General features: G+C 37.2%; 1 protein-coding gene across 2 annotated transcripts; it reads left to right on the top strand.

Annotated features, from left to right (window-relative positions):
* The first annotated feature begins 52,466 nt into the window (after nt 1-52,466).
* Nucleotides 52,467-142,804, top strand: ARHGAP29 (Rho GTPase activating protein 29). Of its 2 annotated transcripts, none has more exons than XM_036998023.2 (23): nt 52,467-52,624; nt 69,100-69,336; nt 84,929-85,063; nt 109,303-109,399; nt 109,768-109,840; nt 111,988-112,036; nt 112,376-112,513; nt 113,399-113,463; nt 113,874-113,984; nt 114,080-114,160; nt 114,368-114,556; nt 115,616-115,753; nt 126,954-127,111; nt 127,656-127,795; nt 128,078-128,182; nt 130,483-130,581; nt 131,633-131,772; nt 132,062-132,250; nt 132,525-132,662; nt 136,536-136,768; nt 138,029-138,359; nt 138,496-138,604; nt 140,703-142,804. In XM_036998023.2, the coding sequence occupies exons 2-23, from the start codon at nt 69,132-69,134 to the stop codon at nt 141,590-141,592; spliced, it is 3,813 nt and encodes a 1,270-aa protein (XP_036853918.2). In that variant the 5' UTR covers nt 52,467-52,624; nt 69,100-69,131; the 3' UTR covers nt 141,593-142,804. The 2 variants fall into 2 exon arrangements, with proteins under 2 accessions (XP_036853918.2, XP_036853919.2); XM_036998024.2 differs by lacking the exon at nt 52,467-52,624 and adding an exon at nt 63,540-63,675.
* Nucleotides 142,805-144,179: the final 1,375 nt, after the last annotated feature.

Here is a 144,179-nt window from a genome sequence, read left to right as displayed (position 1 = left end):
TAAAATAGAGGAAAGGATAATTTCTTTAGTAAATGGTGCTGGGAAAATTGGACAGCCACATATGAAGAAATGAAACTGGACCACTATCATACACCATACACAAAAATTAACTCAAAATGGATTGAAAACTTGAATGTACGACCAAAAAACTTCTAAAAGAAAACTAGGCAGTAAGCTCCTTTGTGTAGGTCTTGGCAATGACTTTTTTTTATTAAGTATCATTGATATACAACCATATGAAGATTTCACATGAACAACATTGTGGTTATAACATTCACACATATTATCAAGTCCCCCAATTCCCCATTGCAGTCACTGTCCATCAGTGTAGTAAGATGCTATAGAGTCACCTCTTTTCTTTCTCGTGCTATATTTGGCAAAAAGTTTTTAATCTGACATCAAAAGCAAAAGCAAAATAAGCAAGTGGGACTAGGTCAAACTTTCTCCAAAGCAAAAGAACTTATCAACAAAATGGAAAGGCAAGCTACTGAATGGGAGAAAATATTTGCAAATCATATATCTGATAAGGGGCTGATATCCAAAAAATATATAAAATTGATATAACTCAATAGTAAAAAACAAATAAACCAATTGTAAAATAGGCAGATCTGAATAGACATGTTTTTAAAGAAGATATACAGAGGACCAAGAGATATAGGAAAATATGCTCAACATCATTAATCATCAGGGAAATGCAAATGAAAACTACAGTGTGATATCACCAGGCTGCCTGTTCCAGAATAACTTGGGGAGCAAAATAAACATACATATTCCTGAACCCTTGAAAAAGAAAGAAAAAGAAAGTGTTGGACTAGATGGTTTTGGATATTATCTAACAGTGAGATTTGAAAATCACTTGATAAAGAAGGGGAACTATCCCTCAATAAAGAGTTTTACTAAAGGAAGTGTATACTAGATTTTATAGGACTGGGACTACAAATGCATTAGGTAATGCTCCATAAACCAGTAGAGTAGGTGCCTACTTAAAGAACAGTTCTTCATGTACTGGGTGCTAGGAAAAATTAAAATAACAATAAAAATAAATAAACAGTGGTGATGGTTGCATAATTCTGTGAATACAGTTGACACCACTGTAAAGAAATAAATATAAATATATATAAAATCCCTATAGACTTCTATGAAACTTCTTCTGGCCTCAACATCCAAGTAATCACTAAGTTCTACACTTCCACTCCTACGTATCTCTTGATTGCACTTCTTTCTATATTCAAGCTGCTATACCCTCCTAACTACTTGAATAGCTTCCCAGCCATATACCTGATCTCTAGACTTAATCTCTTCTAATGCATTCTCACTGGTGCCAAAGGTTACCACCTTACTTAAAACTCTTCAATGGTGAAAAGATTGAAGAATAAAAATAAAAAGATTCTTCCTAATGTAAACTGTGGACTTTGAATAGTAATGATGTGTGACTAGGTTCATCAATTGTAAGAAACGTACCACTCTGCCATGGGATATGTGTAGTAGGGGAGGCTGTGCCTTTATAGGGGCAGAGGTTATATGGGTTCTGTCTGCACTTTCTAATCAATTTTTTCGTGAACCTAAAATACTCTAAAAAGTAAAATCTATTAAAATCTAAACAGATTAATCTGGCAGCTAAGTGAAAAATGGGTAAGGGTGCAGAAGATGCTGTTTTGAGAATCCTGAATCATATACTGTTTGGGGAGTTTTTTTTAAGAAAAGGGATGTAAAGTTGCAAATATAAAATTAGATACAAACATTTGAAAGGGGTCTGTCTATGTAAGCAAGGCATCCTGGAGTTTGAGATTTATTAGTTAAATGATAAATCCACCTCTGGAAGAGAGAGACTCTAAAGGCAGAGAACCCAGTCAGGAAGCAATAACCCAAGAACCAAGTATCAACAAAGAAAAAAGAAAACGGAGACTGAGTTTGGGCATCAACAGCAAGGAAAACCTATGGTGCTCAGTGCTAATGGGATCTGAGGAGAGGCAGGTATCAGCAGAAGTCATCCTAAGATTGGGTGAGCTGGGTGATAATTTCACTGCAGTCAGAAATAGGGAAATCAGGACAGAAAACTTTGGATGGGGACAGAAGCCCGGGGGGGTGTTGCCTTTGGGTTGATGGCAGCACCTCTTTGAGGAGATGAGAGTCAGTCAGCAACACTTCCTGAGTGCCAAGCACAGTGATAGGCACAGTGTCTTAATGGAAGCCAGGTATATGAAAGAGTTTTGTAGCCAGAAAATCCGAATGTGAGAAGAGCAGTATCCTCAATAGGAGGATATTTGTAATTCTGTGCCATTTCAATTCTGTTCTCCCATTGACCCCAAGAATTGTAGAGAAATAGAAAATGGTATTATTTGCTCTGAGAATCAGAATAAAGACAGGAAGTGGTGGTTGCTGGTTACCTTTTCCGGGAGCAGCCCAGAGGATGTTTACAGGAAAGATTCCTTTCTGCCCTTTGACTCCTGGAGCCTGTAGACTAGAAATAGGGTCCCCAGGGTAGAAGTCCAAGGATGACAGAGCAGATACAAATAATAAACAAAACCAAAATGCAACTTCCCAAGCAACAAAGCACCCTTGCCCATCCCTCAGAAAGAAAGGGAAAAGGCCTGGGAGGGGTGTGGAGAAACCTAGTAAACGTCCATTACATCTCTGCTCCTCTCCCTTCCCTTTTCAGCCTGCTTTTGTCATTCTCCTCTCCTTCCTAAATTTCCTTCCATATAATAAACAAGAATACCACATGGAGGTGAGGATAGGAAAAAGCATGTATAGTAAATGTCCTCCCCAAATCACAGGTGATTTTAAAAGACTAGCTGTCATTGTTGTTACTCAGGTGAAATAACACTTACCAAGTACCCACCAAATTTAACATGGCCTGGAGTCCGGTGTGGCCTCCCCAGTCCTCAGTGGAGGTGCTGCATTAGCCTCACATGCCAGGGTACAGATCCTGGCATATCACTGCCTGGTGGAGTAACTGTGGTCAAGTTACCCAGTTTCTTCTTCTGAGGAGTGGAGATAACAAGGGTGCTACCTCACAGGGTTGTTGTGCATATTATACCAGGTAACCACGGCAAGAAATTAGCAGAGTCCTTAGAAAGGCAATTAAGTACAGTGGCAGGTCCAGGTTTTGTGGGGCCTGAAGATGGTACAAATTTAGGAGCCCTCTTTAATAAAAAGAATACAAATCTTATTTTGCAGGTTTTATATGAATTGATGGCTCTGTGAATACATTGCTAAGGCCCCTGCAGAGGTCTGGGAAGGGCGCATAAAGTGAGAGGTTCAGAAACTTAAGCCTCATCTCCTTTAAGGTAAACCTGCCTCTGAATAAATGTTCAGAATAGATGTTAGCCTCTTCTGTTATTTATTTATTTATTTGAAAAATGTTTGTGGAGCACGTACTAGTGCCAGGCTGTGAGCTCCCACTAGGCGTTAGGGGTGTTATGCATCTGGAAATTCTATGCCCAAAGTAAAGGCAAGGTCATTAAATATCAAAGCAAACCAAACCCTTATCTAAAGAATGTGGTTTGATAACAAGACATCCCAAGGCTAATAAATAGCTGCAAAGCACTGTGCCAGACGTCCGGAACAGAACCACTCCACCAATGAAATGAGCTGTGGTCATTATTTTTGTACATTTAAAAAATCTGTGGTAAAGTACACATAACATAACATTTACTATCTTAAACCATTTAAAAATGTACAGCTCTATATAATGCTCACCACCATCTACCTCCAGAACTATTTCTATCTTGCAAAACCAAAACTCTGTACTCATTAAATACTAACTGTACATTTTCCCCTTCCCAGAGTCCCTGGTGACCCCCATGCTACTTTCTGCCACCATGATTTTGACTTCCTAGTGTAGTCAAATGCAAAATATTTGTCCTTTTGTGTCTGGCTTATTTCACTTAGCACAATGTCCTCAAGTTCCACCCATGCTGTGGCATGTGTCAGAATTTCCTTCCTTTTTAAGGCTGAATAATATTCCATTGCATGTATATACCACCTTTTGCTTATTCATTCATCAACCCTGTTGGGCACTTGGGTTCCTTCCATGTTTTAGCTATTGTGAATAATGCTGCTGTAAACATGGATGTACAAGTGGCTGTTATTTTTATGTTGCTTTAGAACATCCTACCACCAAGGACAAGGACAGTGGGCCAATGGAGCCCTAATGTGGGACTTAGGAGATCTGGGTCCCAGTGCCAGCAGTACAGTGAGTGTTTGTGCTTATGTGATATCAGGGAAAATCCTTTCATCTTGCTGGTCTTAGTTTCCTCAACTGTCTTGTGAGAGATTCGGACTAGGGTTTCCTTTCTAGAGTGATTATCTCAGCCCACGCATTGGGAAATCCTCAATCCTGGGCAAACTGGAATGGAATGTTGGCCACCCTCCCTTCAGGAAATATCAAAAGGGAATTCAGCAGCTGAGTCAAGCTGGGGACAAAATTCCAAATGTGTAATTTTTAACAGGACTTTTGGGAAGGGGTTGATTTCAGATCCTGTTAAGAAGTCACCCCTCACAAATGGTCTGGTTAAGGAGGTTTGTGTGTTAACGATTAGACAGGAACCATTAAAATCTCAGCTGAGCATCTTTAAATATTTCCAACTTTTAATAAACAGATTTCTCAGGGAACCAACCATAAAAAAGGTAGAATTTTTTTCCCCTCTAAAGTGTATACTTCTAGGTCATGGGGGAAAAATAAAAAAACAGCAACAAAAAAGAAAATTAAACTAAGGTTGTCTCCTTGTGTGTTCTATAACTAAAAAGAAAGCTCAGCCTGAAATGTGTTGAGATTTCCCCGCTTATACTGAAATATCCTGGTGTGTCTGCCTGAAACCCCTTTCCTGGGGAGGGGGATTGGGACCGATTCCAATTATAATCAGCAAATAGGCAGGGCCGATGTGAATGAAGTTAATGACAATTTGAGGTTTGTTAACTTCTAGGAGTGAAATGGAGTCCTGGTTGATTTGGGCAAAAGAAGCATTTCAGGCTTAGTTTTGTTGGCTGTATATTTTTAGATTATTTGAGAATTCAATCCTGGGTCCACAGGCAGTTACAGTGCATTACTAATTTGATTGGGTCTTGATATAGGGCCTAAAAGGCAACCTTGGGCCTCAAGTACAACCTTACAACCTTCTCCCTATAAGTACATAGAAATGAAAGGACAATTCCCTGCATCAATTGTTATTCCCTATGGACAATGGGTTCATGACCTTTCTTTCAAGACAGAATCCTTTTATAGATAGAGTTTTTCATTTTTTGTTTTTTTATAGAACCTTTCCACACATACATCATTCAAACTTCGTGCATTAAGATAATGTATGTAAGGCAGGGCATTATTATCCTCATTTTATAAATGCAGAAATGGAAGCCCGGAGGAGTTAGGATTCTTGGCCACAGAAACAAAACAGGTGAATGGCACAGCAGGCTCAAAACTAGATCTTCTCAAAATTAGGACTCCTCATTAAAATACAAAGCAAAATGTGTCTTGCTTTTTAAAATATTCCTTCTAGCATTTTTGCTAATCTTTTCATGCTATTGATAGCATCTAAAGATAATGATTAACAGAAGTTGAGAGTGTTTAAGGAGGAGAAGGTCAGAAGCAGAGTTGAGTAATACCTACATTTAAAGGACCAGCAGGTGGAAAAGTTGGGAGCAAAGGAGGTCAGAGAAGACGTGGTGGTCAGAGAAGGGAGGGAGAACTAGCTCTATACCCTCCTAAGATGAGAGAGGCGGGAGGAAACGTCATCCCTAAGGATGGTAACTCACAATGACCCCTGGGTTTGGGGTTCAGGTAGCTATTGATGACCTCAGGGAGCATAATTCACAGAATCAAAGAATCTGGGGTTCAGTTAACCTAAATATTCACTCTCACCCCTGACAAACACCCCAAATGTTCCCTGCTTGCCCACCCCACTGAGGCTAGTGAGGAGCTCTCTGAGGCTGCCACTGAATTTTTGAGTAAATGTTTTAAGTGTTAGGGATGAGAGCAATAAACAAAATGTTCAAACTCTCTGCCCTCAAACACTTACTTTCTAGTGGGGAGATATATTTTAAATAATAAAAAAGATAATATCAGGTGTTAAGAAGTGCTATGAGGAAAAATGAAGAATGGAGGGATCATGGAGAGGAAGAAGGACTCATATCTTATATTAGGCAGGGGATTTATCTCTGATATGCCATTTAGGAAAATCATTGTTCTGGTCCTCTCGAGTTTTCTTGCTGGAATTAAACATACCCAGTTCCTTCACTGGTCCTCAAATGAGAATGTTTCCACTGTATTTATAAACATCCTGGTTGCTTTCTACTGAGTGTGCTCCAGTTTTTTCCTTTGAAATCCTCTATGCATGGTGTATCTGAGCCTGGAAAAAGCATGGATGTGTTTGGAACAGCTGTGAGTGTCATGGCAGAATGCTGATAAGTGAGGAAGAGCACTTTCCAGAGTGGTAGGCCCTGAGATCAAAGCGCTTAGCAAATATTTTGATAGGAAATGGCTGTATTATAGCAGATGGGCACTGATCTCCCCTTAGGGAACCTTTGCTGAGTCCTGGTTCTATCCTTTTCTAGCTAAAGTGACCTGGTAAAGTTTCTTAACTTCTTAAACCTCGGTTTCCTCATCTGTCAAATGAGAGTAGATATACCTCTGTCATAAGTTTGTTGTGACAATGATAGAGAACACCTGAAAGGTAAGTATGAAATAAATGTCAGAAAGTATTATTGTATAGAAATACTCCTCCACTACATTTAAAAGAAGGGCCACACCCCTGTCTGAGTCTGGGTCCCTCCCAAATCAAAACCTGGGCCAAAGGCTTGCACACATGACCTTGTTGTTATGCATTTGGGACATGATCCTGGGAAGCAGGACTGGGGAGGAGGAGGAGTGAAACAGGGGAGGAGGGAGGGAAGGCCAGCAAAAGGCTGTGTTACTAAATTGGTCAGGGCTGTGGGTGACTGGTGCACAATCCCCAGAGACCTTCTCAGGAGCCCATCAGACTGTCCCCTCAGGGGACTAAAAGGAGGAGCATTGATCCAAAGATTCCATCTCTATTGACTTAGGGTGGCCCACTAGGCATTGACTCCTCCTCTTTTCAGAGCTGCACACACATGAGCACCAAGTGGAACCCAGGGCAGAAAGTGAAAGTAACAGTGCAGGATGAGGAGAGGCCATGTCAGCTGTCCCTTTGAAACTTGCTCAAAATGTGTTCCTGCAGCAGTGGCTGGAGTAAGAGGTAGGATCAGGACACTTCGAAATGGTGGACAAGATACAACCCCACCTGACAGAGATGACAGCAAAGTAAATGATGACATGACTGGGCTTTATAGAAAAAGAGGGTACATCCCACCCTATTTTTCTAGGCACTATGTGTTTCAGTAGAATTAAGAAATACAATCTGTAAATGTCCCACCTGGCTTTTTGTACCAGATTATTAGAGACAGCAGGACCTAATGGAAAGGGACTCAGACCAAGACCTTGGGTAAACTGCTTAATTTCTCTGGTGAAGCAGGGGCAGGGATTGTGGGGTAAATTGCTGCTACAGCTGCTACTGCTACTACCACTACTACTGCTACTACTATTGCTACTGCTACTACTACTACAGCTGCTACTACTACTACCATTACTACTGCTACTACTATTACTGCTACTGCTACTACTGTTGCTACTACTACTACTATTCCTCTCTTCCTTCCTATAGTCTAGTATGTTTTTGGTGAGGAAGGGAAATTCATCAAATAACCTATGTGAAAATATTTTGTAAACTAGGAAGGTAAATTATTATCATTTGGGCATTATTAAGCATTGATTACTAACATCCATTTTTCCAAGACATTCCATCATCATCAAAATAATTCAAGTTCAATCAAGTCAAATCAATTCAGATCTAGAGCACATACTTTGTGCCAGGTCCTGTGTAGTCCACTAAGGATTCAAAGATGCATAAAAAGGTGACATAAAAAGTTATGTTTCCTCTTGAGTGTTACTCAGGGAGTAAGAGCAGCTGCATCAATGCTTTGCTAGTTGGAACTGTTCAGAAACCAATGTCTTACAAAGGTTGAAAATGAGTATATGTTGTCCAGCAGTCATAACAACTGAAAGAATTAGATAACATATTGGATGTTTCTCTAATTTCCCTAGTCTAGTATTGTTTAATGGGAGGTAAGGTCTGGCAATGCTCTTGCCAAGGACAGTTATTAAAATTACATTCCTAAATTCAGGAGTACTTTTTACTCTAAAATGATTTTAAAACAATTAAATACACATTTATATGATTCCATGGTAGTAAAATCTAATAAATATGAACAAGAGTCAGGAAATCATTGGTCATTTATCAATTCACTCAGTGATTATTTATTAAGCATCAACTCTAATGCCAGGCACTGTGTTAAGTGCTGGTGGGTATAAAATGGGGAACTACACAGATGGTTACTGTCTTCATGAAAATGGTTGGGATTATCATCTAGGGAAGGAGTAGAGATTGAGGAGAGAAGGGGATTCAGGACCAGCCACCAAATATGCTAACATTTAGGAGTCAGGTGACCCACAAATGAGAAGCCACCAAGGGAGACTGAGAAGGAGTAGATTGTTTCTAATTTTTTAAAGTTTCAAACAGTGCTACTGCTTGAAATGAACATAACTATTTGAAAGGAAGAGAGTCTTAGAAATGGATAGATCAGAACATGTTGATACCTAATGCAAGATTGACTTCCTTAAATGATAGGTCAATATATATGTCAAATGATAGTCAATTTGTCCATTTTTTGGTTGTTTATCTCTTGGTTTTAAGTTCCTTTGTAAGGCCTTTCCCATTATGAAAAATCATAAACACTCCCATATTTTCACTTGGTACTTTTACAATAAATCTGCTTTTTTTCTGAATTGGTGAGAAATGGAGATAAAATTTTATTTTTTTCCAAATGGCTAGCCAATTTTTCCAACCATTTATTAAATATTCTGTCCTTCCCCAGTATTTTGAAATACTAACTTTATCTTATGTTCTTATATGTGTTCTTTGTTCTGCGCCACAGATGTGTTATCTATTCCAGCAACAACTCTGTATTATTTAATTATGGTAGCTTTATAGTTTCTTTGATAACTGGGAGGGCAGCCTCGCCCCTGTTGTTTTTGTTTTTCTAATTTTCTCGGTTTTTCTTGTGAATTTACTTTCATGGACAACCTTTATAATCATTTTATGCTCCATTATTAAATTCTTTTAGAGTTTTGGTCATAACTTGCCTATATTTTTTGTATGAAACATTATCCCAAATCATCAATTTACAGTAAGGCATGGAGGAGAAGATCAGACATTTGAGGAGAATGAAGATGTAAGAGAAATAATTGTTATGGAGAGAGAAGAGCTAGATTATTAGATTGTCCTCCAAATGAGGAGGCAACCAAGAATTTATAATAGCATCTATCTGCAGTTTGGGAGATTTTCTTCATCAGTGCTCAGCTGCACAGGAGGATGCAGAAGAATGACTTCGTTGGGTTCCTGCTGGGTTTGGGTGTGGCTAAGGCCAGTATAACAGGGGGAGGGGGCAAAAGAAATGAAGATATTTTTATTTCTTTTGTCTTGCTTCCAGTAAAGATAGAATAGAAAAAATTGTGCTTTCTATTCACCAAATAGGAATATATGTGAATAAATGAAGAGAAGTACAACTTTTTTGTTCTGTGACTGTTTTAAACATTGCAATAAAATAAAAATCTTAACTTGTGGACAAGAAAGCTAAATTACAACTGCTCTTTGTATTGTATAAATAATTTATCTCATCATATCTCCTGCTCAGATAGATATAGTTTGTTTCCCTGTGATATACTTTCCCTGTGAAAGGAGAGCACTTTTGAGTATATATATATATATATATTTCTCTAACATTTTCTTTGGTCCTAAGCACTCACAAATGTGTTCCCAGGGGGATCTGGAAATGTTGGTACACATCCATTTGGCAGTTTAGGGATTTGTTAGACTGTGGGAAAATTCTGAGGTATTTTCAGGTTATGACATCTGAATATTTCTTTACAGGTCCAAAGAACAGCTTCCTCTTCAAACAGTAAAGATGCGGTAGCCTAGGTCCTCGAAAGGAGAGTGGTCATCACTGTTGCTGAAAAAATATCATTCAAAATAAAATCCCACATCAGAAAATGGAAGACCCAAATCCGGATGAAATATAAATGTCTACTAATGTTTCTATTGCATAGGTTTATTATATTTTTCTTCCTTAGACAAAGCGAAAGAACTATCAAAGAAGGCACTCATAAGGGATATGACCATGGAAATGATAAATGGATGATGGATCTTACGGATCTTAATCAACCTCTTTGTATTTTCCCTCCCCAAGAAGGGAGGCTTCAGTAGGGTAATGCTCTATTCTACCCTTTGAAAAGAACCCAGTTTCCCCTCCTGGGCTTCCCAGGCTCTTCCCCATTCCCATCCTGCCTGACTTGTAGGTGGGGAAGACCCAATGAAACAGTAGCAATTCAATGATACCCAGGACCCAAGTACTGCAAGAAGAGGAAATGATGCCCTGTAAGATGGTTAGGAAATGTCCCCCTCCAAAGCCATCTAGCTGCTGCTTTCATGGTTCCCATAAGCCTTCAGAACATTCTCCATACCACCTTCAGGCATGGCAAGGTGGACTCATGCAATCCTAAATGAGTTGTTGTTCCAGTCTAGATTCTCAATGAACCAAAATGTGGTCAGATGAGGTGACTGCATTTTTCCAGAGTTGCCAACAAACTCACATTCAACTGCTCTGCTATGTATCTTCTGTATGATCAACCACAACTTATGCCCTGAACTGTGAGGTAAGACAGTGAAAATAAACATGAAACATCAATGTATTTTTGGCACATACCACCAATTAGAAAATTCACATTTCAGATTCTGACTCCTCTTGATCTCTTCTCCCACTGTCTCTACCCAATCATAAATCCAGTCAATTTTACCTAAAAATACATCTTTTACATCTGTCTCATTCTGTCCATTGGCACTGCCAAGTTCTTGGTTCAATGTTCCATCATAAAAGCCTGTTAACTCGTCTCTTTTGAAAATGTCTTTAAAGTATTTTTCTCCTTAACAATTTTCTATGGCTTATCTGCCCAAATGGTTGTTCTGAAGTTCTTTAAGCTCTGGTCCTTAACTGTGTTTCCTGCCTTATCTTCTGTCTTTCTTTCACTGGTGTTCTATGCTCCTACCACATAGAACTGCCTGCCGTTCTAGCGCTGCTCCCCTTGCCCAGGGGGAATAAAACACTAAATATAAAAATAAAAATATTTAAAGAACAGGAACTAGCCAATCAGAACAAAGTCCATAAGCACTCAGAACTACACTATGAGGACATTCTGCTGAACATCAGCTCCGTCTGCTGTTTCCAGCACCCTGACTGAGATTCTCCGTCTAGGGAACTTCTGTAGGTCCTTTACATGGTCCATGGAGGACTAGCCTTTGAGCAGGCGCTGGAGATACAGGGCAGTGTTATTTAGGAAGGTTTGTGGACTTGAAGACACCATGATTAACATTTCCAGGACCTATTAGAGACTGAAATATTTGCACAATAGGCACTATTTGCAGAACCTGAAATGACCTTTTACATTTTTTGAGATGTGCTTAAAAGAAAAACAAAAACACCTTACTGCTTCGTCTCTGATTGTTTCATAAATAGTTTTGTCTGCTTCTGTTTCTCAGAATTTAATCAGCAAGATACATCTTCCTCTCACATGGTTCTACCAGCAGATCAGTTTTTTAGCCAGGCTCAATCTTTTTACTTCCAAGCTGACTAGGAAACATTTTGTCCCGATCTGACCTAAAAGCACAAGGAAAAGTTCCAGTACCTTCTCTAACAAGGAAACAAATAATACTTGTCTTTTATAATAATAATGCTTTTCCTCAGTCCAAATTATGGTTACATGAAGTAGTCACCATTAGTAATATTTCCTGCATTAGCATCATTAAGAAATTGTTCTGAAGTTGCTGCTCAGTGCAAAACATTTAACTGGCATTGAGGGAAATTTAAAGAAGTACCCAACATAATGCCTGCTCTCCATGAGCCAGTGGTGTGCTGTGGAGTTACAACATGAACAACTGAAGTATTAACTTGGTCAACGTGGTATATTATATGTTGCTATCAAACAATAAACACTATGGCAGTTAAGGGTAAGAAGTGACCATCTCTCTTTCAGTTAGGGGAGACTTTCTGGAGGAGTCAGGTCTTGAGCTGACCATTGAAATGTGGGTTGAGTTACAATGTTGTTGCAGCGGGAGAACCAGTACAGGATGTGGACATAGATAACACAGGGCAGGGTAAAGCAGGACCTTGATCTTGAGATGAGGCTAGGAAAGTAATTGGGGTCAGACTGCAAATAGAACTGTGCCAAGAGGAGGCATGTGGGCTTTAGACCAGGAGTAGATCCCTTAAGCTTTTGTTAAACAGGAACTTGACATAAAGCAGCATTAAAAAATATTAAGCAGGCACTAGTAGCTGGCTAGCAAGCAGTGTGTTGGGGGGCGGGAAATGTGGTATAATGGAAACAGCAGCGCTCAGGAGTTAGGCATTGGGTTTGAGTTTGGCTCTGACATTTTCTACCTGGGTGGGCTTGGAGCAGTTACTAAACTTCCAAGTCTCCATTTAATCAGCAACAAAAAATATGAATACTAATACCTCATCCTAAGGGTTATTACGAGAGTAATATCTGACATTTATGCCTGTTGTGTCACTTAATCCTTGCATCACTGTTTTACTTTATTGTGGTAAAATATATGTAACATAAAATTAACCATTTTAACTACTTTTAAGTGTACTGTTGAGTGGTGAGCACATTTGCATCATTGAGCAACCATCACCACCATCTCTCTTCAGAACTTTTCTCATCTTCCTGAAGTGAAACTCCACATCCACTTAAAAAATAGCTTCCTGTTCCAGCCTCCAGCCTTGGCAACCACCTTTCTACTTCCTGTCTCTATATATCTGACTGCTTTAGGTATTTCATATAAGTGGAATCAAAAAGTATTTGTCCTCTTGTGTCTGACTTATTTGCTTAGCATGTCTTCAAGATTCATTCACGTTGTAGCATGTGTCAGCATTTCCTTCCCTCTTAAGGCTGAGTAATCTTTCATCACCATTTTATCATGAGAAAATTGGACTTAGAGAGGTTAACTTGTCCAAAAAAGCAAGCTAGTAAGAGAAAGAGGTAGGGTTTGGATGGAAGCAATCTGATTCCATAGCACCTTCTCATTCCCCCCATATATTCTATCTCATGTAGGTTAAGGCCTACCACTGCACCTGGCACAGAGTGGGCATTGCAGGAAAACATTCTATTGCTATTGATTATCTAGCACCATGTCCTTAATTGACTCTGGCAACACAATTCTTTTTTCCACTGAGGAACTCTTTCTGTGGTTGTACTACTTCCTATACACAGGCCCCAAGAGTAAACATGTCACCCAAACCAGGCTAATCAGAGCCTTGCCTTATCTACCAACAGGGACTTATTCAGGAGTGGTCACATGGGTGCAATCAGAATCCTCTCTGATGCCATGAGGAGTTTGTGAGCCAGGGGTCATAGCTGTCTAAGCAAAGCTGGGGGATGGTGAGAGAGGTGGAATCCTGAGCAACCATCTGACTGCTGGATTTAGATGTGTCTGAAGCCAACCCACCCCTTCAGTTTCCAACTTCCCTGATACGTGAACCGATACATTCCTGGTTTTTGCTTTTAAGCTAATTAGAGTTGAATTTCCGTAGCTTGCGAGGGAAAAATACCTATCATGCTGGATTCCGTGTCCTCAAGGGAATGGGAAGGAAGAAACTGACAAGAATTATTGTGAAGCCATGTGGTGTGAAGAAAAGGGAAAAAACCAAGGGTCCTTCTGAGGTTTGGAGACCTGGTAACCAAAAAACGATTACTGAAAAGGTGGAAGAAGTTGCTATTTTGAGTATGAAAGAGAACATCACTGGTATTCCCAGGAAACCTGGGCGCTAGCTAACTTCCAGAGGTAAAAATGCACATTACTTATGTCTGCTAACCACTTTATCCTCTTCCAGAATCTCAAACTATGATGTGTCCAAGGTCTGATTGGGATGGGGCTTTTGGACTCTGACCTTTGTCCTCCACCCCCACTCAGTAGCCCAATATAAATTCTCCTTCCAAATATAATCCATTTACTAATTTGCTCATTCATTCATGTAACACCTATTTGTTGAGTGCTTAGTATATGTCAAGTACTATGCTGGGTGCTGAGAGCACTGTGATGAGAAAACAGGCATGGCACCCTCTCTTTAGGAATATGGAATCTAGTGGAGAAAACACAGGATTAGGATGATTATCACACAAATGAATATATTTAGAAATTGTATTAAGTGTTTGTTAATAAAGTGAAGGTTCCTGTGGCCAGGATTCTCACCTGGCCCTGGTCAGCTAGCTCACTGCACAGGTGCAGGCAGTACATCGTATTGACTCATGTAAAGAGCTCCACCCAGTGCTCTAAGAGACATGGTGGCACAGCTGCAAGGCTGCAGGAGAGCACCCCAAGAACATTCCATTGTCTTTTCTTTGGTCTCATTGAATCTACAGTGAACTTGCCCAGGGCTGAAATTCATTGACAAGACAGTGCTATGAAGAAAATGGAGTTTCAATAAGAGATATCTGGGGGGGATCTAATGTGGATGGAGGAGAGTGAGGGCATCAAGGGCTGGTTTCTCTGGGGAAATAACTTCTAAGGTAAGGCCAGGCCTGGGTGGGAGGATCACACTGAGATGGAGAGGAAAAGTGGAAGCCGAAGGCGTTGGCCTCACCTACTCAGAAGAAACAAGTGAGTCATCCTTCAGGAATGTGAGGCAGGAAGACTTGAAACTGGCTTCTTTGAAGTGAACTACACAGGGCCTTTAGAGCGGGGAACTGGCAAATAAATCAAGTATTGTAGGGACCCCACTGCCTGTTGCCCAGTCACCTCTTAATGACTCTGCTCATTTATTCATTCATTTATTTACTCATTCAAGAACTAGCTATGGAATTGCCACTGGTGGGGGGCATTACGTTAATGCCCAGGATTCAGGAGAAGGAAGACAATCTCTAGGCTAGTTCTCAGGAGGCGTGTGGAAGCACAGCTGGGCCTTCCTCAAATGGCTCAAGAGACCCTCGGATGAGTCTGCTAGACACAGGCGTAAGCGTGAGTTTGCGCACCTTCTTTCTCTAGGCACTCAGCCCTAGCAGACTTGTATACTTTCTTTTCCTCAGAGATTTAAATCTACTTCTTCCAGCAGAAGCAAAACCCTTTTAGCCATACAATGCTAAGAAAGAGATCCCATCGGGCAACACGGCAGACTGACACCAAACACAGCGTGGCTGCCCAGTCCCTCCAGATAAACACAAGGAAAGGTCATCTAAACACAGGAAGACAGCCATCCCCTTCCCTTTCCCTTCCCCCTCCCCTTCCTCCCTCTGGCTCCCTTATCCCCGGAGGGTGGATCCAGCCTTTCCCAAACTTTATTCTGAGAGCTCTAGGCTCCCACAGTGGGACGTACTGCGGACATGGGAATACAACAGCCTAGCCAACAGGGAAAACCAAAAATACAAACAGAGAGATTTAATAGATTTCACTCTCGCTCTCCCCCAAAGTTGTAGCAGAAACTTTGGCTATTACTGCTTTTACCATTCTTGATGTAAATCAGCCCTTCCGGGAGGAGGCCTTCTGAAGTTTATTGCGTCTGTCAGCAAACACTTTTCACAGTAAAAAGCTAAACTCTTTCTTAGGATTTCAGTGCCGCTGACTTGATACATTAAACAAATGCAATAAAATGTTAGGAAACAAAGTCCAGAAAGCATTGCATCTCAAACCTTGGCCATGAATTTAACAAGAGTACAAATAATACTAAATCTGCAGGAAAAAATTTCTAAGACTCAATTTCCTTTAAATTCTCTAGTGGAATTTCACAAATAACCAAGAACCCAGAGCACATAAATAAGAAGTTGTTTTATCTTTTACTGCATTCGCTGATCAAAACAGTGGTGAGAACATGAACTTTAATTTTTGTTTTCCACTTAGACAGGTTAATACTATAGGATGGTATACCTCAAAGATTATAAGCCAGTATTTGCTATGAAGTGTTCAGTACTAATTTCAAAACAGACACAGCGTTTGAAAGAAAAGCATAATAGTGACCTTTCTCATTAGCTGTTGCTCAAACAAAGATATGTTCCAGCAATATCCGATGCTTCCTTCCTGCCGGGGCCCTCCACCCAGTGCAATTTGAAACACTTGTGTTACATCCAAATCAGAGCTGAGAATGTGGGGAAGCTGAGTTTCAGCAGCATTGTGTTTATTAGTTCCTTAGTTTTTTATGTTGTGTTTGTTTTGTTTTGATAAGTTTATCATCATGACTTGAATTTGCAAGATTCAATATGTAAAACCATACAAATGAACAATGTGCTTATTTACTCTTCCAGTTCTTCATCTCTCTACTTTTGTGGCATATAGCATCATAGGTTCTTGACCGTGAAGACAGATATTTATCTATTGCTCTTTGGTAAATGTTTTTATGACTACGTTGTAGGCTAAAAAACAACAAAAACAAAAACAATTTTTAAGGATTATAGTTAACTTGTTTTGTGTAAAAAGCTACAAACACACACACAAATCTAAGGCAAGAATGTGGGGAAGAAACAGAGAGAGACTAAGAGGTGAGCAATCCTCATCTTTATCATGACTGAGCTCCTAAGTTAGGTAATATAAATTGAAAAGATCGAAGTTAAGGTGATTTTAAATAGTGAATTTTTCTTCTGGTCAAAGATCTGGTGCTCAATCTTTATAGAAATGACCATAAAAACTCAGTCCTACTGTAAATGATACAAACCATTTATATTTCCTACAATGGACATAATTTTATAATATAAAAAATAGAATATAATATAAAAAATATAATATATAAAATATATATATAATAAATATAATATAATTTATTATAATATATAACATAATATATATAATATAAATATAATATTATATATAATATATATAATATAAAAAGAAGTCCTTCCAGAATATTTGGTCTATGGACACTGGAGGAGTCCTTCTTACTAAAAGATCATGAGATGCCCATACGTGAGCTTAGAGCTGCTGGAAGCCATCTTTCCATGTGGGGCCATATGGAGAAAGTTTTTCTGTTGCAAGAGAAAATAAGGAATGGAAACCTCTAAGAAACTTCAGAAATGAAGAGGAGTCCTGATGGTGTCCGCCAACCCATGGATCCAGATATGTCTGAAGCTCCCTCTGCTCTTGGACATCCCAGTTATATGAGCCAATACATTCCTTTTTATTTTAAGCAGTTTGAGTTTAGTTTCTTATAACTGAAAGGGTACAGAACAATGCAACCTTCAAAATCATGAGTTCAGGCATCCTGCTTTTCTCCACAGCTAGTTTGTTCAGCTATGCCTTATCAGGGCACCAGTCCTCTATCAACTCCTCCACTTTTCCAGATGCATTAGTCCCCTTCTGCCTTCACTTTCCTCCCTTTGTAACTTAGATTTATGTTACAAAACTCCCTTGCCTCCCTTTGGCAAAAATTCAGTCCATGGAGCCTAAGTACCCGCTTTCTCCATACCTGCACACATGCAATTAAACAACACGAGAAAAATCACACAAAGGGCAGGTTGACTTCACCCTACATTCATGACTGTATGGCTGGGCCCTCAGTATGGTTCAGCAATCCTGCTGCAGTTCTCTGGGTAGCTTTCTCTTCTGTTCCCCAATGATAACACCAAACCTTCATTACTCTCATGCTCTCCCCACTCCATCTCAACTGATGACCTCTGCCTCATGACAAAATGGGGACCATAAGACCATCTGCTAATACCATCTATCCTCTATTCGTTCTCTCTTCTCATAGTAAAGGAGTTATCCTTCCTATTTGAGTTCTATTCATCTATCTGAGACTTGGATCTCATCTCCTTCCACCTTGTCAGAAATCCACAGTATTCAGTTGCCCTTCTCTAGCTTTTATCTCTAACCTCACTAGGCTGGATAGCTTGGTTTGCCTCTCCAGGGCCACTTTTTAAAATCTTTCTCTACCTTGTTTGTGCTAGGGGATGCTGAAGTCTTAAAGAACTCTATCAACAAGCTTCTTTGCCCTCTACTCTCTGGTGGGGTTGGGCAACGGTAAGCCTCAGCGTGAGATCTGAGAGAGGGAGGAGCTGAGATAGGAGCATTTATTTCTCTTCTTCCCCTCTAAGTCTTCCTGAGTTGGCTGTTTCATTGGACCAAAGTCATTGTACTCTTAAGTTAGCCCTCTCCTTCCGGGTTCTGGTAATTGCTCCACTCCTTTATCCCTTTAAATCTGAGGTAATTGTTCTACTGTTTCTTGCCCCAGGATATTCTACAAGCCGTTGTAGTTCCCTGTATTGTAAATACACCATTAGTCTCTTCCAAATTTCCTAATGTATTTCATCTCTTTCCTACTGACACTCTCATTCCAATGAATTCTTCTCATCAACATATAGACATGCTCAAGTATCCTGGTCTCACAGATCCTTAATCTTTACCTGTTATATACTGTTTCTATCTTACACTCTTGATCACATCCCAAATCTTGTCATCAGTTGGAATCTTCCCTCTCTGAAATCTAAAACAGCCAATATCTGAGCACAATCTCCTAACCTTATCAATGCATATTTCTTAATTGCATCAGGAGCACTTATCTCCATAACTCCTCTACCCGACCTCCAGTTTCTTAGTCTCATTTTGTCCTCATTTCCTTCTCCAGGCAGTCTCAAAACAAAAATACATAATTTCAATCTTTCTCTTGCTTAATACTCTTAACTCTGTCTCTCCTCATCCCTCTACATAACCACCTGGAATAATCCCAATTCTGGGTTAGTCTGACTATCCACCTTTTCCACCTTACATGTAGCACTGATTAGTACTTACTGGTGTTACTATTCTTTTAAGATCTCCAACCTCACCTCAAACCCTTCTTGGTGTCCCTTATAATATCTCTCTTTCCCCGAAACAATATAATTTCAAACCTTTTAAACTGGAATTGGGGGAGAGAGAGGGCCTGTGCTTGCCATTTTACCCTTCTCACCTGAATTCATTCTACTCTCTTTCAGCCTCACACTGTCCACTGGAGTGGCTTTTACCATGGTCAGCAATACATTCCTTATTTCTCAATACAATTGAACTTTCAGGCTTTGCCTTAGTAGGCTTCTGGAACACATTTGACACAGCTGTCGGTTTCTTTTATGAAACTTTCTCAGTCTTACCTTCTAGGACAGTAAGATCTCATGCCAGTAAGATCTCTTATCTCTTAAATGTTGACATTTGCCAAGGGTTTCATTTTTTTCCCTCTCTTTTTATCTTTCTGGGTATTTTTATCCACTGCCAATGGTCACTAGCATGAACAAGCTATACACTGATTGTTCCTAAGTCTGTAAGTCAACAACTGCTACTAAGTTCTAAATTAGCACATCTAGTTGCTGAAACATGACTATGTTTGACCAGTACCCAGAACTCAATATGTTACAAATTAAAGAGTAATATTTCTCTCCACATTATAGTCTGTCCAAGTGCTCCTCCTTAATTGAATGGTACCATTTTCCATTTTCTCAGTCAATGGAACCCAACTTTCTGCAGTCATCTTTGATTCCTAATGCACCAGTTCTTTCTCATTCATTTGATCACTAAGCCTTTGTTGATTCTATTTCTTTCTTAATAGTTCTGAAATCCATTCATCTGCTCTATTCCTTCTAATCTCACTCTTTCTTGCTTAGAATGTTACAATAACCTTCTAACTGATCTCTATAATTCTAATCTACCCATTTTTCGTATTACCAAAAGCATGATCATTCTATAACAAGTCTTACCACGCTACTTCCCTTCTCAGAACCCTTCAGTGACTCTCCATTGCCTTGAGGGTAAAATCTAGATACTAACATATAATAATCTCCAATAGTATAAATTCCTTTGTTCACAAGCTTCTGGCTAACTCAAGAAAAAAAGCAAAGGTAGGTTATTTGAAGATATCAGAGAAATTTAAGGAACTGGAAGAATTGAACAGCCAAGGGCCATGAAGAAACTGAATCAGGGCAGCTATGAGGATGTCAGCAGCCAGAGTTAAAAAAACCTTATCCAGAGCTACCACTTGTAAGTATGGTGATTGAACATTGTTTTTAGGGCCCTTCTGTCTATGGGATTGTCACCAGTATGACTCAACTTCAAGATTCCCAGGTTCTGTGTCACTTGCTACTTGTTTCAAAATTCCCAGGAATGATATTCTGATCGGTTCAGCTTGGATAAATTAATTAATCTCAAGACTCATGTGAGGAGCACATGGCCCAGGTGTGACCATTGGTGACTCTCTCCTGGACATAGGGCATTCTCAAAGAACTGGGAATTACTGTAAACTGAGAGTATATCTAATGAGTGTCCACTATACTCCATGCTTCTTACCTTCCAATTTCCTTTCTCCCCTCCACTGTTCCTCAAATTGTATCTTATTTTCCATCCACAGTGCATGTTATGAACCAAATGTTACATCCCCTCAAAATTCATATGTTGAAGCCCTAGCCCCCAGGGTGGCTGTGAGAAAATAAACTGCTGTCATTATAGCCACCTGGTATATGCTATTTTGTTCCTGCAGCCTGGGCTAAGACAGTGTGCTACTTGCTATCTCCAAGAGCAAGTCACACTCTTTCAGACTATCTTGTCTTTGTTATCTGCCAGGCTTTTTCACCCACTGTTTGCTGGAACTTGAATTAACTCCTCCTCTCTACTAGTATTTCCCCCTCCCTTCTTTGTGTTGTATACACTCACTTATCTGTTAGGAATCATCTTAAGGATCACTTCCTCCAGAAAGTCTCCCTTGCTTTTTTCAGGTTGATTTCATATTCCTCCTTTATATACCCACAGCTTCCTGAGCTTAAATTTATCACAGCTTTTATTGTAACTCCCTTTTAATGAATCTGTATATCCTACTAGCTTTTGAAATCTGGGGCTGGCATTTTTAAAATCTGTATCTGAAGAGGCAAACATAGCGCCCAATGCATTGTTAATACTCAACATGTATTTGTAGAATGAATGAATGAAACTCACAACTGCCTAGTTCTACAGTTAGTCTGCATTCAACACACTATCTCCAGCCCCTTATATATTGCCTTGTGATATAGCTGGCTGTGAATGTGTGACTCTCACTCATGAAATTATGAATAGCTGGAAGAAAATTATTTTTAACTTTTATTTTTGCATCACCTATGAAGTCTTACTCTGTACTTAGTACATGTTAGGTAAACAATATGTTTTTGTTAAAGAAACAAGGATGGTTGACAAAAAAAAAAGCTAATGCCTTCTAAGCCTCATTAACAGATGTTCACTGTAAAAAGTGTCCTAATAATTGTTATGCAGATCAGGCCACATGTGAAGTACTGCGTTCCGTACTGTGCAGCAGCTATGCATCCCCTCCTTTAACAAATATTTATGGAGTGCCTACTTTGTGCCATGCACTCTTCCTCTCTGCCAAGGGCTTAGAAAGTAAACAGACTTAAGTTTGAATCCTAGTTTTGCCATTTACTGTGTATATTGGTTAGGATAGGCTAAGTTTTGTTGCAGAAACAAATAATCCCAAAATGTCAATGGTTGACCACATACCAGTTTTGTTTCTCATTCATGCTGCATGCCCATCATGGTCTGACTGTGGATCTCTTCCACAGTCTTCACTCCAGGACCCAGACTGCCTCCACCAGGAATACTGCTGGTTTCACAGCAGAGAGAGAAAAAGTCTTGTGAACCATGTACTGGCTGTTAAAGCTTCTGCCAGAAATGACACACATGACTTCTGCTCACATTTTTTTGGCTGAAGCAAGTCAAATGGCCATATCTGGATTGACACAAAGAGGGGCAATTAAGAGTGAACAGTAATATAATATACCTCACTCTACATCCTAACCTGTTCAAGCCCCTGTTTTATCATTTGTTAAATAATAATAATAATCTCCGCATTTGAGACTGAGGCGAGGATGCAAAATAATGTACATGAAATGTTCGATACATTGAAGTCTGTTAGGAAATGGTAGTTATTTTGGTTTAAAAGTTTTAAAACCCTAATAGCTTAAAAACATTGCTGTAGGTGAAGCTCTCTGAGCACTTCAGAATAAAGGAAATCAGTTCTCACTTCCTTCAAATTTTTTCTTTGAAGACCCCACTTAAACTGTCTGAACTATGTTTGCTGCACTGGCTTGATTTTTTTTTTCCATCAAGATGATTCTTCTGCAAATTAAGATGATCTGTGAAGCAATAGGGTATATAAAAATTCTATGATTTTTTATTTACTTTTTCATGTTCAAGGTCTTTTTTTCCAAATAAGATTGTGAGCAGCTGTGTCAGGGCCATATCTCATACCTTTTTGCACCTCTAGAAACTAGCACAATTTCCCCACCCAGGGAATTTCTTGCTCTTGATAAAGATGTTTGGAAACAGAATTAGGACTTCATGTTATCATTTTACAGTGTCCACTGATTCTCTAAGTTTATATTACATTTTGGAGATATTTAGTTTTAATGGCATCTTATTTATTTAAGTTTACATATACTTTTCTACCAAATAATGTCAGAGCAAAGAGCATGGTTGTCTGACTTGGCATATCTGTTGAGTTACACAAATGTTGGTAAGATTGCTTCTGGATTCACCCACTGAAAACTAAGTAGAATAATAATTTGCCATTTTTCATTACTCTTCTTAGAATGACTAAAAGAAATTCTATGTATGTAGAGAGTTGAAAATTTTTTCCATGAGGTAAATGACTCTAGTTCTTTTAGAAATTTGATAATCTTACGAGCTATCAAATGTGATTTTAAAAACATTAGGCAATTGGGGGCATTCCAAAGTAAGACTTTGAGATATGTATCTTCCAATTTAACCTCTTAAGAAAACTAATTTTATGTGATGGTCAGAAGAAAACTAATTTGATGTGATGGGAGTGATGGTCAGAAGTCACACGGGTGGCGCCTTTGTGGATTTCTCTAGACCATTCAGCCTTGTGAGCCATGTGTGCATGTACACCAGGCTATCCCTCAGCAACGCCATCCTGTGTAGAATATCCTATGTGACAGTGCAATGAATGCTTTGAAGATAGGAGCAGTGGCACCCACACTGCCATTCAAACTAACGGCCTCCTGTTTGGTTTACAAAAAACGGAACATGCCATGTTTGTAATCTCATTAAAATATGCTCAATAATAAGAATCTTACAGAGTTGGCATTTGGGTCTAGAATGCTTTTATGCATTTTTTTTCAAGCTTAAAAAAAGATTGCTGCCAACTTTATGTTTTTGCTAAACTTTTTAATTTGGTGTTTATAAATCTCTAAGGCCTGGACTGTTGAGGGAGAGAAAAGTAGAGACTAAGCCCACAAAAGGGGAACAAACACATCCTCCCTTACTCATAGAGGGAAAAATACTGACTTGAACTAGACTAGATTAATTTAGACTCACTCAAATGTTCAGTGCTAATTGCTGCCTGGGACAAACTTCACAGAGCTGGTTACCATTTTAAGCAGTGTGCACATAGCCTCTTTTTTGGTGCCTTTTCTTCTTCATGAAGCAGTTCATAGCTCTCTAGCTTGCAGGGCTTCCCCTCCCATCATTCAGGAAAAATCCTCAGGGTCATGGACACCCATGCAGCAGAATAGAGCATTGAAGACCCTGAGAGACAGGAAGGAACTCTCAATCTCATTCTGTCATCTTTCTTTTTCTCTTCTCTTCATTTTTACCAAGGATTACCAAAAATGGGCCATCACTGAAATCAGTGGTTCCCAAACCTATTGGATTACAGACCACTCATGGAATTTTTAAAAGAAGACAGAGTTCTGGATTCCAGCCCAGATCTTCTGAATGAAATGCTTTGGGTGGTAGTGCTTCGGGATCTGTGTTTTTTTAAGGAGTTCCTTGGCGATTCTTAGTATCTGCCAACTTTGGAAAGTGTTGAGAGCCTTGCTAGGCTGTGGTCTCCATGGGTCCATCTCCTTGGTAACAGGGCTATACCTGGGGCTAGGGTCATTTGGCAGCTAGAGAGGTCTGATCAGAAATACAGCCCTCCCCACCATCCTTCTGCACTGCGCCTCCCCCTCAACACACTGTGCTGTTGTAGATGCTAAGGAGTGCAAATCTATGGTTCAGGGAATATTCCACGAAAGGACCTCAGTGATTGCATATCCATCGAGATGACAGTTCTAAACTACCACATCCCCAGGAGAAAAAAAATCCCCTGGCATTGCTGACAAACCTGCACTTGTTGTTTAGAATTGATTCTCACCCACTCTAGCTGCTTCCCATCCTGCTGTTTACACTATAGATAGCATTTGTCCAACTGCAGGTAGCTGGTTCCTAGTTGATTTTATCCAGAACTCCCTTTTCCTTGAGTGTTTGTAAACAGTACCTGCCAGAGGAATTCATTTGAAAGGAGAAGCCTGTGTGCACATAATTCAAATTCTATAGCTCCCAGCAATGAAGTTGTTATGTGTGATTGCAATTCTCTAAATTCTTCCAGCTTATTTCCTGCCACCAGAGTGACAAATGCTTTAGTACTTTCCTGACTGAATTTCTGCAGGGCACTGCCATGAAATCCTGTTACTTGTCTTACTGGTGTTGTTGATCTTGGGGTTAGCTGTAAGCTCTGTGCTGTTTCCAGAAAAAGCAGCCTCTAGTGCACCTTCGGCCTTGTGCTTGCTCAGTGGGATGTGACATTACAAGAGTCCCAGTTCCTTGCCTGTCATGCTGTCCTGTTTGGTAAACATAAGGATTTGGTGTAATTTTAGAAAATTACAGATCCTTATTTTAGAGAGTGATTTTAAATGTTTATATACATGAATGTATATGAATACTTTATAAATGTGTATTTTATAAATACTTAAAAATATTTTACAAATGTGTATGGGTATGTGTAATATTAAGGTAGATTTGTACACCAGTATACTTAAAAGACAAATTTTCTATTACTTTTTATGTGTCAAAGAGTAGCAATATTATGGCTACTTGTATATGTAATGATTTTAATGGAGCACTGATGTCATCTATGCAGATTTAATTAACCCTTGAAATGGTTGGAATGTTTCTGTGTTACTGGAAGTCATTTTTCAAAGCTGGGAAGTGACACCTAGAAATTCAGGATTGATGTGGCACAAGAGAAGGGAATGAAGAATAGTCTCTCTGCCTTTCCTGCCATTACTCTGTCTGTAGGGCAGTTTGACAAATCCATCGCATCCTCCCATTTACAGAAGAGGAACGGGTCGTGCAAATTGGACTGCAGTTTACAGAAAAGAATCAGAAAATGCTCTAGACATTCTTTTTCTCCATCCTGAAAAAAATTTCTTCTTGCTAGTGCCTCCAAGTTGTTGGTCTTCTTTTATTTTTTATTTCCATAACACTAGGGCAAAAGATTTCTTTTTCTAAAAAATTGGGGTAAACTATAAATACCATAATATTTTAACATTTAACTACTTGTAAGCGTACAATTCAGTGGCATAAAATATTGTACCTAATGGTGACTTCTGTGAGTCCCCCATGCTTATTGTAGCTAATTTTTGTGCCTTGTGGAAGAGATTAACAAAAGCGTACAAGTGAAAACTCTGGAAGCCTCTAAACTTCTACCTTCCCCTACAGGTTCCTTGTTGGTTTACTCACTTTTCAATTCAAGGGACTTTTACTGTGGGGAGGTTACCTGTAAAGGCTTTGACAGGTTGGTTGGGAGATATAACTTTTCATACCATCTCCTGTCCTTTAAGTGCTCCTCCTGTGCTGGAGAAGAAAGCCAGAACAATACCTAGATAGAAAAAAAAAAAAAAAAAAACAAGTCCTGAAAGGTGGAAGACAGAAAGAAGAATTAGTTCTAACTGGGGGTGATCAGGAGATGAATAGAATTTCTAAAGGAAGAGAAGGGTAGTTCTGGCAGAACACAGTGAAGAATAGTGCTTGGCATGTAGTAAGTGCTCAATAATTACTTACTGAAAGGACGAATGAAATGCAAGTAGATGTAAATGAATAAATAAAAGAGGCCACATCCGATCAGAGGCTGGGGACTGCGAAAGTGTAAAGAAACTTTGACAAATGGTATATAATAGCCAGACGCGGTCAGGTTGTATGATAGAAAGTAGTAGCAAGATGATATGAAACAAAGTTAGAATCAATAAAGGAAACCTTGGCCCAAAAGAGCAATCCTACCAAATTCCCATCAGAATGAATGGAAAGAAAAACCTGAAGGGAAGACTATGTCAAAGTCCAAGACAACCCCACCATTACCAGGGCCCTCAGGACACTGGGGTGGGAATAGGGGTGGAGGTGGGGCCCAAGAATTAAGCCAGAAATTAGACCAGACAAGAGATACTATGAACACATTTAGTGAGTAGTAAAACAATGAAACAATGACATACATTTGATAAGCATGGACTAAAGGTCTAACCAGGCTGTCCCTGTAGCCACAGAGCTGGGTAAGACAGTCTGTCTTCACAGCCTCCATCCTATTCTGAAAGGTAGAAAGGTAAATTAGTGATTTTGATACGCTCTGTAAAGGGCTGTCCTAGAGATGATTTGCTCAGTGCAATGGTATATAGTGCAAGGAGAGATTAGTGCCATTCTTCTGGGGTTAGGAAAAAGCTCATAGACAAATCACGTTTAAACCTAGTCTTTTGGTGTACGTAGAAGCTAGTCAGAGAAGAGGGACGGGGCATTCAGGCAGAGTGTATAGCCAGACAAAATGGGGCATGAAATTACATGCAACTAAAACATTGCTTCGTGACTATAGGTGGCTGCCCACTACTCTTTGCCAAAAGACTAGGACTACTGGACGTTAACCATCTGAAGGGCCCTCACCGCTGCTTTTTGGGAACCACTGTGTTAACGGACAAGAGGAAACTGTGAAAAATAGCAAACTTGGCCAAAATAGTCAAAGAAAGTAGGACACTCTTGTCCAATGCTTATATGAACATTATCTGGCTTAACAACAAGTTTAGTCAACTTGATTCCTTACAAATGTACATTATAATTAGTCTACTTTGATTGCTTACAAATACAAATTGATCACTATATTACCATCTTATCTCCTGTACATCAAGAGTTAGTATTTTTCCTAATGGTCACATTTGTGCATTTACCTCATAAGTTTGAATACAGTTCTCATTACTCAACTTTCTCAAAGGCCTATGATAAACCAAAGCAGGAACAGGAGTTCAACCAGGTGGAGAGGCCTAAAATGTGGAACTGTTAAGCATTTGCCCCTATTTATTGACAGGCATGTGGTCCAAAACCCATCTTTCCAGGCTGGCATGCCTACTTAGTAATTAAAATGAGGTTTTTATATGGCTTAAAATATTTTAATGTGACCTGCCCTGAGGGACCTCAGCAAAAAGTTTGTTTTAATAAATTTAATAACTAATTAAGACACCCTCAATTTCAACCACATTAGGTTAATTTTTTAATGAGTTTCAGAATGTCTCTTGGGACATTTCTTCCCAAGATGTGGTGAGAAACACAGACAGGCATGCACAGGCACCCAGTGTGGATGTCAGCCTTTAATTTGCCAGGTACTAGCTGTGTGACCTTGGGAAAAATCACTGAACTTCTCCTAGCTGCTTTTTCCTTATCTATAAAGGAAAAGGTTTGGGCAGAAGTTTCCAAAGTTCCTTCCAGTTCTTACCTCTTATTAAGGCAACAGCTGAATGGCTGTTCTCAGTACTTTCCTTTTAGTAAAGCAGAGGGTCCCAAACTGTACAAAAACATCATGTGTGTATGTGTGTCGTTCAATCAGTCTCCAACAATCTGATGGCTTTGTACAAGTAGTAGAATTAGGATCAGGTATGTTATCAGTGTGCAGAAAGATTCTTTGAAAGATTTTATTAACTGGTTAATGTACAGTTAAAATTTGGAGACAATCTGGAGTTACAAAGATGAATTAATTTGCTCCAAACTACGTAAGGCATCTGCTCCCGAGAGCTTAGTTTATTTTCCCTCCAGGAGCTCCTCCTGGGAGGACCCACTGGCAGTGACAGAGAATAGCTTTACCAGCCTGCCTCCCTCTAGAAGGGAGCTTAAGAAAAAGCAAATCATCAGCCTGTCCTTTTCCTTTCCTTTCTTGTATCACCATGTCAGGCAGATCACACTGGGATATTTATGGGGGTAGGAGATAATTTCAGAGTGAAAAAAGGAGAAAAATTTGAATATTAACTATTTTGTTGCTAGTGTTGAATGGTCCTTTTTCCCAGGTAGACTTGGAGAATATAATCCCTTAATTTTTTCTCTTCTTACCTAAAACAAAACACCACATGCACACACACACACACACACACACGACAAAATAAAATGCTATTCTGATAGATTTATTGATACTTTAAAAATTATTGATACTTGGAAAAATAACTTCTATAATTCTTTTAAAATTCTAGTCAAAATGAGCACTTGCTTTCACCTATAGCAGTAATTTAGGGGAGCAATATTTGAGGAAAAACAAGGTCTGAACTGTCTCGTTCAGTACAGCCAAATGTTGATTGTCCAAACCCATGACAAATCTGCCTTTCAGTTCCTTTGCCACTTTACTCCCTCCCCCTGCATATTTAACTCATCTTTAAGAATAAGAAGTTGGCCTGATTTCCAGTTTCTTCTGAGCTGTTTCATTCTGAGCCAGAATGGCAACATTATTATGTTTAAAGTCCATTGAATTCCCAGAATTCTAGAAACATCCATATTTAAATGTTAGAATAAAAACACATTCCAAAGGAAGATGAAAAAGTGCACTCCACTCCAAAGCATGGAAAATTAAGAGTTTGACTGTGTCGGAAAGTTCCTGCTGTGTCAAAACCAGTTAAAAGAAAGCCTGTTTTCATTTTTAGTATTCACAAAGGCCTTAGTAACAACTTTGGGGTCATAGCTATGGAAGTTAAGCCATTGCCTGGTTAATGCTAAGACTCTTAAGTCATAATTATTTGCTAAAGTTAGCTGGCTGTTTACAATGCTCAGGAGCAGAGTGACAAATATTATAAAAAAGAAATTGAGAAACATACAGGATGAGTGTTTTTTCCCATTTATCAACAATAGGAAATACAGAGACAATGGAGAATTGTGACTCAAGAATTTTTAAAACCTGTATATTGTATCTTTTTAAAACCCCTAAGCCTCAACTCCATGTATAAGCAATTATAGCATAATGTGATAATTTAATGCCTTATAAGATGGTCCCCATGAGATCATCTTATTCATATTTCTATAGAGTAACAAGATGCTCCCTTCCCTATACCCTCTGAAGAAACAAATGTAAAAACTTAATACCCAGAAAGCTTCCAGAATTATTTTTAAGTTGAAAACCCTCCTGCTGGGCTGTGGCTAGGCTCTCCCCAGATGCCCTAGTTTGGAATAGGAGCTGAGAATCTCAGATCTTTGGAGTCCAGAGAGTCTAAAATCCGATAACTGGGCTATTCTTTTAAGCAGGATCAGGAAACAGGAGACCTTCTGTCCACCATCTCTTGACTTCTCAATGCTTTTTAATACTCCCTCTCTTGTATGATCCTTCTCGTTTACTCTTTTCCTTTACCAGCTTATAACTTTTGCCAGCTGGCACTTAGTGACTGCCTGGACATTAGGTTAAACCACCTTGGGGGCTAAGAAGACAGCCAGTCCTACCTGTCCAGAACCCGGAGGTAGGAGGCCTCTTAATCGTGCTCTCTTAGGCTTGACTTTTACACAGGTGCTGGTCTTTGGCTATGTAAAGCATGCCTGAAGTAAGCATGCAGGCACGATCCATCCAAGAGTCACATTTTTGTTCTGTTACCTAACAGGGAGGGATGTCTGACCAGTCTTCAGCATATTAGGGCAACAAAGTTGACTCCCGCAAAACAGCCTATCAAACAAATCATTGTCCCTATATGGTAGTGATGGGAAGGTAGTAACCGTGGTAAACATCCCTAAAACCAGTTGGATTTTTCCTTCCTTCTGGGTAGGATATTTGTAAGTGTAGCCATGGCAATAAACACAGAATAGCCAGCTGGAAAGGCTAAAAGCAACTTTAGAAATCCTCCCCAATAGCAGTTTCTAAACATAGTTCATGCATATCAAAATCACTTGTGACTATTGTCAAAAAGTGGGATTCTTGTACACTTAACCAAGACCTAAATCACAATCTCTAGGGTCTGGACCCTAGAACTCTATTTCAAGTAAGTATCTCCTAGACAGCCAGGTTTCAGAACTCCTGGGTAGGCCAGTCCACAGTCCCCAATTTGCTCTACATGCTGTTCCTTGGGGGAGCAGATGACAATTGAGAGTGAGCCCTATGGTTTCAGTGCCGAGAGACACAGAAAAACTAAGATCCTTAAAAATAAACTGGTTTTGAACAGATCTCCAGGTCCCACTGTCAAACCCTGGCACATGAGACATTTACACTGTCAAGAGCCTGAACTGGAAATTCACGGAGTCTATACACCAAGCTGGAGCCATGCTCCGGTTGTTATTCAAATAACTTTTGCTTCTAGAGGGTGAGCTGAGTGGTAGGAGCATAGAGCTGGCAGTGGATCATTGGCCCATTTGCCTGAAGCTCCCCAATTCCCCCAGCCAGGCTAGTTGCCTTGATGCTCAATCAGTGTCCTTGGTCATATAGCACTTGTACAGTGTATTGAAACAATAGTTGTCAATTTACTTGTCTTTTTTCCTGTAAGCTCCATCTAAGCTATCTGTTTTCACTGTATTACCATTGTCCCAGCACTGAGTATTCAGTACTTGCTGAATGAATGAATCTGTATTTTAGATAGTTCCAACTTAGAATTTTCTTCACAAGATTCCAATTACATTTATTTTGAAAAGCAACCTATGTGCTTCACATTTGAAAACACTGTCCCATCTGAGAACAGGAAACAACATTCACAGAGGTGACAGCCACCTGCCAAATCCTGCTGGCCTATTTCTGTAAATACAGTCTTACTGGAATTGAAGAAGAGTCATATGTCCATTCATTTAGAGCTGCTTTCACAATGCGGTGGCAGAATTGAGCAGTTGCAGTGGAGATATAGAGACTGCATGGCCCACAAAGCCAAAAATATTTTTGATCTGGTCCTTTACACAGAAGGGCTGGTTAACTCCTGCTCTAGAATGTACAGACCTGACTGTGACATTGGACCCATTGCTTCGCTTCTCTAAATCACACTTTTCTTATCTGGATGGGAGGGAAAATAATGGCATTCTATCTTAGAGGGTTTTTGTTTGACATAAATAGGATTATCCTTACAAACCTGCAGAGGTAGGTGTTCAGTAAAGATTACCTGTTATACTGATAATTTTAAAACTTGCCTATATTCCTTCTTGTTCTTTTTTCGCTATTTGTCTTTTCTGTTTTTAAAAATTTTAATAAAAACAAAGCCTGAGCATTCTCTAACTTTAATGGAGGCATTTCCATATCAAAGAACTTTGGGTTCAACTACTTTTTGATGATAAACTACTCTGCTCCTCTAAACAAAGATTCTTTATTAAAAAAAAACCCAACGCAAAATCTTTGTTTAATAAACATGCCTTTGGTATAAGATGTTTGTTTTGCACAAGCTTCAATCATAATAAACAGAAGTGAGGCTTGACTTCATATACATTATCCCCTAATTTGGTATCTGTCTTACGTAATACTCCATTGCCTCTAAAACCAAATATCCACAGCACTTCTAGTAAATTTCTTGGAAAAAAAAAAACATGGAGGTGGGGATAGAGCACTAAATATGTCAAATGGTTTTTTGCAGCAAGAAAGTTCTGAATGATAAACAATAGGCCAAGCCAAGAATCTCCAAAGGCATCTTTTACTTAACTTGTAGCCCGCATTGCTGGAAAGCCTGCCAACCACTCTTATTAAAATAAATTCCTTAAGTCCTCTAATCAGACAGATGTCCTGCAGAGGGGATTGTAGTTCATGTAAAGAAAGACAGCTCTCTGACTCATCTATTTATTAGTTTCTCTTTCTGATCATGGAGCTGAAATGGAATTACAGTTTTCCCGTTAGCATGTGCAATTTCCAGAATTTCGGCATTCACCAAAACTCTGCCCTGCAGCCATTTACAGCAGTGGGCAACTCCTACCTTGACTCTTTTCAGTACTTATCAGCAGATTCACCCACCTGGGCACTGTGGCTATCACCCTTGGCAATGGGTATTTACGATTTTTGTTAATGTACAAATCTATGTTCTGGAAGTTGGACTACAGTGTGGATGGGCATAGTTGGGATACTCATATGTTGGATTAGAATCTATCTAGATATAATCTAGATATAAGAAATTTCTGTTGGAGTTTTACCCTGAACTCCAAGGGATAAGCTCATTCTGCTCTTGTGTTAGTTTGGGTTCCCCAAGAAGCTGTCACCAAGAAGGAGTCAGACATGCCCAAGATTTACTGAGGGCAAAGCCCAGGAAGGACTTAAAGAGCAAGAGAAGTGGAGTAAGCAGGAAGAGCCTTCAGACTATGATGTAGGTCTAACATAAGTGAAAAGAGAGAAGGAGGAGAATTGGACTGTAGCACAATGCTGAGGAAGTTCAGTCAGGTCACTGCAGAGCTCCAGGCCTAAGACTGCCCGTCAGAGGAGTCTCGTGTTAGGCAGAAATGGCCTAGCTATAGTACCCCACCACCTCGATCACTGGCTGAGACACCAGAGTGGTTGAATGCTGGGATGTACCCAAAGGTGCAGTAGCTGGCCTTGCATCAAGTTCTCTTGAAGAGAGATCTGAGCCACACCCTTCCACGGTCACCACAGACAGCCCCCCTTGTACCTCAGAAGGCATCTGCTTCTCCACACAAGGTCAAAGAGCAGCTCCTCTCTGGTTCCCATGGTCCTCTCTTCCTGCGGAGAAACTCAGAAAAAGATTAGTGGGACAAACTATAGTTCTATCTCTGCAGTTAGTCCTAGATCAGAACTGGTACTCACCCTTTCCCACCTCTACTATCCATCCTAAATCTCTTTACTTTTGCTACTTTAAGTATTGATCCCTCTCTTGGTGGCTGAACTCAAACCCTCATCCTTGAGGAACGTTCATAGCTTTCCTGTACCATGGTTTCTGTATGTACCTGTTCACAGTTATGATTGGGTAACAGATTACCAAGAAGTGCACAGGTAGATATTTGAGGTCTGCATGTGCTCATCGCTGCTCCCACTGTGTAAAAGCAGCCCTATCTCTCTTGCTGATCAGAGTTAATTATGCCTGATTTTATTTTATTTTCTGCTGGTCTCTGCACACAGGGTTCCAAAGTGTCTAGGTGGGAGCTATACCTTGTAATACAATGTAGGGACTCGTTGCTGTGTTCCATGGCAAGAGGGCACTTCCTTTAAGTACCAGGAATTCTAACCCTGCAGAGCTCAAAACCACCAGGGTGAGTCATAGGGAGAAATGGTGACCGAGACTACTCTTGCTTTCACCCTTTGTATTCTTCTTAGAGAGGAAGTAGTTTCATAAAGAGGTCTCTAAAAGGTACTGTGTTTTGAAGGATGGTACTCCATGCTGTAGGGTATTGCCACCAAACTGGCATTTCAGCTGTACCTTCCATAGGCTATTCAGGTGCCCTAATGGGCCACTGCTAATGGTCATCATCCAGGAATCTGTACTGTGCAAGGCAGTTTCTAAGATGGCTCCTGGTGATCTCTACTACCCATGTTCATGCCCTTAAACAGTCCTCCCCTCCACCTCCCCAAACCCCTGCCTTGAGTGTGGGCGGGACATAGGGACTTAACTTCTCACAAATAGGACACAGCCAGCAGTAATGGTATATCACTTCAGAGACTGGTTACAAAAAAGACTAGCTTCTATCTTGCTTTCCCTCTCTTATTCCCTTACTTGCCACTCTCATGGAAGTCAGCTGCCTTGTTGTGAGTTATCCTGCAGAGAGACCCATGTGGCAAGGAACTGAGGGAGGCCTCTGGGCAAAGGCAGCAAGGACCTGAGGCCCTCAGTGTAACATCCAGAGAGAAACTGAGTCTTGAGAACAAGCATATGAGTGAGACTGGCTGCAGACCCTCCCTCACTGAAGCCTGGATGACTCCAGTTTGGCTGGCATCTTAATTGCAGCCTTGTAAGAGATCCTGAGCAGAAGATCCACCCAAGCCACACCCAGATTTCTAACCCATAGGAACTGTCAAATATGTGTTGTTTTAAGCTGTTAAGTTTTAAGGTAATTTGTAATTCAGCAATAGATAAGAGAGGTACATTCTTATCTTGAACAACTCCTTCTTCACAAAGTAGATATTCAGGTATGGTGCTTGTGACTCTGTCCATTGGGAAGATTTTCTCTTTTTACTCTCTTTCAAGCCATCCCTGAGTGGGTTCTATAATGTAGCTACTGTCCATTTTTGGCTTGTTTCCATATGCAAAGTCAACCCATCCATAACTCAAAGCCTTTTCTTTCTGTGTAAGCTGGTCATACAGGGACCCCCATATGGCATAGGTAGGTATAAGCTGATAGTGAGAAGCTTTTGTAATTTTTGTGAGTGACATGGACTCCCGGCTCATGAAGCTTACTTGTGCCCTCTGGTGCTGCTTAGGCTCAGTTCCAGATGTACCAGTTCTGTCTTTTAATGGACTACTGCTGGATCTGCCTGACTTAATGACTTGGTAAGTCCAAAATAACCCAAGTCATAATGGGCAGTTTTGGGTGCTTGGTATCCCATGGTTAAGCATTCCCTGTCTACTAGGGCTCAAAAACACATCAAGATGTATTTCTCAAAAGGTGCCTACTGTTTAGCTGCAGATGGCATGACCATGCTCCAAAACTCCAGGGGCCTGCATCATGACTCTTCCACTGGGACTTACTGTAAACTCTAAATTTCAGGCACTGATAACTCAACTATCATAGATCTGCCAAAATTTATGGCCCAAGCAGCTCAGCTGCCTGTGTTGGGCTTGATAAAGAGCCCTTTTCTTTTCTGGGTCTCACTCTAAGCTCATAGTCTCCCAAGTCACCAGTATATGGACTGACACAATATTCCTACGTATAGAAAGTATTACTTCCAAAACCTGAAAGGCTTATCAGGTACAGGGCTTCCTTCTTTGTAGTAACAGATGTAACATAGTAATGCATCTCTTACTTTGAAGGCTTATCCCAACATGCCTCTGATCACTGGACCCTGAACACTGTATTGAAGTGGCAGTAATTCTTTCCAGGGTTTATTTCCCATCCTCTGGAATGCCTGTATCTTACCAAGGTCTCCAGTGTGCTAACCACCTCTTAGTTTTTTGCTTGGTCAGCATAATGTTATCAATGTAGCAATATTCTGAGGGAAATCCAGCTCTCTTTTTGAGACTACACTATGGCAAGTGGGATAGTTAACATAACCCTAGAGCAGAACTGTAATATTGTTGTTTATTCCCTTGACTTTCTCCATCTCCAACTTCCATGTTTGTTGATCTCAATTATACACTTGAGAACAAGGGAAAGGACCCCCATTTGGGTCCATGGGCACAGTGAACAAACTATAAACTGAGCTTTAGCCAGGACTCTGATTATAAGCTCATATACCTACCTATTAATCATTCATTTGTTTATTTTATGTCTCCCCTGTTATAATATAATATAAGCTCCTTGAGAACCACAACTTTTAGTTTTAGTCTCTGCTGTTTCTCCAACACCTTCAATGGTGCCTGGTGAGAAAAGGTACTCAATAACTGAATCAATATAATCTATTATTATTTTAACTTGTACTGCTTTAATTATGAGCAAGATTGTATTTCTTGTTCCTTAAAATGCTTTTTCATGACTATTATCATTACCTTTAAAAATACAATAATAGTAATAATAGTGATGATAATAATAATAATAAATTTTGCTCCCTTTGTTTCTGGTCATGAATAATTGTCATTTCAGAACAGACAAAAGGGCTGATCCAATCTCAAAATCTGATTGCCTAAGGATAAACATGGCAGTGATCTGGATTATTTACAGACCATGAATATATCCTAACCTCCTGTGTTCCTTTAGGATCCTGTTGTCAGCTGTAGGGAGGCACTTACATTGCATTACAATTGGATTTTCACTTGTCTATTACTTCCCCTAGATTAGGTTCCTTAAAGGAAGGAACTTTGCCCTTTCATCATATATAGCCAGGGTATAGCACAATGCCTAAAAAAGAGTGGGAAATTAATAAGTTAATTAAATGAATTTTCACGAAAAAAATAAATCAAGTCAACTTATAAGAATTAAACAGCAAATAACAACTTTAATTTAGATAGAAACAGATTCCTTCTGAGCTGCATTCTGAAATGATGCTCCCTATTCAAGCACCAACATGGCAAATGATTCAGTTGCCTAACTGGATCTGGGCCAAAACTGGACTCAATTTGAAAAAATATTTTCTTTTCTCTAGCTTACTTTATTTGTTGCTGGAATACAGTGTATAGTCCATATAACCTAGAAAATGTATGTCAACCAACTGTATATGCTGTCAGTAAGGCTTCCAGTCAAGAGCAGGCTATTGATAGTTAAGTTTTTGGGAAGTCAAAAATTATACCTGGATTTTTGACTGCGTGGGAGTCGGTGTCCCTAACCCCTGTGTTGTTCAAGGGTCAGATGTACATAGTATGTTAGGTGGTGATAAGTGCTGTGAAAAAGTTATTGCACAAGATTAGGTGGTTCAGGAATGCCAGGGGTGGGGCATGGCAGAAGTGGGGGAAGATGGAAGCTTGCAGAATTAAATGAGATGATCAGGGTAAACCCCATTAAGAAGGTGAGATGTGAGCAAAAGCTTAAATAAGGGGAGGGAATTAGTAATGTGGATAACTTTGAAATTAACATATCATATATTGTCTATAGGTCTTGCCACATATTACAAATATTTTAATTAAACTAAGAGTTTCAATGGTTATATTCAAAATGAATATTTGAATTAACATGGTCATAATAAATTTTAAAAATCAAAGTATTAAATAAAACCATGATTAATGAAATTTATAATCATTCTTTTCTGTTTGTTGAAATAAGCCTATCTTTAACTGAAACTTATACAGTGTAAAAATAATTAAAAGAGCTAGAAAAAGAGGAAAAAGTTAAAAGAACAAATATTAGCACTGCTGATAAGCCAAGGAAATGCAGTCATTTCATCTTGCAGCTTTAGTATCAAGGTCTCCTATTATATAGTGAAGAATGAGGCAGTTCATAGGAATGCAAGAATAATAAATCATTATTTGGGGGTCATTTGCTATTGGCCACAGCCTGGCTTAAACCTTTTCCATCGATTATTTCATATAATTATTTCAAGTAATACTCATTTTGTGAATGAGAAATCTGAGTCTTGGAGAAGTTACATAATTTACCCAAGGTCACACAGTTAGCAAGTGGCCAGGGTCAGGAGAGAATCCCAGATCTGTTTGACGTCAGAACCCACCATCTCACTCTTGATGCTGTACAACCTCTCCACTACATTCTCCTATTAAATTTGTGTCTATAATTGGAGATAAAATGTAGGTGCATTAAATCTTCACGAGAACAGAAGAGAACTGTCAGAAGGGTTTGACAATCACATTGTACTTTTATCAGGACCCAGAACTTAAGAAAGGGTTACCTGGGGACACAATGGCCATAATCCATATCCAAGCTCTGTGACACTATAGCCTCTGGAAACCAAGGCGGTAGAATTGCATCTGAAGTGAGAACACACCAACAAGGGCTTTCCAGAATTTGGCATTGCTGACACACCCATCGAGGACTTACGATAGCCTCATGGTGCCCTGGTTTTCTATTTTAGCAGGCCGTATTATTTTAAGGCTACATTGTAGAATGCCAGGAAGAAAATGCTGAACATGCAACTGGCCTATTTCAAAGCTATGGAAGTAATTTCGACTGAAGAGATACTGTTGCACAAGCCAAAGTGAACCAGGCCCTGAGGACAGCACATGATGGGGTAATGCACAGATTCCTGGACTGAGGACAGACTATCAGAGTTCTTGTTCTGGCTCTACCATTAACTCATGTGATACATCACCTCACCTCTCTGAGCTATGGTTTCCTCACATACACATGCTGTCCAGTGCTGTAAAGCTAAAGAATGCCTATGGGTGTACTTCCCCAGCAGCTAATGATTAGTTGCCACAAATAATTTATTTGCATATGTGTCTCTGGAACCAGAAAGTCTGATTCAGAAAGCTGAAATGGGAACTTCCAGTGCTACTGAGGCGACAAATACTAAGAGCTAAGTTATCATGAGTTTTGTGCAGAGTGACTATCAGGTACCCCATTGACCCCAAAGAGTCTTCTTTAGAATCACTGTTATGGTAATGAGGTGGTTCAGCACTAAGGGGCTTGGTTCCTGAATGGGGAGGAGAGAGGAGTGGAGGGGAAAGAGCAGAGAGGCAAGGAGACACTGTTAGCCCTTAGACTAGCAGAGAAAGCACTCTGCGCAGGGAAAGTTAGCCCTTCTCTATCGGGAAAGGAGAGAGACTTAGAACTAAACCTCTGATGATTCCCCACATAGTTTGGAGGTGAGAGGATACTGGCTTTGTTTAGAGCAGTTTCTGGAGCAGGATAGGCTTCAGAAGTTTCTAGCTTGTGTAGGCAGGAGGGAGCCCAGGAATGAGCATGCTGCAGAGGGAGGGAATGACAGTGAAGAGGGTCCACTTCGTGACTGGTATTTGAGCCTGGCAGAGCCCCTGCCCTGAATGTGTCAGTCAATTTTGCATACCATGTCCCTGCTAGTTTTACCTTGCAGGGAGCAGCCCTTCTTCTCATTGCATTTGCCTGAACTCTGAGTAGGTTTTGGTTTCCTTTAACCAAAAGCAGCTTGACCAAAAAGAACACTACTATGTGCCTTGCCTGCTGGCTCATAAAACTGGCCAGAAACAAAAATAGTGCTTCTCCCCACCCCCCTATGTCACATTCCTGGTGCTGTGCCAAGTCTGTAACAACTGCTGGATTGGAGAAGCACCAGAAGCTCCTTTTGGACTTTTGGACTTTGGCTTCACAAACCAAGATATATCTCCTCACTCCCTTGATTTTGGTGTCCCTTATTAACTCTGGTGAAATAGCCCTGGCCCTGTAGCATTCACTAAGGCAACTGGCCACTCCTATCCTTGAATCAGGGGGATTCAGTCAGCAGCAGGTCTAAGAAAAGTCACTGGCACTTGGGGAGCAGGCAGTGATGTCAAGGGGAGAAGATCCCAACTGTGTACATGTTGTGGCAGCTCCCAATAATTTGATCATCTGCTATTGGGTAAGAACATCTCATGGGGGATGATTGGGGCATTATGGTAAAAACTGATGGTTTGTTTCTTAGCATTTCTGAGTGGCTGTGCCTATTTTCCACATTCCTTCCCAACGCATGTCCTTGGAAAGGGTTTGCTGGAAAGGGGTGGACTGAGCCTCATCTGCCTGTATTCAAGTATTAGACTTTCTCTTCTTAGGAGAACACCAAGATTGGAGGGGTTAAAATGTCCTATCCACACAGCTTCTGGAGCACGGCCACAACCAGGGCGAAGCTGGGCCCTCAAGAATGCCAGGTCACCCCTGCCAGGGCAGCTTGGGGATACAGCTCACAGGAAGCCTGACCAGGCTAGTAATGCCAGGGCAAGAGGGGAGAGCTATGTGGGGCATGAATATGTCATATGGAGGGCCAGAGGCCAGAGGGAAGGTCAATCAAGGTGCTGGTGCCAGAGATGGAGCTGAAACAAATGGGAGGCAGGAAGGACCAAAGAGGAGTTGAACAGGGAGGGAGTAAGTCTTGGGAGGGAACAGTTTATTAAGATGAAACTGGCAAACTGCCACAGCCCTTTGGTGGACATTTAGTTCACTCCCTTAATATCCTGAAGCAAGGCCAGCAAGCACCAGTTTCTCAGTGGATTTGCAGCTGGGAATAGAGAAGAAGTCCTGAGCCAAAAAGTGAGAGGGACTTGCCAGAGGCAGGGGCAAATCTAGGGTAGAGTTGGCTGTCCAGAGGAGAGGACGGCAATAAGAGCCCAAAGCCAAGCAAGGGTATGGAAAATACTGTCCCATTTCATAGACAGTAGGGTCAAAGGGACAACTAACACAGGGGAACCACTTAAGAGAACAAACAGGCTTAGTGGCCTCTGGCAGAGACCAGGAGTGGAGTGGGATGGAAGATGTTGGGTTGGAGGATTGTGAGATGAAAAGCAATTTAAATTTTCCAAGGAAGTCTATCCAACAGCAGGTGGAGAAGAGCGAGCAATGGTCCAGCCCCAGGAAATGGGGCAGATACCAGCTTGAAGGTGGGGTGCAAGACAGGACTCCCCTGAATGAACTCACAAGCCCAAAAGAAGCCAGTGGAAGAGTGCTGTAGAGGGGCCTCCAGGGACCTCCAGGGAGAATTATTGCCTAGGACACTGAAACACCTGGGTCTTATTTCAGTCTGAGAACCAAAGACCATTTCCAGACCTCTACTGATTAGAACGGCAAGGGCTAGTGATGTTCTTCCCAATGAAGCCCTCTTAGTCTTGGGATCAAAGGAGTAGGCTCTGAATGTCTAGGTACCAATCATGAACCATGCAGATGAGATAAGAATCAGTATAGAACCTAACAAAGGAGGACTCAGAGAGGAGCCAGCAAGAACTCCTGAGGCTCAATAGGACTGATACTAACATTGAGGAGAAAGAATCAAGGGCTGCTGTAGTGAGATGGCCATTCTGATGTGTCACTGCCAAGACTGTGTATAGTCTGGGGACTGATTTGGCAATATGTAGAAAGATTCATAAGTAGAAGCCCAGCCTTTAACCAAAAACTTTCACTTCGAGGGCTCTAATCTAAGGAAATAAGGATTGATGCAATTCAACTTTATGTACAAGAAAGCTCACTGTCATGTCATTCACACCCAAGGAAAATCAGAAGTAATGAAGTAATGAAATGAAATGAAATGAAAACGTTCAGCATAGAGAACTGAACTGGCTAAGGTAAGGAACTTCCAGAAAAAGAACTACTATGTAGCCAAACTAAATCATGCTTTTGAAGAATCCTAAATGGCATGGGAAAATGCTTATGGTGTAAAATGCTAAGTTGAAAAAGCAAAAACAAAACAAAATAAATAGAAGTAGAAAGTGGCATACACAGAATAATTCCAATTTTGTGAAGAAATGTAAATATATCTATAGAGAAAAAAACAACTGAAATGAGGAATGCGAAGGCATTAGTAATCACTGTTGTGGGCAGTGATCTTACAGATTATTTTAAAGTTCTCCCCAATTTTCTACAGTGAACTTGTATTATTATAAACAGAAAGCATAAGCATATTGGAGAATTAGGGGGTGGGGTGAAATTCATCACATCGACACTGGGGCTCTGCTTCCCTGTGTGACACTTATAACTGTACCTTTAGAGTACTGTTATTTCTGATTACAGGTAAACCAACACATAAGACCCCAAATTTCTTACTTCTAAATTACTGAAGCCTTTAATTTTGTTGAGATGCAGCTATACTTGACCCATATGCATGACACAGTAAAGCCAAGTAAGACCCAATCCCATTGAAACAAATACAAGTGTTTGTCATCACAAAATATTATCAGTGTTACCATAACCCCTGTTCCCTTATTTATAAAACATGCCACAGCATCTGCAGCAAGTGAGTTTGGAAAAGGGAAGCAGGAGAGCTGGGAGAAAGAAGGAGTAGCCAAGCTAGAGTAATGAGCGGTCTAGTGTCAGTGTCTAACAGGGCCCTAGATACTCAGGATCACTGGGATGGTATCCAAGAATGCTAATCTGATGGAATTCAGCAGTGGGAGATGGTGGTTTTATGGCCTGGCTTTTTCATGTTTCAAAAATAGAGATGCATTTCCCTTCATTAATGGTTTTGGGGCTGGAGGTATAAGAAAATGGGTTTGTGGGGATGAAAGCTATAAGGAAACAAGGAACACTCTTAAATGCTGCACAGCTGTACCTCCCAGAGGCCAGTGCCTCATTTAAGAACCAGAAACTGCCTAAGAATACAAGACCGCTCGGGTTGTGCTCTGGGCCCCTGGGTGCCCATCAGCCAGACTCTAAAGCTCTGCCATTTTTCCAGCAATGCAGCTGCCCTTGATCTTGGTTTGTACTGTTCCTGCCACTCACTGCCAATCTCCCATATTCTTCTTTTGGTTTCATGACTTCTGTTCAGTAATGGCATCTGCCACCTCATGTTTTCTGCTTTCTATGTATGTCCTTTGGCCTGTGTGTTTTTCTAACATCTGTCCCTACTATCAACAGGAAGCTCTCTCCAAAGTCCTGCTATTTAAATTCTCTAGCATAAGAGGTCTTATTGGTGCTGCTGCTTATCTTTTTCCTCACTAGGTAGAGCTCACTTGCCAGATTACTTCCTAGGACACTGATAGGCTTGTGCATGTCCAAATTTGATTCAATCAGCTGAGGCCAGTATTTAGGAGCTGTGGCCAGCTTTCCTCAAGAGGAGCAATGGGCATTCTAGGAATTGAGAGTGAAAGAGATTTCTCCCCAATGCAGAGTCCATCCATTTGAGGTAGACCCCAGCAAGAGGATAAAGGCAGGGATATGAAATTAGACTTAATGAGGTTGCCCTAATCATACTGCCAAGAGGGAAAATGAGACACCAGACTGTTGGGCATACATGGCAGAGGATGGGAAAGACCGCCACATCATGCACACTCAAATGCCTATAGCTCACCCCTGCCATATCAGATTTGAGGCTTTGGACAGGATGACAAAAGGTGGTAGATTGGTATATGAACTATCACAAATCTTAATCAGAGTTAGCTCAGAACTGAGCCATGTTGAAGTAACACAGGGGATGCCTCTGGCCCTCGGTAGAAATTCCGCAGATGTTTTCACATTATGTAGGGAGGGAGTTTTTCTTCTCTGAAGAGTCTATGTTTTAGCTAATAGTGGGTCAGGAAATGATTCCTGAACTTTTGACTCTGGAACTCCAAATTTAAACATTCAACATAGATTCCTCTATTCAATCCTAAAGGGCATTACAGCATTTACATTTTTTTTCTTTAACAGGTATATTACTTTCCTGTGGCTGTGTAATAAATCGCCATAAACTTGGATAATTTAAAGCAAGAGAAATTGATTCTCTAACAGTTCTGGAGGCTAGAAGTCCAAAATCAAGGCATTGGCAGGACCATACACCCTCTGAGGCTTCAGAGGAGAGTCCTTGCCTGCCCCTTCCTGGCTCCTCTTGCTTGCCTGCAGTCCTTGGTGCTCCTTGGTTTACAGCTGCGTTCCTCTGACCTCTATCTGTCTTTCTATGGCCATCTTTCCTCTGCGTAGAGGTCTCTGTGTCTCTTTCTCTTCTTATAAGGATTGTAGTCATCATTAGAGCCCACCCTAATCCAGTATGACCTCATTTCAAATAATATATTTTCAAAGACTCTATTTCCAGGTAAGGCCACATTCTGAAGTTCCAGGCAGACATGAATTTGGGGGAGACATTATTAAACCCAGCGCAACCTGTTAAGCATTTCCAGTCTTTTGTCAAATTAATAATGAAAAGAAAATCCTATGGGTTTTTTTTTTTTTTAGCCTCCATTGGATGAGGCCTATTGGATAGGCCCTCTCTAAAATGGATATGAGATACAGAGAAAACTGAGATTATGAAACCTTAAACCTTTGACCAGGTGCCTAGCACCACCATAGATTCTCAAGGAATCTGAGTAGAAGGGACACCTGGTAAATGAACACTGCTTACAACTAACTGGGACTTTGGCTCTAAACTCCCATGGAGCCCCCGAGTCCCCTGACTAAAAGCAAATAAATATCTTCTTATAGACCAAGAATTAACACTATAATTTTCCATAGTGACAAGGAGGTCAAAAAGGATTCACTCAAATGAAAAATCTCCAAAGGGAAAGAGAAAGTTGATCTCTCTGCCTTGGGAAGCAGTAGACACAGAGGATAAAGGCGTGGGCTTTGGAGTCAAATTTGACATGAGTATAGATCCTGGTTTCACCACTTAGAGCTGGGTGACCTTGTTCAAACTAGTTAGTCTCTTTAAGTCTCAGTTTCCTAATGAGCAGCAATAGAGATAAGGATCTTCCTCACAGACCTATTGTGAAGAGCAAATGAGATAATCTACCTAATGCATTTAGTAGTACATGGGAAATGCTGGCTATAATCATTACTAGGGCCTAGAACACTGGCCTAAACACCAGGCCTTTAATCTCCTCCGCCTCATACTGATTTCTACTGGAGCTTCAGAAGGCCCTCAGATGTGGGAGGCACCCTAGGACCTTCCACCATTAGCTATATGAGAAACAAGTTACCCAAAAAGTAAATCAAGTGTACTGTCATATCAGCCAGAGGTTTTAACCTAGAGATTAAAAATTGGCAGCTCCCAGATTCTGCCCCTTGTGAATTTTCCTTGGTCTGAACAAAATTTGTTTAAATTTGGAATTTCTAGGCCACATTAAAAAATCCAAGATGTTCTTTAAAAACCCAAATTTCTGACATGAAAAATCAGAAGGCCTGGCGATACTATGCCTAATTTTTTCCTGTATACTGTATTTCACAAATTGGTACACTTGAGAATCAGAAGAGGACCTACTAATTATTATACCTGGACAACAGGCATGAACTGAAACTGCCTGAGGCACACTGTGACATGTGGTTGGTCACCCCACCCATCCTCAGTGGTCTGAAGCTAAATAGGAGTGAATGCCCCCAGTAGGGGTTTGGCTCTTTCCATTTGCCCCTAGCTTTAGAGTTTTTAATTTTCTACCTCTGTTTAACATCTTTGTACATTACACCTAATAGTTGGTCCTTCATCACCAGAATTCAGCAACTCGGCCGTGGGTTTCTATCATCTTCCTTCTCTAAGACAGAAAGAGTGCAGGGGGACTTATCAACCAGTGCCTATGCTGGACTTCATTCAGGTGCCATCAGGGATTCTGATAGAGTTTCCAATAGCATAGCAACACCTATGTAATGTCACTAACACTTTGTCATCGTCCATTGTCTTATTAATTAGTCCCTCTCTGCATCTATAGGACATATATCATTGCGTTATGTCACATATGTCACAATAATCATTTAGAGACATTCTTGAAGTGCCTGCTGAATCATTAAAGGATTGGTTTGAAGGGAGTATAAACCAATTCTACGGGAATTCTTAATTTTCAAGGAGTTCCCATCCAATGAATGGATTCCAGAAGTTTGTGTGTAAGTCTATCGTAAAGATCAAAAGGCATACTCCTATAGAAACAACGTTTTTGCCTCCCCACCTCTCACACACATATACACCCCAAATAAAATATATTGTATATATTATAAAATAAATAAACTGTAACATACCTAAATATTAGTACTAAGTACTGATATATCCTCAGGTATTAGTAGTTAGAACTCTGTATTTATGTAAGAGAAAGTATTTTTTAAGTATTTTTTTTAAGTACTCTTTAGAAATTCCAAACAAAGTCCAGTGGTGGGAGAATAACTTACTGAGGGGGTTTGGGGAACATTCTCCTTTTCTGTCCATTTGTATGTGCAAAATAGTTATTCATGTCATTTTATAGGATAGATGTCATCTACATACTAAATATCAAGGCTGTTTATTATTTAAATATTTGATGAATACCAAAAATGTCATTCCATGATCAAAGGGGATTATTTGACACTTACAGCATGTAATAGGACATTTTAGAGCTGGGGGTGTATTGAAAAGAGCCCTGCTTGAGGAGACAGGTGGCCTTGCTTTGAGTTCAATCTCTGTTACTAACCTGTGAAATTTTGGGTAAACAACTTACCCACATTGACATACAGCTTTCTTATCAGGAATCTGAATAAGAAAGGTAACAACAATATTGCACAGCTTTGTTTTGATGATAAATTGAGATAATGTATGTGATAGTGTTCTGTACAGTGTGAAATTCTATAAATTAATGCTTATCAATACCTTATTTGAATGAAGAACTGTGATGGAATCACTATTATTAACCAGCAACCAATACTAATTACAGTGGCTGCAAAAGTATCCTTAAAATTGTCACTTTAAATCCTCCTCTGCTGGATACAGATGAAGATACCAGGGCATCCCTTCCACTCTGAGCAGAAACCAGTCAGCTTCCTCCCACTGAAAATACTCATAGGACGCCAGGCTTGTAAACATCCTGCCTTCTGATTTTATTGACAGTATCACAATGGATATGATGCTGTATCCTGGCCTACACCCCAGAGTAGGAGTGATATTGACTCATTGTGACTTGTAAATATTATGAAGAAGAAATGCCCCACTCAAAAATTTGAAAAATGGCAACTTTCAGTCAGACTTGGACTTAATATTTCTATGGGTGGGGGGAGGAAATGGCATTGGGTCCAACTAGAGCTCATTAATGGCATGAATAATTGATTCCTAGAACTTAAATGGTGTTGTCTTGTGTGTCAGTTTGCTACAGCTGCTATAACAAAGTACAGCAGTTTGGGTGTCTTAACAGAAATTTACTTTCTTATAGTTCTGGAAGCTAAAAGTCTGAGATCAAGATGTGGGCAGGGTTGGTTTCTTCTCAGGCTTTTCTTGCCTTGTAGATGGCTGTCATCTCCCTGTGTCTTTGCATGGTCTTCCTGGTCTTCACAAGGTCTAAACATAGTCTCCCTGTGTCTTCACATGATCTGCATGTGTCTGTATTCTAACCTTCTCTTCTTATGAGGATACCGGTCATATTGGATTAGAGCCCACACTAATGATCTCATTTTGAGTTTCTCTTTAAAGACTCTACGTCCAAACACTGAAAGATTCTGAGGTGCTGCTGGTTAGGACTTCAACAGAGGAATTTTTTTTTTTGACCTTTTTCAAAAGATGGGTTTTTTTTTTTCTTTAACAATAGTGTATTTTACAACATTCCTTGTTTTCTTTGAATATATTACAGTTTTCTCACAGAATTGTATTCCTATGTAATGTGTTTTTCTCCTTGGAAGTTCTTTGTTCATCCCCCTTTCATAACTATTTACAAAAAAAATAACTATTTTTAAATTTCTTGATTACAGCACATTACATGTTTAAAGCATTCCAACAGAGGAATTTTTAAGGGACACAATTTAGCCTACAACACCTTGTCAGATAAACCAACAATCTACATTGTTCTTAAGAAAATTTCCCTGTGATCTCTCCCCTTTATCTTTTCCTCCTCCCCAGAGTCCTGCCCTGGCTCCCCTACCAAAACCACCTTGCTCTTTCAGTTTTCAGAGCATTTCACATTGCTCTTGGCCTTGCGGCTCCATTTCACTGATTAGTTAGTATTCAAGCAAAGCTTGTGGATATTAAAATACCAGTCTCTGTGAAACAACTTACAAAAAACTTTCTAGAATCTACTGTTCTTTAATCCATATGCTCTGCTTCTACTTATTTTAGTCTCTATGTAACTTCAATGTTTATACCAAGATATCTTGTCTACCAGTCTATTCATTTCCTTAGATTCTGTTTTCTGGTTTCTTGGCAAGCTTGTTTCATCTTGGTCTTTTTTCCGCAATGGAACTCTTTTTTTTTTTTTTTTCCCTTTTGGCCTTAGTCATTATTCAGAAAGAAGTGATTAGAAGTCAGCTTGATCTTTTTCATTCCAATGAAGAGTATTGTCTTCATCTATTCACAGGAGAGATCTAAACCGTATTTCACCTTGCAGCCCAACTCAGGCCAACTCCTAAGCAAGGCAAGTTACTGTCTTGATGTCTTGTTTGCCATTCCATTTGTTCTCCACCCTGAATATACTAAGCTGATGGTTTCAGTGATGTTACATAATAGGTATTTCATCAGTTTTTTGGCTTGTATGATATATGGTTATGTTTGTGACTTCATATTCTAGTACCATGTAGCTTCCAGGCAAATTTAATTACACTGATAAACATTCTTAACTGAATATGTCATCAAGCTTACTAAGGATACCAAATCCATCATTGGCAGAGGATATTAATCTATTAGCGATAATCAATATTTGTCAAGGTCTTTGAAGCAAAAGTGTTTATAGACACTTTGCGACACCAATATTACAGGATTATTAACTCATAGTTTCATTTTTTTTCCTGCATTTTCTCTCTTCTAAGGTAAGGCCCATGCTGTCAGCTGTAGAGAAAGTTTCAGAATAAAATCGTTTAAATACAGGTATCTTACTGACTAGATAATAGTAGTTCTTCTGAGGCTGTGGAATGTAACATCCTCTTGAATGAACTTAAAAAGAGACTTTGCTGAAACAGTTTGTAAATCGCAATTTCTTCAGCTTTTACAACCAGCCCCCTCCCAATCCTCTGGCAAGCATGTAGGCAGCCACCCCTATATAAATATGCAGTTGGAAAGATAAACACTCATTAAAGTCCCTAGTGGTACTATTGTTTCTCAGGGTTCAGCAATATTTGTTCAGTGGGTAGATAAAGAAAGAGATTAGCAATGTTTCCATTGGGCTGTACTCTTTCCTGAAGACAGCCAGCCTTCTCCAGAGGAGAAAGGCAGCAATCTGTGCTTGTGTTCCAGAATGCCTCAGGACAACTTTCTACTCAAGAGCAAACCAAGATCCTCATTTGTTCCATGCTAAGCCACCTATTTCTTTAGGGCCATTATTTTTTAGTTACTTTAAAGTCGGTACTCCTAAATAATAAAGAGTAAATTTTTAGAACAAATTTCATATTTAAACATGTTAGTATAGCTTAAATATTTGCTCATCAGACTAAAAACGATTTAGGTAGGTGTTCCAATCTGATGTCATAGACTTACAGACATTTTAGAACCTGGTCTTGGTTCCAGTCTAATTAGGCCAATGATTGGCTGTAATCTCTTGGAAAGCTGGGCTGGGCTTACCTTACAAAATAAAGGAGAATGAAGTAGATGAGATCTAACATCTCTGTCTCTGATTATGATAGTCTCTTGGGGAAAAACAAATCTCATTTTCGTATCTCATGAGGTTTTCTTGAGGATCAAATGACATGATATACCCCTAAGCAGTGTCATCCATCAAATAGAATACACAGATGAGGGGTAGCTGTATTTGCTTTCTTATCACGTGTAGACTTGGTGGAATAGATGAAAGAAAAACAATAGCAGAAAGTGTTTACGTCTCCACTTTAAAGAAGGAAGGAAATAATTTTAGATTCTAGAGTTATTTATGGTTCTTTCAGATAAAGATTGGGTGAAGTAATCAAACTTGGCATGTGTTAATACGCTGGTTATAAGAAGCTAATGTAAAATCCTTGTCAAACAAAGCAATATGGTTCTCTTATCTGAATAAAACTTTCAAAATGTTAACAAACTAATCTTTTTAAAAGATAAACCTAGTATTTAGGCCTATGTACTATTATGTTCTTTAAACTTTTCCATTTATTGATTATTGTCAAGTTTTTTTCCAGGGGCTGGGTATACAATGGTGAGCAAAACAGGCACAGTCCCTTCCATCACAGAGCTCACATTCCCACACCAATGAAGGGAAATAAAAGTATATAAATATATTAGTAAGTATACAAGGCCAGTAGAGAAGTAAATGCTATGGCAACATGTAAAACAGGGTAAGGAAGATAGGGAGTATCAAAAGCAGGAAATGCTGTTTTCTACACAGTGGCCAGGGAACTTGTTAATGATATGGACCACTTGAGGAAGGACAGGAAGGGATCGAAAAGAAGGTCGCACAGATTTTGGGGGAGCCCACTCCAGGCAGAGGGAACAGAAAAGGCAAAAGTCCTAAGTAAGATAAGAGGGACCTTGGGATCCGTGGGGAACAGCAAGAGCGCAGAGTGGCAGAGGAAGAATAAGAGGAGTGATTCCCCACTCTCTTTTTCTAAGAAGAAAAGTACAGTCCAACTTATCTTCACCTTAACAGCAGAAACTCTTTAACTTCTTTTGTTCTATGCCTCAGTTTTTCATTTGTGAAATGATAATAGTACTTCAAGTGGTTGTTGTGAGGACTAAATGACTTACTAAATGTAAAGAATAAAATAGTGTCTAACGAAGAGTAAATGATCGAAGGCTAGTTTTTGTTACTATCATCATTATCATCTCTTCATTCACAACAGCAATAATTCAATTTTTTAGGCCAATAGTATTATTTTGTACCAGTCATTAATTATTAGGAGAGTTTCCTTATACAAGTTGTTACATTAGCCGTGTGATTCAAGGGGTACATGGTGATTCAAGCACAGAGGGTCATATCATCAAGTGTCTTACAGAGAGCTTAAAATAACATAAAACTGACGTTTAGAGTTTATTTATCTAAATATAAAATGAGTATAATATCATATCTGTACCCTCACTTGGGTTTTTCTTTATTTTTTTTCAGTAAATCAGTTTCCTTTCCTCATGAAAATACAGAATTCGCCAATGTTTGCAGTGTCTTTCACATTCATTTCCAGCATGTAGTCTGAATTGATTCCTTGTTTCTCAATTACAACCATCATGGAATCAAGATTAATAACCTGCTTGGTGAGTTTTGCACACTTTGGAATCTAGAGCGTTTGTACGCATTGTGGCCTATCAGGCTTTTGGTGGTTCTTCCTAAATGCTTCAGCAGCGAGTGTCAAGGACAGCAACAGAGACTTGGAGTGTGCCTGCCTTTGGGACACCCTTACCTGCTTCCATTATTTTTTTCTCCTCTCCCAGCCATTTAAGCAAGGTTGAGGAGAGACTGGCAGTGGATTTAAAGTTCATTAATACATCTCCTGTGCTTAGAACAATGCCTGGCACAAATAAATATTTGTGGAATGAATAAAAATGGTATAGGTCTGGTGGATAATGTACTCTCTTAAACAGACTGTCACTGGAGCCTGGCCGAGAGGCAATGCACTGTACTCTACAGTGGGGCTGGGCTCCCATCTGCACTTCACACATGGAGCATCCCCCTTCAGTTTCAGCCCCTTTATCTCAGGGCACAGCGTACCTGGGACAGGCTTTGTTTTAGGCATGTGGGGTTTGTGGCCATTGCACTTGGTTTCACTAGTTACAGCAGGTTGAGCAGAGCTTCTAGTTAAAAAAAAAACAACAAAGTCCTGGAAGGATTTTTATTCCTGAGCTCACTGGTCATTCCCTCAACATTCCTCCAGAAAATACTCAGTCGGATCCCTTCTGTACTGCACACAGATCTAGGTAAGGTAATACTGTAGACCTTCACAATCTAATTAGTATAAATAAACACTACCAAATAAAATGCTGCATGAGAACCACAGGTGCCACAACAATAGATTCTATGTACCATAAAATGTCAAGGGATTGATTTTTAGTGAGAAGAACAGGGAGGCTTCGGAGAAGAGGTGTTACTCCATCATGGAAAGAATGAAGGATGTTTCAATAGGCAGAGTGGCTATGTGCTATTAATAATTACTGTAATTATAAAATAGCAATAACATATCATCTGTCATATATGTTTCATTATTAATCCAGCATTGATTCTGCCTCTGATTTTTTTGTTTGTGATTCCTCATCCTCCAAAGCTATAATTCTGAGCCACTTAAAGCAAGAAACATTTATAGGCAAAAAACAGGTTGGCGTCTTAGGCCTTGTGCTGGGTCACTGTTACAGGATTTGGTGAGGGTATTGCCCTTTATTCCTTCTTTTCTTTACCAAATATATGAGCCACCAAATATACGAGTCCCAAATAAAAGGTTTCTGATATTTATTCTTTCTCAGTTAATAACTGAATTAATTTTATTGCCAAAATGACTACCATTTTTCTCTGAGAATGTTTCAAATATCATATTCCTTCTGACTAACGAAGAAGAGTGGAGATGGCAGATGCTTAATACATTTTGAGAAAGATTTAAAGGGGGGATAAGATTGAGGAAGTTTTCCAATTTCCCTTTCCATAATTTTATCCATTCATTTAATGTTCATGGAGTGTCTGCTCAGTCTCAGCATAGATGACAGGAAGAGCATTCTTGGTAGAGTTGCTAAGTGTTACTAAGATAAACTCTATTCATAAAAACGCTGTACTCTTTTCATATATGATGTGTGATCTGACATCTAGAGAATGCTTTAGCTTTGGTTGTTCCTTCCCCCAACTGTGTCAGTAAGTCCCATTACTCAAGGAGCATTTAATGGTAAGATGCAAGCAGCATAGTTAGGGGAACATGCATTCAAGTAGCATTTATTAAGCAATTCTATAAGCCAGGAAGAGTACATGATATTTGATGTTTTTATGTATTTACGAAAATGACAATTAGTTACAGACAGAAAAGAGTGGGGTCGTTTTAAATGTATTTTTGTTCCGAAAGGGAGGAAGGTGTGAGAAGAAGGCCGACAAAACAAGTTGAAGAGCAGCAGATTCTCAAATGGAAGGAATTCAGTGTCCACCTGAGAAATGTCCACTTAAACAAGGACAGAGGACCTGTTCCACGCTGGAAGTTGCAAAGTGTGAATTACTTCTAAGGTTCGCTCCCCGCCCGCCCGGCCGCAAGCTGCCACAGTGGCTAATAGGTCGTGCAACACCGGCGAGAGCCTGCGGGCCCAGACTCAGTCAGTGACAGTCGGCGCCCAGCGCGCGAGCAGCCGGCCGGTCCAGCGGCGACAGCCCCGCCCCCTGGCGCGCAGGCCAATGAGTTGGGCCGCAGGGGGCGGGGCCGCGGCCAGGCGGGAGGTGCGAAGCTGGGGGGCGGGGCGGCCGCGGCCGGCGCAGTCAGGGCCGTAGCTGCAGGGGCGGCGGCGGCTCGGCGGTGTCCGCGGGCGTGGGGGATGGGGGCGGCGAGCTCCAGCCCTCGGCGGCGGCGGCGGCGGCGCCCGTGAGTGTGGGGCGGACGTCCGCGTCCCGGACGCGGCATGGAGCCCCGCGGTGAGTGTGGGCGGCGGTACCCGCTCCGGCCGCGGCGGCAGCCCCCGAGTTGCGTGCGGAATAGAATTCGGGCTGCCCACGCGGCAGTCCCGAGAGGAGGCAGCTGCGGGCGGTGCGGGGGCCGGGCAGGGGTCTTCGGGGCTCATGGTCCTCGGGGAGGGGTCCGACCCGGGAGAGGGGCGCGCCCAAAACGACAGGAGCGGAGCACCGCGCAGGGCGCGAGCGGTCAATGGACTGACTCTGCGGACCCCGAACTGGCGTCCCCAGTTTAATGACGCCGCCCTGCCGACGGGGAGAGGCTCGCTAGGCCAACTTCCCTCGCATTGCAGGTTCCCCAGAGCGTCCCGCAGCCCCTCTCCCTTTTCTGGCCACAAGCCCTCATCTGCCTCCATGCAGAATTCAGGGGCACCTTTACTCTTACCTCCCCTGGTTTCCTCCATCACGTCTTCACGTTCGTCCACACTTACGATGTTTTTTGGAAGTTTGTTGGGTTTTCTCAAATTTAAGTCTGACAAATGCGAAGGCTGAAATAAGGGAACAGACATCTCGAGTTCTCTATCAACCATTTCTTATCGCACCTCACCTCACCTAGGCCCAGGCTGGGTTTTTTGTTTTTTTGTTTTTGGAGGTGGCGGGTTGAGGGGTGTTTAAGGTAGAAAATTCTTCCCTTTCAATCCGAGTGCCCCCCTGTGGTGCGTCTCTGTCAGTCTCTTCACACTCCGTCCCCCACCACTCCCCACCCCTTCTCTCCTTTCCTGCTGTAGCTGTCGCTTCACCACCGCCACCCGCCGACCCCAACTCCCGCCTCTATCCGCCTTTTCCCATCCACGGCCCTAGGGCAAGTCCTGTGCTTTGTAAAATAGGAATTGACAGGAGGGGATTTGCAACTACTATTAAGGACAGCGTATCCCTGTGCGTTTGTTAACCAGGATGTCCCGGGACCCCATAATCAAAACCTGGTGCTTGGGAGAAGTGCTTCCTTTGGCCGGAAGAGTAGTCAAGTGGGACTCTGTGTTTTGAACCCCTCTGACTTGTCCAGGGTCTTTCTTGCTTTTTCAGCACCACGCCTCTTTGGAGACAAGGGTGAGGTTTCTTTACCACCATTCCCCCAGCACCCACATTGGTGTTTTTTTTTTAATCATTGACATTCTCTAACTCCTAACATGTACCTTTTAGGAGTGTTTAAGGTGTTCTGTGCAAGTTCCAAGATTACAGTGGAGCCTAAATTGCCAAGGAGCTTTCTGTTCCACATTACCCTTTCTTTTCCTGTTCTTTTTTGGGAATTAGCTTTGCCTTCTTATTCAGGTTGGGGGAGAGTGTTCCCTCTTTAAGAAAAAGAATGCAAAATCAGATATGAAAGTGAATATTTAGAGTGAGTGAAGAAATGACAACAAATTATGAGATGTGGATCCCTTTCTTCAGCGATTTCTTTAGGCAGTTTGCCAGAAAAGTACTTAGAAATGCGTCCTGATGTAGGACTGTGCAAGTGAGGAACCCTGAGGTTTAAACTTCGTTAGCTTTATGGTACAAATAGCTCTAGTCTCCTGATTCTGAGAACAGTTTAAGAGTGAACTTTAAGAAAAGTAAGATAGGCCTGGGTAGAAAATGTTTCCGTCCCCAAACTGGCAGGAAATAGAACTTTGGCAATGAGGAAGAAAGCACTATTCAGTGAATCTGGTGGCTCGTCATTCCTGCTCTGCTTACTTCCCTAAAATAAAACATCCACCTAAATTATCAGCACCTTTATTCCCAACTACAAAGGTCTTTGACCTGGGCATGTGGGTCTCTACAACCACTACTTTTGGTCCCAGGGGTTAGTAATCTACTGAACAAAGCTCACGCTCAGGAGGGACCCTGGAAGGATTTTCATTCCTGTGCCAAGGATGATTCATTCAGGATTCACTCAGAAAATTGTGTTATCCCACTATGGTAGGGTCCTATAGAACCTTTCAGACTATTGGGTAGAAGCAGGCAATTCTGGATAAAAAAGGCCCAAGGCGTAGTATCTTGGGTTACCCAAGAGAAGCATGTTGATTGTCCTATGGGAAAGTAGAGGGATGACTTACTTTCAGTGGAGAGAATGAGAAGGCTTCTTGAAAAAAAGTGATGTTTTGCGTGAGGTTGAAGTTAAGAGAATGATTTTAATAAGCACAGAAGGCAGAAGGGTCCTTCTGGGCAGAATTGCTGGTTATCTCTAAAGCATACCAGGATGGCACTGATCAGCTTCTGTGATCCTGCTTTGAAGGCCATTTTGTTTGTTTTTAATTTCCTACCTCACCTCCAGCATGGTGATGAGCCATGACACATAAAGACACATTCATGTGTAAAGAAACAAGGAGGTTTGAAAGGAAGGTTAGGAACATAGTTTTGCTATGATGAGGATTTTTGTGGAAGGTCCAACTTTTTTCTTTGCCTTTATTATTACTCTGGAAAGCAAAAGAGCCATTTGATGATACTGCCTCCCTAGATAAGAATTTTTCTTTTTCTTAAAAAATGTTCTAGGATTTGTTGCTGGAAAACTTTTCAAATACTGTGGCCTTCTTTCCTAAGGAAGAGGATGGAAAATATTGTGAAAAGTATTAAGGGAGGGAGGAAGTTGAATTTGAGAAGCTATTTAAGTGGGACCTCTTATAATTTTACTTATAATGTATTGATCCACTATTCATTGAACACCAGCATGATACCAGATTTTATACACTTTGAATGAATTTTGAAGAGTGTATACACCATGTAATCACCACTATAATCAAGGCAGAGAATATTTCCATCGCTCCAGAAAGTTCTCTCATGCTTATTTGGACCTTCCCCCAACCCCATATTGCAACCTCTATCCGCCAGGAAACAACTAATGCTTTCTGTTACTAAAGATTAAGTTCATTTTTTCTAGAATTTTATGTAAATGGAATCATACAGTATATGTTCTCTTGTGTCCTATTCCATTTAGCATAATGCTTTTGAGATTGATCTATGGTTTTTGCTGTACTATGGGTATTTATTGTTAAGTAATATCCCTATCTAAGGCTGTATCACAATTTATCCATTTATCTGTTGATGGACATTTGGGTTTTCAGTTTTTGATTGGACATTGGGGTTTTCAGTTTTTGATTGTCAAGAAAACAGTTGCTATGTACATTTGTACACAAGTTTTTGGATGAATGTGTTTTCATTTCTTTTGGGTATATAAAAGAGTAGAATTGCTCAGTTGTATGATAAATGTATGTTTGACTGGATAAGAAACTTCCAGGCTATTTTCCAAGGTGATTGTGTACCTCATGTAGCAGCAATGTGTGAGTTTTTATTACTCCATATTCTACCCAAAAGTTGGTATTTCAGTCTAGCTAAAATTAATTCTAGTAAATATTTAGTGGTTTAAATTTGCATTTCATTGATATGAATGATCTTGAACGATACTTCATGTGCATATTGCTCAGTTGTGTATCTTCTTTTGTGAAGTGTTTGTCCAAATCTTGTACTCATTAATTCATTGGTTGCTTTTTTTCTTAATATTGAGTTGTAGGATTCCTTGGTATAATTAGGATACCATTCCTTTGTCAGATTTTTTCCTAATTTATGGGTTGTATTTTGTTTCTTAACAGTTGTCTTTGAAAGAGCAGAAGTTTTAAACTTTGATAAAGTTCAGTTTACCAATGTTTTCTTTTATGGTTCTTACTTTTCATGTCTATTTGAGAAGTTGTTCCCTAGATTTGCTCCTATATTTTCTTTTAGAAGTGGAATCCGCAAACTTTTCTTAAAGGACCAGATGGTAAATATTTAGGCTTATAGGCTATAGCACGTCAACTACTCAACTCTGCTATTGTAGCTCAAAACATTTTTTTCCAATACAGAAACTATTGAAAATGGCTGTGTTTCCCCATCACTACAAATTTTTATTTATAAAAATAGGCAGCTGCCCCCCTCTGACTCCTGAATTTAAAAGACTGATAGTTTTTAAATAATATGCTTACATCTTGGTACGTGTTGAGGTAGTGTTATGGTATGCCATGAAGGGTCAAAGATGATTTTTTTCTCTTATGAATATCAAGTTTTATTTTGGCACCATTTATTGAAAAAACTTTTCCCCCATTTAATTACTTTGGTACCTCTTGAAAATTCAGTTGTGTGTGTATATCTATCTCTGGACTTTATTCTACTCTGTTAATCTGTATCTCTTTTTAAACCAATATTTCACAGTCTTGATTACTGTAGCTCTATAGTTAAGTCTTGAAATCAGGCAGTGTAAGTCCTTCAACTTTGTTCTTTTTCAAAATGATTTTGGCCGTTCAGATCTTTTGTATGTTCATATACATGTTAGAGCCTGTCAATTTCTACAAAAAAGCCAAGAGGTACTTTGTTTGGGATTGCTTGAAATTATAGATCAATTTGATGGAAATTAAAATCTTAACGGGAGTCTTCTAATCCATGAACATGGTATACTTGTTGATTTACTCAGTTCTTTACTTTCTTGTGCCAGAGTTTTGTAGTTTTAATTTTATGATCTTGCACGTTTTATTAAATTTGTTCCTAAAAATATTTTGTTTTTTGATGTTATTGTTAATGGTATTAGTTTCTAAAATGTATCGCCCAATTGTTTGTTGTTGGCATATAGAAATTAACCTGATTGTAGTATATTGACCTTATATTCTCTGACCTTGTTATATTCACTTATTAGTTGTAGTAGCTTATTTATAGGAGGTTACTTAGGATTTTCTAGGTACACAAACATGTTAACTTGAAATAAAGCGTTTTACTTTTCCTTTCAATCTGAAGGTGTTTTTCATTTTCTTGTGCTATTGTACCTGCTAAGACCTTTAGCAACAATATTGATCCTAATCTTAAGTGGAAAACATTGTATCTCATCACTAACTGATGTCAGCTTTAGATTTTTTTAGATGCCTTTAATTAGCTTGAAGAGATTATTTTCTGTCCCTGTTTGGTGACTGCTTTAATCATGAGTAGATGCACAATGTTGTCAGATGCTTTTTCTGGATCTATTGAGAAGATTACATGGTTTTTCTCTATTGAATATTCAACTAAGCTTACATATCTAGGACAAACTGTTCTTGGTCATAATATATTATTGTTTTTGTATATTGTTGGATTTGTCTTGCTATGTTAAGAAATTTAGCCTATAGTTTTCTTGTAGAATCTTTGTCTGGTTTCAGTATCAGGGTAATGTAGACCCCATAAAATGAGTTAGGAAATGTTCTTGCTTCCTCTATTTTCTGGGAGTTTGTGTAGGATTATTTTATCTAGTTCAGTAGGTTTCATCATTGAGGCCATCTGGGTCTGCAGTTTTCTTTGTGAGATTTTTTAAATTATGGATTCCATTTCCTTAATACATATAAGGCCATTCAGATTTTTTGTTTCTTGTTAGGTTTGGTCATTTGTGTCTTTCAAGGAATTTTTCCATTTTATCTGAGTTGAATTTTTTGACAAAAGTATCTGTACCTTTTCTCTTGTTACACTTTTAATATCTGTAAGGGTCTATACTGAGGTCCCTTTTTTCATTCACGGTATTAGTAATTTTTGTTTTCCCTCTTTACTTTTTGATCAGTCTAGCTAGATATTTATCTGTTTAATTGATCTTTTTGAAGAACTAGCTTTTAGTTACTTTGATTTTTCTCTGCTGTCTGTTTCCTATGTCATTTATTTCCTTCTTTTTACTTAGTATTTAATTTGCTCTTTGTTTTCTAGGTTCTTAAAGTAGAAGCTTAGATCACTGATTTCAGACCCTTCTTTCTTTCTTTAGACCCTTCTTTTTAATAAAGTATCTATAAAGCCATACTATATAAAAGCACATTTTGAAATGTTGTGTTTTAATTTTCATTCAGTTCAAAATATTTTCCAATTCCCTTCTGGAGATTTGACACATGGATTATTTAAAAGTATATTTTATAATCTAAATATTTGGGAATTTCCCAATTGTCTTACTGTTATTAATTCCAATTTTACTTTTGTTTGGGTCAAAGAATGTACACTGTATGATTTCCATCCTCTTAAATTGGCTAGACCTTGTTATATGGTTCCACATGTAGTACATTTTAGTGATCAGTTTATGTGCCTTTGAAAAGAACATGTATTCTGCCATTATTGGCAGAATTTTCTATACATGTCTATTAGTTCAAGTTGGTTGATGGTATTGCTCAAGTCTCCTACATCCTTGCAGATTTTCTGTTATTTGTTCTATCAATTAATGAGAGAGGATTGTTAAAATCTTAACTGTCATTAGAATTTGTCTATTTTTCCCAACATTTCTCTCAGTTTTTGACTCATATTCTAGAGGTCTATTTTTAAAGGTGTGTTCATTTTTAGGATTATGTCTATATGAGAAATTGACTCATTTATCATTATGAAATGTTACTCTTTATCCTTGCCTTGCTGATAGAATAGAGCTACTTCTGCTTTCTTATGAAAATATTTGCATGATGTATCTTATTCTGTTGTTTTACTTTGAACCTATCTGTATCTTTATATTTTAAGTTCTTAGAGGCACTATGCAGTTGAGTCTTACCCAGTTTGACAATTTCTGCCTTTTTATAGGAGTAGAGTGTTTATATTTAATGTAGGTACTGATATGTTAGGTTTAAGTCTACCATCTTTCTGTTTGTCTTAATTTGTCTAATGTGTTTTTTCTTCTTGACCTGCCTTCTTTTGACTTGATTGTTTGAAGTCCCATTTATGTGTTCTATTTGCTTACTAACTATACCTCTGAAGATTTTAATGTGCATTTTTAACTTATAATAGTATACTTTCAAATAATATGCTATTTCACATATAATGTAAGAACTTATATTTTCCCTTCTCCCTTGCTTTCTGCTGTTGTCATACATTTTACTTCTGTATGTGTTGTAAATGCCACAACATGTTTTGTTTTGAAATATCAGGGTTTTTCTTTTTAATTTACAAAATAAGCCTTATTTTGAAATTTCATTGGGATGAATCTAGATATAATTTTTATTATGGCTGGGTCAGAAGTACTACTAACACATGCCCTTCTGGGATCTCTCCTTGAATGTTCAACAAGTCTCTACTCTGATAAAAACTTAAGAGGTCTCCCAACCCCATAAAAGCCCTGCAAATTGTTCAGCCACAGCTGCCTGGAAATTCTTTGCTCATCTTTATGGAGATTCCATCTATACATGTGCAGTTTGTATTCAGCAAAAGAATTAAGGAATTGCCTATATCTTTCCTCTATCTCCTATCTCTCTAGTACTCTGTCCCTTCAGGTTCCTGCTTCCTCAGTCTCCCTAAATTATAATTCCTATTTCCTCAGCAACAGCACCACATTCTGCTTGGCTTCCCTCTTCCTGTGCCATGATCTAGAATGTTTCTCCAGGCAGAAAGCTGGGGCAATTGTGAGGCTTGCTTCATTTGTTTGTGCTCCCATCTCTCAAGGATCAGAGTTCCAAACTGTGGTCCAAAGTCTGAAAACAGTACAGTGGAAGGGCAAGTCTGGTCTCATTTATTTCTGTACTTGATATATCGAAAATGTTAAGACTCTTTTAATATAAAGATTTTCTTTTCATCTTTATCCTAGCAATTTAGTTGTTTAAGAAATTGTGTTGTTTGTTCCTGTAAAATGGCTCACAGTCTAGATTTTTCTGGTGCGTCCTGTTATGTAATTGACCATGTTCCTTTATCTTCTATATTGCTTACAATGTGGTAATTGGATCTAGAGCAAGGTTTCTCAACCTTGACACTATTGACTATTTTGGACCGGATCCTTGTTAGGAGTGGCGGTGGGAGGGTTGTGGTACTCTCCTGTGCAAGTAGGATATTTAGCAGTATCTCTGGCCTCTACCCACTAGATGTCAGTACAGTCCCCTCCCCAGCTGTGATAACCAAAAATGTATCCAGACATCAGAAAATGTCTTCAGACCCATATTCAGTTACGAAAAGTAGGCCACCTAAATTGCAGAATGAACTTCAGGTATATGAAGACACTTATCTAGCAAATATAACAATACTGACTATGTTAACACTGCAGAAGACACATGAAAAATATTTTAACAAATATGCTAGTTGAGTGTCCACAGAATGGCTGACTCAAGAGTAACATTACAGATGTAAATTTGTATTTGAGAAGGTATAAGGACTAGAGACAATAATGTAAACTGGTAAAAACACAAGTAGTTTCATTTCAATTAGATGTTGTTTTCATAAATGTTTTTCTGCAACTTGTTGAACATTTCAGGATGTTGGACTTCTGTAGTAGATAATGGGTGGTTTTAGTTTTTCTTTCTTTTTTGGGGAACACTAAAGTTTAATTATAAACCAAAAAGTTTGGACTTGCAGAAAGGTATTGTTGCAATAATGTACTTTTTATACTTGAAACTGGTTTTCATGACATAAAATTAAACAAAATGCAAGTGGGGGGAGTTAAAAAAAAAGAACCCTTTTAATTTATAAGTGAACTACCATTTTTGCGAATATTTCCGAATGTCATTATCCTCCTTAGTAAGGAAGAAGGATGGAGAAGATGACAGGTAATTAATATATTTTTAAAGGTTTTGTGAAGAGGACTGGGATTGAAAGACTTCTCAAAAGTTCCCTCACGTAACATTGCTTGTAATTTAAATGTCTAATATTCACTGAAGACCTGCTCTGTGTCAGGTTATATGCACAATAGTTGGCTGTTTTGAGATGGTTTAGAGGTAGATCTGGTGGAAAGGGTCTAAGGTTAACCCAGAACAGATCTGAGGGGCAGACTTTCCTCTCTTTAGCTCCCAGAGGGATGCCCTCTTCCTACTCTTCCTGGCCTCCTTTCCTCTCTCTCCACGGATGTGCTTCAGTTCAGTCATCAGTGGTTTCCATGATGAGTGTCCATGGTTCATTATTCTCCCCCACTGGGGTTTGCAGGAACATTTGGTTATTAGGTGTCTCCAGCATTTCGAGTGCTTTTGATCTTGGTACAATTGTTCAGCTTTAATGAGTAAGTTTTTAAAAATTAAGTTTGCAAAATAATTGTAAAGCCCAGGTAATCAAGTATCGTAGGGTTCTCATAGTTATCTTTTCCAGGTAAAAGCCTAAGGGCCTAATTGGCTTTTGTGTGTAAGAGTTGTCCCTCTTCTCATTCTGTCAGTGGGTAGTCTCTCTCTTCCTCTCTTTATCACCTCTCTTTGTCTCACTTATCTTCCTTATTCTGTTTCCAGCTTATTTTCTTTTTCTCTGCCTGTACTTGTCTCTGCATTTTTCTTGTTTTTTCCCTCTCTTTCTCTCCTCTCCACAAGTGTTTTTTGCCTTCTCACATTTTTGTCTTTTTTCTCATATCTTTGTCCCTGCTTTTTCTCCCCTTCCCTCCTGTGTACTTTTCTCGGTCTGTCACACCACCACCTCCACCCTATGCACCTGTTCTCCCCATTCAGGACCCTGTTTAAGACATTGTTAGCAACATTGCCAGCTCCACTTTTAATAAGGAACATAATTCTCTTTATTAAGGGGAATGGTGGATAAGATACCACAAAGAAGATGTAAATGGGTGTTTGAGATTGCATGACTTCCTCAGATTTCTTCTCCAGAACTTTTCTTATGATTTAATCAGAGTTGCACTGCTCCAACCCCCTTTGACCTGGGGACTTCCGACCTCTCCTCTTATTAGTTTGTTTCAGTTCAAGGCATCATCTATCTCCATGGTAAGAGTCCATGGTGCAGTTTTCTTCTTTAAGTGTGGTTAGGTGGTCAGCTTGGTTTTGACATTTCCTGAGTCTGTGGCATGTCCTTGGTTTGTTGTGTTCAGAGTTTGAACGGGTAAATTTGTGTAAATTTGAGTCTGAAAAGTCCACTAAAGCAACTAAGAACCTGAGCATTTTCATATTTATCTTTTCCAAGTAGCACCTGAGGGGGCAAATTTGCTCTATTTCCCCAACATTGTTTTTCCTGTAAGGATTCAAAGATAGGAGAGATGTTTCTCTTCACTTCATCAATGAGTATTTTCTCCCTGTCTCACTTGTTGGCTATATCATGCTCATTTCTTTTTCCTGACTGCAAATAGTCTTTCTCTCCTCTTTTCTCATTCTTACTTTTTCTTCCTGCCTTCACCTTTTTCTGCCTTCCTTGGTTTTGCCACTTTGTCTGCACCCTTATCATTTTCTTTCTGCTTGCCCTCCTCACAATCTCCCGTGTCATCTTCCGCTTCCCCCCATGTGTGATAATTTTTCTCTGCCTCCACAACTACTCACCCTCCCCATGTGCCGTTTCTCCCTAAGTTCATTCTGAATGTTCCAGAACTAAGATGAATGATAAATTGCTTGTTCCAGTGAGTAGTGTGATGTGGAGGCTTATGTACTTTCGGCCCCTGCTGCTTGCTTTAATTTTTTCCTCTTTCTCATTCTGAGCGAGTTTTAGAGTGCAGTTGAAGAAAATAATAGACGTCTAAGTGGAAAATACTACTCTTTACAGAGAGCAGAGTGCTTGGCTGGTTTTGAGGTAGTTCAGTCTTCTGACACGGAGTTGAGCCAGGCCTGTTACACCTTACCTGTGGTGGTTTCTATTTTTGTTATTCTTGAAGGAGCTGGAGAGTGGGGGGAGCAGAATGGTCAAAAGAAGTACCTCATAACCAGTGTAGATTGCTCATCTGGGAAACTGCTATTCCCCAGATGTAATGACCAGGCGACTTGTGCCTAAGGTTCGCTCCCTGCCTGCTCGCCCGCCAGCCGCACAGTGGCTAACAAATCCTGCAACACCGGCGAGAGCCTGCGGGCCCAGGCGCAATGACAGTCCGCGCGGCGCGCGGGCGCTAGCTGCCTGCTGGATCCACGGCGGGAGTCCCGCCCCCTGGCGCGCGGGCCAATGGACAGGGCCGCAGGGGGCGGGGCCGCGGCCGGGCGGGAGGTGCGAGGTCGGGGGGGCGGAGCGGCCGCGGCCGGCGCGGTCAGGGCTGTAGCTGCAGGGGCGGCGGTGGCGGCTCGGTCGGGTGTCCACGAGCGTGGGGGATGGGGGCGGAGAGCTCCAGCCCTTGCCGGCGGCGGCGGCGGCGGCGGCGGCGGCGACGGCGACCGCGACCGTGAGTGTGGGGCGACGTCCACGTCCCAGACGCGGCATGGAGCGCCGCGGTGAGTGTGGGGCGGCGGTGCCCGCTCCCGGAGGCTCGGGGCTGGGGTAGTCGGCGGCGGCAGCCCCCGAGTTGCGTGCGGACCAGGGCCCGGGCTGCTCACGCGGCGGTCCCGAGAGGAGGCGGCGCGGGGGCCGGGCCGGAGTCTTCAGGGCTCCTGGTCCTCGGGGAGGAGTTCGACCCGGGAGAGGGGCGCGCCCAAAGCGACAGGAGCGGAGCACCGCGCAGGGCGCGAGCGGCGGCCCTAAGCGGATGATGAGGAAAATAAAAGCAATCAGAGCAGGTCCCACCGTCCGGGCCCTGTTCTAAGAGCCCTCGACATTTTTAACTTCTTTAACTCTCACGACGGGTCCGTGATTCTTTTAACTCACCATTCCCTCGGGGAAATTGAGGTTAAAAGCCTGCTGGAGCACTCAGTCTAGTAATGGGCAGAGTGCGTATTTAAATCCCAGCATTTTTGCTCTAGAATCTACCCCTTGACCATTACAGAGCCTGATCTTGCCTCTGATCTTGTCCCGCTCCCACCTGCCCTGAACGCAGTCCTCACTTCCATTGGGTCTGCTCCCCGAGATAGCTTAGAATTTCCGTGCTACGTTGACCTCGCCTCTGTCTTTTCGGTTTAGGAGGGGTGTTTTGTTAGGAGGCCCCCTCCGTCAAAAAATTGGTTTTTCCCAGTTCCGTCGTTAATGTGTTTGGGGTTTGACGGGTTTTTTTTTGATGAGTGAGCTCAAGTCTGAAACTTCAAGCTGGAACGCTAGTGACTGATGAACCTCGCGTCTCCATGTTCATCTTTTTTTCTCTCTCTCTCTCTCTTTCTCAAGAAGAAACTGGCTCTCATACCAGTTCAGGGGGCAGGACTATCAGCTGCTAGGGGTTGGAGCCGAGCGCCCTTTCCCCTTTCTCCAGCTGTCTCTCTGACGATCTCTTGTCCGTCGCTGTCCTTGTCCGCTGCCCTTTTTGGTTGTTTCGTTTTCCCACTCTGTATTTAAATACTGGGACGGAGAACGTGCTCTTTGGCATTGGGTAGTTTTGGCTGGTCAAGGGGGAGCCTTGCCTGCCAGGAATGCTAGACATTCCGGTGGCGTGGGAGGTTGGGCAGCTTTCTTCTTCAAACGTGCTGGATTCTAACTACACAGGAATGAAGTGTATGTACATTGCACCCCTTTCTTTAGAAATTACAATTACTTGGTATTACAGATAAAGCGTTTGACATGCTCCTATTCTGTTTTTACGGGGAGTTCTTTAAAAAATATCAAAAACCTTAAGAATGAATTTTTCTTTTTTTTTAAAAAAAGCATCTTTAAGTAGATTCTTAATCAAATCAGAAATTGTGCTGAAATAGCAGATTTCTGAAATATCTGGCAGTCTTCCTGAGATAGAAATAGTAAGATGGAAACTATTAAGTACAGATATTTGGGGCAGTTTATACTTTACAATTAGACAGCCTAGTGCCTAAAATGAAAATACTTCTGTAATGAGACATACATTTGGTGGGGAGATACATAAAGCAGGGAACATTTGATTAACACCGTCTACTGAAGCCTTGGAAAAGTCACATTCCAGGATACTGGGAAGTTAGCGTCCACATTTTTTGTGGACATATTAGAATTTAGAACATACAGAGAAAGTAGTTTTGCACAGTGACTTTTCTGTTTGCTAAAAAGTTCTGTTTGAAGTGGACAAAACATTTTTAATGTTGATGGTTTAGAGTTGAGAAAGATGCTTGAGGATTCAAGTTCCACAAATATTTTGCTCAACAATCTGTTTGCACAGTTCAAACTTCACTTGGAAGCCATTTAGTAGGTTTCCATGCTGGTTAGGCTTCTGGAATTGTTTCTAGTTCTGTATTTTCTTGCTCACTAATTACAGATACAATGTAGTAAAGCCACATCTTGTTCATCACTCAAGTATGTTAGAAAACAATCTCCCCCAATAAAGCACCCCTGGTAATAGTGGCTAACAGTTACTGAGTCCTCACAGAGACCAAGGCACAGTGCTGCTTTCCATGTTATTACTTCATTTGATTAGATCTCCAGTTGCAGTCTGTTAGTAACTACATTTTATGTTACCACCAACTAGAGGATGTTCATTTTGGGATATGGGAAAATAGTGTGGATGATCTTGGAAAATACATATCCTCCAAACTTATCAGAGTTCAATTATATGAAAGCTTGGATTAAATTCATGTTACTTAAAAAAGTTCTTTCTACTGTAATATTTTCTTTTCTCAATCTGAAATATGAAAAGTAGTGAAGTATATGTAACAAAATTGGTTCCTGCTCACCATAATGCTGAATGGAGGTAGAGTATAACCCTTTTTAGCTCCTCCTTTCCCCCCTGTTTTTGTTTACACATTTTCTCGGTATTGATTAAAAATGTTTAATCATTTTTAAAATGCTTTTTACAGCTCTGGGTTATTAAATTAAATTCTTTTTTCTGAGATAAGTGAATTGTTTTTTTGAAACTTGTGATAGGTCTTTAATACGTCTTTTACCAGTGACAGTGACCTTAATTTACTAAACTGAAAGCCATCAAAATGAATCAATGTGACTATTAAGTAAGCTACAAAAGTGGTAAGTTAGGTTAATAGTCTTCCCAATTAGTGACTTGTGAAAGAGCTGCCCAAACAAGGCATTTGAGTATTTTGTGGGAAGACGTAGGTGAAATAATAGTGCTCAAAAAAGTTGTCCTAAGTTCATTTCAGAAATTGTCTGCACATTTAAGGATTAATGTTAGGTTTGAAATTAGTTTAAATGTAGAAATTATATCCTCAGATTAACAAGAATATTGAATAAAGGAACTTTAAAAGCTATTAGAGAAGGGTTGGGACACCTTATTTAATAATTAGAAATAGAGAAATATAATAAAGATCCAACTTCTATTTCACTTTTCATGTAATCTTGCCTTTACTCAGTTTCATATGCTTGGCTTTGTTTTTTTGGAATATACGGTTTTAGAGTCGTTTTAGAAAACCATTTATGTTTTCCTTTGTAAACACTATAATAAATCCAAAGTTAACCATTTTTGTTTTTTAAAAAAAGTAATTGAAACTTTATAAATTTATAAGCCCATTATTCATTCTGAAAATTCATTATTCATTCTCCAAATAGTTTTGAGTAGTTCATAAGCACTGTGCTGGAAGCAGAGAACACATGGTTAGCAAACAGACATGGTCTTCATTTCCTTGAGATAATAATCTAGTTGGGAAGACATGAGTCATCTATTTGGACTTGGTAAGTACAGTGATGAAAAGTAAAGATGCTATAAAGCATCAAACAAGAGATTCTGCTCTAGTTTGGTGGTGATGGTTACGGAGGCAGGGTGGTCCAGGAAAGTTTCTGAGGAAGTGATCTTTGAGCTGAGATCAGAATGAGTAAACAAAGGGGAAGGGGTAGTCCAGGCAAATGAAACAGTATATAGATGACCCTCGTCAAAGAGTCAGTGTTTTTCAAGTCGTAGGGTCATGACCCATTAGGAGTATGAAACCAATTTGGTGAGTTGCAACCAGCATTTTAAAAAATGAAATGGGATAGGATAGAAAACATCTGAGTATACCACCTGGCTTCTTGGTCAGAATCTGTTTTATGTTTTATACATTCCTACACACACACCACACACAAACTTAACATACTTAATGTGTATACCGGCTCATACTAGAAAATTATTTCCTACTGTGGGTCACAGGAAACAAATATTGTGGGAAGAATAAGGAAGTGTGTATGGCAGGAGTGTTGAGAGTGTTGAGTAGGAATTGTGACTGCAGATGACATTACAGAGATCGGTAGGAGACATCTCATGTTGAGCCTTGTGTAGTGCACTGTAACTTCTTACTTGTCCTTTGGAAGAGTTTGGAGCAGAGAAAGGCCATGAAGAGATTCATTTTGAAAAGCGTATTCAGTGTATTGACATGGGACAAGAATGTATGTGGAGAAATGATTAGGAAATTATAGCAATAGCTCAGAGAAGAAATGATGGTGATTCACCTAGTTTGGTAGTAGAGATAAAAATGGATAGATTAAAGGGCTGTGATGAGGAGGAAAAACACCTATAGAGTTGGGTGAGATATAGGAAGAGTGATACAATAATTTATCTTTTACATGACCTGGAAATGAGTATTACCTGAAACTTCCCACTGTAAATTTCACAGAAGTCCGTAGTAATCCTGTCATTTTGAAAGTATTAAAATATTCAAGACAGAATATTTGAAAAATGTTTTACTGATAATGCTTGGGCTAATTTAATTCCTTTAGTCATTTCCTTTTTGGTTTCAAGAGATACAAAGTTAGGACTTTGAATACTGGAAAGATAAAATGTGAGGGTGAAGCAGAAACAGATTTTCTTGAGTTCCATCCATGTGCTATAATTAAGTGTTTTAACAAGAAGTCTTTTAATTTTGTGTTGCCTTTTAATCCTCACACAGATAGAAGCAAATTGTACAGGTCACATATCTAGAAAGTATTCAGTCAGGTTCAGGTTCCAGTATAAATCTTTCTCATTCCAAAAGATTGTGTTTTATTATGCTATCCTGAAATTACTGAAAATATTGCTCTGATAATCATATATTGATTTGTTTAACCAATCAGGGTGTGTCAGATTAGTACATACCCTTAGAACTTGTTTTCAACAAAGAAATATTCTTAATGAAATATTGATAACCCAGAATATGTGTTTATATTATCATTAACCCAGAATATGTGTGTGTTTATATTATCATTGAGAGCTAGGTGTAATTGAACCTCTTTTATGTGCTGAACACTTCCATACCATTGTCTCTTTTAATACTTACAATAATCTCATGAGGCAGGTGTTGTCAGATTGTTATTCCTATTTTGTAAATGAGCATACCAAAATGAAGAGATGATTAACAGTCACACAATAAGTGATGGAGGGAGATTTTGAAAACAGGTCTTTCTTTTTAAAGCTGATATTTCATCTTTATTTTTGAAGTTGATGTCCTGAAGGGAGATTATGTCCTTCCATTAAGTGACATTTCAGAATAATTTTTACAATTAAAAAATTCTGTACCCTGGGAGTTAAGGGGAAGTTAGTAAAATCATGGATTTTGGCAACAAAGCAGATCTGGGTTTAAGTACCAGTTCATCATTTATAAGCTGAGAGCTTAGATAAATTATTTAACCTCCAAGTTTTAGGTTCCTTACTAGTGAAATTAAAAGAATAGTAATTTGCATATGATAGGCTTGTCAATATTACTGGCAGGTAATAAGTGGAAACTGCTACTATCAGTATTACAGTGTTGGTTGTTGGTTTTAATGGAATGGATTAAATAAATAAATAAATAGATTAAGTGGTTGTCGGTTTTAATAGAATTTAATAGGTGGATACAGGCTATTTGTGAAAACCTAATTCAATGTTTCCCCTGGTTGATGGAGTATTTATGTTTCTCTCTCTTGTTTTCTCCCTTAAGGATTTCAGTTTTTTTGACTGTTACAAGAAAGGATGATTGCTCATAAACAGAAAAAGACAAAGAAAAAACGTGTGTTGTCATCAGGCCAGCTCTCTATTGATGTTACAACTTCTGAAATGGGGCTCAAGTCCGTAAGTTCCAACTCCATTTTTGATCCGGATTACATCAAGGAGTTGGTGAATGATATCAGGAAGTTCTCGCATATGTTACTGTATTTGAAAGAAGCTATTCTTTCAGGTTTGTCAACTATTTTCTTTTAGCATTTTTATTGGATAGTATGTAAAATTTCAGATGCCAGCCCAGCTACAGATAAGTGTGCACAGTGGTAGGAATAGGGTATTCTACCTTAGCTATTTTATGACTTTTCCTCCCAAATGTTTGATATTTACAGTGTGTATAATCAGTGCAATATATAGTAGAAACTTTGGTAGGTGTCAGGGAACAGAAATACAAGAAACGAAAAAATCAGTCCTTCGTTATTAGCACTTGGGCCTATTTGACATTGGGAAATTTTAGATAATTGGAATTTTAACCTTAATGTTAATGGTAACAGTGCATTGATCGATCCTTAATACACAGACTGATATTTACAACTTACATTCTTAATACTTAATGCCTAGATTCAGTTATCTATATTGTCACTAAAATTTATCTAGAATCACTGCATTTGAATGAAATTTTTTCTGAAAAGTCAGTTTTGTTTTGCTGTTCTGTAGCCTCTTCTGCAATGAAAAGATAATAAAAGAATTTATTCTGTCTAGTTAGAAATGGATAATAGAGTATGAGACTTGATTCTCTTGAAGTAAAGAGGTATGTATAGCTATACTCCCTGAATTGATCTTAGTACCTAATTCTTTCACCTTTTAATGCCTCTTTTATATCCAAATTTGATGGTGATATAATTAATAAAGATACAACTTATTTTTTTGTGATTAGTAACTGTTCATTTCCATATTCATAATGGTATGTCTAGATGTAGAAAATGAAGATCCTTAGTTTTATTTATATGAGACCTCTTGGGTCTTCATAGACATAAGATTTCAATAAATATTTTCTTTGTATATAAGTTAAATATTCATTTTCTGATAGGCATTCAGAAAAACAGAAACTAAAACCAAATTTTGTATCAAATGCTGCTTTTAAGAGTTTATTTCTAACCTAACTATAATTTTCAGGTTGAAATGTCTGAAATAACTGGACTTGAATTGTAGCTTCAAAATTTTAGTATTTGAGTTCTCCTCAAAACAATCACAAAAGTCATTCTTTTGAGGCTATATATATCTATGCATATATATGTACATATACATACATACATATACACATATAAGTAGAAAAAGATTGCCTGCACTCTGTTTATTTAAGTAGCTTGAAATCTAATTATAGATGATTAAATGGTAATAAAGGTATCTTATTATTGTGGAAAGATATTCTTAATACATTAAGCATTATACTGGTAACAAATTTCGTATAAAAATAACACATCTGCCATTTATTTAAAGAAGCATAGCTTTGTTGTATAGACTTGTTCTTAACTGGGTTAGGTGTTTTAAATTTGTTTTTTAATTTATATACAGTAAAATTTATTCTTTTTGATGCATAGTTCACTCGGTTAATTTTGAAAGTGAAATTTTAAGTGGTATATTAGTTGACAAAGCACTTATCTAAGTTTAGAGTAAAATCTGATTTTTAATGTATCAATATAAATAAATTTTCATTAATACAAATAAGATTTTCAGTTAGGATATCTCTGGTTTTATTTGTTTACCTTAGGAAATATATATCATACAAAAATCCTCATCTTGTGTATTTATTCCTTGTTTCACAGATATAGAATGTTGGTAATTTAAAACAAGTTGGGCCATTCTTTATCTCCATAGTTTTTCTATATGAGTTTTAGTTTGTGAGTAAACAATTCAGATATGAGGAAGAAAGAGGAATTAAAGCTGACCCTAAGTGACAAAAGAGAAAATTGGTAATGAGTATGAGGAAGCAAAAGGAAGTTACCCCCTAGAGATAAAAGGGTGTATAATGGAAATACATTTTTCATGGAAATTTAATGTTAAAAACCTGTTAAGGGTATTATTCTTTTAATAAGAAAACCAGTACTTCAAATTTTAAATTTTTGATGTGTTGCTAATAATAAAAAAAGCTTGCCATCTATGGCTAGTAAACTAATTTCACAAAGTGTAAAAGCTGTCTCTTGCATAACCTACTTACAAATGATAAGAAATGCTATATAATAACATGCTTGTGTTTGATTTTGGTCATGGTTTTCAGCTTGTTAGAGTGTCAGGCTATTTCTTCTATACTTAATAGAATCATTACAAGAATCACATGAGATATAATCTTCAGGGAAATAGGTAAAAAGCTTAGAATTCTGTATCTGTTTAAGGTGGTATTATTTTATATGTTCCTGTAAACTAGGCATAGGCTATGCTTTTGTCTTCTAGGTATTGAGAAATATCCCTGGACTTCTAATTTTTAGTACCACCGTAATTATAAACCATGGCAAGGCAGCAAAGAATTGTTTCACTGTTTTTCTTTTGGAGTGAGGGAGCCATGTCAGCATTTTGTCTGTGTCCTTGCCAATATTTTGTCCTTTGCCTCCTTAAGAGGAAGGATGCCAAATTTTTGGCATTGTTTATTACCTCTTAATTCAGGTCAATTGGCTTTTAAAAAGCTAAAAAGTTAGCTTTTAAGAATATAGAATGTAAGTATACAATTAAATCACCTTTTGGTGTAATCTGAATACCATCTTATTTATATACTTTATCTGTCATGAGGCATTGATGTGCAAAATCACTTGGTTATCGCTTCAGGATTTCTTAAGGCAAGGATTAGATTAATAGCCTTGTGATTGGTTATAGGCACATTTTCCTTTCCCTGAGCTAGTTACAGAAATGATATATGATTGTTTGTGGTGCTTTATGTCTTACAGAGTACTTTTGCATGCAGTAGTTAATCACAAAGTCCCCACAAAGGCAGGTACTTGTAGCTCCATTTCACAGATAAATTTTATGTGTGTAACTTAGATCATATGATTCCGTCAACCTTTTACTGCTGATAAATAATGGATTTATTTGGAACCCAGAGGTCATGAATGCAGAATGGCCAGTTGGCTATTAAATTGTCCCATGCTATCTCAGCCGCTTCATATGACAGGTACTCTAAACGTACTACTTGGTTTTCATTATTTCATTAGCCAGTTCAGTTTTCAGTGGGTTTTATTTAGACCTGCATTATCCAATATGGTAGCCTCTAGACATGTGGCTATTTAAATTTAATTAAGATTAATAATTCAACTTCCCAACTGTAGTAGCCACATTTCATGTGTTTAGTAGCTTCATGTGGCTGGGGCTACCATTTTGGACGGTGAAGATAGAAACATTTCCTTCATTGCAGAAATTTCTGTTGGACAGTGCTGGTATAGACATTTGGTCTTTATCAGTCTTGAGGATACTAAGATGAATACTTGAGCTCTAAGTATTTTATTTTTATAGCTTTAAGAGGAAAACTAGAAAAAGTTGTTACTGGAGCAAATTTAAGAAAATTTTACCGAGAAATAAGAACTCCTGGAATATGTTTGGAATTCCCTACCTTATGTCGCCTTTTGAGTGTGTAGTGCTCATACCCTTCTTTGATTTGAACCAGCAGATCAGGTTCCAGTCAGGTTATACCATTTGGCAAAATTGGTAATACGTGATGGCAGAAAGAGATCTGGAAAGAGAATCAACATAATATAGTTTCTAGGCCTAGTTCTGCTACTGATAGTTTTAGGATATGGTGTAAGTCATTTAATAATTTGTTAAGAATGAGGTACTAACACCAGATTATTAATTTTGTAATTCTGTTTTACAACTTCATAATTCTGATTCAAAATCTTATTCAAGTTGGAGATTATACATTATTCTGAATATTGACAGTCCAGAGCTAAAGAAGATAGCTAAGTCTTTGTAATGCATTTTAGAGATCTGCCTCCCACTAGTCTATAGGATTTTTTTAATACGAGTTTTGTGATGACTAATTTAAGTGTGGTGTATATGAAGATTTCCCAAGTGAGAATGTGAAGTTCATATTGCAGTAGCTGTTGAGGAACTGATTAGAGAAAATAAGTGTCTGCCAGAGAGTTCTGTGCCCCTAACAAAGCTAAGATATGCATGCAGTTTGTCTCTACTTTTTACAAATTTACAAATAAAAATAAAAATGAAGAGCTTAATGTAGGAGATCAGAAAACTGGAAATACTGATTTTGATAGGATAAGTGATAGTTTGTTGAGTCTCTGTCTACTACTAATTATTTCCAGAAGTAGGTTAATCCTATACTCTCTTACACAAAGAGCAGATGTGGAATTTGAAGTTTTACATCTCTGTCCAGTGTCATTAAGGTGCATTATGTATAATTATAGGGGCAAATTTTGCATCTTATATTAAAATACTGAAGGCACTCAATGGTATGTTGTGTATACTTATTTAATATAACACCACAGATGAATATATATGTAGTATAAATGCTAATTCAGGTTTATGGTTTCTCCCCTGAGGAGTAATGTGTTCTGAATTCCAAAGAATACATTTGTAAATGTTCCTCTAGTTTATACAATATTTTTAAACTCTTTGTGACATACCTTTGCACTTCCTGGTGGAACATCATTCAGGGAAGCTCAATTGAAATCTGAGAATTTGAAAAGTGCAAGGCTTTTCAATGGGCTGGAAAGAATAGTGCAAATTATGTAATTTTTATGCTGCTCACTGCTTGGAAGTACCCATTGCCATTATGAAATATATTTGAAGGAAAATCAGTAGTTAGTCTAATATTTCTTGTAGTTTTTTATTATATAATACTGTTTTTTAAATGGTTTTTAATAAAAGTTTACTACTGTGACAATACTGCCTTATTCTGTTTGGTTTTTAAATAAGCTAGAAAGGAAGATAAAACTTTGTCATCAGTTTCAGATAAACTAGTTCAGTTCTTTAATTTTTAAAGTGCTTTCTAATTTAAGAGTGCATCCCTTTTATTTTCTAAAAATACAACTGATATCATAAATAATAGCTTCTGATGAATTTTAGGTCCTGAATTTGACAGAACTATAGTCAGAAAACGTACGTTAATTTTCTAAAGCAAATTTTATTGAACAGAAGAAGCTAAAGTTTAACACAATTAATAATATGTTTGTTGTGAGAGGAAAGCGCTGCATAAATTTTCAGAGTCTTAATTGAAATACTGTCTTTTGAATTAACTCAAGTTTTTGCCCAGGGTTGAAAAAATAAATTTATTACACATTTCAATGAGTGTTAATTTTACCTTTGATGACTTACTTAACTTTCAGCCTCTGTAGTGTGCCAAAAATTTTGTGAAATATTTGAAACATTAAGTTGCTAGGCTTGGATATGTCCTCCTGCTGTGTTCTTTTAGAGGTAAACCTCTCTAGAAGTGATGTCTAATGGATATCACTTAGGAAAAGTTAATGTGATTGTTAGTAGGTTGTAGCTTAGTGCCTAGAAGGCATGAAATGAATCTTTGAGGAGTGAGATATGAAATACAGGTATCTTATTTATACACATGTGCCAGCTCTTAGAAGATTGCTTTCCTCTTCTGCACTTGCCTAAAATGGTTTACGTCATTTAACACCTTTTATGATAGTAACCAGCATATTTGAGTAGAAGTTAAAGCCTATTAAAACACAAATTGTAGAGTGCCTGTTATTAAGCTATAATTTCTTTAACCATGTTGATATACCATAGTGACAAGAGCATAAATTCTAGAGCAGTGCTTCAGGTGGAATCCTCATTCTGCCATTTGCTAGTTGTATATAGCCCTGGACAAGTTACTTATCTCTCTGTGCCTTGGTTTCTACATCTATAAAAAAGAAATAATAGTACTGACATCATTGTGTTGTTGTGAAAATTAAGTAAGTTTATATATGTAAAGGTCTTAGAATAAGTGGTTCAAAATGTCAGCTATTATTCTTACAATCTCTGAGTGGCTGGATAAAGAAAACTGCTGCTTAAGCTTTGCTTTTATCCTGAAAATTCAGAAGTCATTATAGCAAAAAAGGAGTTAACTAGTGATAAGTTCTGAAACTTTTTTTCTTCCTTGTTCTCATTGCTTTCCCAGAGAGGCTAAGCTGAATTGACAGGACTGAATTTTTTTTTTTGTATTACTAATTTAAAATCACATGAGCAACATTGTGGTTACTAGATTCGCGCCATTACCAAGTCCCCACCACATACCCATTAAAGTCACTGTCCATCAGCATAGTAAGATGCTATAGAGTCACTACTTGTCTTCTCTGTGCTATACTGCCTTCCCTGTGCCCCCCCTCCCACGTATGTGTGCTAATCGTAATGCCCCTTATCCCCCGTATCCCTCCCTTCCCACCCACTTTCCCCAGTCCCTTTCCCTTTGGTAACTGTTAGTCCATTCTTGGGTTCTTTGAGTCTGCTGCTGTTTTGTTGACAGGACTGATTTTTTAAATTATTGTCAGTTTTTTTTAAGTCAAGGAAAACACCATGGTTTTTTCATTTATTTAATTTAGCATTGCCATGAAGTATTTGCAGTATAAACACTCTGGTATTGTGTTCATGCATAAGAACCAAAGAGTGGAGCTGCCTAATCTGTTTTCACTTGATAAGCTGAATGAAGCAGAAAATAAAGGGTACAAACAGTAAATTAAAATTCAGATTACCATATTATATTATAGGGATGGTAGATAAACAAGCAAACATTGGGATACAGGGAGTTTTATTCTTCTAGATAACTAGTTTTAAGACTTTGGTTGAACGTTATAATATTCACATTTATAGTATCTGTATAGCATAAATTAAATTTCATTACACATGTAATTTAAAAATTATATTTAGTTATATGACTAAATTAAATACTATAATTTAACTTGATACGTATAGAAATATTTTTATAAAATATATCCTTAATTATTTTATTTCTAAGTAATTTACTAATTTAGATTTTACATATAAAATGAAATTGAAACTTAACTTTAATATTCTTTTCATTAGCCAAAATATTGTGAGCCCTTGCTTTATTTGTTACTGAATGCAGTTCTATGTGAGACAAATCTGTTTTCAAAGTTATTTAGTTTCAATGGCTTACAGATTTAATAGTAATAAGTTGTTTATCTACATTAAGACTATCAAGCAGTTTAATTTGTTTATTCACAGTAAATTTTTAAGGTAGCTGGAACAGGTATTCTTATTAATTCTGTGTTACTGAGGATGAATCTGAGATCAAAGAAAGTAAGAGTTTTATATATGGTCATTTCAAGGAAGTGGCAGATCAAACATTGGAACCCATGTTTCTTGATCTCAATCTATTGTTTTCTACCACACCAATCACCCACTTACCTTTCATCTGTGTTAGGGAAGAACAGTTACTGTTTTGCTCATAGCAGCTACTTTTTGGGGAGCAGGGGATTATTTATTGTTGGTGAGAAAGCTGCTTAAACGCCTTCAAATTTTTTAAAGTAATTATATTTTCAGTTTAAGAGACTTTTTGTAAAAATAATTTGTGGTAACTATTTTAAGGGAAAAGACATTTGATAAAAATATTACATTTCTTACCACTTAGAAAACATATTTAAGGATTTGCTAATTATAAATTCCTATCTGAAGCATTATCAGGATGTACTGATAAACCAGTAGTTGACTGGTCTACTCAAATATGTAGGAAAGCTGATAAATATTTATAATTAACATTTTCTTTATTTAGCTGTCATGTTCATATCTGTTGATTTATAGGCTTCAGAAGTGTGTTCAGTCACAGAAATTGGAAATATTTGTAGGGTAATTTGGGCTACTTCTAAAATTTCTTATTAAATAATTCAGTTACTGTTTTTTCAGTATTTTGAGTTGGAACAATTTCAGTATCTGTTTATAAGGCCTTCCTTGTAGAAAAAAAAATATCAAGTTGGTAAAACATTTATGTTCATAGTTACTGGAATACTTGCAGTGATTTTTAAGAAAAACTAAAATGACTTTAACACCTCACTCACATTAGTGCATGGGTCAACCAGACAGAAAATCAATAAGGAAACAGTGTCTTTGTATGACATATTAGACTAAATGGCCTTAACAGGTATATGTAGAACATCACACTGAAAAACAGAATATATATTCTTTTCAAGTGCACATGGCACATTCTCCATGATAGCTCACATCTTAGCCTACAAAACAAGTTTCAATAAATCAGAGATGACTGAAATCATATCAGACATTTTTTCTGACCACAACAGTATAAAACTGGAAATCAATTACAAGGAAAAAACTAGAAGAAACACACACATGGGAGGCTAACCAATATGCTACTAAACAGCCAATGGGTCACTGAAGAAATCAAAGAAAAGGTAAAAAATACTTGTACAATAATGAAAATAGAAACATAATTGTTCAAAATCTTTGGAACTCAGCAAAAGCAGTTCTAAAAGGGAAGCAGATAGCAATACAAGTCTACCTCAAGAAACAAGGAATATCTCAAACAATCTAACTCTACATTATTTAAAGGAACTAGAAAAAGAAGAGCAAACAAAGCCCAAAGTTGGTAGAAAGAAGGAAGTAAAGATCTGAGTAAAAATAAATAAAATAGAGAATAAAAAAACAATGCAAAATATCAATATAACAGCTGGTTCTTGGAAAAGATTAAATTAATAAGCCTTTTGCTAGACTAATCAAGAAAAAAAGAACTCAGAATCAAAAGTGAAAGAGGAGAAGTTATAACCAACACCACAGAAATACAAAGGATTATGAGATTACTGTGAAAAACTATATGCCAACAAATAGGACAACATAAATGAAATAGATAAATTCCTAGCAATGTGCAGTCTTCCAAGCCTGAACCAGGAAGAAATAGAAACCTGAACAGACCAATTACTAGTAGTAACAAAATTGAATCAGTAATAAACTCCTAACAAATTAAAGGCCAGGAGCAGATGGCTTAATGAGATTCTGCGAAACATTTAAAGAAGAGTTAATACCTGTCTTTCTCAAACTATTCCAAAAAATTGAAGAAGGAAAGCTTACATATTTATTCTACAAAGCCAGCATCACCCTGATGCCCAAACCAGACAAAGGCACCAAAAAATTACTGACCAATATCCTTGATGAACGTAGAGGCAAAAATGCTCCACAAAATATTAGCAAGCTGTAATTTAAAAATTCATGGAAAGGACCATTCACCATGATCAAGTGGGATTTATTCCAGGGGATGCAAGGATGGTTTAATGTGCAAATCAGTCAATGTGTTACACCACATTAACAAAAGGAAGGATAAAAGTCATGTGATCATCTCAATAGATGCTAAAAAGCATTTGACAAAATTCAACATCCTTTAATGATAAAAGCTCTCAACACAGTGGGTACAGAAGGAATATCCCAACATAATAAAGGCAATATATGACAAACCCACAGCTAACATCATATTTAATGGTGAAAAGCTGAAAGCTTTTCCTCCTAAGATCAGGAACAAGAAAAGGATGCCCACTTTCACCACTTTTATTTAACAGAGTACTGTAAGTCCTAGCCATAGCAATCAGTCAAGGAAAGGAAATAAAGGCATCCGAATTAGTAAGGAAGAAGTAAAGTTGTTATTATTTGCAGATGATGCAGTACTATACATAGAACTCTGAAGACTCCACCAGAAGACTATTATAACTATTATTAATAATTATAACTAATAAGTGGATTCAGTAAAGTTGCAGGATGCAAAATCATATACAGAAATCTGTTGTATTCCTATATACTAATAATGAACTAAAAGAGAAATCAAGAAAACAACTCCATTTACTATCATCAAAAAGAATAAAATACGTAGGAATAAACCTAACCAAGGAGGTGAAAAACCTGTACTCTGAAAGCTATAAGACACTGATGAAAGAAACTGAAGAAGACACAAATAAATGGAAAGTTATCTTATGCTCATGGATAGGAAGAATTCATATTGTCAAAATGGCTATCCTGCCTAAAGCAATTTATAGATTATAATCTCCATCAAAATACCAATGGCATTTTTCAGTGAACTAGAGCAAATGATCCTAATTTATATGGAACCATAAAAGACCCAATAGCCAAAGCAATCTTGATAAAGAAGAACAAAACTAGGTGTTTCCCTCTCCCTGATTTCAAGCTATACTACATAGCTACAGTAATTAAAATAATGTGGTACTGACCCAAAAGTAGATACATAGATCAATGAAACTGAAAAGAGAGACAAGAAATAAACCCACATAGATATGATCAATCAATACATGAAAAATCAGGTAAGAATATACAATGAGAAGACATTCTCTTCAATAAATGTGGCAAAACTGGACAGCTACATACAAAAGAATGAAATGGGATCATTCCCATATATAAAAACTGAAAATGGATTCAAGACCTAAATATGAGATGTGGAACCATTAAGCTAGAAGAAGACATTGACAGGAAACTCCTGAACATAAGCATTAGTAATTTTTTTCTGGTCAAGGGAAGCAAAAGCAAAAATAAACAAGTGGGACTACATCACATTAAAAAGCTTCTGCATAACAAAGGAAACCATCAATAAAATGAAAAGGCAACCTAGTGAATGGGAGAATGTATTTGCAAATGATATATCTTGTTAAGGAGCAAATATCCAAAATGTATAAAGAACTCATACAACTCAACACCAAAAAACCAATTACCAATTTAAAAATGGACAGAGGACCCGAATAGACATTCTTCCAAAGAAGATACACAAATGACCAACAAGTGCATGAAGAGATGCTCAAAAACTAATCCTCAGAGATACGCAAATCAAAACCACATTGAGGTATCACCTAACACCAGTCAGAATAGCTAATATCAAAACTCAAGAAACCACGGTATTGGTGAGGATGTGGAGAATAGGGAACCCTCTTACTGTTGGTGGAAATATAAATTGGTGCAGCCACTGGGGAAACGAGTATGGATGTTTCTCACAACATTAAAACAGACATAACATATGACTCAGTAATTTCACTTCTAGGAATTTACCTGAAGAAAACAGTCACTAATTCAAAAAGATACATGCACTCTTATGTTTATTGCTGCTTTATTTACAATAGCCAGGATTTGGAAGCAATCTGAATGTCCATTGATAGATGAATGGATAAAGGATATATGGTGTGTGTGTGTGTGTGTGTGTGTACACACAATGGAATATTACTCAGCCATTAAAAACCAACTATACAAAATATACAAAACACAGAGAACAGACCGGCGGTTGCTGTTGGAGAGGGGAATGTAAGGAGTATAGGTGAAACAGGTGAAGGGGATAAAGAAGAGGTTTCCAATTATAAATTTATAAAGTATAAAATTGATTATAAAATAATCATGGATGAAAGAACAGCATAGCAAAATAGTCAATGATATTGTAACATCTGTTGACAGACGGTATCTACATTTATTGTGATTATTTGATAGTGTATATAATTGTAGAATCACTATGTTGTACACTTGCAGTCAGTATAATGTAGCATACCAACTTTATTTCAATTAAAAAAAAGCAAAAGAAAAGCTATAGCAGGGATCCTCAGAACCCCTTAAATTGTTAAAAATTACCAAGAATCCTGAAGTTTATGTGGGCTATGTCTGTTACTGTCTACTGTATTAAAAATTAAAACTAAGAAATTTGAAAAACATACAATAATTTTTAAATATATTTCTAGGTGTACATATATGAAATATAGTTGACATGCAATATTGGTTTCAGGCAGCTTAGTCATTTGACTCATCTTCCATATACTGACTCTGAAAAGACTAGAATTTATTCTGTTAGTTAAGGCATTTCAGCCATTAGTATTTTATAGTTCTTGCTTAATACCCACCACTAATTTTGAATATTGATGGTTGTTGTTGACACTCAAAAATCAAGCTCTTTTGACCAGAGACTTCAAAATAAGGGAGTGTATTCTTATAGTATTCCCTAGCATATTAGATATCTGTAGATTTTATTGTGATACCTCAGAGTAGCAGACAGAAATGGCTGGTTTTGCTTTGTTTTTTTTAAGACTAACGTAGGTAATCACTCAACCTTGGTTTTGATAAAGTAGGCAGAAGTATAAAGTAGGCATGAACTTGCTTTGTTTACAAAGAATAGATTTTGTAAGATAAAACTGAGAAAAGATACAATTATGTTATTTCTTACAACTATTGAAATTGTTTTCCCCCAGATTTCTTTTATTTCAAAGCTACTAGGTTTCATTTCGGACCTAACCTATGTTAATGTTTATACTGCTGCATAAACCAATACAAATAGCTGCAAATGTTTATGGAGAGCTTAGTGTGTTCCAGCCACTGTTCTAAGTGTTTTAAGGGTTTCAACTCATTTAACCCCAAAACCCTATGAAATAGCTATCATTACCTTCAGTTTTCCAGGAAACTGAAGCAATGAGAGGTGAAGTAACTTGCCCAGGGTTCACCAGCCATGGAGTAATTTATTCAGATTCAGGCTGTCTGGTTCTAAACACTGCTTTTAACCAACCACTAAGGTATTTTGCCTAAGTAAATCTATTAGACTAACATCCACAAATACGAAACAGACAAAATAGTGATCATTTATTTAAGATAATTCTTTACACTGCATACTCACATTTTCCCTAGGAATTAACAATATATAAATGAATTTTTAATTATAAAAGTAGTATGTTTATGGTAAAAATTCAACAACACATAAAATTCCTAAGATTTTTGCTCATTTGTATTAATTTTTTAAATAGACTATTTTTAGAACAGTTTTGGATTTACAGAAAAATTAAGATATTTCAGAGAGTTCCCACATTCTCCTGTACCCAGTTTCCCATTTGTTAATGTCTTACATTGATATGGTGTATCTGTTAGAGTTAATGAACCAGTATTTGATAATAATTACATATTATTCTTAATGTGTAATTAGTAAGACCACAGTTTATTCATGTTTCCATAAATGTTCCTAATGTCCTTTTACTCTTCCAAGATCCCTTCATATTCCATTAAATTGTCATGTCTCCTTAGGCCCTCCTTGGTTGTGACAGTTTTCTCAAACTTTCCTATTTGATGACTTTGATAGTTGTAAGGAGTACTGGTCAGGTATTTTGTAGGATGTGCCTTGATTAGAATTTGATATTTTTCTCATGATTAGATTGGGATTATCAGATATTGGGAAGAAGATAACAGATATGAAGTGTTATTTGCATCTTGTCTTATCAAGAATACTTACTATTAATATGATTTATCACTGTTGATGTTGACCTTGGTCCCCTGTCTTAAGAAGAAGTAGTCAAGTTTCTTTACTGTAAAGTTATTCATTCTGTCTCCCCTTCTGTACAGTATACTCTGGAACGAAGTCACTATGCATATGCTTTACCTGCCTGAGAACATAATATCTGTATAATTTATTTGGAATTCTTCTATATAAGAGATTTTATTTTCCTCCATTTATTAGTTTAATCGATCATCTTTGTATTAGTATGGACTCCTGGATATTTATACTTTGTATTATCATCCAGTACTACTTTATTTATTCAAATTGTTCCAGCTTAGGCCATTGGGAACTCTTTTATTTGGCTCCTATGTACCCTTAGCATACCCTCTTCAATGTGAGGGTTTATTTTTTTAATCTTATACTTATTGGCACTACAAGATCCTCCTAACTCATCTTCTGTATTTCCTGCCCCAATCCTAAAATCAGCCATTTCTCTAAGGAGCCCTGGTTCCTTTTATTGGAGAATGGTATTAGAAACCAAGATCAGGGTGCTAGGTGTGCTTGTTGTTACTGGGGTGTCATTTACTTTAGGCTCTCTCAGCTAGCTGATAGAGCAAAGAAATATATGTGTATATACCAATCTGGATATATACATACATCTATAAATATTTCTATAGCTATCCACTTATATTTATATTAAGCTAAACATATATTCTTACTGAAGTATTGATCTCTATCAACATATGGATCATTATATACTCCTTCCCCTGCTTATTTGTAAAAATCTACTCTAACAGAGAGGTATTTGGCTCCCACTATCCACCATCCATTTACTTAGTTGTTCCAGTTCCAGTACACATTTATAGCAGTATCAAGAGTTGTTAACCTGAGCCCTCATTGAAAACACCTTATCAACTAGAGTACAGTATTTATGTGCATGCCTTTTACCTTTAGCCTTATAGCTGCCACTCATTTCCAAAGCTACTTAGGCCAGCACCTATGCCCCTGTATTTCGTTTTCTATCATTAAATATGTTGGATGAATGAGTCATATTTTCTCCTGAAGGCACTCTGTTCTGTCTGCTTCCATCACTATTATACTGAACTGTTCTTCTTTGCCTCTTCATGAAATACTCTTTGCCCCAATATTCCAGGCTCCCTACCTTACCTGCACCTCTTATCCTACAAATTTTGCTCTCTTGGTAATGCTGTTAACGAATGGATTATTTGATAGATGATGGTGGGTATATTTTCTCCTATAGACAGTTTTTCATAGTAATTATTTTTTAACATTTATGAAAAAATCAATTGTATAATTATAAAATGACTATATTTTAAAATTTTGTTTTTTAAGCTCTTTCAATAGAGAGGCAGGATGATTTTGAGTATGGATTCTAGAATTATACTCCCTGAATTCAAATTCTGACCCTACAGTTAATAGGATTGATGTGAAAGTTAAATGAGATAATATCCTTAAAGTATTTAAAATACTGCCGAACACTTAGGAAGCACTTTATAAATGTTAATTGTTATTAATCAGTAATGCTATGTAAGGTCACAGAAAGGAAAATTATATCAGAGTATTGTATTTCAGGTAGTTGCTTTTTCATACTTTTGAGGATAACCTAAGGGGTTTTAAAAGTTAGAGTGATTATACTTTCTGGTTTGCCTGGGATAGCAATCCAGAACTGTGTCTTTTGTGCTGGCATGATTATGAGTAGCACCCCTATTTTCACTTGCTAAAATGTTTTGGTTTAAATAAGTTATATGGTCACCTTATTTCCATGGGTTATAAAATGTTCTCTGCATCCTTCTGATCAGGGTTGGTGAAAATGAGTGGAGTAGGCTGAGTGTAGACAGGTTGGGACTGGGGAAGAATGCACACCTGGAAGAGCAGTGCTGCTCTGTTGCAGCTACCTGCGGCTCAGGAGAATGTGGGCCTGCTGTAACCAGATTTTGATTTTTCAAGAGTTGAAAGAAATCTGGAATTTTTGAAACGATGCCCCAGGTTTTTGTCATTGGCAACTAATTTAGTTCTTCTAAAAAGCACAAAAATTCTTTGAGCCATATAAAAATGTATGCATTTATCATATGTAAATTATACCACAGTTTTTTAAATGGGCAGGTGAAATGGTGGTCCTTAAATATATGCCTGTGAGTTGCTGATTTCTGATTACCTGGTAGTTACCAATGCAAAGATTTAATTCTAACATGAAAACTTAACATGTAAGTGTTCTTTAATATATCAGACATTGTAAGGCTTTAGCTCTGTTTCCATAGATATTTAAAAGTATTTTATAGTAAAAACTGTAAGACAGGAAAAACTTACCTTATAAAATTGCCTCAAGGGAAATCTGGATAGCATATTTAGACCGAGAAAGCTAAGAAAGATAATGCTAAATTGACTATAACTTTGAGAACCTTTGAAACCCTTAATGTGCTAAAATGATGATGGTTTTTTTTTAAGGCTCTATAAACTGTAAATAATTGCAGTGGTAAAAATATAAGTGAACATAATAGTAGGCAAAATTTGTGGAGCTACTGCTTCTATTTGAAATGTGCTTCAAGATGGCCCTCCATAGTTTAGATTCCAGAAACCTGGTTTGGGAAACAAATTAAAAATTTTTTTTTTCCTTAAGATTGTTTCAAAGAAGTCATTCATATACGTCTGGACGAACTTCTCCGTGTTTTAAATTCGGTAATGAATAAACATCAGAATCTGAATTCTGTTGATCTTCAAAATGCTGCAGAAATGCTTACTGCAAAAGTGAAAGGTAAGAGACATATTAAAAGTGGGTTGGTGTGGGGAAAAAGAATCCAAGTGATACATTTTGGTCCAAAATGACTGTAGACATCTCCTCTTAGGACACTGGTATGGTATGTATCAATAGGAATTATGTATACTTTGATATTTAAATATTCCTACCAAGTCACACCTAAAACTCTTCCTTTTAAAAGTTGAAATTTTATTTGACAGGTAACATTCTAAAAATACTAACTGAAATAAACTAAATAACTGATGTATAAGTGAGTTTAAGAGTGCATGCACTTTTGAAGTAGGTTGTTAGTGTGCAAAAAGTGTTTTTGAGGTCAGTTGGTTCTGGTAAATGGTCATTTGTACCAACTCCTCTTAAAGGAAGGAACCACATGGATAAAAAAAAGACCTTAGTTTAATTGGGACCTTATTTTAAAATGTGAAAAAATGAAACTAAAAATGTAAAATAGGTTTATGACACACACACACACACACACACACATATATATATATATATATATTACATGTGCTGAAAGAATCAAGAATTGGTACAGTATCCTTTGATGAAATGACTGGCTACCAAAGAGTTAGAATTACTCAATTAGAATAATAATTCTAGTATTCTGGATTGCAGTACGTAAGCAGGATTGAGAGTGAAGAGAGTATTTGAAAAGAATGAGACAAGGCAGATTCAGTCAGGAGATTTGTTAGAAATAATGGGCTGCAGGAGGGTTGACAGTCTGTTCTAAGGCAAAACCTAGGGTGTTGTAGAGGTGGAATGTGGTTGTTATAGAAGAGGGGATGCATGCTGATTTAATGAAACACACAATGGGTTGAATGTTATAATTGAAGTTTGGAGTTGAAGATGTAGATTTGAGAGTTGTTGATGTTGATATATAGGTGGTGATAGAAGAGGACAACACAAACTCAGAGTGCAGAGTAAAGGACTGACTATGTGATCCCAGGGACAGCGAGAAAATAGAGGAACCTGAGAAACATCTAAGAAGTAGGGAGATGATCTGGAGAAAGATGTCATAGACCTTAAAATAAGTCTAAGGTTCTAGGAAGTGATTGGCAGTGTTTTTTCACTGATAGATAATCTGAACTCGAGTAATGTTAACTGTAGAAAGTGATTCACCATGGGGTGAATAAGGAAAGGAAAGGTTTCTTTGGGAAGGGGAATTTATCTGTCCTAGTTTCAAAAGTGGAGTGGGCATTACCTGGGCGAGAGGGGGTGTTGGAGGCTGTGATATAGGGTGCTTGTACAAGAGCTCTGGATGTGAAGAACATGATGCAATTGGTGAGCACATTTGTATCTACCAAATGCAAAGGGGCAAAGGTCCAGGGATGAGGCAGGAAGAGAAAACAAAAATCTTGTGAGTAAAATATGGTCCATATATTTAACTGCTTCTCCTATTTTTTGACATAGATAATCGTGTTCTTTTTTACTGTATTTCAAGCACTGAAAAATATGTAGAGGGCTTTAAATGGGGAAAATGGATAGCTTCTGTTGTGACTTTCAAAAATGTGCTTAGTAACCAAATTTGTTTTTAAATAGATTGTTTTTAAGTGCCATTTAACTTAACTTAGATAGGGAAATTTGTGTCTGTAGATAGTAAAGTTTCCATGCTTGGAAATAGCGACTACAGTTGATTCAATTGTCAGTAGCTATTGTGTGCAGTCAGGATGTCCTGGGGAAGGAGTGTGCCTGTGTTTAGTTGGTGTCCACATTCCAGAAACAGACTGGAAGAAAGTGTCCTCTCAGCTGCCTTGAAGATCTTTTCTTCTTTGAGGTAAAGCAATCTTTTGAATATTATTTCCCACTCTGACTATCTTTACCCTTGGGATTTCTGTTACAATTTTACTTTTTTGTGGGATGAAATTTAAAAGATTACTTTATTGTTGGGAAATCTACTGTTTCAATAGGACTCCAAGAGATTAGAAAACTTTAAAAATTGTATTTCTTTGGTGTAAGTTTATGGTTTTCCCTCACTTACTGTTGAAGCCACCTAAAAATACTGATACCCCAAATGAAAAAAATTCAGTGACCTAAAAATTGACATCAAACCAAATCTTATATAATTCTTTCATTTAATGATAATTTAGTTTTCAAACCCTGGAAAGGCAAGGAGGAGGAAGAAGCCATTTTTGAATGTCTATTCTGTGGCAGTCTAACTGTTTAGACTGTTTAATATTTTTTTTTAAAAAGGTGCATTTTTATTTCTATTGTAAAGAGGAAAACTTAAAGAAAAACTGTTGTATATTAAGATCAGAAAGCTGTCAGGAATGTGGAGCTCATTTTGTCTCAAATTCCTGATTACATTTTTAAAAAAAGACAATGACTTGACTTGCGCTGGAGGTCTGAACTGTCAGATGTGTTTTGCATATATGTGAAACTGTTAGTACACAGAATAACTTTAGAATCAGGGAGGTTTAATCTTGTTTGTGCTACAATAGGTTTGAATGCTGACATCAATCCCTTCCTAGGCATCATGAGTGCATTCTGATAAAATTGGAATCTTTAAATCCTCTTGTTTTTTATTTTTAAATGCTGAATTTACCTTATAATAAATATAAAGGAAAAATCCTTAGCTTCTTCCCATTTTTCTGAGTGATTTCTATTTCCTGTGTCTCCTCTTATTTCCAAGCAGGAAGTTCAGTCTGACAAAATGTTTGCAAAATGGTAAGAGAGATGTGTTTATTTTTGAAGTAGATAAAGACATCTTCAGCACTCAGCAATTTATTGTGTACTCAGTATTTGTGTTTTCAGTATTTACAGTTATTTTGGTCAGTCTTATTTGTAATGTAAATTAAGAGGACCATTTATTTAGTTTTTTCAGGTTCTGTATTTTGCCCTATATTTAAAAATAGGCAAACAAAAAAGAAAAAAAAGTTTTAATTACACATCCCAAATTATAGAGCCCTGTGCTTTTTCATTCTGAAAACTTCATGTTTTAATAGACAATTCATTTACATGGTCCATAATGCAAGTGGAATAAAAGAGTATTCATTGGTGAAGTGTCTTTCTTATATTAGACCCTTAGCCACTCATTCCTTTCCCTAGATAACTATTACTGGTTGTGAATCTTTCCAGAGACGTATCACACGTATATAGTATATTCTCTTTTGCCTTCCTTTTTCCACAAATGATAGCATTCTGCTCTTTGCTTATTGTTCTGAGTTATCTGTACGTAAAACATTTCCTATTCTTTTGTTGTTGTTTTGTTTTTTTCAAAGCTGCATTATATTGATGTACTATAATTTATTTAACCATTTCACTCTTAATAGATGTTTGGATTGTTGTCAGTTTTTTTCTACTACAAACTGCTTCAATCAATAGCTATGTAAATTCCTTGATGGATAGTTACTAGATCAGAGGGTGTGTGTATTTACATTCTTTATATTGTCAAATGCTCTCTGTAGAGGTTCTGCCCTTCTGATAGCACTGCTGCAAAGACTGATTTCCTGCACCTTTGCCAACAGAGCTAGTTACCAACCTTCGTTAACCTATCTGATAGTAAAAATTGGTATCTCAATGTAGATTTGACTTACATTTCCCTGATTTTGAATTGAATATGTCTTCAGATGTTTTGGAGCCATCTGTACATCCTTTTATGTGAATTGGCCCTTTATCCATTTTTTCTTGATGGTTGTGGTTTTTTTTAAATCAATTTATAGAAACTCTGTGTAAGTGAAATTAGTACTCTTTGTTGTAATTTTCAGATTTTCTTTAGATTATCTTTTGATTTGCTTGTGGTATTTCATTATGTTTTTGCATTTAAATTTATCAATCTTTCGTATGGTTTTGGAGCTTTAGGTATTAGAAAGGATTTCCCAGCTCTGAGATTATAATAGCATTCTCCAGAGTTTTTTTCTGATGTTTTCATGGTGTCATTTATTAAATTTAAGTCTTTGATAAATTCTGGAGAACCTACATTGTCTAGGTATTTATCAAGTAATAAATGCACTAAATTGTCACATATTTATATTGATTTCTAGACCTTATTCTGTCCTATTGATTTAATCATGTGCCAGTACCACACTGCCTTTATTGTAGTTTCATAGTATGTTTTAGTATCTGGTAGGGGTAACTCCTCTTTTCCTTACTCTTTTTGTTCAAGATTTTATTTTTCCATCAAAATTTTTGAATTGGCTTGTCTAGTCCCAAAAAGTATCTATTGCTCTTTTGAGGTTGATATGAGTTAAAGTTATAAATTAATTTATAATTAAATTTATTAATTAAAGATAAGCTATGTAATTGCTACTTATAGCTGAGAATATAGTATACATTTCATTTCTTCAAGTTGTCTCTTGTGTTTCTCAGAAGCAACTTAGAAGTTTCATTTTGTAAATCTTGTAGCTTCTTTTTTTTGGTTTATGTTTTCTCTAAGCACATTTTTTCCCATGTAAATGGTGAAAGTTTTCTTCAGTTATATCTTTTAATTCAGTGGTTTTCAAACTGTGAACCCAGATTTATGGCATCAGGTTAGTGGATTGTTAGCAACATTTTTTAAATATGAAAGAGAATAGTAAAGAAAAATCAGAATGTGACCTTGTTGTATAAGACTTGAGGAAGTTTCAGAAACTTTATAGATATTCTGTAACTGCTAACTTATGTGTGTATAGTATACTTAGCCGTGATGTGACATGTGTTTCTTTTTTTTTAAATTAAGGTATCATTGATATACACTCTTATAAAGGTTTCACATGAAAAATAATGTGGTTACTACATTTACTCATATTATCGAATCCACCCCCATACCCCATTGAAGTCACTGTGCGTCAGTGTAGTAAGATGCCACAGAGTCACTACCTGTCCTTGTGCTACACTATCTTTCCCATGATCCCCCCTACACTATGTGTAGTAATCGTAATACCCCTCAATCCCCATCTCCCTCCCTCACCCACCCACCCTGCCACATCCATCTCCTTTAGTAACTGCTAGTCCCTTCTTGGAGTCTGTGAATCTATTGCTGTTTTGTTCCTTCAGTTTTGCTACATTGTTATACTCCACAAATGAGGGAAATCATTTGATATTTGTCTTTTTCTGCCTGACTTACTTCACTGATCATAATACCCTCTATCTCCATCCATACTGTTGCAAATGGTAGGATTTGTTTCTTTCTTATGGTGGAATAGTATTCCATTGTGTTACATGTTCCACATCTTCTTTATCCATTCATCTACTGATGGACACAAGTTGCTTCCATATCTTGGCTATTGTAAGTAGTGCTGCGATAAACATAGGGGTGCATATGTCTTTTTGAATCTGAGAACTTGTGTTCTTTGGGTAAATTCCTAGGAGTAGAAATCCTAGGTCAAATGGTATTTCTATTTTTAGTTTTTTGAGGAAGTTCTATATTGCTTTCCACAGTGGTTGAACTAGTTTACATTCCCACTAGCAGTGTAAGAGGGTTCCCCTTTCTCTGTATCCTCACTAGCATTTACTGTTCCTGGTCTTCTGGATGTTAGCCATCCTAACTGGTGTGAGGTGATATCTCATTGTGGTTTTAATTTACATTTCCCTGATAATTAGCAATGTGGAACATCTCTTCATGCCTGTTGGCCATCTGAATTTATTTATTTATTTATTTATTTATTTATTTTTGAGAGGGCATCTCTCATATTTATTGATCAAATGGTTGTTAACAACAATAAAATTCTGTATAGGGGGTCAATGCTCAATGCACAATCATTAATCCATCTCAAGCCTAATTCTCATCAGTCTCCAATCTTCTGAAGCATAACGAATAAGTTCTTACATGGTGAACAAATTCTTACATAGTGAATAAGTTCTTACATGGTGAACAGTACAAGGGCATTCATCACAGAAACCTTCGGTTTTGATCACGCATTATAAACTATAAACAATCAGGTCAAATATGAATATTTGTTTGATTTTTATACTTGATTTATATGTGGATCCCACATTTCTCCCTTTATTATTATTATTATTTTTATTTTTAATAAAATGCTGAAGTGGTAGGTAGATGCAAGGTAAAGGTAGAAAACATAGTTTAGTGTTGTAAGAGAGCAATTGTAGATGATCATGTATGTGCCTGTAGACTATGTGCTAATCTGAGCTAGACAAGGGCAATAAAACATCCACGGATGCAGAAGCTTTCTCTCAAAACGGGGGGGGGGTGAGGTTCTAAGCTTCACCACTGTTCCCCGATTTCTCACCTGATGGCCCCCCCTGCGACTGTGCCTGTCTTAGGTTGTTCCTCCCTTGAGGAATCTTACCCGTCTCTGGCTAACCAGTCATCTTCTGGGGCCATACAGGGAAATGTAAAGTTGGTAAGTGAGAGAGAAGCCATATTGTTTGAAAAGGTTAGCTTTTTACTTCTTTGCAGATTTATGCCCTGTGGCTTCTATGCCAAGCACTTGTCTCGCGGTATCTTTACCACCTGGAGGAATTATGATGCTTGGTAAATTCGATATGAGGCACGAATTCTATTTAAGGGTTGTAATTAGGAAGGAAGAAGAAAAGCTGTAGAGGTAGCATATGGAAGAAAACATGGGAGGATTGATTATTTCTTTGACATATCTTCTTGTAGAGTACCTTAAGCATGTATAGGTTTTAAACTACTAACTTGCACACACATATTAACATAATAGGAATACGGTGACATAAACTAAGCACATCTATAATTACCAGCCATCTCCAGTGAAGCCAAGAAACCCAGTTAGGCACCCTAGGCATTTGTGAAAGTTTGTCTATGATATGATGGATATTGTCCAACTGTACTTGAACAGTCTGAGAGAAATCAGACAAATTAAAGCAACTTATTTCTGGGATCTGTTCACATCCGATATGTTCTTTTAACCGTAGATAGTCTATAGTCATAAGATTTTGGAACGCTACAACTTGCACCCCTCCCAACTCCTGGTTGAGTTCCAACAGTACAGATCTGGTCAAATTCGTTGTCTCACTGTATGCACATGCCAGCCTAGACATCTCCCTCCTCATTCCAGTGGCAAGTCCAGGAAACGGTGGGATGGACGCAGCCACAACCGCAGCATCGCCCGGATCCCTGTGGAGGCTTTTTGATGATCATCCCCCGGCACGAGTCCTCCAGAGAGTGCTGATGCTGGAAGCTCCTCCTCATATCGTATCTTAGTTCATTTTCTGGGTAGCCAAGCTAGGCCTTGATCTTGTGCATAAAAACAGACCCTTTGCCCACACTTTGACATGCCCTCTATACCACTGTGTAGAACTCATTGGAGGTCAGCACACAGGAACTGCTTTTTTTTTAATTTTTTAAATTTTTATTAAGAGAAAGGAATATTATCAGAAAAGAGTACCTCCGTAGCCGATCATCTGACACCCTTTAAGTGATCAAAATTAAGGATATTTAAAGCATGCGCTAATCTTGGATTTACCAATAGTTTTATCCTGTCAAGGAGTAATCCCCCTTTTCTTTCTTTCTTTCTTTTTTTTCCTTTTTTTTTTTAATCTTTAATCTACACTTACATGAAGAATACTATGTTTACTATGCTCTCCCCTATACCAAGTCCCCCCTAAAAGCCACATTACAGTCACTGTCCATCAGCATAGCAAAATGTTGTAGAATCACTACTTGTCCTCTCTGTGTTGTACAGCCCTCCATCCCCTTTCTCCCTCCCCCACCTATGCATGCTAATCTTAATACCCCCTTTCTTCTTCCCCTCCTTACCCCTCCCTGCCCACCCATCCTCCCCAGTTCATTTCCCTTTGGTACCTGTTAGTCCGTTTTTGGATTCTGTAATTCCGCTGCAATTTTGTTCCTTCAGTTTTTCCTTTGTTCTTATACTCCTCAGATGAATGCAATCATTTGATATTTCTCTTTCTCCGCTTGGCTTATTTCACTGAGCATAATACTCTCCAGCTCCATCCATGTTGCTGCAAATGGTAGGATTTTCCCTCTTCTTATGGCTGAGTAGTATTCCATTGTGTATATGTACCACATCTTCTTTATCCATTCATCTACCGATGGACATTTAGGTTGCTTCCAATTTTTGGCTATTGTAAATAGTGCTGCGATAAACATAGGGGTGCATCTGTCTTTCTCAAACTTGATTGCTGCGTTCTTAGGGTAAATTCCTAGGAGTGGAATTCCTGGGTCAAATGGTAGGTCTGTTTTGAGCGTTTTGATGAACCTCCATACTGTTTTCCACAATGGTTGAACTAATTTACATTCCCACCAGCAGTGTAGGAGGGTTCCCCTTTCTCCACAGCCTCGCCAACATTTGTTGTTGTTTGTCTTTTGGATGGCAGCCATCCTTACTGGTGTGAGGTGATACCTCATTGTAGTTTTAATTTGCATTTCTCTGATAATTAGCGGTGTGGAGCATCTTTTCATGTGTCTGTTGGCCATCTGTATTTCTTTTTTAGAGAACTGTCTGTTCAGTTCCTCTGCCCATTTTTTAATTGGGTTATTTGCTTGTTGTTTGTTGAGGCATGTGAGCTCTTTATATATTCTGGACGTCAAGCCTTTATTAGATCTGTCATTTTCAAATATATTCTCCCATACTGTAGGGTTCCTTTTTGTTCTATTGATGGTGTCTTTCGCTGTACAGAAGCTTTTCAGCTTAATGTAGTCCCACTTGCTCATTTTTGCTGTTGTTTTCCTTGCCCGGGGAGATATGTTCAAGAAGAGGTCACTCATGTTTATGTCTAAGAGGTTTTTGCCTATGTTTTTTTCCAAGAGTTTAATGGTTTCATGACTTACATTCAGGTCTTTGATCCATTTTGAGTTTACCTTTGTATATGGGGTTAGACAATGGTCCAGTTTCATTCTCCTGCATGTAGCTGTCCAGTTTTGCGAGCACCATCTGTTGAAGAGACTGTCATTTTGCCATTGTATGTCCATGGCTCCTTTATCAAATATTAATTGACCATATATGTTTGGGTTAATTTCTGGAGTCTCTAATCTGTTCCACTGGTCTGTGGCTCTGTTCTTGTGCCAGTACCAAATTGTCTTGATTACTATGGCTTTGTAGTAGAGCTTGAAGTTGGGGAGTGAGATCCCCCCTACTTTATTCTTCTTTTTCAGGATTGCTTTGGCTATTCGGGGTCTTTGGTGTTTCCATATGAATTTTTGAATTATTTGTTCCAGTTCATTGAAGAATGTTTCTGGTAATTTGATAGGGATTGCATCAAATCTGTATATTGCTTTGGGCAGGATGGCCATTTTGACGATATTAAATTTTCCTAGCCATTAGCATGGGATGAGTTTCCATTTGTTAGTGTCCCCTTTAATTTCTCTTAAGAGTGACTTGTAGTTTTCAGGGTATAGGTCTTTCACTTCTTTGGTTAGGTTTATTCCTAGGTATTTTATTCTTTTTGATGCAATTGTGAATGGAACTGTTTTCCTGATTTCTCTTTCTATTGGCATTGTTAGTGTATAGGAAAGCTACAGATTTCTGTGTGTTAATTTTGTATCCTGCAACTTTGCTGTATTCCGATATCAGTTCTAGTAGTTTTGGAGTGGAGTCTTTAGGGTTTTTTATGTACAGTATCATATCATCTGCAAATAGTGACAGTTTAACTTCTTCTTTACCAATCTGGATTCCTTGTATTTCTTTTTTTTGTCTGATTGCCATGGCTAGGACCTCCAGTACTATGTTAAATAACAGTGGGGAGAGTGGGCATCCCTGTCTTGTTCCCAATCTCAGAGGAAATGCTTTCAGCTTCTCGCTGTTCAGTATAATGTTGGCTGTGGGTTTATCATATATGGCCTTTATTATGTTGAGGTACTTGTCCTCTATTCCCATTTTGCTGAGAGTTTTTATCATGAATGGATGTTGAATTTTGTCAAATGCTTTTTCAGCGTCTATGGAGATGATCATGTGGTTTTGGTCTTTCTTTTTGTTGATGTGGTGGATGATGTTGATGGATTTTTGAATATTGTACCATCCTTGCATCCCTGGGATGAATCCCACTTGGTTATGGTGTATGATCCTTTTAATATACTGTTGAATTCTGTTCGCTTATATTTTATTGAGTATTTTTGCATCTACATTCATCAGGGATATTGGTCTGTAATTTTCTTTTTTGGTGGGGTGTTTGCCTGGTTTTGGTATTAGGGTGATGTTGGCTTCATAGAATGAGTTTGGGGAGTATTCCCTCCTCTTCTATTTTTTGGAAAACTTTAAGGAGAAATGGGTATTATGTCTTCCCTGTGTGTCTGATAAAATTATGATTTAAATCCTTCCGGCCCGGGGGTTTTGTTCTTGGGTAGTTTTTTGATTACCATTTCAATTTCTTTGCTCGTAATTGGTTTGTTTAACTTTTGTGTTTCTTCCTTGGTCAGTCTTGGAAGGTTGTATTTTTCTAGGAAGTTGTCCATTTCTTCTAGGTTTTCTAGCTTGTTGGCATATAGGTTTTCATAGTAGTCTTTAATAATTCTTTGTATTTCTGTGGAGTCTGTTGTGATTTTTCCGTTCTCATTTCTGATTCTGTTGATTTGTGTTGATTCTCTTTTTCTCTTAATAAGTTTGGCTAGAGGCTTATCTATTTTGTTTATTTTCTCAAAGAACCAGCTCTTGGTTTCGTTGATTTTTGCTATTGTTTTATTCTTCTCAATTTTGTTTATTTCTTCTCTGATCTTTATTATGTCCCTCCTTCTGCTGACTTTAGGCCTCATTTGTTCTTCTTTTTCCAGTTTTAATAATTGTGATGTTAGACTATTCATTTGGGATTGTTCTTCCTTCTTCAAGTGTGCCTGGATTGCTATATACTTTCCTCTTAAGACTGCTTTCGCTGCGTCCCACAGAAGTTGGGGCTTTGTGTTGTTGTTGTCATTTGTTTCTATATATTCCTTGATCTCTATTTTGATTTGTTCATTTGATCCATTGATATTTAGAAGCATGTTGTTAAGCCTCCATGTGTTTGTGAGCCTTTTTGTTTTCTTTGTAGAGTTTATTTCTAGTTTTATACCTTTGTGGTCTGAAAAATTGGTTGGTAGAATTTCAATGTTTTGGAATTTACTGAGGCTCTTTTTGTGAGCTAGTATGTGGTCTATTCTGGAGAATGTTCCATGTGCACTTGAGAAGAATGTATATCCTGTTGCTTTTGGATGTAGAGTTCTATAGATGTCTATTAGGTCCATCTGTTCTAGTGTGTTGTTCAGTGCCTGTGTGTCCTTACTTATTTTCTGCCCGGTGGATCTGTCCTTTGGGATGAGTGGTGTGTTGAAGTCTCCTAAAATGAATGCATTGCAGTCTGTTTCCCTCTTTAGTTCTGTTAGTATTTGTTTCACAAATGCTGGTGCTCCTCTGTTGGGTGCATATATATTTAGAATGGTTATATCCTCTTGTTGGACTGAGCCCTTTATCATTATGTAGTGTCCTTCTTTATCTCTTGTTACTTTCTTTGTTTTGAAGTCTATTTTTTCTGATATTAGTACTGCAACCCCTGCTTTCTTCTCGCTGTTGTTTGCCTGAAATATGTTTTTCCATCCCTTGACTTTTAGTCTGTGCATGTCTTTGGGTTTGAGGTGAGTTTCTTGTAAGCAGCATATAGATGGGTCTTGCTTTTTCATCCATTCTATTACTCTATGTCTTTTGATTGGTGCATTAAGTCCATTTACATTTAGGGTGACTATTGAGAGATATGTACTTATTGTCATTGCAGGCTTTAGATTCGTGGTTACCACAGGTTCAAGGTGAGCTTTTTTAGTATCTTTCTGCCTAACTTAGCTCGCTTATTGAGCTGTTATATACACTGTCTGGAGATTCTTTTCTTCTCTCCCTTCTTATTCCTCCTCCTCCATTCTTCATATGTTGTGTGTTTTGGTCTGTGCTCTTTTTAGGAGTGCTCCCATCTAGAGCAGTCCCTGTAGGATGCCCTGTAGAGGTGGTTTGTGGGAAGCAAATTCCCTCAGCTTTTGCTTGTCTGGGAATTGTTTAATCCCGCCATCATATTTAAATGATAGTCGTGCTGGATACAGTATCCTTGTTTCAAGGCCCTTCTGTTTCATTGTATTAAATATATCATGCCATTCTCTTCTGGCCTGTATGGTTTCTGTCGAGAAGTTTGATGTTAGCCTGATGGGTTTTCCTTTATAGGTGACCTTTTTCTCCCTAGCTGCCTTTAAAACTCTTTCCTTGTCCTTGATCCTTGCCATTTTAATTACTATGTGTCTTGGTGTTGTCGTCCTTGGATCCTTTCTGTTGGGGGTTCTGTGTAATTCCATGGTCTGTTCGATTATTTCCTCCCCCAGTTTGGGGAAGTTTTCAGCAATTATTTCTTCAAAGAGACTTTCTACCCCTTTTCCTCTTTCTTCTTCTGGTATCCCTATAATACAAATATTATTCCTTTTGGCTTGGTCACATAGTTCTCTTAGTGTTGTTTCATTCCTGGAGATCCTTTTATCTCTCTCTATGTCAGCTTCTATACGTTCCTGTTCTCTGGTTTCTGTTCCTTCAGTGGCCTCTTGCGTCTTATCCATTCTGCTTATAAATCCTTCCAGGGTTTGTTTCACTTCTGTGATCTCCTTCCTGACATCTGTGATCTCCCTCCGGACTTCATCCCATTGCTCTTGCATTTTTCTCTGCGTCTCATCCCATTGCTCTTGCATTTTTCTCTGCATCTCTGTCAGCATGTTCATGATTTTTATTTTGAATTCTTTTTCAGGAAGACTGGTTTGGTCTGTCTCCTTCTCAGGTGTTGTCTCTGTGATCTTTGTCTGCCTGTAGTTTTGCCTTTTCATGGTGATAGAGATAGTTTGCAGAGCTGGTACCAGTGACAGCTGGGAGAGCTTTCCTTCTTGTTGGTTTGTGGCCTTCCTCTCCCCCTTCGCAGGGCGCTGGGTTCTTGCAGGTGTGGATGTGGTCTGGATGTTGTCCTGTGTCCTCTGGTCTCTATTTTAGGAAGAGTTGTCTTTGTTATATTTTCATGTATATATGTGGTTTTGGGAGGAGATTTCTGCTGCTCTACTCACGCTGCCATCTTGGCTCCCATCTGAATTTATTTGTAGAATTGTCTCTTCATATCCTCTGCCCATTTTTTAATCAGGTTATTTGCTTTTTGGATGTTGAGGCTTGTGAGTTCTTTATATATTTTGGATGTTAACCCCTTGTCAGATAAGTCATTTACAAATATATTCTCCCATAATGTAGGATGCCTTTTTGTTCTGCTGATGTTGTCCTTTGCTGTACAGAAGCTTTTTAGTGTGATGTAGTCCCATTTGTTCATTTTTGCTTTTGGTTTCCTTTGCCCAAGGAGATGCATTCAGGAAAAAGTTGCTCTTATTTATATTCAAGAGATTTTTGCCTGTTTTCTTGTAAGAGTTTTATGGTTTCATGACTTACATTCAGTTCTTTGATCTGTTTCGAGTTTACTTTTGTGTATGGGGTTAGACAATAATCCAGTTTCATTCTCTTACATGTAGCCATCCAGTTTTGCCCACACCAGTGTGACATGTATTTCTTATTGAAGACTGTGGTCAGAAGTATTGAAGGGTGTTATTCTAATAGGAAGCTATTCATGTGACTTCTTAAAGAGATACCAAAGGTGTCTTAGCTTGTTTTTGTGACTTAATAAGGAACCCAAGGGAGACAACTACTTAAATCTTGAGCAAGATTTTAATGAGATTTTGAAGAACAGCAAATAATAAGTGGGACACAGTGGAGACAGAAACACCAATTAGGTTGTTAAATAGTTCAGATTATAAGTAAAATGTAGTGGTTTAAACTAAAGTGGCAAGGGGAACAGAATGGAAGAAAAAAGTTATTTTAGAGGCATTCTGAAAGCAAAGCTTAATGAGCTATGGAATGTATGGAAAAGAGTAGGCTTGAGAGGAAGAGTAGAAGGGAAAATAGATTGTTATGATGGTGAGTAAAGGACTTGGATTTTCATCCTAGTTGACGATTCTGCAACTCTTAACAACTGTACCACTTAATGCATATGCAGCCTTGGGATTGCAATGCTGGTGGGTAAAAACTGGGAAGTAGAAGAAGGAATATATCAAAGAGATCATTGGAAATATGGGTCTGGAGCTCAGAGGTTAAAACTAAACAAGTAGTTTAAGGAGGCATTCCCATAAAAGTAGGAAAGTGAATTAGGTTCTGTGGAGGTAGTGTATAGAGAAGAAAGCCAAGGTAAGAACTGCAGGCTGAGTGGAATGACTATATGAAGTACAGATTGTCCACTGGTAGATATAGAACATGAGGACATTCATGTTTACTAATCCAAGCATAGTACTCTGGGTGCTTTACATTTGTTTTCTCAGTTGTTTCTTTCAGTAATATGCCATTTTACATGTGAAGAAATTGAAGTTAGGCAATGTATCCAGAGTAACACAGGAAGTGGTAAGGAGCAGCTTTGCACTAGGGTCTGAAATTCTGAAGCCTTACTTCTTCTAGTTACTGTTTGCTTCTTAAGAGAGCAAAATACTTACTTGAGGATGGAAGTGGTTAGTATTTGTAATAAGAATAGCTGACATTATTCAGGATGTACTTACTGTATGCCAGACACTGTTATCTTTATTATGGATAGCCCATTAATCCTCACAGCAAATTTTTGAGGTTGTACTATTGTTACATCATTTCCCATTTTTTGGGTAGAAAAGCTGGGACAGAGAGAGGTTTATCCAAGTTGCATAGGTATTAAGTGGTAGACTTGTTGAGAATTGCAGAATGGTCAACTAGGATGAAAATGTTGGAGAACAAAAACCTCCAAGTTTGACTAATAGGAGATTGTTTTTGACAGCATTGTTCAGTAGGACTGAATGAAAATAACAACTAACATTTTTGAATATTTTCTATATAAAAGTCTCTGTCCTAGTAAGTTCATTCAGTCTTCACAACAGTTCTCAAAGTACATATTATCCCTTTTTTATAAATAAGGAAACTGAGGCATGGAGCAGTTAAGTTACTTAACCTACCAAGAGACAGAGTTAGAATTTAACCTGGGCAGACTGGCTTTGGAACCATTCTGTTAGCCAGAGGCCACAGACTACTACTGGCAGGGCGAAAGCTGACCTGCTGCATCGTTTTTGTAAACAAAGTTCATTTGGGACACAACTACTCTTACTCATTTAATCATTGTATCTCATTCATTTATATAGGCTCCTTTACCCCAAGCTGAGTAGTTACAACAGACTGTATGAGCTAGAACTAAACTGTTTATTATCTAGCCCTTTACAGAAGAAGTTTTTCAACTCCCAATAACCATTGAACTGGATGAAAAGCCAAATCCTGGTGAACTCAGTCATGACCTATTTATAGATTTGGCAGTAAAGAAATGTTAGATTGGATGGTAGCTTTAAGAAGAAATATGGTAAAATGAAATTTTTTTCACATAGGATTTGAGTCAAATGTTAAAATAGCATTAGAAAAAAATGTCAGTTGAAGGGGAAATAGTGAACCTATAAGGGAGGAGTAATGGTGGTATAGAGTTTTGGAGAATGTGAGAGAGAGTAGGAAGATTTCTTATAGGAAAGGATCCAAAGACAACTTTCAGCCACTGAGCAGGTGCAAAAAAAAGAGAAGAAATATTAGAAATATAGGGCTGTTTTGAAGTGGAGGCAATTAAGAATTTTCATTAGAAGACTGTGACCTCATTCAAGTAGGAATGAAGATAAGGAAGATGGTTCAAATAATTGTCTTTCATTATTCAATTATTACTTTTTTAATCTCCTAGTCATGTTTTGTGTTATTAAAAAGTATATTTATAGGAAAGAAAGAGTAATTACAGAACTTTGGATGTATTATAAGTACTTAATATTTTTTCTTTAGTCTAACAGCTTGGAATTAGGAAATATGAGTAGGCTTTTGTTTTGCTGTATTTCATTATAAATTATTATTTAAAATTAATTTCCAATGAGATTTTAAAAACAGCTTTATTGAGGTGTAATTAACATACAATAAACTACACATATTTAAGGGGTACATTTTAATCAATTTTGATACGCATGCTCTTGTGAAACCACTGCAATCCAGATAATGTCCCTTTATAATCTCTCCCTTCTCCTCCCTGCATCTTCCCTTTCACCAATTTTGACATGTTATGTTTGCATTTTCATTGTGTTCAAAATACTTTCTAACTTTCCTTTTTTCTTCTTTAACATGGATTGTTTATTTAGAAGTGTGTTGTTTGGTTTCCTAATACTCACGAATTTTCCAGAGATCTTTCTGTTATTTCTAATTTAATTCCATCTAGTCATAGAACATATTTTGCCTGGTTTGAATCCTTTTAAACCCACTGAGACTTGTTTTATGCCCACAATATGGTCTATTTTGGTAATATCCAGTGTGCACTTGAAGATGTTTTGCTGTTATTGGGTGCACTGGTCTATAAACGTCTATCTGGTCAAGATGGCTGATAGTATTGTTGAAGCCTTCCATGTCCTTAATTTTCCATCTACATGTTCTGTCAGTTATTGAAAGAGGGTTATAAATCTCTGGTTATAACTGAATTTGTCCATTTGTCATTGCAGTTGTTAGTTTTTGCTTCATGTATTTTGAACTTATTTATTAGGTGCATAAATGTATAGAATTGTCTTGAGATTGCTGGATTAAAGATGGCAGTGTGAGAGGTGAGATATAATACAAAAATATAATTAATACAACTAATCCTGAAAGAGCAAGAGGAAAGAGGGCTGTGCCAGACTGCATACACCTGGAGAAAAGAATAGACCTCACAGACAGGGTAACTTACCAAAGCCATGGCCCAGCAGGACCCAAGCCCTTCCCCCACCCCAGCTTACTGGTGGGAGGAAGAGAAATGGAGCAGGGAGGGAGTGGAGGCCTGGGACTGCTGAACACCTAGCTCTGGAGATCTGCTCTGGGAGTACAAACCTACATTACATGGTGCTCTGGTGATTAAGGGGGTTGGAAAGCTAAGACAGGCAGAATACCTGGAGAGACTGAGATTCAAGCTGCTTGTGGAAAATAGGGATTCATATCCAACTGCTCTGGGACAATAGAAAGGTGGGCAGTCTGAGAGACTTCCTAACAGCAAGAGGCTGCTAAAGGGGCAAGGATTGGACAGAGCTTACTGCTCAGAAGAAAGGACAGGTAGACAAAATTGTCTGGATGCACTCTGCCCAGCAGGTTGGGAATTTTCAGGAGCTACAGGCACTCCAGCCCTCTGGCTGACAATGCAGTTCCAAGGACTCCCTCTGTGATATGCAGCCTGCTGTGCCTTCCTCCCGGCCAGCCCACACCTGGCTTGTAAAGAGGCAAACCCTGCCCTGGAGTCAGGCAAGTCAGAGGGAAGCCCTGCCTACAGCAGCTACAAACACAAGGCATAGAGGCTTATACCTGTTTGCTCGGCCTACTGGTTCTAGCAGTGGAGACAGGTGTAGCAGCTGGGAAGCAGGAAACAGCTTTTTCCTCCTCCCAGGCACCAACACTGCTCCCTTGAAACCCTCGACATTGCTCCAGGGGCTGAGCAGCTCCAGAGAGTAGAGCTTCTCAGCACTAGTGATGCCACATACAAATAGGAAACATCAAAGGAAACTGGTTCAAAGCAAAATCATACATACACCAGAGAAAGAGTCAAATGAAACCGACTTCATGAATCTTCCTAAAAGAGATTTCAAAATAAAAATCATAAACATACTCATAGAGGTAGAGAAAAATATTCAAGAACTCAGGAATGAATTCTGGTTGGAGGTCCAGTCATTACAGACACAGTATCAGAAATGAAACATACAATGGAAGGTTTTAATAGCAGATTAGATATGGCAGAGGAGATGATAAATGGAATAGAAATTAGAGAAGAGGAATACAAAGAAGCTGAGACACAGAGAGAAAAAAAGATCTCTAAGAATGAAAGAATATTGAGAGAATTGTGTGACCAATCCAAACAGAATGATATTTGTATTATAGTGGTACTAGAAGAAGAAGAGAGAGAAAAATGGATAGCAAGTATCTTTGAGGAGGTAATAATTGACAACTTCCCCAGTCTGGGGAAGGAGATCGTCTCTCAGGCCATGGAGGTGCACAGATCTCCCAACACAAGTGACCCAAGGAAGACAACACCAAGACATATAATAATTAAAATGGCAAAGATCAAGGATAAGGACAGATTATTAAAGCCACCAAAAAGAGAAATAAGATCACATACAAAGGAAAGCCCATCAGGCTATCATCAGACTTCTCAGCAGAAACCTTACAGGCCAGAAGGGAGTGGCATGATGTATTTAATGCAATGAAGCAGAAGGGCCTTGAACCAAGAATACTTTGTCTAGCAATATTTTCATTCAAATATGAAGGAGGCATTAAACAATTTCCAGATAAACAAGAGCTGAGAGAATTTACATCCCACAAACCATCTCCACAGTGTATTTTGGAGGGACTTCTATAGATGGAAGTATTCCTAAGGTTTAATAGCTGTCATCAGAGGTAATAAAACCATAGTAAAGAAAGTAGAACAGTTAATTACTAAGCAAATACAAAATTAAATCAACTATCCCCAAAGTCAGTCAAGGGATAGACAAAGAGTACAGAATATGATACTTAATACATATGAAGATTGGAGGAGGAAGAGAAAGGAGAAAAAAAGAACCTTTAGATTGTGTTTGTAATAGCATATTAAGTGAGTTAAGTTAGACTCTCAGATAGTAAGGAAGTTAACCTTGAACCTTTGGTAATCATAAATCTAAAGCCTGAAATGGCAATAAGTACATACCTATCAATAATCACCCTAAATGTAAATGGTCTGAATGCACCAATCAAAAGACATAGAGTCACTGAATGTATAAAGAACAAGACCCATCTATATGCTGCCTACAAGAGACTCGCTTTAAACCCAAAGACATATACAGACTAAGAGTGAAGGGATGGAAAAAGGTATTTCATACAACTAATAGGGAGAAAAAAGCAGGAGTTGGAGTACTTGTATCAGACAAAATAGACTTTAAAACAAAGAAAGTCACAAGAGACAAAGAAGGACATTACATAACGATAAAGGGGTCAATCCAACAAGATATAACCATTATAAATATCTCTGTACCCAACACAGGAGCACCTACATATGTGAAACAAATACTAATAGAGTTAAAAGGGGAAATAGAATGCAATGCATTCATTTGAGAAGACTTCAACACTCCACTCACTCCAAAGGACAGATCAACCAGACAGAAAATAGACAGATGTACTGAATAACACATTAGAACAGATGGACCTAACAGATATCTACAGAACTCTGCACCCAAAGTAGCAGAATACGCATTCTTCTCAAGTGGACATAGAACATTTTCAAGACCAGATCATATAGTAGGCCACAAAAAGAGCCTTGGTAAATTCAAAAAGATTGAAATTGTAACAACCAGTTTCTCAGACCACAAAGGTATGAAACTATAGATAAATTATGCAAAGAAAATGAAAAATCCCACAAACACATGGAGGCTTCACAACATGCTCCTAAATAACCAATAATCAGTGACCAAATAAAAACAGAGATCAAGCAATATACGGAGACAAATGACAACAATAATTCAACAATGCAAAAATCTGTGGGACACAGTGAAGGCCATGCTAAGAGGAAAGCATATTGCAATACAGGCCTACCTCAGGAAAGAAGAACAATCCCATATGAAGTCTAAACTGACAGTTAATGAAACTAAAAAAGAAGAACAAATGAGTCCCAAAGTCAGTAGAAGGAGGGGCATAATAAAGATTACAGCAGAAATAAATAAAGTCAAGAAGAATAAAACAATAGAAAGAACCAATGAAAGCAAGAGCTAGTTCTTTGAGAAAATAAACAAGATAGATAAACCCCTAGCCAGCCTTATCAAGAAAAAAAGGAGTCTACACACATAATCAGAAATGAGAAAGGAAAAATCACTACAGACACCACAGAAATACAAATAAGTATTAGAGAATACTATGAAAAATTATATGCTAACAAACTGGATAACCTAGAAGAAATGGACTTTCTAGAAAAATACAACCTCCCAAGCCTGACCCAGAAAGAAACAGAAAACCTGAACAGACCAATTACCAGCAACGAAATTGAATTGGTAATAAAAAAAACTACCTGAGAACAAAACTCCTGGACCAGATGGTTTCACCACTGAATTTTATCAAACATTTAGTGAAGACCTAATACCCATCCTGCTCAAAGTTTTCCAAAAAGTAGAGGAAGAGGGAATACTTCTAAACTCAGTCTATGAGGCCAGCATTACTCTAATACCAAAACCAGGCAAAGACACCACAAGAAAAGAAAATTACAGACCAGTATCCCTGCAAACATAGATGCAAATATACTCAACAAAATATTAGCAAACCAAATTGAAAAATATGTCAAAAAGATCATCCACCATTATCAAATAGGATTTATGTCAGGGATGCAAGGATAGTACACTATTAGCAAATCCATCAACATCATTGACCACATCAACAAAAAGAAGGACAAAAACCACATGATCATCTCCATAGGTGCCGAAAAAGCTTTTGACAAAATTCAACATCCATTCATGATAAAAACTCTCAACAAAATGTGTATAGAGGGCAAGTACCTCAAATAATAAAGGCCATATGTGACAAACCCACAGCCAACTTCATACTTAACAGAGAGAAGCTGAAAGCCTTTCCTTTAAGATCAGAAACAAGACAAGGATGCTCACTGTCTCCACTTTTATTCAACATAGTTCTGGAGGTCCTAGCCACAACAATTAGACAACACAAAGAAATAAAGGGCATCCAGATTGGTAAGGAAAGTTAAACTGTCACTGTTTGCAGATGGCATGAGATTGTACATAAAAAACCCTAAAGAATCCACTCCAAAACTATTAGAGCTAATATCTGAATTCAGCAAAGTTGCAGGATACAAAATTAAAACACAGAAATCTGTTGCATTCCTATACACTAATGTTGAACTAACAAAAGGAGAAATCAGGAAAATAATTCCATTCACAATTGCATCAAAAAGAATAAAATACCTGGGAATAAACCTAACCAAGAAAGTGAAAGACCTATGCTGTGAAAACAACAGGACACTCATGAGAGAAATTAAAGGAGATACCAATAAATGGAAACACATCCCATGCTCTTGAATAGGAAGGATTAATATTGTTAAAATGCCCATCCTGACTAAAGCAATCTACACAGTGCAATTCCTATCAGAATACCAACAGTATTCTTCAATGAACTAGAACAAATTGTTCTAAAATTCACATGGAACCACAAAATACCCTGAATAGCCAAAGCAAACCTAAGAAGGAAGAATAAAGCTTTGGGGATTATGCTCCCTGACTTCAAGCTCTACTATAAAGCCACAGTAATCAAGACAATTTGGTACTGGCACAAGAACAGACCCATTGACCAATGGAACAGAATAGAGAGCCCAGATATAAACCCAACCATATGTGGTCAATTAATGTACTATAAAGGAATTATGGACATACAATGGGGAAATGACAGTCTCTTCAACAACTGTTGTTGGCAAAACTGGACAGCTACATGCAAGAGAATGAAACTGGGTTATTGTTTAACCCCATACACAAAAGTAAATTCGAAATGGATCAAAGACCTGAATGTAAGTCATGAAACCATAGAACTCTTAGAAGACAATATAGGCAAAAATCTCCTGAATATAAACATGAGCAACTTCTTCCTGAACGCATCTCCTCGAGCAAGGGAAACAAAAGTAAAAATGAACACAGGGGGCTACATGAAACTAAAAGCTTCTGTACAGCAAAGAACACCATCAAAAGAACAAAAAGGCATCCTACAGTGTGGGAGAATGTATTTGTAAATGACATATCTGACAAGGGGTTAACATCCAAAATATATAAAGAACTCACACACCTTAATACCCAAAAAGCAAATAACCTGATTAAAAAATGGGCGGAGGATATGAAGAGACAATTCTCTAATGAAGAAATTCAGATGGCCAACAGACAGGTGAAACGATGCTCCGTCCACATCATTAATCATCAGGCAAATACAAATTAAAACTACAATGAGGTATCACCTCACACCAGTTAGGATAGCCAGCAATGAAAAGACTTAAGAACAAATGCTGGCAAGGATGCAGAGAAAGGGAAACCCTCCTACACTGCTGGTGGGAATGTAGGAGGTTTCCATTGTGGAAAGCAATATGGAGGTTCCTCAAAAAACTAAAAGTAGAAATACCATTTGACCCGGGAATCCGACTTCTTGGAATACCCAAAGAATACAAGTTCCCAGTTTCAAAAAGACATATTCACCCCTATGTTTATCGCAGCCCTATTTACAATAGCCAGGATATGGAAGCAACTTAAGTGTCCATCAGTAGATACATGGATAAAGAAAAGGTGATACATATATACAATGGAATACTATTCAGCCATAAGAAAGAAACAAATCCTACCATTTGCAACAATATGGATGGAGCTGGAGGATATTATGCTCAGTGAAATAAGGCAGGCAAAGAAAGACAAGTGGCAAATGGTTTCCCTCATTTGTGGAGTATAACAACAAAGCAAAACTGCAAAACAGCAGCAGCATCACAGTGTCCCAAGAAGGGACTAGCCGTTACCAAAGGGGAGGGGTGTGGGAGCGTGGGTGGGGAGGGAGGAAGAAGGTGATTGAGGGGTATTATGTTTAGTACTCATGGTGTGAGGTGTCATGGGGAAGACAGTATAGCACAGTGAAGGCAAATAGTGAATCTGTGGCATTTTGCTACACTGATGGACAGTAACTGCAATGGGGTATGGGTAGGGACTTGATAATATGGGTAAATGTGTAACCACATTGTTTTTTCATGTGAAACCTTCATAAGAATGTATATCAATAATACCCTAATAAAAAAAAGAATTGTCATGATAAATTGACTCCTTCACCATTATAAAACGACTTTTTGGTAGTTTTCTTTGCTCAAAGCAATCTAGTTTGTGTGATACTAGGCAGTAACCTGGGGCAGTTGCAGAGCAAACCACATTTGTGTTTGTCAGGGTTCTTGTCTTTTATTGTCTGATAACAATGTCTTGAAAGGTGTTGTTTCATGTTTTGTACAGGTTTCTTTTAGTTGTTCCAGGCAGAAGTATAAAACCTGTTCTTCCATTTTCATCAGAGCAGAGGTCCAAAAATATTTTTTAATTTACTTATGGTTGTTCTTAAGTTTTTCTTTTTGTTTGTATCAAGGAAACTTAGAAGAATCTGATGATAGGTATGGACATTAGTCTCTCGTATCTACAAAGGCTTATATTTGTAAAATCTTGATGGTAATTTCATGACGTTTACAGCCTTGAAGTTTAATTCATCCCTGCTTAGGAATCCTTGCTTTCTAGGAAGGATTTTCAACCCTAGTTGCACATTAGAATCATCTGGGAGAGCTTTTGAGCAAATGCCTATGCTTCACCAGACCTGTGAAATCTGAATCTATGATAGCAGAACACAGAGTTTGTTTTTAAAACTCCCCAGGTAATTCTTTTGTGCAGCTAAGCTTAAGAAAAAATCTGTTTTAAAGCAATGATGGCTTCCTCTGTACTGGTTTCTTTACCTTCCCTTTATTGGCAAGGATCCTAAGGAGGGTGAAATACAGGGAGCCAGGTGCTTTTTATACTCAACCTCTAGAGTAAAAGGGGTTACTTTTAAAAAATTGCCAATTCCACCTTCAGATTTTGTCTTAGTAAATTGTATCTGGGCTTTTTTAACAAAGGTGCATGTGGAAGAAATTATACTAAGAAGTTTTTTCAATTGTATTTCACAATTTGCTCTAACGAAATGCAAAATGTTAAAATATCCCTATGGTAAGCAAAACACAGCTATGTATCAATTAACATGTACCTCAGAACCCAAGAGCCTATAAGAAATAAGGTTATTAGTAAATAGAAATTTAAATTTCTAAAACATTGTTTTTTATGTGATATGTTTTGTATGTAGGTTTTATGCTATATCAAATGTATGTATGACTTCAATTGGAATTTGTAGTGAAAAATATACTTCATGTAGACTTGAGTGAGCCACAGTACATTTATCTGTTTTTAAAAATGTTGTAAAGCAATAAGCAAGAGAAAATAGCACAGAGCTGGCGTAACATGGACTCTGACTCCAAGACTGATTAATTTCACACTGAGTCACTTTTAGATGTGTCACATTATATCATGCATGGAGTAGTCAGTTTGGAATGTCAGCTACTTCTGTGCAATCTGATCAGTATGGTTTCTTTAATGAAGAACTTGGATATCATATCCATGTTGAGTAATATGTTTTCAGTTTCTTTACCTTCTAATGCTTCTAGAAGTAATGGTAGATTTTTAAAGGATTAAATAAATGACTTCGTATAAATCTAGTTTAAAATATTTCTTCTCTCATTTATTGTAACCAACCTTTACCTAGCTGTGAACTTCACAGAAGTTAATGAAGAAAACAAAAATGATCTCTTCAGAGAAGTCTTTTCTTCCATTGAAACTTTGGCCTTTACCTTTGGGAATATGTAAGTAGAAGACTGTCATTTAAAGAAATTTGGGCTTAGGTGTCTCAAGGCAAGTTTGTCACATAGTTCAGTAGATACATGGAAAATAAAGTTTTAACCAAAATAAAATACTTTCACAACTTTGGAAAGGCTACATTCAGTGTGGCTTTATTACTGTATTTAGAGGTGTCTTTATAGCTGTGTAGAAGCAACATGTATTTACAAGTGACTGTGTGACTTACGTGAACAGATTCCTAGAATTTTATTTCCAAGATTCTTAATTTTAAAAATATATTCTAGAAGGCATGTTGAATGTAAAGCCTGTGACAGAGCAATGTGATGACTTGTCTTCTTATTTCTATTTCTTTTTTTTTAACTTCCTTGGATAGCCTGACAAATTTCCTTATGGGAGATGTAGGCAATGATTCATTATTACAACTGCCTGTTTCTCAGGAAAGTAAGGTAGGTCAAATTTTTGTGTAAAAGCAAAGACTTTAATATTTTTAACTTAATATTTCAATAATTTCCTAATCTTAATCTCATATTACTACCTGATAATTTGGAGTGTAGCAAGAAATAGAGATCAGTTAATTTTAAATATAATTTATGGTCAGTTTCTTCAAAAATTTATTGTACTTTGTAAGTGAAACTATCATTTTAAAAGGATGTATCTGATGCTTGCTTTATAGTGGTTTATATAATGAATCCATATGTCATGTGGTCTGAAATTTTAGTAATTCTTAACCATTTTTCCCTCCTGAAATTGTTGCACATCTTTAAGACTAGTGGGAACTTAGAAAAATAATGCAGAAAGTTAAAGAAAATGTTAATCATTTCATACAGCCTACAGTTTGTTACCATGACACAATTATTAATAGGGCTATAGGTCTTAATTCTCCCTATAAGAATATCCCTATAAGTATGTCAGAGCCTTGGGATTCTGATTCCCAATTGGAAGAAAAATTGATATAAAATAATAGAACACAAGGAATGTATGTAGAATATTGCTTTTAAGATTTGTAATAGTAATAGTGTCATTTGATTGAAATTTTTCATAAAATGTAATAATATGTAAGATATTATTATTAAGTATTGCATTAGAGATATTTGTTGATGATTTCCTGTTAAGGATGACCAGATACAAAAAGATGTCAATGAATATTTGGAAATGTGCCAAGTATTTGTGTTCTATCAAAATAATGTAAAAATTTTTAGGTCTTTCTTAAAGAGATACAAAATATGAATGACTGCTTAAGGCATTTGTTAGGTGTGCTCAATATTGAGAAAAAGATTGTGACTAGTTCTGAAATTATCCGTTGATGAATCAAGGATAGTGTATAAACCATTTAAGATTTTAAGATTTTTAAATATTTTCCTATTTTTATTTTTTTGTCAATTTTCTTTTCTAACTTGCCACTAATTCAGAAGATATAATAAAACGTATCTGTTTGACAAGGGAAATAAAATATTACATTTCCTGTTCCTTTGCCTCTGTTGTGCACACACACTATACTAAAATTATAAGAAATTACTTTTTCCTTTTTTTCATTTGCACCTTGTTTTCCATTTTGAATTTTGAATTTACCCTAGAGATTGAAATTCAGAAGTTCACAATGATACAATACTAATAATAAAATAAAATTACTTTGTTTCATGAAGTTTTGAAAAATATCTTTAAAAATGCTGCCTTTTATTTAATAGTGCTTGTTATGTACCAGGCACTGTGCTAAGTCTGTATCATTGTAATCCTTAAAATAGCCGGATGAAAGGAGTGTTCTTAACCCCATTTTACAAAAAGGGCAAACCAAAGTTAAGTGACTATAAATATGTGGCCTAGTGTCATACAGCTATTAAATAATAGAGCTTGACTTCAAACCCAGGTCTCTGATCCCTTTTGCATTGAAAATCCCTTCATATTCTGTACTGTCCAACTTAAGTAGGTCAGATTTGTTTAAGAGTTCACAATTTTGGTAGAGACTGTTTTCCTGCATTGTCCAATAAAGGTGCCACTTGCCACATGTACCTCTTTAAATTTAAATTAATTAAAATACATTAAATTTAAAATCCCCCTCTCATTTACATTATCCACTTTTCAAATGCTCATATAGCTAAATGTAGCTAGTAGCTACTTTATTGGACAGTACAGATAAAAAACATTTCTATCATAGAAAGCTCTGCACCAAGCTGTCCATAGACTTTCAGAGAAAAGCTTGTCATGTAATAAAATGGTAAAAGATGGCTGGACGAGATAGGTCTTTGTCTTCTACTTAGATAGCAATCTATATGGATTGCTTCTGAGCTTCCTGACTGATATTTTTAAGATAGGCAGAATTTAGTTTTGAATAGATTCACTAATGTTAACTATAATGCTGTTAGTAAACAATGAGGTTATTCATTTTTGGACCTAGAGAACAGCTGTTGTAAAAAGCTATATAATTCTTATAAAATGTTCTGGAATTAAAACAGGCTTCTCAGGCCTTGTGAGTTCTAAATACTTGAAATTTTTTAGCAGGAATTATGTCACAGTAACATTAGAGTGAAAAATTTCTGAAGCAAAGATCTGTTATCTTCTGCTCTAATCTCAGATCTGTTTTCTTCTATGTTGTAAGTCTTTTGAAAATGTTTCTGTGGAATCAGTGGACTCATCCAATGAAAAAGGTAATGCTTGAGGTTCTTACAACTTCAAACTTCTTGTAGCTACTTTCAATAAATTGGATTACTCACTCTCTTCTTGGTTAGTAATGTAAAGTACTCATTTTTAACATAAATGATATGTAATGTTTTATATAAAACAGAAAAAACTGCTAGAGTAGACAGTAATGTGATAATACACTGATCAAGAATTACATAGGGCTTATAAATTGAAAAAATACATACTAAGATAAAACCTACATTATGTAATTTGAAACCAATGTAGTTTAAACTGCTGAATGCTTCTTTGTTTAGAGTTAGCTGCTCATATTTAATATATACTTATCTTGATATTTTTATTTTCAGGAAATTTTTCTCCTATGGAACTAGACAGCATGCTGTTAAAGAACACCGACTCTATAGAATTAGCTTTGTCATATGCTAAAACATGGTCAAAATATACCAAGAACATAGTTTCATGGGTTGAAAAGAAACTTAACTTGGGTGAGTTGCTCTTTGGGCATCTGATTAACTTTGGCATATGATAACTAATTGTGATTCGTTTTCTACAGGCTATAAATAATGTGATTCCACATTAGTAGCTGTTTCATTGTGGTGAATAAAATCATTGTCCATTATCTCTTCTTAAAATAGGAAGGACTCTTACAATAAATGTACTTTCTGAACATTACTGTGGGGCAATCAGTGGATCTGGGGACAAGGACAAATAGTATACTGTCTTTGCTTTTAAGGAAGTCACACTCTAGTGGGTGAAAAGAAATGCATTCAAATAATATGGTTAAAGGAGATAAAGGCAACAGGAGATGTGTGAGCAGAAAACAATGGAAACATATAAGGAGCATCTTAAGAGCTAACATTTTTCTCAGCGTTTTATAGTTGACAAAATGTTTTCATATCTTTTCTCTCATTTAATCCTTACCAAAACTCTGGGGGGAAGGCAAGACAATTATTATCCCCATTTTACAGCTGAGGCAAGAAAGACACGTGATTTCACTAATGTCAGATAGCAGATTTGCCTAAGATCATATAGTAGTAACTGAAAATACAGAATTTACCCAAAGCTTGTGCTTTTCTACTACAGTATTTGCTTGTAATAGGGAATGCCTATAAGAATCATCTGAATAGCCTTACAAAAGGCCATAGACAAGCATAGGTTCCATCCCCAAGAAAGGTGAAGTCTAAGCAAATGGATTTTCAACGTTTCTTAGTTTATTTTGATGAGCACTTCTGATTAAAAATCACAGCATCATATCATGATACAGACTAGTATTTGTGATCACTTTTTAATGGGGAATTATTAATATTTTAGAATATGGAGGGGAAAAGTAAGTTACTTTTACCTCCTGATGCCTTCTTTGAACTTTTCAGAATTGGAGTCCACTAGAAATATTGTCAAGTTGGCAGAGGCAACTAGAACTAGCATTGGACTACAGGTAAGAGTTCAGCGAGCTTCTAGGATTCTATAATGAGATTACTCAGATAGCTCCTGATAGTGCCTTGCAAAATCTGAAAATTTCATAGTTAATATAGGGAAGAACTTAAATTCTAAACTTTTTATTGACAAAATTAAGTTCCTTTGAGATGTACATGGATACCTGTTATGAGAAAAACAAGGAAATTGACAAGTTTATACAAATATTGGTTATCTTTTAGCTACTAATTTTGCTAACTAGTTTTATGATTCATTACAATTAATTTTCTTCAGTATTTTTCTCATATAGTCATATTTATGACTAGCCATTTTTCTGGGACTAAAGTCTAAACTTAAAATTTCTCTTTTTGAAGAAGAGTAGTGGGGGGATCCATTTCTACTGGAAAATTTATTTTCAATTTTAAATTCTAGGAGTTCATGCCATTGCAGTCTCTTTTTACCAATGCTCTTCTTAATGACATAGAGAGTAGTCACCTTTTACAACAAACAATTGCAGCTCTCCAAGCCAACAAATTTGTGCAGGTAAAAATTTATTTGTACAATACAGATTTTTTTAAAAACAGCAAACCTTTAGCAAACAGTATTTTTTCTTTCTTTTTTAAAATTACCCTTGACAGCCTCTACTTGGGAGGAAAAATGAAATGGAAAAACAAAGGAAAGAAATAAAAGAACTTTGGAAACAGGAACAAAATAAAATGGTGAGTATTATAATGAAGTTTTACTTACCCATTTGTGAACATCCAAAATCATCTGCAGTATATAAGCATCTGCCCTATGCAGATGCTTACCTTACCCCAAAGGTTTTCTAAAACGCTGTCTAAACAATCTTGCTGAATATGATGAAGAAACTTGTAATTAGGGTTTCTTTCTTATTCTAGATTTAATACTCTGTTTTTCCTGTGTAGCTTGAAGCAGAGACTGCTCTTAAAAAGGCAAAATTGCTGTGCATGCAACGTCAAGATGAGTATGAAAAAGCAAAATCTTCCATGTTTCGTGCAGAAGAGGAACATATGTGCTCAAGTGGAGGATTAGTAAAAAATCTCAACAAGCAGTTAGAAAAAAAGCGCAGGCTGGAAGAGGAGGCTCTTCAAAAAGTAATCATCTTTTTTGTTATTTCCAACTTGAATTAGCAATAATCTTCTAAGCCTTTGGTTCTCAAATTTTAGCACACAGCAGCAGCACCTGGAAAGCTTGTTAAACAGACTGCCTGGCACCCACCCCCAGAGTTTCTTTTTCAGTAGGTTTAGGGTTGGTCCAGACAATTTGCATTTCTGTAATAAGCTCCCAGGTGAAGCTGCTCCTGCTGGGGATCCACACTTTGAGAACCACTGTGCTAAGAGAGCTTTGCTTCTCTTATTAATTTTTGGATTTGTTTGTGAAAGACATGCCTAAGAGAAGGCAGTAATTTAATTTTTTGTTTTCATTGTTCAGAAAGTTCACCATTTAGGCGACTCTGTGTATGTGTACTAATTCCAGTACCTGATAGCAAGACTAATTTGGAGCTTTGTATTATTGGGAAATATAAATTGATAAATTCTGTAGAGTACTATATGGAAAATGGTTAATATAAATAGAAAAGGCTGTTAAATATAAGTGGGCATGTATTTTATAGACAAATAATATACTAATTATAAATTGTACTTGGCTATCTATTAAAGTGAAGTGCCCTTGAATTGCTGACCAGATTGTTATCTTTAGGTATGTCTTGCCAATGGGTTTCAGCCCCCAGCAAGGTCGCTATAGGTTCAGTGTGACCAAAGAAATGACAGTAGAACGTTTCTTTGGGGTGAAAGGGTTTACTACCTGGTTTGTTCTCCTGGCGGTAGGTCAAGCACTAGCGTCTCTGCCTCCGCCCAGAGCACTAGGCCAAGCTCTCTATATAGCGCAATAATAGCTCATTGCCTAGGAGTGTGGAAGCAGTAGCCTAGCAACAGGCCAGTTACATCATCAAGTGGTTTAAGTTCAGTGAGGATCCTGGCCATAGGAATCCCAACTTCCCTACAAGGTATATACTATTTAATACATAGACTGTTTCAGATTTTTCATCCAAAAAGGCTTTTCAATGAATTGGGTTTTACTATAATAAGTATTTGTTTTAAAATATAGGTTCTGGTGATCAGTTTTATTTTATTTTTTCTGTGATATTCCTGAAGGTAGAAGAAGCAAATGAACTCTACAAAGTTTGTGTGACAAATGTTGAAGAAAGACGAAATGATCTAGAAAATACCAAAAGAGAAATTTTAACACAACTCCAGAAACTTGTTTTCCAGTGTGATCTTACCCTTAAAGCTGTAAGTAATTTCTTTGGTATTTTGAAGGCCGAAGGGAAAAACAAGAGTCTGTCTATGTCTCTGCAGGAAGGAGAGAGATTCTTGATGAGTCATGATTCTTATAGGTTTTTCTGAGATTAGTGGAACATTAAAAGTTTGAAAATTGACTTTTAGTTTTTAATAGTGGTATATGATATGAGTTTCATCTGGTTCTCCACCCCATGGATTGATAATCTGGTTAATTAAAATTGAAGTCTGAGAGTATGAAATTGCCTGTAAGCCACTGCCTTCCTTGCCTGGCTTAACAAAATGGATTTGACCTCTTCTATCAATACCATGAGATGTTCATAAAAATTTGAGTAAATTAAATATAAAAATTTAACCCAATGATTTATTTGAAGACAAAGCATCTTGCCATTAAGTGTTTTCATTTGCCTTTTTAAAATGGTTTTTATAAAAAATATACATACAAAATAACTGTTTGGTGTACATTTCATGAGTTTTGACACATGTATTAATTCATGTAACCACCACAATCACAATCAGAATTCAGAACAATTCCATCACTCAATAGAAATTTCCTCATGCACCCCTTCATAGTCAAAATCTTCACCCACCTCTAAGCCCTGGCAAGTTCTAGTCTATTCTCCCATCTTACGGTTTTATATTTTTCAGAGTGTTAGTATAATGGGATCCTATTAAGCTTCTTTACTCAGGAAAATGCCTTTGAGATTTGTCAGTGTATCAGTAGTTCATTTATTTTTATTGCTAAAAATATTTCATTATATGAATGACTACACTGTTTATCCATTCACCATTTGGACATTTGCATTGTTCTCCAGTTGTAGGTGGCTAAGTAGAGTTATTATGAATATTTGTTTCCAGGTTTTTGTGTGAACATAAGTTTTCATATTTCTAGGGTAATGTCTAGGAGTGAGATTTCTGGATCTATCCATTAAAGTGAAGTTCCCTTGAGTTGCTGCCCAAACAGATTGTTATCTTTAGGTATATTCTGTTTAACACATAGACTGTTGCAGAACTTTCATGCATAAAAGTTTTCATGCATAAATGTCTATTTAATTTCACAAGAAATTGCCAAACTTTTCCAGACTGACCATAACATTTTTCATTCTAATCAGCAGTGTGTAAGAGTTCCACTTGTTCTATATCCTTGACAATACTTGCCAGCTGTTGCTTTTATATTTTAAGTGTTCTAGTAGGTGTGCAGTGGTAGTGGTTTTAATTTGTGTTTCCAGAGTTACTAATGCTATTGAGCATCTTTTCAAGGGCTTCTTTGCAGTTTGAATTGTGCCTGTTTTTAAAAATTGAGTTGTTTTCTTATTGTTGAGCTTGCTTGTATTTTCTTCCAGTTTAAGGCTTCTCCTTCTTTTAGCAGTGTCTTTCAGGAGCAAAAGGTTTTATATTTGATGGAGTCTAACTTACCAATTTCTTCTTTTATGGTCATACTTTGGCATTATATCAAAAAGTGCTTTGCCTCAACCAAAGTCACAAAGACTTCTGTGTTTTCAACTAAAGTTTTATAGTTTGGTATTGATATATTATCTATTTTGAGTTAATTAACTTTTGTATAAAGGGTGAACTACAAGTTGAAGTTCATTTTTGCATATGGGTGTTGTATTAAAATTATACCCATGGGATTTTAATTTATGGAGGTAACTGAACGCTGACATGGAAAGGTCAAGATCATTGGAAGATGAATTTCTTACAGTTCCTGAGAGAAGGGAACATGCCAAGCCAGGCAGAGCTATAGGTGAAGTACCTACCAGCTTTGATGAAGCTGAAGCAGGAGTGAGGGGAAAGCTTGAGTACAGAGCCCTTTACTTGGGTTTCTGAAGGAATGGCAGGGTAGGGCAGGATAAGTAATATAGAATTGGCTAGTTTGAATAATTCCAGTGGACTTTGGGGTGTAGGAGTGGTCTCTAGTTTGCTTGGTACATGGCATTGGGATGATTTAAGGCAGGAGAAAAAAATGGCTTGGTGTGTGAAAGTTAGGCGATGAGTGGTTTGGGTTGCATATGAAAAATGTGCTCCTAGCTAAGAATTGGCTAGCCATGAGAGGAGCAGTCTGTCCCCATCAGTAAGTTTTGTAAAGACATCAAATGCATGAAACACAGAAAATTTTTAAAAACATGGTTAATACAGGCATCTACTTGTTTCAGTACCATTTGTTGAAAACATTGTGCCATCTGCATTGAATTGCCATTGTATCTTTGTCAAAAATCAATTGACCATATTTTTATAGGTCTGTGTCTAGACCTTCTGTTGTGATCCATGGATATATGGGTCTGTCATATTGCCAAAACCCTACTATGTTGATTACTGTCTATTATGGGAAGTCTTTAAAAATCAGGTGGTATGAGTCTTCCAACTTCTCTTTTTTTTTGAATTGTTCTGAGTATTCAAGATCCTTTCACTTCCCATAAAAAATGTTAGAATCAGCTTGACTGTATACAAAATATCCTACTAATGTTTTGATTGAAGTTCTGTTAAAGCTTAGATCAGATTGGGGAGAATTGACTATATATGTAACATTGTCACTATACATAGAGTTGTTTAATCCATGAGCAAAGTATATCTCTCCATTTATTTAGGTATATGATATTTTAAAAATCTGCATTTTGTAGTTTTCAACATGTAATTCTTTTACATGTTTTTTTAGGTTTAGACCTGTATACATGTGTGTGTTTTGGGAGCTATTGGGAATGTGATTTGTATAAGTAGTAATAAATTACATAAAATTTATATGTATTACAAAAATTATATAAATTATATAAAATATGGATGTACAAATTATATAAATTATACACATGCATAATTTATGTGTATGTGTGTATCTAAGCATACATATACATACATTTAATTTCAAATTTCAGTTCATTGTTAGTATTTAGAAGTACAAGTGATTTTTGTATGTTGATCTTATATCTTGCAACCTTGCTAAACGCACTTAGCTTTAGGAACTTTTTCAAAAGAATTGAGGTTTTCTACTTAGAAAATCATCTTATCTGCAAATAGGGACAGTTTTATTTCTTTCTTCCCAATCTGTATTCCTTTTATTTCTTTTTCTTATTACACGGGCTAGGACTGCTACTTCATTGTTAAATAGGAGTGGTGAGAGAAGATAATCCTTGTCTTATTCTTGATCATAGAGATAAGGCACTTGGTCTTTCACAAATAAATATGATGATATCTGTAGGTTTTTTGAAGATGCCCTTTATTAGGTTAAGGACTTCCCCCTTTTTTAGTTTTCTGAGAGTTTTATGTTGAAAATGTTAGATTTTATCAAATGATTTTTTGGTGTTATTTGATTGTTGTGATAATAGAGTTTTTCTTCTTGGGTCCTTTAATAGGATGGATTAATTTGAGTGTTGATTTAGCCCTGCATTCCTGGGCTAAGTGGCTCCTGGTTGTGATGTATTCAACCAATTCATACTGTTGGATTCAGTTTGCTAATATTGTTGTTTAGCATTTTTTTCTTTGTTAATGAAATATATTGGTATGTTGATTTTTTTTGTCTTTTCTTACAGTCTTTGTCTGGTTTTGATATCAAGATAATTCTGGCCTTATAAAATGAGTTGGGAAGTGTTCCTTTCTATTCTGTTTTCTGAAAGAGATTTTGTAGAATTGTTCTTTAAATGGCAGCATTCCCTGATGAAAGTATCTGGGGATGGGGTTTTCATATTTGGAATATTTTTCACTGTGTGAAAATCATTTTGATTAGGCCTGTTAAAGGTAATTATATTTTGGGGGGTTAAATTTTGGTAATTGTGGCTTTCCTGGAATTGGCCCCTTTCATCTGAGTTGTAGGATTTATGTTTATAAGGTTATTCATAGTATCTCTTATACTTTGAATGTTTCAGTAGGCTTTATAGATATTCTCTCTTTCATGCTTGATATTAGTAATCTGTCTTCTCCCTCTTTCTGTCTGTTAGTCTGGCTGGAGTGTTACAAATTTTATTGATCTTTTTCAAAGAAACAACTTTGACTTCATTGCTTTTTCTCTATTTGTCTTTTATAAATTTCTGCTTTTTATTCTTTATTTCTGCTTGCTTTGGGGTTTATTTTGCCATTCTTTTTAGTTTCTTGAAGGTGGAAATTTAGATTAATTGAGAGTTCCCTGCTTTTTAATACTAATATTTAATGATTTAAAGTTCCCTCTAGTCACTGCTTATCTACATCCCACAAAGTTTGAATTTTGTATTACCATGTTTGTACAGTTCAGAGTTATTTTCTAATTTCTCTTGAGACTTCATCATTGACTTGTGGGTAATATAGAAGTTTGTTATTTAATTTACAAGTATTTGAAGATTTTCTGTTAATCTTTCTGATACTGATTTCTAGCTTAATTCTGTTATGGTGAGATAAGTATTTTGTATAATTTCAGTTCTCTTGAATTAATTATGGTTTGTTTTAGGACCCTGAATGTGGTCTGTTTTGGTGAACGCTCCATGTGCGCACTTATGTGCACTTAGACTGTGTATTCTGCTATTGGATGCAGTGTTGTGTGATGTCAGTTATTTCCTGTTGATTTATGGTGTTACTTATTTTTTCTATATCCTTGGGGATGAATTTTTTACTTCTACCAATAACTGAGAAAGGCATTTTGAAGTCTTCACCATACTGTATATTTATAGTTCTATTAGTTTTTGCTTTCTGTACTTTGAAACTCATCATTTACATATATATTAATGATTATTATATATTCTTGGTGAATTGATCCTGTTATACTTATGAAATGTCTCTTTTTATCCTGTTGACTTTCCTTTTTAGTATATGTAATATTGATATAACTGTTTCACTTTTATTATTATTTTTAGCATGGGCTATCTTTTTCTGTTTGTTTACTTTTATCATTATATATATTGTGAATTTCTTATGTAGCATATACTTCAGTCCTGATTTTATAAAAATCTTTTGACAGTTTCTATCTTTTAAGTGAAATGTTTAGGCCACTTATATTTAATGTAAATATATGTTCAGATTTAGACCAACTTTTTGCTTTTTTTGTTTTCTTATGTTTTTTTTGTACCGTACGTTTCCCTTCTTTTGTTTCCCTTTTGCTGCGTATTTTAGATAAATTGATAATTTTTTAGAATTACATTTTAACTTATCTGTTTATATATTTGATATAATTTAATTTTTTTACTTATATATTAGAATTATATTCTCTGAAATGCTTATTTTAATTTGTCATCTACATTTTAGTTTATGTGTTGTGTTTTTGGATATATCTCTACACAGTTTTTTTTATAATAGTTGCACTAGGGATAGATACATACACACACACACACACACACACACACACACACACACACATAAACTTTTGAAAGTCCACTTTGAATTAATATCTTAACTGTTTCAAGTGAAATGTAGAAACTACACCGCTTGTACCTTTACCTGCTTTGGGCTGTAGTTGACATATGTATATTACATCTATACACATTGAAAACATCACCAGTCTTGTAATTTCTTCTTTAAAAAGTCACACATTTTAGAGAAATAAAGAGAACTGGGCTTTTATATTTACCCAGATGTTTACCATTTCTGTTGTTATTCTTTCATTCTTGAGGCTCCATCTTCCCCCTGCTATCATTTCTCCTTTTACTCTAAAGAACTTCCTTTACCATTTATTTTATAGTAGGTCTGCTGGCTATGAATTCTCTTGGTTGTCTTTCATATGAGAACATCTTTATTCATCTTCATTCTTGAAGGACATTTTCACTGGATATAGAATTCATTTTTTTCTTTCAACACTTTAAATATGTTGTCCCACTGCTTCTGGCCTCCATAGTTTCTAATGAGAAACCCATAGTCATTTGAATCATTGTTTTCCTATGTGGAGTATGTTCTCTTTCTTTAGTTGCTTGCAAGATTTCTTTGTTTTCAGGATTTTTATTATAATATATCTGGGTGTAAGTTTTGTTGCATTTATCCTGTTTTGGAATCCCTGAACTTCTTGAATCTACATGTTTGACTTGAAATACTTGGGAAGTTTTGAGGTATTGTTTCTTCAAACATTTTTTGTAGTACTCTCTCCTCTTCTAAGACTCCAGTGACTCAGATGCTACATCTTTTGTTATTATCCCACAGGTCTGGAGGGTCTTTGTATTTTTACCAGTATCTTTTATCTGGTTTGTTTATATTGTTCTATTGATCTATCTTCAGGTTAACTGACTCTTTCCTTTGTTATCTCCATTTTCCTATACAGTCAATCCAATAAATATTTTGGTTATTATATTTTTCAATACCAAAATTTCCTTTTGTTTCTTTTTTGTATCTTCTATTTCTTTGCTTAAGTCTTTCTATGTTTCAAGATTGTCCTTCTTGAAATTGTAAAGCTGCTTTAAACTCTTATCTGATAGATTGTCCAGATAGCTGAGTCATCTCAATGTTGGTGTCTTTTTATTGTGTTCTCTTACGAATTGTGGAGATTTTCCTGGTTCTTCATGTAACAAGTAATTTTCACCTGGACATTTTCAATATTACCTTATGTAACTCTAGGTCTTATTCAGAATGTATATTGAATGTTGATTTTTAAAGCTTTCAGCAGGCATTTTATCTAAGGACTCCTTTTTTAGGTCTTCTAACTGGAAAATTGTAGTTGATTGCTTCTGCTACCGTCAAGGGCCAAGTAGGGGAAGGATAAATAAGGAAAAAAACAACATATTTCAAGCCTTGTATTCTTCAGACCATAGTTCATCTGGTCATAGAGAAAAATTCCCTTCAGAATGTTAGATGCCTTTTCATCTGCTATCACTGCCACAGAATGCATATTAGGGCTTGGGATTTCCTTGGGTACTGGGCAGGAGAGAGTACAAATATGAAAAAGAAACTAGAAGGCTTCCTCCACTCTTTCAGTCATATGTTTTTGAGTGGATGCTGAGTACTGGCTGGGAAACACAGTAGCAAAACAAAACAAAACAAAAAACAAGCATACCACTCGATTTGTCATACCTTTGTTTGTATGACCATAATTTACTAGCTATCATTTACATTTCAGAGTCCTAAGATAGGACTTTGATGCATTCTTTCCAGAGTATTTAGGTGAATTCAGTAGGAGACAGGGGGAATTAGTTTATTTCATCTGAATCAAAAATTCTTCTTAAAATGTTTCTGAGTATTTAAAATTGTATCTCATTCATTTGCCCACATTAAGATAAACATCTGATTAGCTTACAGAGTCCTAGTAAAATGATTTAAAAGAATTATAATATCCAAGGATTTGAGATTACCTTATAAATCATTTGAACCCACCATTTACTTTTCACAAGTCCTTTTCACCTCAAATAATAGCTTATGATAGCTAAGACTGAGTACCTACCTGTATACTAAGTTATTTGCCTGCATTAACTCATTTAATTCCCACAAAATTCTATTAGGTAAATATAATTGTTCTTACCTCTATTTACTGATCAGGAAACTACAGACTTTCTTCTCAAAATAGATCTTTGAACCCAAATACAATATATTCTCATGATATTAGGAGTCTGAGGAATGTAGACTTGTAGAATCAGAATCTGCATTTTGAACGTGATTACTCTGTGCTTTTTTTTGCAAAATATGTTTTTTTTGAAGCACTTGTTTAGAGTAGTTATAAATAACTTCATCAGGGTCGCCCGTAATGTAATTTGTAAAGCTAGGATTGATCCTGGTTGAATGACTTCAGAGCCTATGCTGTTAAGTATTATGCTATCTTGCTGAATTCAGTCTAAGTTTGAACAAATTTAATATGTTCGTACTGAACTAAAAAAAACGCTGTTTTCTTTTGGATCTTTCAAGTCATACTGTACTTGATATAACCCCTCTTCCACAAAGTAAGTCTTTAAATACTTAAAGATAATTATTATCTTCTTTATTGATGTTTTTTCTGGATTAAACACCCCAAAATCTGATTACTTTTTTTCATATAACATGGTTTTAAGTTATCTCACAGGCTACAATCTTGTTTTGTCTACATCCCCTTTAAAAAGCAGTGCTATTTGATGAACCAAGGTGTAAAATTATGATTTTCTTTAATTTGATGTGATATAAGCAAGAGGTTACCTAATTTTGTATATAACATATATATTTATTAATGCCTGTTATTTATGTAAAAGAAATTTAAGACAGATACCTGCTCTCAAGAAATTTAGGAAGAAAGAATTAACACATTTGAAAAATTAAGAGCAATCCCTATCAGTGTATGAATTAGATTTTGAGATTAAAATTCCCCAAACTTGAACAAAACCCCAAACTCATGAGAGTCACTATCACGTGTAATGTATAGAGAGACAGCTTATAGTGAGATTCTGTATATATATTTGTCAGTAAAATTCCCTGTTAGCTAGAGTTTGTGAACCAATTTAGTCAGTTTTATTGGTTCTGCATGGCATATTCACATACAGATCCAAGCAAATACCAAATCCAACATTGTTCTTAAATATAAGTGTTATTTTCTAGGTAAGAACGATGAGTTTCTCAGATTTCTTTTTCTTCTCCTCCATCAAAAGTATAATTTGGAATTTGGGATGACTTATTGTCCAATACCATCTCTCAAATTGTTTTTTAAAAATTTTTATTTTCACTGTAGGGCATATCATTGCATATGAAATTGCAGAGAAAATAAAATAAATTGTTTTTATTTAAAGATATATAGATACTAGATAAATATAAAGAAGAGACATAAAGATACTACTGTCTTAAGGGAGATACACATACCAGATTCATGTTCCAATAGCACTGTAAGTTATATCATAAGCATCAATGATTACTCCTGAATATTTAAAATTGTCTTGAATTATGAATTATTGAATGGAATGGGAAGTAAATCATAATTACATTACTAAGTGAAAGGCAGGAGAAATAACCAAGTCAGTAACTAAAGACCTCATCAAATCAATGGACTTTTGAAGAATGGGAAAAAGTAAAACAAGATGTTTTTGTTTTGTTTTATAAAGCATTCAAGAAATCTTTTAAAGAATTAAAGAATAGAAAATAAATATTGAACGAAATTAATATTTTGATTATGCAAATTTATATGAGAGAAGCTTTTACCATTGATTTGAAATTATGGGAAATTCTATTTCAACAGCTTGTTAGAAGAATTTGTACTGATCTGTGTGCCCATGAAATAACTAAAAATTAGATGTGGGTGATGAAAGCTGGGCATGGAGTTGGAAGTCCTGTGTGTTTAAGTGAGCAATACCAGAAAACATACAAAATTACAGTATGACCTGGACTGATAACACTTTCTATTACTATTCATTTGGTCATTTCCCCTTTACAGAGCACCTAAGATGCTGCTACACAGTAAAGATCTAGAAGAAAAGGGCCAAGTCCTTGACTTAGGGAGCAGATTATGGGACAAAAAGATCTGTAAGATGATTTTTGAGGTACCTGTGAGCCATTCCATTTAGATGCCCAGCAAGTCCTTTTGTATCTACCTAATGGGGGTCTTACTCGCATTTCTGTTAGTTGAGGGACAAGGCTGAATAATTTAGGGAAAAGAGATTTTAAGATTGGGCTACTGTTCTATAGTGTTTTCTAAGTCTTTTATTATTAATACCCAAAGACAAACATTCAGCAGATAAGTTGATTATGCCAGTATATTTATTTGGCTTTCAAAATTGTTGTTTTTAGCTAAATTCATAAAGTTCATTAAAAAGTATTAGAAATGTACAGTTGCATTTAGGACCAAGACAGTAAGTTCATCTTACCATTAACTGGAGAATTCCCTGATTATAGCTACTTCCCAGACTTAAAGTTTACATCCACAGTTTGCATTTCCTTTGCTCCCTAAAAGCGAGTTTAAGTAAGTACTTTCAAACACTGTTTGTGCTGAGTCTTAGTTATCCTCTCGGAATTCCTAATTATCTTGGAAAGGACTTAGAGGCTAATCACAAGTTCAGTATGTCATCAGGTATATCCAGAGAGATGAAGAGGAAACATGACAATCTGTGAAGTAACATTAATCCAGTTGAGATTTGGCATTTATTCATATTCCTCACACAGGAGCCAGAGTGCATTTTAAAAAGTATATCATATTATAGCTCTTAACACTCTTTAAAACCCTCCACTGGCATCACACTGAACTTAAATACAAACTCCTTACCATGGTTTAGATGGTTGCTTTCTGGCTTTATCTCAAACCAAAGTTCCACCTCTTTCAATATGCTTCAGCTATATGAACCTTTCATCTGTCTCTTGAGCATGGTGAGCTCTTTCCCACTCACTTTTGCCCATGGATCTTTGCTTGACCTCTTTTGTCTGAGTTGGCCTTTTGCCTGAAACTTTGCATTGACTCTTTTTTATATCAGGTGTTGGTTCAGATGTTACCTTTTCAGAGAGGCCTTCACTAACCTGCCATATCAAAAGTATCCTTCCACAAACACAAAATACTTGATCATATTCCAAAACTTGACAGTCTTAGGTAGTATTCATGGCAGTTTTCAGTATTAGAAATTATCTTACTTAATTTGTTCTCTTTCTCTCACACCACTCTCAGGAGAACATAAACACTGCTGAGGACTGGGATCTCATCTGTTTATTTGCCATAATATACCAAAGCCTATGTTTTGTGAACATCAGTTAATTCATGTAAAGCTCTCAGAATGGATCTGACATATTGTACTTACTCATCAGCTGCTATTGTTACTGTAAGTGGTAGTGGTGGTAGTGTATTTAGGCATTTGTAGAAGCTCAGTGGAGTATTTATTTTGAATAGATTCAAGATAATGTCTAATCATAAAAACTGAGTACTGTAGGAAACATCATAAATATAAAGCATTTATTTTTGTAGGATTGGGAAAGTGAAAGTCAAAACAATATTGCTCTGACTAGAATTTTTCCCCCCACAATTTTCACTTAAGAGTTTAAGCAATTATGGTCAGCCCATCAGAGTACAGACCTGGTGATCCTCAAAAACACATCCATCTCCTAAAATTGTGAACCAGTAGGGACATGGGGGTGTAATTTTCAACTTTTCAGCTTAAAGCCAGTTTTGCTGGAAATGATCACTCCTAGGTGTTGGATTAAAACTTTTTTTCTTTTTGATCTAGATCTTGCACAAAGTCAGGCCAACATGGTGTGTTCACAGTGATATTCAATGCTGTGCGTTTCACTGTATGGTCTTTTCCTTCGTGCTGTGACTTTAAATGTATATTTATATAGCATTATGTAGAGCATGAGTTATTCTGCCTTTTGTCTCTCTCTGTGACCATAGGTAACAGTTAACCTCTTCCAGATGCAACACCTACAGGCTGCCTCCCTCGCAAACAATTTACAGTCTCTCTGTGATAGCGCCAAACTCTATGACCCAGGCCAAGAGTACAGTGAGTTTGTCAAGGCCACAAATTCAACTGAAGAAGAAAAAGTGGATGGGTGAGATTTAATGTATAGGTGAAATTATTTCAAGAGTTAAAACTTTTATTGCCTAGCTCTTATCTGGTACAAGGTGGTATCTTTTCTAACATTGACAGAATTGACTTAAAAACTTCCTGGGTCTGAATTTTTTTATATTAAGATATAACTCAGTTAAGTGTAAAGTGTTCACAGACCTCAATTCTTTGAGGTTTAGAAATCCTTTGAGAATGGCATATCATGGTCATATTCATGTAGCATATCCACAAATTTAGCTACCTACATTTTCCATGAGCTTATTATACTAGAAAATTTAACCATGACATAAATTACTGACCGCATTTTTGCTACTCTTTTCTATGTTTCAGTTGTAATAAGTACAAATGATTAATAAGTTTTATTCACATCTCCTTTAAGAAGTTGAACCATATATAATATGGTTTGTTCTTAATGTTTAATTTAATTACTTTGTTCATTAAATTAAAAGATTTTCTGAAAGTAGAAAAAAATAGGCTTATTATCAGCCATTCTTATGAATGATGCATTTTACTTGGATTTTTCTTAGGAATGTAAATAAGCAAATAACAGACAGTTCCCATAATTCTGGATATGGACCTACCGACTCTTTAGAGGATGTTGTGCGCCTTCCTGAAAGTTCTAATAAGATTGAAGAGGATCGATGCTCTAATAGTGCCGATATAACAGGTAGTCTTTCACTTTTAAGAGTGTACTAATTTATGAAAGATCACAAGTTGTTAATTATGTTGATTATTAGATGAGATGCAGCTCTACAATTAAAAATCAGGTCTTGAATTGTAGCTTCATCAGGCAGTCCTTGTTCACAATTTAAGCACTGTGCCTGTCTTAAAGTTAATTACTGATCACTGATAAAGAAATTTGACTTGTCTCATTTGTTTATAATGCAGTATTTTGACTCAAGAAATCCATCTGTAGCCAAGTTTGACTTTAAATATTCTTTTCTTAAAGGTCCTTCTTTTATAAGGTCATGGACATTTGGGATGTTTAGTGACTCTGAGAGCACTGGAGGAAGCAGTGAGTCTAGATCTCTGGATTCTGAATCTATAAGTCCAGGTACATAACTATTAAAGTCTAGCTGTATAAATTCAATGAAAGATTAAAATACTCCTTTTAGGGATTTTTTAACTACCTTATTTTTAATATGAGGTATTAATATTTTAGTAATGAGAACTCTGTCATAGAGAGGAGCATGTACATATATATTTACATTTTAAAGAGAAATAATAAAACAAATCTTCATATATTCACCACCCAGTCTAAAAAATAAAACATTACCAGTATACTACAAGGTCCCTGTGTACACCTCCTTGATAACTTTGCCTATCGCCCACCAGAACACATCATCACCAGAAACTTAATTAATCGTTCCCTATTTTAAATGTTTTAGTACCATATCTAGTTGAGCTTTGCCCTCATTGGAATGTTATACAGATGGAATTTTATTATTATTTTGTGACTTCTTTCATGCATCTTTTCTTTATTGAGATACATGTTGATATGAGTAGCTTATCTTTATTTTATACTATATGCTGTATAGTATTCTATCCTGTGAATATTAACTGTCATTATCTATCTTTTGAATTGTCTTGTGGTTAATTGCTATGAGAAACAATACAGTAAACAACAATTCTTGGGCTTGTAATTACTTACTCATTTTTTTATAAATGTACTTCAAAGTGCTTTGATAAAGATAATCTCCTGTTCCTTAGTGAGGCAGAATACATGTTCTGAATTCTCCCTTAGTGGTTTTGAAGAAGATAACTTGCCATAGGTAATACAGCTAGCAGGAAAAGGTCATACTTGAGCATGTGAGATTCTTACTTCAAGCCCATGGGGTTCTTACTTGAACATCGTTTCTCCTCCATTCTTCTACCAAAGACTGCTCCAGTCCTGTTTTTCCTGGCTACATTCCTTTCTCCTAGGATCTTGGCACTATGGAAGATACATTATAGGGTTTAACCTATCTCAAAGTCTGTGGCTTTTTTTTTTTTAAGTGTCCTACATATTACAGAAATTTTATTCGTGTAAATAAATCTTTTAAATTTGAAGTTAGAAATAACTTCCATCCAGCACTGGAGTTTTTAGGTTTTCTTCATTTCTTCCTTTAAAACCAGCTCTGTTTAAGGGACATCCTAGAGATGTGAGCTTTAATATTAAACTGAATATTTGTGATAAGCTTTGAAAAAACATGTCTGAGAAATTAATACCCAATGTAGAGCAAACCCTAAATTATTTGGAATCCTGTAAGACTTCATGTGATAAAGACAAAAATTTGGAAACTGGTCAAATATAAATGGGTGAAGACTTGGGGATGCTAGCCTAGGAAAGAGGAAATTTGGAGATATGACAACTGTGGAAGTGATATAATAATGGCAGTGAAAAGGGATTAAAGGTAGACTGCTAGTTGCCCCTTTAGGGAGAAATATGGCCAAAGACTGAGATATGTATGGAGGTAGAATTCTGTTCAATAATATAAGGACGCCATTACAATTAGAATAATTCTAAAATGGATCGTGTGACCTTCTTTCTTAGTCATTGGGGACAAAAGAAAAAACCAGATGACCATCTTTTAAGCATATTTTGAAAGAAAATCTTTTTGGGAGAGAGGATCTTGGCTTAAATAATTTATAAAGCCCTTTCTCTTAACCTGAGACTGTTAAGGTCTTGAGTTGAGTTAATTCTTCCACTTAGACATATAGCCCTGTTTGTAATTTCAGCAGGGAGCAGAAAACCTCAGTACCTAGCTGGGCTGCTTCCACATGCTCTGATACACCGGGCAGTAACCTTTGCTGACTTAGCGTGCATCCTGTGCTCTCAGCTCCCTGCCAGGGATCCTCGCTCCTGGTTTCTAGCGCCCTGTCTCACGGGTAACATAAGTGTGATGTTACTATTGTATTGCTGTCTTCGTGGATTTTTATGTATTTTAGAAAGCTCTAGGTTACATTATATACATTTCTCTACAACTTAATTCATCAAGCATTTAATGACAACTCTACCATTATGCCTGTCACTCTGTCAGATATTAGATAAAAAACATAAATAGAAAAAAGTCCCTGTTCTTAAAGAGCTTACACTTTCTAATACCTATTATCAGAAATTGCCAGTAAGGTCTCATTGGAATATATGGTCCTCAGTTACAAATTTATTTGAAAAACTCAGATTTGTTTCAGTTCTATTTGTTTCCAAGAATAAGTATCAGAAATCCTTGTGTCCAAAGTCTGAGAATAGAGGCAAAATTTTATATTGTAGCTAACAAAATAGTATGACTGTGTTATGAAAAAAATGTTGTCGTTACTTGTTTCTTAAACTCTACAGTGAATCTTCAGGTAATTGTATCCACAATTTTATTTTAGGAGATTTTCATCGAAAACTCCCGCGAACTCCGTCCAGTGGAACCATGTCTTCTGCAGATGATCTAGATGAAAGAGAGCCACCTTCCCCTTCAGAAGCTGGTATTACATTCACCTGAATCAAGTTTCCACTAAGCCAGTTGAATCAATAGCACTGCATAATATTAGGGAAAAAGTATAATTTAAAGAATTACTTTGCTGCATATTAAACAGAGGCATTATAATGACCTAAATATGTCCCAAAAATTATGTACAGGTATGGGTTGATAATATATTAATCAAATATTATAAATAAAAATGTAAGACTAAGCAGAAAAACTACTAGATCTGAAATGTATGACCATAGTGCTAAATGGCTAGATAGTTTGATCTTTCATAAACCTAATACAGTGACTTAACTATTAAAAGGGTGCAACACATAAGAAATTCTGAAAGTCTGTTCAAAAGAAATAGTGCAAGAAGCTAGGCAGGAAAAGTAAATAAGTATGCTCCTTGTTGAATGATAAATAAGAGAAGTTGGTTATCTTAATAACTTGAGTTAGACTCATATAAATTAGTTTTGTACAATTGAGACCTCCAGATACCTGTTTTGGTATCATTTTCCAAAATCATATGGAACATCTAACCTTAGGTAGACTATTATATAATAAAAATTAATTAAATAAAGACAAATAAAATTTATAACTAGCTAGTATTATCTATATGTTTATGATGAATTAATAATAGCTTTATCTTTAATGCAAATAATGCTGACACACACTAACCTCAAACAGCTAGTTTTTTTTGAAGCTCTTATTAGGGGCATTGTCTAAGACTTATCATGCCACCTATGTAACACCCTTCCCTGCTCTATAAAAGGCATGTAAATAACAGTTTAAATTTGCTGATTGTGAAAACATTATGCCGTGCTATTTTAGAATTATCTTATTGGTTTGGTGGTGATTTTTATGGATAGTAAAGTATTTGATATATTTGTGCCTTGTAAGAGATCTGTAAATTGCATGCTTATTTTGTTTTTACAGACTCAAAATAATAGCTTTCTGTAATACATGGAGGGTTGCAAAGTCTAAATATTTTTCAAAATATAGTACCATATGGTGTAACTTTTCTGTCATCTTAGAATTCTTATATACTAATCTTTTTCTGTTGCAAGGACCTAATTCCCTTGGAACATTTAAGAAAACATTGATGTCAAAGGCAGCACTCACTCACAAGTTTCGCAAATTAAGATCCCCCACGAAATGCAGGGATTGTGAAGGCATTGTAGTATTCCAAGGTGTTGAATGTGAAGAGGTAAGATCTTTCTGGAATTATGTTAGCCCCTTTATGCTTTTTGTTTTGTACTTTTTTGTTTTTAATTTTACTGATTAGGAACTCTTACAAATATATTTTTAATGAGTTAAACCACAGTAATGTATAATTTTGTATTTTATATTGCTGTTAAAAATATTTCAAACATTACAAGTAATATCTTTTAACCTCATTTTTGTTATATTATCACTCTAGTGTAATCACTATAGTTTGCCCAACTGTGAATAGTTTTAAGTGAATTAATCATTTTTAAACTATCAATTTCTTATAGTGTCTCCTCGTTTGTCATCGAAAGTGTTTGGAAAATTTAGTCATTATTTGTGGTCATCAGAAACTTCTGGGGAAAATACACTTATTTGGAGCAGAATTCACACAAGTTGCAAAAAAGGAACCAGATGGCATCCCTTTTATACTCAAAATATGTGCCTCAGAGATTGAAAATAGAGCCTTGTGTCTACAGGTACATGGTAACTCTAAATTATAAATTTTTAAACATAAATGCCAGTGTGATTTGTTCTAGTGAGAAGGAGACTTTAAAAAAAAACATTGTTCTCAATTTTTAGTAAGTAACTGAATTTGTTCATATTTATTTAGAAAATATTCTCATTTGACTCTAGCTTTTTTCTAAAATATCAATAAAAATCAAAGTAGACATCTTGAATATGTTTAGATATCAGTATTTAGCCATTTGTACTAAACCAGAATTTTGCAAAAATTTTCATTTTCTTCTCAAGGGAATTTATCGTGTATGTGGAAACAAAATAAAAACTGAAAAACTGTGTCAAGCTTTGGAAAATGGAATGCACTTGGTAGACATTTCAGAATTTAGTTCACATGACATCTGTGATGTCTTGAAACTATACCTTCGACAGGTAAAGTTTTTATCCTTGAAACTTACACTAAATAGAAAAGAGCAAAAATATGATATGCTAACATTTGCTGTATGCATATTTTCATTGATATAGACCATATTAATATCTTTCTAATTATTAATGTACACATCAAAGAGTATATAAGATACATATATGGTTTAAAGATCAATAATAATAAAAACACTCATTTCCCATCACCTAGCTTGAAGAAATATAACACTGCTATACCTTATTTACAGAAGACCCCTTGTACTCCTTTCCATTTGTGGCACACAACTCCATCCCAATGGATTTTATAACCATGTTAATACCCTCCTAAACAATGTATTCCCAAACAATGAATCATTAAGTTTTAAAAAACTGAGCAGAAAGCATGAATCTACTTGTATAAAGAAAGGCTATTATTCACACTATTATTGAAGGATTCAGTAAAGAGAATAGTGTCTGGGTCACAGTCTGGCATTACCTTCATTGATATTTTAGGTTAGCTATTGTGGGAAGTCATGGGCAAGGTCATATGAATGCATCTTTGGAATGAAGTCCACCATATTGAGGGCATCAGACAGGGCTGTCCTATGAGCCAGGTACTGGAAGTTCAGCAGGAAGGGATGGGGAAGTGGGCTACTCTGTATTTTCTTTCTGTGCTCACTATCGTACCTGTAGTTTGCAGAAGTAGCTACAAAGAAGACACTTCTGTGGGGTGACATCAGTGGCCTTAGTGGCTTCAGGGAGCAGCTCATGGTGGGGTTGTAAGAACAATCAGCACATTGTCATTATGAGCCAAATATAAAAAAGATTTGGCCAAGCCCCACTGCATTTTGTCCTCAGGTGAAATTGATGAGACAGTAATATTAAGTGTAGTGATGATTGTCCTCCACACGTCCATCTAGAGTTCTCTTCTTTGCCTGGGTCCTTTGTAGTATGGTGAATAGCTGGCACCCTAGGATCTCTGTTACTCGTGTTCTTCTCTTTTATGTGGGGGCACCTGTCTTCTGTGTCATGTCGTTGTGTTTTTGCTTTATTCTCCTGTTTTTGGCCATGCCCATCCTTGAGGAAGGTGGACTAAGAGTAAATGTTTGAATCCTTATTTACCTATAAATGTCTATTCTACTTTCTTAAATGGGAATGGAAGAATGTAGATAGTGGAAGGTTATAGTATTCTAGGCTGGAAATTATTTTTCTTCAGAATTTTGAAGGTATTTTTTTAATTCTCTTGGTAGCATGAACTCTTTACTCTTTCTCATTTCTGATTCTTTGTATGTGGCCTGTTGTTTCTCTCTGAAAGCCTGTAGGGTCTTCTTTTTCTCTCAATTACTCTAAAATTTCTCATTGTTTGCCTTGCTGTGGGTGTATTTTCCTCCCCCATTTCAGGCACTCCACAAGCTCTGTCATTCTGATTACATGTCCTTTCTTTCTTGAAACTTTGTTGCTCATTTCCTCCTCTCTATTTTCTCTGTGTTTTCTTTCTGGAACTTATTTTTGGATACTTGGCAACTTCAACTGGTTCTCTGATTCCCTTACCTTTTCTCTTTAATTCATTTTTGTTTTTGTTTTTGTTTCTTTAAACATATTCTAGAGATTTTCTCAGCTTTACTTTCTACCCCTACTGTAAACTGTTTCATTTCTGAGATCATGTTTTAATTTCTAGAGACTCTGGTTCTCTGTTCCTTTCACAACCTTCATTCTTTTTTAATGAATACAGTATCTTACTTACCTCTAATGGTCATAGCTTTTTTTAAAAAAAGGACTCTATTTTCTCCTTAGCCTCTAGCCCTGTCCAATAGAAATATAATGTGACCCCTATATATAATGTCAATTTATCTAGTAGGCACATAGAAACAAACAGGTGAAATTAATTTTAATATTTCATTTAATGTGTTGAATAAATCTGAATATCTATAGTGAAATTTTACTTTAGCTTGAGTCTTTGAAGTCTGCTGTGTATTTTTCATTTAGAACATATGTCAGTTTGAAACAGCCACATTTGTTGTGCATAGCAACCACACGTGGCTAGTGGCCACTATTTTGACAGCATAATTTCAGACCTTCAGTTGTTGTTTTCTACGTATTTTGATTTCTGCCTTCCATGGCTGCTTAAAATGAAAGAGTTGAGAATTAAAATCTCTTTGGAAACTCTTGAATCCATGAAACCTTAAAGACTTTGATCTTTACTGTAGTGTGATCTAAGAGGGCTGTTTGGGAAACAGCTGATATCTGTATCTCTAGGTCTCTACTTTTAGGCTGGTCTGATACCCCAGAGAAGAGTCTTTCCCTGCCTACAGGTGTGGCACCAGAACTCTGAGAGCTAAGTTGGATAAGAAGGCTCCAGGATCTCTGCATTCAGCACACAGCTGCTGAATTACTACTTTTAGATAAATACCCACCTATTTCTTGTGCTTGGCATTACCCATCCAGCGTCCTTCTTTTATACTGCCCAGGGAAGAATCCCCAGACCTCTGGGGAAGAGTTGCTCAGGAGCATAGAGTGGAGACAAGGATCTAGAGCTCTAATACTTCTTAGGTAGCTCACCCTCCCCCAGGATCCAAGGACCAAGTGCTCACAGTGCCTCAGTTTCCTTAGGATCCTGTAAATCACACTGGTTCTCAGTTTGGAATTTCTTCTTTCTCAGGACTGCTAAGTCAGCACTTGTTCATCTTGTGAAATGTTCACAGCTTGTGAAATGTTGCTTTTTTCTCCATTCTTATTCTCCCAGTCCTGTGGGCTTAACTGTATTTCACTGGGATTTTAGAGGGAAAGAAATTAAATACAAAGATGTTATTATCCCAGGAAACTATTGATATCTCTTTAATCATCCTCAACTGAGAATGAGATTCTCAACTGAGAAATGGAGACAGAGTACCTTTGAATGACTGTTAATCTCACAACGAATCATCCTTCATCTCTTTGAGCCAGTCAGAGAGAGGAATTAAATGGAGTCTAATACTATGAGCTTTCATTTTGTCTCAGGAATACTGTGGGACCAAGACTTTAGTGTGGGAAGGGTTATGCTCAATTCTTACAGTATTAGAGAGTAGCCTTCATTTTACTCAAATACTGTGTGGGAAAGCTGGAGCTCTGAGAGGTTAAGTGACCATTAGATCCCAGAGTGGTAGAGGTAGAAATTGATCTCAAGGTCTACCCTCTCTGGGACTAGCAGGGATACTGGAGAAATCAGTGCCTGTAGTATACACAGGTAGTATAGGGCATCAGATAGCCAGAGATATATTATATTTTCCATCACTGAGCAGTGAAAACATTGAAATCAGTAATGTGGTAAACAGATCAAGCTGCCATGCCCTTTGATAGTTTGAGATAAGAACTTTTTCATTTAACCTACTTATGGCAGTTTAAATTGTATTTAAAAATTAGATAAAATGTTGATTTCTTTCTTGTAAGCCATGTTATCATGCTAATCTTCAGTCTGATCCAAGTAAAATACAAGGTCCCTGTCTTTTTATTCTCTCCCATACCAATAAAATTCAGAATATAAGCCTTTTCTAATTAATTTGACTTAGTTTGTGCACTGTCCTGGTTTTGTTTGAATAAAACAGTTGAAGATCATGCTTATTAATAAGGGGCATCATGAAAGTAATTGATACAGGGTATGTATCAGAGCTTTAAAATTCCATCATGCAGCTTTAGGTTTAGAGTTTTATTATCAGTTAACTCATTTTTAATAAGATATAATTTATGGTGATAAAGTCAGATTCACTTTTGTAGATCCTGTCTGTAACACACACGTACATTTTAAACATGGATTGACCCTAAGTCTTGTTCATCTACCTGCTAGACCACTCAGTAACTATTCAGGAAATTAGTAACAAGAAGGAAATGAACACAATGATATTCCTAATATAATTTTAATTTCTTTAGCTTCCAGAGCCATTCATTTTATTCCGATTGTACAAAGAATTTATAGACCTCGCAAAAGAGATCCAACATGTAAATGAAGAACAAGAGACAAAAAAGGATAACCCTGAGGACAAAAAATGGCCAAGTACGTGTATAGAAATAAACCGAATTCTTCTAAAAAGCAAGGACCTTCTAAGACAATTGCCCGCATCAAATTTTAACAGTCTTCATTACCTCATAGTACATCTTAAGCGGTAAGAACTTTGTATGAGACAAATAATGATCACCCAGTAGTGGATGGATAATTGATCTGTTTTGTTTTGATTCTTTTTTTGTTTTGTTTTTTTTAAATTGTGGTAAAATACACATAACATAAATTTACCATCATAACTATTTTTGACTGTACAGTTCAGTAGCGCTAGGTACATTCACATTGTTGTGATGTTATTTTTAAAGTGAACATTTCATTTCTAAAATGTGTTAGGGTAAGAGAGACATTGAATATATCTTTATGTAGCCAGCATCTTTCCCTCAGACTCTCCTCCTTTGTGCTTGGCTATGGCTGGGGAGATAAGGATGAACATGTAAGTGTCTGTCCTCTGCTGTGCTTATCAGCCTGAGGGGCTGAGCTGCAGACAAGTGCAGGGCAGCATCATTCTTCTTCCAGAGCCACACACACATGCGGAAGATGCAGGAAGGGAGGCTTGTGAATCAGAGAGGGTAGCCCTGAGCCAGAATTGAAGACTGAATGGTGGTTTGGTGACAAAGAGTGTGTAGAAAATCATAACACACACAGAGACACGAGATCATTTTGCATTTGGGAAGTATAAATAATTTGTATGGTCAGGATATAGCAAGCAGCAGTAGCAGAAAGTGAGCTAGGTAAGAGGCCTGATAAAGAAAGTCATACCTAGCTGGCAGACGAGTTGACTATCTTCCTTCTATATCCATAAAGAATTTTGAGCCAGGAATTTGACATGCTTTTTCCTGTTAGCTCTTTTTGGCAGCAGTATGAGAATGGGTTGGAAGGGACTCCTCTGCTGCAGTTCAGATATCCTCATATAGTCATACAAATAAAAAGTGATGAGAGCTTGAAGAAAGGAAAGAGCCATGTAGTGACAGTAAAGCAGAGAGATCTTAGGCAGGAGACTCTACCAGCCTCGAAGACTAGCTGGGCAATGAGAGAGAAATCAACAATGTTTAAGTTTACAGCATAAGGCCTGGAAGGATGTTTCTATATATATATATATGTACAGTAAGATGGAAGCAGCTTTTAGGAGTACTTTTTTTATTTCTGCTGGTAAAACTGTAGTTGTTCCTTCTACTTATTTAAATCTTACCCTAATACTATGGAACCCAATTTAGTGTGTGGCCAATATTTAATCAAATAAATATATCCTTTTCCTAGACTTCTGCAGCCCATTTTTCCTCCACCCTTCCCAACCCATAGTATACTACCATCAGGGAAATCTGATAAGCAAATCTCATACAGCGTTATGTGTTCTACTTTACAGAGTCGTAGATCATGCAGAGGAAAATAAAATGAACTCCAAAAACTTGGGGGTGATATTTGGACCAAGTCTCATTAGGCCAAGGCCCACAACTGCTCCTGTCACCATCTCCTCTCTTGCTGAATATTCACATCAAGCGCGGTTGGTCGAGTTCCTCATTACTTACTCACAGAAGATCTTCGATGGGTCCTTACAGCCACAAGATGTAGTTGTGTGTAGTACAGGTGGTATTGCACCTCAGGTTGATCAAGGCTGTCTTCAGAAACCTCTGTTATCACCAGAAGAAAGAGACCCAGAACATTCCATGAAGTCACTGTTTTTCTCTTCAAAGGGAGTGAGTTTTGACGTTTATAGAATTGTGTTTTGAACTTTATAATATTTCTGTTAATAAATTAAAAATACATCAATAAAAAATCTGTTTTGAAGCATGTTTTGCTTCTGCAAGTTTAAAAATTCTCTTCCATTAACAGGATATGCATACTGCAGATAGGGAAAGCAAAGTTTTTGAACCAGCTACATCATTTGAGGAATCAGAACAAAAGCAAAACACATCGGAAAAATGTGATGCATGTCTCATTGGTGAGTGATTATGTAAAATACATGTGCCAGCTTAAAACTGTGCCAATAAACCATGATTAAAAGCTAAGGCAAACGGTATAGAGAAGTCAGAAAGAAGTTTCATTAGTAAACAAATATTTGCTAGGCACTAAAAAAGCTGTCTTGCATTTAAATGAATGTTTCTCTTTTACAATAATCTTTTTGTGCTTGGAGCCTAGTGGAGATCTTAGGTGTTTTTGTGCTTTTTTGGAAAATGTTTTTTGTTTTCATTTTTGCCATCATTTAGTTAAAGAAGAAATGTGCTGAGCAGCATATTAACAATCTTCTTTCACTGTAGATCATTGTATTGATATAACTGCTCATAAGGAGTCATATAGACTCCTAAAATTTTTAAAATGTAGACTCCTAAAACTCCTAAATTTTTTTCAAATGCATTTACCTATCACCTACCCTTAACACATTAAGCCCCACACACATGAATTTTTACTTCCTTGTCTGCAGTTGTTTTATTCACTGTATGATAACTTTAACTGCAGTGACTGGTAGCTGTCAAGCTAGTGGAAGGGCTTCCATTTGTTACTATAATTCTGTATATCATTAGAGCTTAATTCCAGTTTTTAAAAATGTAGTCATATATGTAAAATTGAATGTGTAATCAAATATCAGTGATCATAGCCTGTCAGGGTCTGAAAAGTAAGGGAGCTAACATTGATTAAGTTCCTGCCTACTCTGTGCTTATTGTTTGATTCCATTTATCTGATTGGATCTTCGTAACAGTTCTGCACTATAAAATAGGTAGTATTAGCCCCATTCAACTCATAGCCTGATAATCTGAGAGAGGTTAAATAATGCTAAAGGTCCTAATAAATTGTTCGGTCAGTCTGTGAACCTATGTTCTTATTTCACTTTCATATGATCTAGAGCTTCCAATTAAGAATAGTTAATATTGTCATTTTTTGAGTGCTTTATGTATGCCAGACAATTCTAAACACTTTTTGTTATCAGAGGATTTAGGTACACATCGTCATAGATTATTATGGTTGTTTTTTGACAAATGAAGAATCTTAGGGACAGTGAGATTGCTTCACCCAGTGCAAAAGTGGTAGAGCTAAGCTAAACCCAGAAACTGGGCTTCAGAGTTCTGCTCTCATATCCATTAGGCTCTAAGTTTTTCCCTCCAAACTTTAAAAATATACTTTGGTGGGTGCCTACAGCCTGAGCACAATGAGTTGGGTCCGTTAGAGTGGTCCATCAGTGTGGGGAAAGACCTGGGAAAGCCAGAGAACATTGCCCTGGCAGCCCTGGGGGGAGAGGGCAGCAGCTCAGGTGAGGTGACCACTGCCAAGCGGTTCTGAAGGGCTCCTGTCTGCAAATGCTGCCCAAGACAGGAGTGTGAGCAGAGGGCTGAAATTGTCCAAAAATGGGACTATTTTAGAGGAGATGCTATGAAAAGGTACAGGGTTTGGAGGAGCTGAGGTTTCTAGTTTGAGAAAACATGGGCCATGGGTCCAGACCTCATAGGAAAGAGAAGGAAGTCAGTGTGGGAGTAAACAGTCTGGGAGAACGGCCTTTTACTTAAAACTATTCAACCTTAACTGGACAGGATGAATGTTATAGTGCATTATTAGTTCATCAGATAAGGTCATCTTAGGTGTTTCATGTGATATGCTCTCACTGTGATTTGAGTATAATCTGAAAAGCAGATTAAGTGAGTTGGCCAAAACGTTGGGATACAGGGGACACCTTAATTTGGTTGGTGTGTGAATTGGTGTAACTTTTCTGAGGTAAACTTACCAATATCTGCAAAATTGTGATAGCCCTTTCAGCCAGCAAATACTTGTTCAGGCACAGCACATAAAAAGAAGTCACTTCAGATAGTGTTGTTTTTTTTTTTTAACTAGCTTTCAATGGATTTATTAATTGTTTATTATATTAATTTAAATAAATAATTCTTACAGTGCATCTTTAATATCTTTAATACTTTATGAGTAACTCCTCTACATAGACAACTGAGAATAACTTGGAAAAATATGTAAGACCTTTGTTTTGGGAGGGTGTTCATCTGTAACTCATTCAGGCGGTCTAGTTTGAATTTTAAATAAATCTTTTCCTTTTTCAGATAACAAAGTACATTTGCTTGCAGACAAAGAGCTTGAATCAGCATCACAAAGAATGGAAGATGTTTGTAGAACAGGCAAACCGCCTTCTCTGAAATGTGACAAGGAAGCAAGCAGGGTTGAGAGGTACACGCCTAGGACCAAGACTAGACCTGTGAGTTTGCCTGTGGATAGGCTCCTGCTTCTCGCGAGCCTTCCAAATGAGAGGAATGGCCGAATTATGGGAAATAGAAGTTCAGACAAGTTTTATAAGAATCCTGCCTTTGAAGGAATTAATAGAAAAGACACCCCTACTATTGTTTGTTCCAAATTTGATGGCTTTGACCAGCAAACTCTACATAAATCTAGGGAGAAACAGTATGAACAGAATGACCTAACTGCAAAGACTGCAGTAATTGTGCCCCATGCGCTCCAGGAAGGAGGCCCGACAGCGAGCATTGGAATCGGCGGGGACCACCCAGTCAGGGCCACCCAGCCTAGTAAGCCATACGCAGGACCAATCGGGTCAACAGGACAGGTGTCAGAGAGGCGGTGCTCTGACTCATGCCCTCCTGCCCTTGTGCGAGCACCCAGAACCCTGCAGCCCCAGCACTGGACAACCTTTTATAAGCCACGAGCTGCGGCTGGTGCTGTGAGAGGGGATGAGGGCAAACCCGTGGCAGCCTGCGGAACAGTGCCTCCCAGCACAGCTCCTGCGCCCCAGGGGCATGCGCTGAAGTCAGTTCCAGACTCAGAAGATGCCCCAGCTGCTCGAGGGCAGCGGGTTGGTAAGCCCAAAGAGAGCTCTGAGGAGCATGACTCGCCTGATGTGCACCCGGTGTGTCAGAGACCAAGGCTAAAACGCATGCAGCAATTTGAAGACCTTGAAGATGAGATCCCACAGTTTGTGTAGGGTTATCAAAACCTAGCTTTTCTTTTTTTGTTGTTTTGTTTTCTGGTATTGTGTTTGTTTTGTGAAAGAAATTTTGACAGGGCCCCTTCTGAATACTATTGCCAAATTCTGGATTTTACTTTTTGTTGTTGCATTATGTTATCCTGTGTTGGTTATATTGAAAGGTAGAATGTTTTGATGGGCCCCGTCTGTGCCTCACTGGAATTATCTGTATTTTTGAAGTTGTGAATAAATAGATGGACTCATATATTTTTTGAAGTTCAGTTGACTTTTCCCATGAAACGGTCCATTTAAATGCATCCCTAATATATAATTCTCAACTAATAGGTGCAATTGGAGAAAATCAGCTTTATGTTTTTTTTAAGTGAAACTACATGCTTATTTATAAAAGGAATGTTTCTGAATAGCAAGTACCTGAAAGATCTTTGTTTGGTATGATTACGTTTTTCCACACAATTTTATAGTGCATCTTTGACCATTTGTGCTCTTATGGTATGTATGTGACCTTCAGTGGCTGAAAGATTTGCAAATCTGCATTTAATTACATTTTAATTACTTGTCAGATTTTACATGTGGTAGTTGAATTGTACAAAGAAAATGCACTTAAACTTCTTCCTAAATTACATAGTTCAGTTATATCTTATTTGGCTTTATATGGCTTAATACATTTAATAGTTTTTTATCTCTTGGCTTTATACTACATAAACTTTTGCTCTTCAACAGTTCTGAACCTTTTGGTGTTTTGCCTAATGGTCCAAAAAATATTTTAAAATTCAATGCATTTCCTCTTGATATTGTCTTACTGTTTTTTTTTTTAACTATTCCTTTTGTATGAAATGTTTTCACTTATGAATAATTTTATGTACTTTTTCTACCTGGACTTTTAACCATTGACAATGTATGTTTCATTTGAATCGTGCAAAGATTTATTTAAGTTGATACTAAGAGTATAGCTCAATAAGCCTAATTGTTTGGAATTTGAGAGAAGGTGTAGATGATTGGATATATTTCATTTATAAAATTCCCAGTTTTTAGAACTAGTGCAGTTCTGTTATTTTCTGGGTTTTGTCATAGGATATAAAAGGGACAAAAAAAATAAAATGCCTCTTTTTGTATGTGTGAATTCTATTTGCAGTAAATACTTTTGTATGACCATGTTATACTTGATAAAAATACAAATATATATATTAACCTATTAATTATTTCAACTTCTCATGGCTTCTCTGAAATTGTTCCTTAAGATGAGAGATTTTTAAAGTTTATTAACCACTGGTTAGAGGTCAACACTTGGGCTCATATTATCCCTTGACTGTAACATGGAATGCATTTTATAGGAAGTTGCTGTATAGCTCTATGTGACATTTAAGGACTAGGGAGAAATGAACAACCCTAGAGCCTTGTTTTTAGTTCACATTGTACAGAATATAAAAGAATTAAATTGCTACAAAAGCCTAAGAAGATAATAAGAGCCAAAATTTATTGAGCCCTTTCTGTGTGCCACGAACTCTCCTAAGGTCCTGCATATATTTCATTTCAAGTACACAGCAGCCTCAAGTAGGTAAGTTTTGTATTGTTCCTGTGTTACAGATAAGGACACTGAGGCTTAGTTAAATGATGTGCTCTAGGTTCCACAGCTGTAACAGCTGGAGTCGTCTTAAACACAGGGCTGTCATAGTCTGATGGTTAATACTCTAAATAACTATAAGTACTATCCAGTAGTGTTTAACAATAGAAAATGCATCTTTTTAAAGTTTTTATTGTTATAAAATGTGCATAATGTAAAATTCACCATTTTAACTGTTTTTAATTGTATAGTTCAATGACATTAAACACATTCATATTGTTTTGCAACCATGACCATTATGCCACATCCAGAACTTTCTCATCATCCCATACTGAAACTTAGAAAATGTGCTTTTAAACTCCTTAGTTTCTTTTTAATGTATTGACACAATCTTGTCTCAACATACACTCAAAGAAATAGACAATCAGCTGGCCTCTGTGCTCCCACTCACTTACAAGTGAGACTTCCACTTTTGGGTCCTTTCTGTCTTTAGGGCTCTCTGGCATCTTGTCCAATTTATGCCATCAGTCTGTAGATGCTTTCTAGTTTCCTGGGGCATTAAGCGAGTAACTCCTAAGAAGATGTTGCCATTTCTAGAACACCCACAGTGTGCCCTGCACCCTTCTACCCAGTGATGTGTCAGTCATTCATCAGGAAGTTGTTTTATGACATGTGAAAAGAACATGAGCCAAAGAAAAGGGCGATAGTGGGGAGTCCTTTAAGAGCTACCAGAACACCAAAAATTTTTGTGGAAAGCATATTGTTCAAGTTCCAAGAAGTCATTTGTGAAGGGCTGATCATAACTTCCTTAGATAAGCTTGTTTTATATGCTGAGAACTTATTTAGAATGTGAGTATTTAAAATTACTTTGAGTGCACTTTAGTCAATGTATTTCTTTTGATATAGAGACCAAGAAGATTTGATCCCTGTGAGGGACTTGTTGTCTAGAGAGCTCAGAAGCAAACAGAATCATACCTCACTTCCCTGGGTGATTTAACTTAAAGATGGTACTGTGGCTCCACT

Source organism: Manis javanica, chromosome 4, assembly GCF_040802235.1.
Source record: "Manis javanica isolate MJ-LG chromosome 4, MJ_LKY, whole genome shotgun sequence".
NCBI lineage: Eukaryota > Metazoa > Chordata > Mammalia > Pholidota > Manidae > Manis > Manis javanica.
This window is presented reverse-complemented; position numbering and strand designations above follow the sequence as displayed.

What these genes read in the sequence shown, in the direction of transcription:
- ARHGAP29 (XM_036998023.2), top strand. Translation starts at nt 69,132, where the DNA reads ATGATTGCTCATAAACAGAAAAAGACAAAGAAAAAACGTGTGTTGTCA. An exon ending in GAACTAGCATTGGACTACAG is followed by an intron (nt 113,464 to 113,873) that starts GTAAGAGTTCAG and finishes TTTAAATTCTAG; the next exon opens with GAGTTCATGCCATTGCAGTC. An exon ending in AAGAGGAGGCTCTTCAAAAA is followed by an intron (nt 114,557 to 115,615) that starts GTAATCATCTTT and finishes ATATTCCTGAAG; the next exon opens with GTAGAAGAAGCAAATGAACT.